Source organism: Lacerta agilis, chromosome Z, assembly GCF_009819535.1.
Source record: "Lacerta agilis isolate rLacAgi1 chromosome Z, rLacAgi1.pri, whole genome shotgun sequence".
Lineage (NCBI taxonomy): Eukaryota > Metazoa > Chordata > Lepidosauria > Squamata > Lacertidae > Lacerta > Lacerta agilis.
This window is the reverse complement of record NC_046331.1, coordinates 43,641,084-43,762,979: the sequence shown is the minus strand read 5'-3', so window position 1 is coordinate 43,762,979 and position 121,896 is coordinate 43,641,084. Positions and strand designations below refer to the sequence as shown.

The 121,896-nt window shown below is 48.5% G+C and overlaps 3 protein-coding genes across 3 annotated transcripts; 1 reads left to right on the top strand and 2 right to left on the bottom strand.

The window, feature by feature from the left end:
- Positions 1 to 2,464: 2,464 nt before the first annotated feature.
- Positions 2,465 to 17,977, bottom strand: CZHXorf65 (chromosome Z CXorf65 homolog). The gene is made up of 6 exons (XM_033137735.1): positions 17,893 to 17,977; positions 17,288 to 17,374; positions 14,669 to 14,803; positions 11,695 to 11,763; positions 4,284 to 4,411; positions 2,465 to 2,660 (listed from the first exon to the last, which is right to left on the bottom strand). Exons 1-6 carry the CDS (start codon positions 17,915 to 17,917, stop codon positions 2,535 to 2,537), a joined length of 570 nt encoding a protein of 189 aa, XP_032993626.1. The 5' UTR covers positions 17,918 to 17,977; the 3' UTR covers positions 2,465 to 2,534.
- Positions 17,978 to 27,169: 9,192 nt separating this feature from the next.
- On the bottom strand, positions 27,170 to 45,847 carry IL2RG (interleukin 2 receptor subunit gamma). Its single transcript, XM_033138140.1, has 8 exons — positions 45,674 to 45,847; positions 42,710 to 42,800; positions 39,715 to 39,881; positions 36,101 to 36,243; positions 35,510 to 35,672; positions 29,869 to 29,968; positions 28,763 to 28,847; positions 27,170 to 28,005 (listed from the first exon to the last, which is right to left on the bottom strand). The coding sequence occupies exons 1-8, from the start codon at positions 45,765 to 45,767 to the stop codon at positions 27,820 to 27,822; spliced, it is 1,029 nt and encodes a 342-aa protein (XP_032994031.1). The 5' UTR covers positions 45,768 to 45,847; the 3' UTR covers positions 27,170 to 27,819.
- A 7,764-nt stretch (positions 45,848 to 53,611) lies between these two features.
- On the top strand, positions 53,612 to 102,007 carry MED12 (mediator complex subunit 12). The gene is made up of 45 exons (XM_033137294.1): positions 53,612 to 53,893; positions 56,123 to 56,227; positions 56,970 to 57,161; positions 57,997 to 58,156; positions 59,570 to 59,745; positions 59,867 to 59,977; positions 60,798 to 61,052; positions 62,362 to 62,508; positions 62,761 to 62,860; positions 63,218 to 63,354; positions 66,359 to 66,490; positions 68,334 to 68,460; positions 68,601 to 68,827; positions 68,956 to 69,039; positions 69,591 to 69,764; positions 74,942 to 75,086; positions 76,133 to 76,251; positions 76,875 to 77,018; positions 78,430 to 78,593; positions 79,475 to 79,606; positions 79,707 to 79,934; positions 80,559 to 80,703; positions 81,638 to 81,758; positions 81,916 to 82,017; positions 83,091 to 83,204; positions 83,344 to 83,498; positions 84,753 to 84,932; positions 86,131 to 86,202; positions 86,648 to 86,799; positions 86,965 to 87,126; positions 87,245 to 87,356; positions 87,952 to 88,041; positions 88,374 to 88,483; positions 88,889 to 89,024; positions 89,966 to 90,127; positions 90,694 to 91,068; positions 91,689 to 91,839; positions 94,107 to 94,315; positions 94,892 to 94,972; positions 96,027 to 96,241; positions 97,182 to 97,453; positions 99,250 to 99,269; positions 100,024 to 100,152; positions 100,270 to 100,351; positions 101,587 to 102,007. Exons 1-45 carry the CDS (start codon positions 53,795 to 53,797, stop codon positions 101,628 to 101,630), a joined length of 6,549 nt encoding a protein of 2,182 aa, XP_032993185.1. The 5' UTR covers positions 53,612 to 53,794; the 3' UTR covers positions 101,631 to 102,007.
- Positions 102,008 to 121,896: the final 19,889 nt, after the last annotated feature.

Sequence of the window (121,896 nt, the reverse complement as noted above, 5' to 3'; positions counted from 1 at the left end):
AGCTCACGGTGGGGTACAAGGTTCCCCTTTTCCCCATTTTATCCTCACAACAACCCAGTGAAGTGGGCTATGCGCAAGGTCACCCGGTGAGCTTCATGGTTGAGTAGGGATTCAAAACCTTGTCTCCCAAGTCAGTCCAACACTCTAATCATTGCGTCACCCTGCCTCTCCACACGTGTTCAGGGGGCCTTAAACCCTGTTAATGCAGCAGCCATCATGAATTGCCTTGTGATATAGACTGTGCTCAGACTCTTCCTTGTGCCTTTTCTCTCCATGCCATGTCTTTGTCTATTCCCTCTGGCTCAAAGGGTGAGCCTATTTTACATCCGGGTTGCAGATGGCTTGGCTCTTTTCTCTCGCTGTGCAATATTCACAGCAGGTATTGTCCTGATTACTTACACTGCATTAGTGTGGGGTGGAGATTGCACAAGAGTTTCCTTTTCCTATTTTTATTATTATTTCAACTTTTTAAAAAAGATGGGGGCAAAGTACGGAAATGGACACTCTAGGAAGCAGCCAACGAAATCCAAAGCATGCATCCATATGGACAAATAGCTGGGATAGCTTGATAGAGCATGCGACTCTTAAATCTCATGGTCATGGGTTCAAGCCCCATGTTGGGCAAAAGATTCCTGCTTTGCAGGGGGTTGGACTAGATGACCCTCGTGGTCCGTCCAATTCTACAATACTATGAACTCCATTTACCCAACCATTTTTATTCTTCCAGGGTTCCTGAACAGACACATCCATGCTGTCAGAAGAGATTCAAATAACTCAAAAATCTGCTCTTAACTGTTTAAAAAGAGCTATTTAAATCCTTTTTTAAATCTCCTCTGCTTCTCACACTGCAAAAAAAAATTTTGGGACCTTGTTTGTAGCCGTGGCTAGTCTCTTAAAAAACAACAACACCAGATCTAGAAGCTTGGTGGTTGATTTCCATTTTGAACTTCTTCACTGACTCAGATCTGAGCTCCCCTCTTTGGGCATCATGAACCAGTACAAACACCCTTGTTTTTCCCAAAATAGGGACAGAAAACCAACAGAACTCCTGCTTTGGTTGGGTTTCACACCCTAACGCAGCTTTGTCTCCCACCTTGTCTCCAACAGCACACAGCTAACCTACGGAACTCCCTCCCACAGGTGGTGGCAGTGATGGCCCCCAACTCAAATGGCTTTAAAAGAGGAATGGACAAATTCATGGAGGAGAAGGCTACTGAGGACTCCTAGCCACAATGGCTCTGCTCCACTAGCAGGGGCAGCCCAACCCATTTCACCACCTAAGGTGAAATGGGAATACCTGCCCCCTGCTATGCCCTCCCACCCCAGTTCCACTGCTAGAATGCCCTGGCTCTCTCTGAATTTGCAGAGCACCAGGGCGTTCAGCAAAGTTCTGCTGCTTGACTTCTCCACCTGAGAGGGGAGGTATCCCAGCAGGTGGCATTGCCACTTGTCTTCCCCAATGCTGGGAAGAGAAGCCGAGGAAAAACCTCTCTTGTGCTTCTGTTGTCTGAGGTAGGCGCTCTGCTTGCCTCATGGGTGGGTCGGCTCAGTCTGTCACCCCAGTTGGAGGCAGCAATGCTTCTGTATGCCAGTTGCTGTAAACCTCAGGAAGGCAGAGTGCTTGGGTGCTGCTTGCAGATGTCCCATAGGCATCTGGTTGGCCAATGTAAGAACAGGATGCTGGACTAGATGGGCCATTGGCCTCATTCAGCAGGGCTCTTATATCCTTATGTTCATAGGCCTGGCAATACACTCATGCCATAAGCCTCCAACATCTATCTACATGTCTTTCCTGATGACCTGGTGTGGCAAAAGGCAGGGAGCCCAAGCATTAAATGCAGCCAGAGCCAACTACTCCAGTTCCCCCCCCCCAACCTGCTCACATCTGAGGTTCTGCAAGGGCAGCACTGGGACCAAGTAGGAGGGAACTGGTGGGCAGTGCCACCCATTGGGTGGACCAGTTACAAGTGAGAAAGCAGGCAGTTGGGGCCTGGCTGAAGGCAGGCTGAATCTGGCAGGGCAGTGCCACCCTGGATCTCAGAGACCAGCCACCCCTGTATCTTAGGCCACCAAGGAGAAGACCACCACTGAATGTCTGCCAAGGATACAGGTGCTGCCAGGCTGGACCACAGGCATGCATCCAGGGCAGGAGGGAGCAGATGAGCCAGCCCAGCCCCTCACAACTTCCTTCCTGCCTGCAATGGTGCCTTTTGCCGGGAGTTTCTTCCCCTCGTGTTCTGGCAAATCCACTTTCTGCTGCAGCTTCGCTTTGGAGCCTCCAATCAGAAAGCTCCCTGGTGACATCAGCCTTTTTTAAAAAAAACACATAACAGGGCTCCGTCTCTGAATGCAAAACGGGTTCAACAGACAATGCAGCTGCAATCCATGTTTTACTTCAAAGGGCAGCTCCCCATTCCGCCCAACACTCCAGCAGCACCCCCGAAGAGAAGGAGCCAGGGGTGACTCAGGTCCAAAGGTGCCTTTATTCACAGTGATAGTGAGCTGCAGCTCCCTCTGGGCATCACCTTCGGTACTCAGCGATGCTTATCCTTCCTGCTTGTCTCCCATCTGGCTTTGGCTGCTGTGACTGTCTTACGAGGCTGGCCCTCATCATCTTGGCCGGCAGACGAACTGGCCCCAGACTTCCCAGTGACTTTCCCCTGGGCATAGGAGACAAACACAGATCAACAGAGTTGAGGGTGTAGCAGCAGTGGCCCTTGAAGGAGGCAGGTGTGGCAAGAACCCAACATCCATCCATCCACCCACCCATCCATAGTTCAACTTTATATCCAGGGAGCTCAAGGTGGTTTACGTGGTTCCCCCTTCCTCATTTAATCTCCACAGCAACAACCCAAGGTCACCCAGTCAGCTTCATGTGGCCAAGTGGGAATTTGAACCTTGGTCTCCCAGGTCCTAATCTAACACGCTAACCACTATGCCACCACTGGCTGTCAGGCGAAAGCAGGGGTGTGCCCATAACACCCTAGTGCTCCAAACAAGTATCTCTTTCCCCCACCATTCTCTCTGCTTTGGCACATGGCTGAAGGCTCCCCATCCCTTGACTGTTGGTTGCATCCATCTACTCTCCAACAGCCCTGCCCTCCTCCACTGATTTAAAAGTCAAGAAGGCAATTCTTCACTCGGTTAAAGAGAAACCAGGGGAAAAGCTTTGGGTCCAAAGTTCAAAAGTTGAGAACCAATGTGGCATAATGGTTAGAGTGTCAGGCTAAAATCTGGGAAATCCCAAAACCACACAGCTCACTGGGAGACCTTGGGCTAGTACCCATCTCTTAGCCTAACCTGTTAACAGCTTGGGTGAATTGAGTTGAAAAAGATCACACAGTTTCTAGAGTACAAAGGCTTTATTCATGCTGCAACTATTTACTGAATGCGTGTAGATGAGAGAGAGAAAATAACAGACATATTGTCTCAACAAGTTGGGAGAGAACAACAAACAAAACACGGCTCATCGTTTAGGGGTGGGGTTAACTTAGACAAAGCAAAGACTACACATAAGTGCTGGCCACCTTGCTAAACAAACTTTGTTGTCTTGTGGTTTACAGTAACACATGCATTAACTGCAAACGCACGAGAAGGAAATGCATTTCTTTTCTCCAGCATGGTCTACCTCACAGGATTTTTGTGAGAATGAAATGGGGAGAATCATATGCACCACCTTGAGCTCACTGGAGGAAAAGGTGGGATATATATGTAACAAATAAATAAAAAATACCAGAGCAGTGTGAAGCGGCAAACTATACCTGGCACCTTAATATCTATGCACATGTGCTACTACTAAAGACAAGTTTTAGTCAACCCCACCCTGCTCAGAATTTTTATTTATTAAAAAAAAAAACAACTCCTGGGGAGAAAGGCAATTCCTCGAGGCAGGAGGAGACTAGCTCCCTCAAGGCAAGATCACAAAGGGTACAGGGTGCTGAACATGGAAAGAGATAGGGTGCTAAACCAGAGGTGAGAAAACTCAGGGCACCAGGCCTCTCTGTCAAGCCCGCCGAATTCTCCCCTAGTGCTGCACCTCTGCCCAGCCACCCTCTTTCTCCCCAGGCCATACCTCTCACCAGCCCTGCTTCACACCCTCCCTGGGTGTTTTTACCTGGCTCAAACAAGTCATTGAGCTCTGACAATGGCCTTTTGCTTGCCTAGATGGAGTCTAGACAAGAGAGGGGTATGTGCATGGCAAGTCCTGGAGTCGCATCAGACAAGCCATACAGGGCCAAAATGAGCAGGATCTGCCCCCCCCCCGGTGAAAATGAGTGCCTCACCGCCAACTGATTTGCCATTGCCATGCACGTCAGGAGTGATTCCATGGTTAGCGTCTTCTTGCCATCTGCACTCTTGAGAATCTTGAGGCGGTTTTTCTCAAGGATGTCACACTGGTTGCGCAACGAGTCTAAAGGGCAAGCAGAGATGCTTAGTGGGAAGAAGACCCTGCTGCAGCCTCGATAAGCTCCATACATTTTTAGCAGTGCCCACCAAATAATCCTGGGAGCTGTAGTTTACCACTCAGAACTATAATTCCCAGCTACCTTAACAAACTACAGTTCCCAGGTTTCTTTGGGGGGGAAGTTGTGTGCTTTCAAGGTACGATGTGGATGTGACCATCCCTATAAGTGCCATTTTCCAGAAGTGGGGGCTGAGGCTGTGGTAGAGACAGTGATTGACCAAGCTTAAAAGGCAACCCTTGCTCTGAGTGAGCAACTGGAGAGGCAGAACAGTGTGGAGAAGTAGTTCAGGGTCAGCTTAAGGCCGACCTGGTGTTCACTGAAGAATCATAGCATTCTTCTCAGTTGGAAGGGACCCTGGAGGACATTAAGTCCAACCCCCACCCCAGTTCAGTGTTGGAAGATTACAACTACAGTATCCCTGACAGATGGTCACCTGATAGATGCTCAGAAGCCTCCAGGGAAAGAGAGCCACCACCTTCCAAGGCATGCTGTCCTGTTGTTGAACAGCTCTGATCGTTCTGAAGTTTCTCTTGCTGTTCAGCCTTGTTGCAATAAGTTAGAGAGGTGGGATAGAGGCTTGGACCCTCACTGATTCCTTCTTGTGTGACTACCTGCTGGTCGTTTTCTCTCTCTCTGGCTTAACTTCCTTTCTGAGACTGCTTCAGTTAGTGTTTGTGTTGGACCTTCCTTTTAGTTGACCTCATGATTCCATGACGGCCACATCGGGGCTTGTACTCAGGATGGCTTTGTTTACTAGGAGTAATAAACCCTATGTTTCATTATTGTTTCAACCAGCACTCTTACCCGACAGATTATTTCTGCACCCCACAGAGATAGATAGATAGATAGATATAGATATATCCAGACCATTCTGTGCAACCGAGAACAAGCCTACTCCATGGTTGGATCAGGCCAATGGCCATCTAGTCCAACATCCTGTTCTTACAGTGGCCAACCAGATGCATGTGGGAAACCACAGAGCAGGATCTGAGCAAAGAGCAATTCTCCCTTCCTCTCCCCTCCTGTGATTTTCAGCAACTGCTATTCAGAAACATTGCTGTCTCCAACTGTGAAGACAATGTACAGCCATTAAGGAGAGTAGCCTTTCAAAGCCCTTTCCACCATTAAATTGTCTAATCCCCCTTTAAAACCATCCAAATTGCTGGCCATCACTGCCTCCTGGGGAAGTGAGTTCCAAAGTCTGACTATGCGCTGAATGAATAAGTACTTTATGTTATATCAGGGAAGGTACTAGAACAGATAATTCAACAGTCACTCTGTGAGCACTTAGAAAAGAATTCTGTGATTACTAACTTCTCAAAAACAAGTTATGCCAGACAAATTTCATTTCTTTCTTTCTTTTTGATGGAGTTACAAACTTTGTGGATCAGGGGAATGCTGAAGACGTAGTGCGGGGGTCTGCAACCCGCGGCTCCGGAGCCGCATGCGGCTCTTTTGCACCTTTGCCGCGGCTCCGGGCAGGGCCGGTGCATTTAGCGCCGATATGTAGGGGGTGCTGCGCCGCGCTGCTGGCCCGCCTGCACCCACCCACTTCTCTACCTTGCCGGCGGCTGTGCTGCTCATGCGTGCCTCGTTTCGTGCCAGTGCAGGCACAGCAGCAGACCGCAGCAGCTTCCCTCCTTGGCGCCTGTCCCGGCGCTTGTGTTTGGCTGCTGCTGGTGGAGCTGCTGGCTGCTGCGATTCGACGAGGCGCGACGACTTGACGAGGTAAGGAGGCAGCTGCAGGCTGGGCCAGGGGCGACGGGCAGCGGGCGAGGGGTAAGCCCTCTTTTAAAAAAGTGGAAGGGCCCGGCTCCAGGACACGTGGCAGTCTGGGAAGGAAAAGGAAACCCGGCTGTTCAGCTAAGGGCAGCCCAACGGGATGAGATGGGCGCGGGAAAAAGCTCAGGGGGCGACCGGTCCCGGGCTCTGTTTTGGGGGCGCACAGGAGACTTCCCTTAAGCAGCGTGGCGAAAGGGGCCCGAGCATGGGCGTACCGATGGGGGGCAGGAGGGGGCAGCGGCCCCCCCTAGAAGCGGGAGTCCCATGGACTGAAAGAAGGGTTTTATCCATTCTGAAGGAATGTTTTCCCGCGCCTGCAGGGGGGACGTGATCAGCCCTCTGCTTCAGCCCCTCTCAGCTGCCTTCCCCAGCCCCTCTGCTGGCCAATAGAGATTGGGGCAGTGTGCATGCTGTGTGCTTTTGCATAAGTTTGCTAAACTTTTAGGGTTGCATTTGTGCTGTTCATGGGGCGGAAGTATTCTGGGGGGTTGAATTTCCCCTTCTAGATTTGCCCCTGCAGCGTCAGGCATTCGGACGGTTCCTTTAACACAGTGCTTGTTGTTTGGCTGGGGGGGGAGCGTTTCGTGATATTTTGCCATTTTGCCTTCATTACCTGCTCTTCGTTACCTGTCTAAATTGTGCGATGAGCTTCTGGGTGTTTATATTTTTGTGGGCCGCAATGGTTTTGCGGCTCCCAGTTTTTTTTCCTCTTCAGAAACGGGTCCAAGTGGCTCTTTTTGTCTTAAAGGTTGCAGACCCCTGACGTAGTGTATATTGATTTCAGGAAGGCTTTTGACAAAGTCCCCCACGATAATTTTGCAGAGAAGCTGATAAAATGTGGGCTGGATGAGGTGGATTTGTAGCTGTTAGGTGGTTCTGTAACTGGTTGGCTGACTGAACCCAAAGAGTGCTCATTAATGGTTCCTTATCATCCTGGAAAAAAGTGACAATTGGGGTGCCACACGGGACTTGTCTGACTCCTGAGCCTGTTGTTGCTCAACATATTTATAAATGACTTGGATGATGAAATTGAGGGGATGCTCAACAAATCTGCAGATGACACCAAACTGGGAGGCATAACTAATGCTGCAGAAAAAAAGGATTCAACGTGGCCTTAACAGATTGGAGAACTGGGTCCAAACTAAAAAATGAATTTTAATAGAAACAAATCTAAGGTTCCGCACTTGGGCAGGAATAGGCAGCTGCACAAAAATATGATGGGGGGAACCTGATTTATCAGTAGAACATGTGAAAAGGATCTAGGAGTCTTAGTGGACCACAAGCTTAACATGAGTCAACAGTGTGAAGCAGGAGCAAAAAAAAAAAGGGGGGGGGGGAGCTGATGGTATTCTAGTCTGCCTATATTCAACAGAAGTATAGTGTTCCGATCAAGGGAAGTACTGGTAATAGTCTCAGACCACACCTGGAGTCCTGTGTCCAGTTTTGGGCACCACAATTTAAGAAGGACATTGACAAGCTGGAATGTGTGCAGAGGAGGATGGCTAACATTATCAAGGGTCTGGAAACCAAGCCTTATGCAGGATGGTTGAGGGAGCTGGGTATTAGCCTAGAAAAGAGGAGACTGAGAGGAGATATGATAGCTATCCTCAGATATCTCAAGGGCTGTTGCATGGAAGCTGGAACAAGGTTGTTTTCTTCTGCTTTGGAGGGCAGGAGTCAAATTACAATAAAGGAGATTCCAACTAAACATTAGGAAGAACTTTCTGACAGTAAGAGCTGTTCAACAGTGGAATGGTCTCCCTTGGGAGGTGGTGGACTCTCCTTCCTTGGAGGTTTTTAGCAGAGATTGGAAGGCCATCTGTCACGGATGCTTTAACTGAGATGCCTGCATTGCAGGGGGTTGGACTAGATGGTGCATGGAGTCCCTTCCAATTCTATGATTCCATGATCTGCCCTAAATCTCCCAGCAATCAGCTTCACTTAGTGTCCATGAGCGCTAGTGTTTTGAGAGAGGGAGAAAAAAACTTTCCCCTTTCTGCTCTCTCCATGCCTTTGCATAGATTTATAAACTTCCATCCTTTCAAATACATGATGGCAGCTATCATGTCTCCGCTTAGCCTAACATACCCACACCCTCAAAGGACTCCAATTCCAGAGCCCCCACAGATTCCAGAGCCCTTTTGGTCACCCTTCTCTGAATGCACATTGTCAACATCCTCCTTATCTCCCTGATACAGCCCACAGCTACCATGCATTGCTTCTGCCTATTTCCCTCTCTTTACTGAGCTGGGTAGCTCCGAATCTGCCCTAAACTCCAGTGCATGCCACATCTGGCCACAGTGTGCTGGGGATCTCTGACCCAGAGTCTTTCTGCATTTGCTGCCCCTCTGGTAGCTGGTGAAGGACCCTGGTGGTCCCTGCTAGATCTTTCTCGGTGTTAAGAGTAGCAACTCTCCAGAGTCAGAATCTGGGATTCTGTGCTGGGACTGGTAACGGCTGGCCTGGCTCTGGGAAGGAAAGAGAGTATGGGAAAGTAGAAATGATGAGTAGCCTTAGGATGCTTGCTTATCTCTTGGGCTAGCCTGTCCAAGGCAAACATGAGAGTCCGCTAATTCTCATAACACCGTCCAGCTGCGGAGGCTCCCCACCCCCACCCCCCTTTTGGAGTTCATTATAAAATAAATGATACCTCTAAAGTGCCTTGGATCGGCCGGGTTGAAGATATAAGTTGGCCTGACCTGCTAGAGATATAAAACCACCAGTGAAAAAAGGATCAAGGCCTCTGCCTATTTCCTGACTGCATGTTGGTTTATTATCTAATCTAGGAGTCTTGGATCTCTGTTGTGGCTTGAAGGAAGGCTACAGCAAAGCAGTGTTGTAAGTTTGGGGGGCAGGGCGGGGGGGGGGTTAGGCTGTATGCCCGAGTCAGTTCTATTCTTGGACCAGCAAGGACTCAATTATTGGAATAGCCAGGCTGCTTCTTGGTAATGGCCTAAGTATAGGTCTTTAAGGTAACAAAGAAAGTGGCTCTGTGCCAGAAAACAAATGGGTGGGGGGCCCCTCCCTCAACTAGGTGTTAAGTTAGAAAGACAAAAGCCAGAGTGGAGAGTTGTGTGAGACAGAGAGCTGGAAGTTAGAAGCAGGCGCAAGCCAGAGAGGGAGAGCCATACTTGATTTCTCCTGGAATCCAAGGCTGTGACTGGGAGAAGCCAGCCCTTATTGGGGTGTTAATGCTGTGAGCCCCTCCAGGTTGCATAGATGTGTGAATAAGCCATATGCCATAAAGACACCACAGTTTCTGCTGTCCCTTACTGCCAGGAAACTTCTGGAGTCTCTCAGCACTAGGAGATTGGCACTCAACAAGAGGGAAAGATGAGAGACAGGTAATTTGGGTTTGTTTTATTTTATTTTAATTTTTTCTGCCTGCACTCTCCTGGTGAAGCATTCCTCAAATGGGACTACCCTTTTGTTATGCAACTTGCTTGTGCCCATATACTGAAATCATTTCTAAGGCTGGTGTGGTTGCTGGGGGACCTGCTTTGTTCTTAATCCAGAGGTTATAATAATAGTAAACTTTATTACGGTCATAGACCAGCAAATAATCCAGAGGTTGACAATTCTGCCTACTGTCTGCCTAAGGTTTCTGAGGGTATTGGGGCAATTGTTGGCTCACCCAGAAATTTCTAGTAAAGATAACAGTCTTCTGTTCAGACCTAAACTCGGGGTGGGGAGGCAGCATTTGAAGAAAGTGAGGGGATAGGGTTGGCCTCTGTCCTGACACCCAGTGCCTCAGTTCTATTAAAAATTAAAAAAGATGCTAGGTGTCGAAGTCTGTCTAGAATATACCACCATTCTCCTCCACCACTTGGAGATATAAAAGCTCTTCTTTCTACCCTGGTCTGTGATTTGCAGGGACAAAAGAACAGCTACACATTGGAATAACCTGCCTACAGTGGTACCTCGGTTTAAGAACAGCTCTGCTTATGAACGATTCGGTTTACAAACTCCACAAAACTGGAAGTAGTGTCCTGGTTTGCGAACTTTACCTCGGTCTAAGAACAGAATCCAAACAGTGGAAGGGCACCGGTGGCGGGAGGCCTCATTAGGGAAAGCACGCCTCAGTTTAAGAACGGTTTTAGTTTAATAATGGACTTCCGGAACCGATTAAGTTTGTAAACCAAGGTACCACTATATTGACATCAGGCAGCTTCCCTCACTGTATCCTTTTCAGCACCTGCTGAAAAAGAATTTATTTCAGCAAGCCTACCCAGACATGTACAACGCTGACATGTGTTTCAACCTGGTTTTTTAGCTTACTAAATATTTAAATACTTCTTGTTTTTGACTTTTTCTTTTCCAAATAATTTCATTGTTTTACTTTCCTTTCTTGCAAACTTCTTTGAGCTTTCCTTTGGTTTTGGGTTTGGCAGTCAAGGAGTGCTTTATATAAATTTCATGAAACAAAACAAATAAACATTAGAGGAGCCTGGTTGCTGGGTCAGACCAAAGGCCTATCTAGTCCTACATTTTGTTATCACAGCGGCCAAACAGAGGCCTTGACAGCAAAGCCTGAAAGCAGGAGGCAAGTTCGACAGCAAGTTCCTCCTATTTGTCAGGTGTGCCGACTCAGGAAAGCGCTGGGCGAAGTGGTGTTACGCAACACCACAACATCATGCGTGACACTTGGATGTCGGACGTGATGCCCAGAGGTGATGCCACCCAGGCATCACTCAGCTTCCATGGCTGACATTTCCTGCACCTCCTGCCACCGCCATGGCCCAGGGGGTGCTTCCCCTCCACAGGAGGAGGAGGAGGAGGAGCTGCAGTGTTGCTGACTTGCATGACAGCATCACCTCTGGGTGTCATGTATGACATTGTGATATCATGAACAGATGGAGGGGGGTCAAAGGGGTCCAGCCCCTAGGAGTCAGCGCCCCTGCTACTTGCGATCCTTGGCAACTGGAATTCAGTGGCACACTGCCTCCAGCACTGTAGAAAATGCATGGCTAGAAGCCACCGCCAGCTTTAACCTCCACAGACTTGTTTGAAACCCTTTTAACGTCATCCATGTTGGCAGCCAGCAGTATATCTTACAGTACAGAGCCCCATAGTTCAATTCTGCTCTGTTTCCTTTCGTATGTCCTGAATCTCCCACCATTTGGCTTCATTGCATAACCCCGCTGAGTTTAAATATGAGAGAGTAAGGCTTCCCCTGCTCTGGTTTGGGTTCCAGCACATCCCAGGTGGGCGCCATTGCCATTCTAAAAGAACAAGGAGGGAGGTGTTCATGGTGATTTCCAACACTTCTCTTTTCACTGTGAGAGAGGGTGAGAAAAACTTCTTTCTAGCCCCTTTCTCCTATATGGTGTTGCTGACAGGGGAAGGAAATGTAAAAGGGGAAACTTTTACTTGCCCTGACTTCATAGGTTTCAGAGTTGCGTTTTGATACACTGAGAATAGAAGTTTAAGTCCTGCGAGTTCCTACCCAATAATTCTGCTGGAGGGTGCTTGAACATAGGGTGAAAGGCCCGGTAGCTGTTTTCTTGTTTCGACCCTGCAAAGAGGGAGAACCCTGTGTTACTCACTTTGACACTTTGCAATGCATTTGCAACATGGAACCTGAGCTGAGTGCTCTGCATTCCTAGATACAAGTTGGGAGAATGCTCACAGCTGATTTCTACCAGCCTGCAGCTAATTTCCATTTGCCTTTTACCTGTATTTATTTTATATTTATTTATTGCATTTATATTCAGCCTTCTTCTCCAAGGAGCTCAAAGGGTCAAACATAGAATCATAGAACTGTAAAGTTGGAAGGGACTCCCCCAAGGGCCACCTAGTCCAACCTCCTTCAATGCAGGAATCACAACTAAAGTTCCCGGAAACAACTTCCCCAGACATGGGTCATGAAGGTTCTGTCCCTAAGGGAGAACCGCCTGAACACACAAGGAAGGAGTTCAAAGGAGAATGGTCAAAATCAGCTCTTGGTCAGCAATGCACCCATCTGCAGTGCAAGAAGAAGGAAAGAGCCACAGACCCTTTATGCCAGAAGGACACTGGAGTCCACAGCCACAAAGACCCGAGAGGGAAGTTCATGTGTTCCGTGAAGAGGACTGTACCTGCAGGCCAGTGGAAGTGACACATCTGGCATTAGTAAGGAAGAGCTACATGGTTAGAGCCGCAGCTGTTGACTGGGAAAGCTCTTGGCTGCACAAACACCCTGACCTCCCCCACACAGTGGACCAACTAGCCTTGAGTTGGGTGGGAGGCAGGCACGGTCCTGCTCCCCCCCTTATGAGCATTCTTTAATGTTTACAATTAGATTAGGAGAAGACGATAAACAGGAGGACCAGGTGCGCAATGAAAGAAAAGAGAGGGAGATTCCACCCCAACCCAAGCCAAATTTTGGTGCCAAGAGCAGCTGCATTCCCTAACCTGCCCCCTGGACAACCTGTAGATTGTGCCAATTAAACACATACCGGGTACATTTGTTTTGCACCATGAGTTCTCAGTTGGCTCACCCTCAAGACTAGCATGACACTGAAGAACAAAAGTCTACCTACTAGCATCCAGAACTCTCGTTCAGCCGCCCCTCTAGCTTCTGAGATTTCGTCACCATCCAAATATTTCTGAGTGTATCTTTTGCTTTTACAGGGGCTAGGAATTTGTTCCTTAATGGAAGCCAAGAGTCACACAAAGCCAAATCCTGCACTCAGGACCCTGTCCTGTGCTCTTTTTTTGCTCTGCACATCCAGAATTGTGGCAGATGCAGCCCTGGCTCCAGCTGGAGGGAGAGTTCTCTGCGGTCTCCGAAAGATTAGAAAAACCAGTTCCACAAAGCATTGCCATGAAGCATCTGCAGTTATAAAGAAAGGGGAAGCCACTGCCTTATATTCCTTGATAATCCCATTCCAGGTGCAGCCCAGGTAGATGCAGATGACCGGGAGGCTCTCCATCTCCCATCAGGCTGCATTAACTGGGAAAGTTCTCCCCCTCCTCATTTAATCCTCACAATAACCCTGTTAGGCAGGTGAGGTAGAGACTGTGTGGCCAAGTGGGTGTTTGAACCTCCAGCTCCTACTAGCTCTCTTTCCCAAGAGGTAAGCTCACAGAAACCTGGATACAAGGCAACCTTCCCCAATCTGCCTGGCAAGTTTAGATGCTTTGGACTGCCCTTTCCCTTAAGAATTGTATTCCACAAGTTTCTGGAAGGCATCTGGTACAACAGGTATGGAGTACCAGGCACGGGTCCATGGGGGTGTGTGTGTGACAGAGAGATCCCATAGCTCTGTGTAAGAGCACCTGCCAAGCATGCAGGACAAAGGAAGTTGCATCATACCAGAGTAGCCCATTGGTCCATCTAGCTCAGGATTGTCTACTCTGACTGGCAGCAGCTCTCCAACGTTTCGGGCAGGTAGTCTCTCTCAGCCCTGGAGTTGCTATTGGGGTTTGAACCTGGGACCTTCTGCATGCAAAGAATGACAGAGTCCCCTGGGGACCTGAGTTCAGTTCCTGGTACTGCTAGTTAAATGGTCATGGGGAAAGCTTTGCTGTTGACCCTGGAATGCCACTGCTGGTCAGAGCAGATAATACTAACAGTATAGCTCAATATAATATATTGCATAAGTCAAGAAGAAGCTTTCTGATCAGAGGTGGGTAAGTGGCACCTTGAACGAAACACAAGAAATGGCCATTGCTCTTTTGCGTATGCCAGCTAAGGCACTCACACACACCTTAAAATTCCCCGTTGCATGCTACACAAAACAACCCATAAAATAAAAAATATACTGGGGCAAATGACCCAATTAATAATAATAATAATAATAAACACAACCAGCGAGAAAATGAAGCTGAACTGTCAGCAGGTCAGCAGGCACAGTCAAGGTGCTAATAAAACCTCTCTAACCTGGGGTCCTCCGAGATGTTTTGGATTACAGCCCATGCTGGCTGAGACTGATGGGATTTGTAGTCTGAAATATCTGAAGATATCTGAAGAAACTGCCTTTATACTCAGATCCATTGGTCCACAAAGTTCAGTATTATCTAAATTGACTGGCAGAGATTCTCCAGGGTTTGGGGCTGCATATATTCCCTACCTAGAGATGAACCTGGCAGAGCAGGCTAAGCAGGTGCCTTGCCACTTCCTTATGTTGGAGAAGGATGAGTTAGCACAACACAAGAAAACATAGCAAGATGCACAGAGGAAATGTCAGGTTTCATTTTTAAGTTTCTAGACCTTATGACTGCATGGGGCAAGGAAAAGCAACAGCAATTTAAGAGGCAGCTCTCTGTGTTTGCTTTGAAGCAGCTCTGCCAGCTGCGTACAGTATGTCTGACCCCACACCTTTGAGAAAGGGACTATTTGGAGCTAAGGAAGTGATGACTTTCAGGAAGCTGTGGCTACCATCTGTAGAACTAGCTGTGCAAGTGGGGGAAGGAGGCTTCCTAGTCCTTGGACATACCTGGGCTGCCCCGCTCCACCTTACATATGTAGTAGGTCATACGGGGAGTGAGGAACTTGCTGGCATTGTCTTCCGGAAACTTGACTAGGAATAGCAGCTTCAGGGTCCCATTCTCTTCACACAAGTCAATGGGGTCTGGAAAGGGAACAGAGAGATATGGGGGCAGTGGAGTGGGTGGGTTCGCCTCCTTTCCTCTGTGTAAGCAGGGACTTTGCCTCTTTGTCAAAAGAGTGAACTGGCAGTAAATCACAGCATTCAAAGTTGGTGATAACTATTTATTAGCAAAAACACGACCATCACAGACTTGGCTGTCAGGCCTAATGAGCACAGCAGCTCATCCCTGGTAGGTCTTACCCCATAAAAATCAGTTGCTGAGACTGAAAGTCCCTACCTCCCCACAGCCATCTAAGTCCCTTCCTCACCAGGGCTTTCCCCAAACAATTAGAGACTATACTTGTGTGGAGCCTGCTGCTGCTCTGCCCATTTCAGCCCTCTTCTGGGGCTAGGAGACAGGAAAAGATGGGGGCTTGTTGCAGCAGAAGGGGGGGACATCTGTGACTCTTCATAAGCCTGATTTATCGCTGCCTCATGGCCTCCCTCTTCTCCAACCTCTGCTTCTGGTCTTCTCTCTGCCACAGACTCTCCCTGTTCACTAAACCCTCTTTCCTCAAAACAAAATAAATAAAAAAATCCTTCTAGTAGCACCTTAGAGACCAACTAAGTTTTTTCTTGGTATGAGCTTTAGTGTGCATGCAGACTTCTTCAGATACTCTTTCCTCTTCAGCTTCTGACAACTCCTCTTCCCAGTCTCGCCCCTCTTCTCCCTGTGACTACTCATTGTCACCCCACCACCACTGCCCGGGCTCTGAGCCCTGTTCCCTTGGGGGTTCCCCAACTGGTTCTTCCCACCATTCTTCTGTGTCCAACAAGTCCATGAATGACACTCTCTTCCTTTGGTGAAGGGCTGTGGGTCAGCCCCCACAGAACACAACTACGCCAGGAGTGGCCTGTTCTCAGTCTTGCATTATACGCTCTTGAAAAAGTAATTGTGGTTATTTAATTGCCAGCTTTCCCCTAGGGCCTGATCTATGAACATTAAAAGACAATAACAATGAAAGCAACATACTTCAAATAGTCAAATTTATTCAGAATGTGGCTCAATGCAAAACAGAGTAGAAGTCTTTAGTGGAAATGCAGAAGTGCACCCAAGTCCTGAAAGGTTCAGGCAAGTAGAAGAGGGTTGCATCTGGATTTGTGGTGACTGGCGTCCATTAGGACTGGTAGGGCTCAAAACCACAGAAAACAGTAATGGCTTCCCCGGCCTAAAGGATCCTGGGAACTGCAGTTTGTTAAGGGTTCTGAGAGTTGTTAGGAAGTCTCTATTTCCCTCACAGAGCTACAGTTCCCACATAATTTAACAATTAATATATTTGATACAGAAAGACTATTGCTGATATATATTATTATTAATAATAATAATTAGAGGAGCACTTTTGGACTTTTTGTGTAAAAAAAGGAAAAATGAATTAATCTATTTGGGTCAGAAGATTGGGAAAATTTTGCCTTTCATCAGTTGGGTGCTATTCTAGATTGAATATTTTGAGTAATTTCTTACTGACAGCAAATTGGAAATCCTTTTTATTTTTATTTTATTATTTTATTTTCTGTTCTTCTATTTGGGTTTCCTTTTTGTATTTTCCTTCTTTGTTTCTCTGTTTTTGTTTTTATTTCGATTAGTTTCTTTTATCTTATTGTATTATGAAAAATCTTTAATAGAATAATGTTGTTGTTGTTGTTGTTGTTGTTTTAAAAAAGACTATAACAATCAATCTTTATTCCCAGAGAACTTTTGAGAATTACAACCTTGAGAGGGTATTGGGGTCTCCTAACAATTCTCAACACCCTGAACAAACTACAGTTCCCAGAATTCTTTGAGGGGGGAGCCCTGACCACTAAAGTAATACATGTACTTTAAACATATGGTAGGGTTGCCTTTTTTTATTGTCTTGCCTAAGATCCAGGACAAAGTGCTGTTTTTCGGAAATTTCCCCCACGTCTTCCTCTCCAAAAAAATAATCATGGGAACTGCATTTTATTAAGGGTTCTGGGAATTATAGCTCTGTGAGGAGATAAACTAAGGTTCCCAGGATTCTTTGGGGGAAGCCGTGCAGTTTAAAAGCATGGTAGGTAGACAGACTATGACTAAGGAGGAGAGAGCTGGCAGGCAGACACCTGGACTACTTGTAAGTAAGAAGACGGTAGGTGGGGCCCCTAATGGACCAGCCTCCACACGCTGACATCAAAAGACATTCAACTCAGCACTATGCAAGCCTCCCTGGAGAAAATACGTCAGAGATGGGGAGCCATCCCCTCAAAGGCCCTGCATTCAAAAATGGTGTCCAGTTTTATCCGAAAATAGATGAAAACCTGCTTGAACTCAGGAACCATCATTCAAAATTTGGTTATGATGGCATCCAGTTGCGTAGTGAACAAACAACCTTCTGAAATATACAGTGGATTTCATATCTAAAAACAATTAAAACAATTTGTTGCCTCCTGACCATCAACTGGGCAGTGTTTGCCGCTCCACTTTCTTTGTGCTTTGGGAACTCATCTCACCTGTCCTGTGCAGTCCCACCTTGTCGCGCAGGTAATGCATTAGGAGTAAGACTGAGCAGTTAATGTTCGCCAGGAGTTGTCGTTGGTCTGCAAGAAGAGGAGCCAAGGATGGTTGCTACGGGCAGCAGCTGTGCCCACACACCACAGCAGGCAGGGGTTTTATAGATATATATATTTATAGCAAGAGCTTGGAAGTGAGGTGTGGACTGAGTTACCTTACCTTTTTAAAATTAAATATATCTTTTTCTGGTGGAGAGGGCTGAGCCAAAAATCCACCTATATCTCGAATCAATAAAGTTGTGTCCATTTATAATCCAGATCATTGTCTGCCTAGGCAGGGGCACTGTGACTGGGCCCACAACAAACAAACAAACAGAGATCGCGGTGAGTTCCCCCACCCTCCCCCCCCCAGAAGAAAATCACTGGCTAGAAGAGACACTGGTCTGCTTTCCATGGGAAAGTGTCCCCCAACCCCCAGGACAGCATCCAGGACAGCTGCTGCCAGTTAGTGTGGTCAATACTGAGTTAGATGGACCAATGCCCTGGCTTAGTATGTGGCAGCTTCCTCTGTTCCTACGACCCATGTCTATTGGGTTCCACCTTACCTCCATATTTAACGCAGATAAACATTCCCCAGATCTCCTTGGTTCAGCTGGGCAGCTCTTGACCAGCTGAACCACCCTGGAGCCATTGTGACACCTCAGAATAACCTCATAATGAGAGCCAGTGTGGCGTAATGGTTAGAGTTTTGGACTAGGACCTGGGAGAACAGGGTTTGAATCCCCACTCAGATATGAAGCTAGAGTTGCCATATTTTGAAGAGAAAAAAAGAGGATGCTATGACGTCTCTCATTTTAAATACCCCTACTATATACCTAGCAGTTTGAAAGCACGTCAAAGTGCAAGTAGATAAATAGGTACTGCTCCAGCGGGAAGATCAACAACGTTTCCGTGCGCTGCTCTGGTTTGCCAGAAGCGGCTTTGTCATGCTGGCCACATGGTCCGGAAGCTGTACGCTGGCTCCCTCGGCCAGTAAAGTGAGATGAGCGCTGCAACCCCAGAGTTGGACACGACTGGACCTAACTGTCAGGGGTCCCTTTACCTTTTCTATATGTAGGCTACAGAAGCTGTGATCTATTGCTGGGGTTGGGGAGCAAGAGAAGAGAAGAGGAAAGCAAGTCTTCAGCCACCAGTTATGTCTACGTCTCATCCAGAAAGTTTAGCCAGAGACATTTTGGCAAATTTTAAAAATCCACCTGGACAGAAATTTTATCCCTGAAAAAGAGGAAGTGTCTTGGAAAAAGAGGACAAATGGCAACCCTACATGAAGCTCCCTGGGTGACGTTGAGCCATTCACCATCTCTTAGCCTAACCTGTGAAGATGAAATGGGGAGGAAGAGAAAAGTGTGCAGCACCTTGAGATCCTTGGAATATAAAAGTACTATATAAATGTAAATAATAATAATGATGGTGATGGTGATGGTGATGATGGAACACAATGTGAGGGAGGCTGTGGTGTTAAAATCTCTGCAGGCATCTCCAGCTATGGCTGACCTCTGAAACAAATCGGGAAAGAAAAACAGTCAGCTGGACTGTTTTGCTTAGAGAGTCACCATCCAAAATCCATGAGCAGGGAGACAGACTTTGGTCTTTCAAATTTCAACAGCACCTTGTGCGAGGTTAAAATTCAGCACACTCCTAGATGGAAACAAGTGCAGGGTTTTGATTAACCTGTAGTGTAAAAATTATTCTGGACAATATGGTTCAATGTAAAATTTGGAGTGCGAATGAATATGCAGTTGTAGATGTTTAAAAGGAGACTCCATGAAGGGCGTGGGAGGAAGCTGCGAGATTTGGATAATCTCTTTATATTATTAGTTTGTGTTTAGTTACACTTTGTATTTGTAAAATCAATAAAAAATACTTCTCTCTCTCTCTCTCTCTCTCTCTCTCTCTCTCTCTCTCTCTCACACACACACACACACACACACACACACACATTCCCCAGCACCCTCCTGCCTCTCACCTTCTGTTCTGCTCAATTCACTATGTCATAGTTGCAGGGCTCTGTGGCGCCCTGTGCAGTGGAACTGATCACGCTACCCCAAGTCTGCCTCTGCTGTGAGAAGGATAGTCTTCATATAGCAAGAAGGATTAAGTGTGCCTGCTCAAGGCCACAGCATAGTCCTTGGCTATACAAGCAGCTGAGCTGTAGGCAAAGGGCCGCATCTCAAGAGTAGAGCATCTGCTTTGCATGCAGAAGGGTCCAGGTTCAGTCCCCAGCATCTCCAGGTTGGGCTGGGAGACACCTCTGTCTGAACCCCTGGACAGCTGCTGCCTGTGAGTCCAGCTTAGTATAAGGCAGGTTCCTATGTCTCTACCCTGTCGCAGCCGAGAGAGCGGTGGCAGAAGGCTGAGATGACCAGCTCTAGCAGGGGCATGCAGGACTGGCCCTGAGACGGTGGGTGTGGATGGGGGTGACTGTCCCAGGCCCCACGCTTTGGACACCCCTGCTTGTCACTGGTGGCCACAGACAGTAGTCCAAACTTCCTGGCTGGTCTTGCTGTCTCCTACCCAACTGGATAACCTCTCAAGCTCCTCACTTGTTAGAGCAAGGCAGAGCAAGGCAGGGTGCTGCTTGGTGCAGCAGCAACAGCAGCAAAAGAGACAAAAGATTAAGAAAGGAGGGAATAGGCCACCGGAGCTAAAGTGGCTGCATAAAACAAGAAATTCCAAGTTAACGGGTGAAGGACACAGAGAGGGAGGCCACTGGCACTTTTTGCAGCTGCAAACAACAATACAAATAAAGCCAGGGGGCACGGGGGTAGCCAGGATTTTTTGGGGGGTGGGGGGTAGCCAAAGATGTTGAGCTGTTCTTGGGAAATCACAAGTGAAAATGCCCCGTAAATAGGTCATTGCAAAGGCAGGCTTCTGCTGTGGGTGGTAGAACCTTGAATAAGTGAGTACTTTCAAATGCATAAAAATACAGAGCCGACTGAGGTTCTGCACCCCCTAACAAGAGGCCTGTCCTGCCCTAACAAAAATCCTGGGTATTCCCATGCTTTCAATGCTTTTCAATAGTATCTGTGGATCTAGGGGGGCAGGTGCCCCCCTGGCTACATCCATGCCAAGGGACAACAGAGAGAGGGAGCCCAACAGGGCTAAAATGGGTGCAAAAAATGGCACAGAGTAAGACGGGAAGGTGAATGTGGAGGAGAGGGAGGCTGCTGGCACTAATGCAGCTGCAAAAAGCAACACTAAGTTGCTGCTCAGTGTGTGGAGATTTCTTGACTGGATGACCCTCGGAGCCCCTTCCAACTCTGCAATTCTATGATTACACCATATAATGGGTTTTGTAGTTGTAAACACTATTTCTTTCCCTTTTGCTCAAGACCACACTGCATTAGGGGTGCCCTATCCTGAATCTGATCATCAGTCCATCTAGCTCAGTGAAGCTTGTGGACTCTCCTTTCTTAGAGGTTTATAAACAGCTGCTGCTGCATGGCTATCTGTCATGGATGCTTCAGCTGAGATTGCATTGCAGGGGGTTGAATGAGATGACTCTTGGGGTCCCTCCAACTCTACAATTTTAGGATTCTAAGAATGAAGATCATAGAATTATAGAATTGTTGGAAGGGACCAGAGGGGTCATCTAGTCCAACGCACTGCAATGTAGGAATCTTTTGTCCATCATGGAGCTTGAACCCACAATCCTAAGAGTCTCATGCTCTACTGACTGAGTGATCCCAGCAGAATGCTCGAGGTGGGTCTGGACTGCTGATTCTTTTAGATTTGTTAGCAGCCTTCGATATGGTTGATCACAAACTTTTGGACCACCCCTTGCCGACGTGGGGATTCAGGGCACAATCCAACAATGGCTGCACTCCTTTATCCCAGGTTGGGGACAGAGGGTGGCACTAGGGAAGGAGTTGTCATTGCGGAACTCTTTGGTGTGTGGAGTGCTGCAGGGCGCAATCCTTTACCTGATGCTTTTCAATATCTTTATGCGCCCCCTTGCCCAGATTGTCTGGAGTTTTGGGCTGGGCTGTCATCAATATGCAGATGACCAGGGGCAGAGCAAGGGAGGGGCGTAGGGGGCGGTCCTCCCCGGGTACCGCCCTGGAGGGGGTGACACTCGGGGCCCCGCCCTTGCGATCGCGACTCCCAGCCAATTCCAAAACCTTGCTTGGCGAGCGGCGGTGGCGGCAGTGGCTGGCTTGTGCTTGCTCTCTCTCTCTCTCTCTCTTTCGCTCAACTGGCTCACACTTTCCTTTATTGTTATTTGGGGGGGTGGCGCTGGGGTGGGCCATGGGCGGAGCCGTGCGCAGAGGCAAGGGGCAGGCCAGTGAAGAGGGGCGTCACGCTTGTGGTTGGCATGATGCCCCTCTTCGTTGGCCCGTCCCTCGCCTCTGCGCACGGCTCCACCCACAGCCCACCCCAGCGCCAAATAAATAAATAAATAAATAAATAAATAAATAAAGGAAAGCATTAGCAGGCAGAGCAAGAGAGCAAGCACAAGGCAGCCGCCGCTGCATGAGGTTTTTGCCGGGTGGTGGGGCTCGGCTTGCTCCCTCTCGGCTGGCGCGTGCTCTCCCTTCCTGCTGCTGGGCCCTGGGCAGAGTCGAGGGGCAGGCCAGCGAGGCAGCATCATGCTTGACGCCCCTCACTGGCCCACCCCTCGCCTCCGCGGCGCATTTGTCCTGACGCGCGCGCCGTGACGTCACGATGCATGCATCAGGATGCGTGCACACTGCGGAGCAACGTCCCACCCCCCGGCCAAGCAACTTCCTCCACCCCTGCAGATGACACCCAGCTTTATCTGTTGATGGACGGCCATCCTGACTCAACCCTGGACACACTGACCAGATGCTTGGAAGCTGTGGCTGGATGGCTGCATGGGAGCCTGTTGAAGTTCAATCCTTCGAAGACAGAGGTCCTCTAGCTGGGTCAGGACAACATGGGTTTGGGGGGCCAACTCCCATCTCTTGCGGAGGCTCAATTAGTGCCAGCGCCTTCTGTCAGGAGTTTGGGTGTAACCTTCGATGCCTCCCTCTTTATGGAGGCGCAGGTTGCAGCTACAGCAAAGTTGGTATTTTTCCATCTCTGCCGTATAGAGCGAGTTGGTCCCTTACCTTTCTCGCCCTGATCTGGCCACAGTGATCCATTTGATGGTCACCTCCAGGCTTGATTATTGTAACTCGCTCTATGCGGGGTTGCCCTTGAAGCTGACTCAGAAACTCCAGCGGGTGCAGAATGCCACGGCGAGACTCCTTACGGGGTCCTTGCTGCGGGACCACATTTATCCAGTGCTTTACCAGCTGCACTGGCTCCTGGTGGAGTACAAGGCCAGGTTTAATGTGCTGGTTTTGACCTTTAAAACCCTGTGCGGCACAGGACCCTCGTACCTACGTGACAGCCTCTCCTGGTATGCCCCGCAGAGGACCTTAAGGTCCACAAATAACAACACTTTGGAGGTCCTGAGCCACAAGGTGGTTAGATTGGTCTCAACTAGGGCCAGAGCCTTTTCAGTACTGGCCCCAACTTGGTGGAATGCTCTGTCACAAGAGACCAGGGCCCTGCATCATTTGGCATCTTTCTACAAGGCCTGCAAGACGGAGTTGTTCCGCCTGGCCTTGGGTGTGAGCTTATGTTTCCCTCCCCTTGTGGTTTTGATTCATGGGCTACTACTAAAATGAGGCTAAAAATACTAAAATTGTATTTTAACCCGTATTTTAATTAACTGTTTCTTTTTTCTTTTACGTTTTATTGTAATTTTATTGGTGTTAGCTGCCCTGAGCCCGGTTCTGGTCAGGGAGGGTGGGGTGTGTGTGTGTGTGTGTATGTGTATACACACACTCTCTCTCTCTCTCTCTCACACACACACACACACTCCAGGGTGTGTGTGTTTAGGGTTGTGGGTTCGAGCCCCATGTTAGGCAAAAGATTCCTGCATTGCAGGGGGTTGGACTAGATGACCCTCATGATCCCTTCCAAATCTACAATTCTATGATTCTCCAAAGCAGCACAGACCCTGGGTTAATACTTGGAACCCTCTGAAATCTTGCTGCTGCTGCTGCTTGGCAGAGTGGGGGTGGCGCCCAACTTTTGTAACAATATATACCTCTAAATCACAGATAAGAACATCTGTGAGAAACCGCAAGAACGATTTGGCTTGGTTGATCTTCTTGTGGTCTTCTATCAAGGTCCAGCTTCTATTCTTGTATTTGTACTTATCCTCCCCTCCCATTGATGTATGACTTCCTTATATATGGAGTTAGTGCTCTTGATCTCCTGTTTTCTTATGGTGGGTGGGGGGGGGGGGTTGTTCTATGTTGACTTCATATTTTCTGTTTGTTATCTATGCAGTTAAGAATCCAAACATTTTTTTAAAAAAAACAACAACCTCTGTTTTGGGCAGCAGTATAAATGTTGACTTCAATTCTGCAATTAGTGAAAACTGGTGGTGACATTTATCTAGGACAAGCCAATTGAAAAGGTAAAAATGTGTCCGGATGCAGAAACTCAGGAATGGAACATAGGAAGTTGCCTTATAATGTTCTTAGTTGCAGGGAAAGATCACAACTAGAGATCCCCACTAGAAAAGGAAATGTGTCTTAGGCTGCCTGCGTATTGGTGGCTTAAAACACAGCTAGGTAGTTTCTTTTTCTCAATTGAAGCTATTTTTGAGGGGAGGCACATCAAGATGCAGTATTTTGTAAGAAACAAAGGAATAGATAAAGAATGGAGAGGACATGTTGTGCTCCTTCTGGTGTGCCACCCTTTGGTCCCCACCCTCTCACTTGCGGCTCCTAGAAGCTGTCAGAATAAGACAGCAGCCACAATCCCGGGAATGGCTTTGACTGGCCAGCTAAACCAGGTGAGGGAAGCCAGTGGGTCAAACCATCGGTGAGTTAGGGACTTCCCCGCATGCGAAGACAGGCTCCAGCATATTGAGCGGATCAGACCAACCGTGGGTCCAATGGTCAAGAAGGCAGTTTTTGCACATGCTGCAGAGGAAAACAAGGGGGCAGGTGGGGCTCATCCACCTGGGAAGGTAACCCATGTAGAAGAATGAAAACTCAGATCCTAAACCTCCACTAGCTTGTGGGATACCTTCAGGAGAAGAAAAGGCTCGGGAGTAAACCCTGCACAAATCCGGAGTGGAGTTCCTAAGATGGTTGGATGGGGCCTTGTGCAACTTATTCTGGCAACTCCTGCAGCCAAGCAGGTCCCAAACATATTGCTCTGTTTTGCTTTGGACCACATCAGTGAGACTGACAGGGGGATCTTGTTGTCTGGACGGCCTGGGACACTGCCCAAACTTGATTTCACCCCTGGAGGTGCACTCCATTGTCTCTCAAGATAGATAGATGCCAGCAACAACTTTAAAGAGCAAATGTTGACCTCTGCTGCTGGCAACTCCTTCCTGTAGGGCAGGAATGATGCTGTCTTCCTCAGGCTCTGAGCAGAGTGGAAAAGAGAAGTTAGCAACACATTTCTGCTGAACTCCACTCTAGGCAAATCTCACTGAGCTTGCTGTGCTGACACTCCCTGCTTGGTCACCCTGCTCAGCCATGTTAAGATTTTCCCATGGCTGCTCCAGCAACTGTGTTTCAAACTTTTGCATCTACAGTTCTCTCTTGGCCTGTTTTTCAGATATCCAGGAGTGTTATGAGCTGAACTTCCTCTCTGCTTGCAAGCGGGATGGGGCCGTGGATCTGGAGAATGTGGGCAATGCCAGCAAAGAATCATCACTTGGAGAATCATCATGACCAGATATGGCCTGCAGGTGAGAGAGTGAAAGGGTGGATGAAATATACAGTGGTGCCTCGCAAGACGAAAATAATTCGTTCTGCGAGTGTCTTCATATAGCGATTTTTTCGTCGTGCGAAGCACCAATGCAAAATAGCGGTTTTCACGGGGGGGGGATTTTTTTTTCGTCTTGTGAGGCAAGCCCATTGACTTTTTCATCTTGCGGGGCAGCCTTCCGCTAGCGAATGCCTTTCGTCTAGTGAGGCATTTGTCTAGCGAGGAATTCGTATAGCGGGGCACCACTGTACTCGGAGTCCTGCTGTTATGTATTGGTTTAATATGCATACGTGAGTTTCACTGCTAGTTCTGCAACTACCTTTCCCGCTCCAGGGTGATTCAAACAGGTGCGGTGACAGTTGCTATTGGTTAACTTGGCACAATTTGGATCCTTACTCTGATTGGGTCCCGCCAAAATCTAAATGTATCCTTTCCCCAACTCCTGTTCCTGAGAGTATAAAAGGAGCCAGCCCTTTCCCTCCAGTCAGTCAAGTTCCTACTGCAATAAAGGAGATTGTTCTTGTTAGACTTGACTCCTAGCATATCCTTGCTAGCATGCTGAATCACTACCCAGAACTGATTACATGGAGAGCTGAAATCGTATAGACACTGCACCCGCGACTTAACACCTGCAGTGATTTCATGCTCTTTATTGCAGCTTGTAAAACAGTGATTGAATTGCCCCCCAAACCTCAGGCTTTTATATACATCATTTACACAATGAGTCCTGTCTGAGGGGCTGATTCTGCTTCCCTCCTGGAGCCTGATTGGTCTTTTCCTGCAAGCCAATCAGTTGTTGCATTCTAGGATCCTACCTGCCTGTTTTTCTAGGATCCAAGCTTAGTACCAGGGGCAGAGCAAGGGGGGCGAGGGGCGTGACGCCCTGTGTACTGCCCTGGGGGGTGACACTCGGGGCAGCACCCCGCCCCTGCGATCGGCGGTGGCACAGCAAGTTTTAAGGCTACAGCGTGCTGCAGCCTTAAAACTTGCCGCGCTGCCGCCGCGTAGTCAGGAGAGGTGCTGGCCGCTCATGCACACCCAAGATGGTGGACGTGAGCAGCCGGCACCCCTTCGGACTGTGCGGCGGCGGCGCGGCAGGTTTTAAGGCTGCAGCGCGGCAAAGCAGCTCCCTACGCGCCTGCTTAGTACTGTACATAACAGCGGACTTCAGGCCACATTCACGTTTCCCCACCCTCCTCCAAGCCCAGCACTTCCATACCCACTGCCCAGGCTTGTGCTCCGGGGAGGTCTCTCGTGTCACTAAAGCAGTTGTGTGGCTTCACACTTGGAGGCACACTCAACTGTCTCTCAAGACAGATGGCAGCCTACAATTGCTTCCCAGACCAGTGGTGGGAGTGCACTGGATGGATAGTAAACATGTGGACACAGCCTTAATGCCACCCTGGGCTGCTCAGTTATATGAGTAGCAGAACTGTAAGGATGCGCCAGAGAGAAATAATGAGGCAAATAAATCCTTTTTATTAGGCATAATAGCGAATGTGTCTGCATATGGTCATCACAGGAAGCAGAAGAGGCAGTGCATAGCTGGAAGGAGGACAACAGAAATTCCAAGGGTTGGAATAGAAAGAGATGACGCCTGAGAGTTTTCCCCTCACCAAAGCTGCTATGTCAGTGACTTATCCACATGTTATCCTACCCTCCATATTTTATAGGATTATAAGATCCCCATTCATCTTCTCAATAATTCCTCTACACATTATATCTTGAAAGTACATTCAAAGCGTCTTCTTTCCCTCAAAGAATTCTTGGCACTGTAGTTTACCCCTCACAGAGATACAACTCCCAGCAACCCTAAACAAACTACAATGCCCAGAATTCTTTGAGGGAAAGCATGAGCTTCGAATGTGCTTTAAAGGTACCGTGTGCATACACAGTCTCGGGTGAATTCTCTTTCTTTTTTTAACAGCCAACTCCAAACCTAAGGCTGCACAGACACTATAAACTGAAAGCACATCCAAAGCACACGGCTTTCTGCAAAATAAAAAATAAAAAAATCTGAGAACTTTAATTAACACCCCCCACCCCAAGCTAGAATTCCCAGCACCCTTCTTCTCTGTAACCATCAAAACCAGGCCAAAGTGATTAAAGGGAGGATGAGTTCTGAGTTAAAACTGTATGCATTTTCCAACTGCTTCTGAGTGTTCACCTGTTTTGTTATATTCTTATTTCATAAGGCACAATTTGTGTGCATGCATATTGTGAATATTATGTATACTGTGGAAGACTTGATAACCCTACAATGTACCTGAGGGCTAGAGGGGTTGATCCACAACATACATTAAAAGCACACTACTTCCCCCTTAAGAACCATGGAAGCTATAGTTTGTATTGCTCTGTGCAGGGGAATCCACAGGTCCCAGTAAGTTATGTGCTTGAAATGTGTGTTGAGTGTGTTTTGCACATACAGTGCAAATGTGCCGTTAGCTGATAGAACAAATAAGCTAAACTGAAAACAAAAGCAGCTTGGAGGCCAGGCAGAGGAAAGATAAGGGGTGGAAAGAGGGACCTTAAACCCTGTTCCTAAGCCTGCAGACCTAAAGGAACACTTGGCAGGGCTATATCTATGGATGGGCTGGCGGAGGGATCAAGGATTTCTAAGGGGTCATTACTTTTGGGGAAAGGTTCTCTAAAAAGACGGGCAATAGCCTCAGGAGCTCCTAGCCACGGAGCATGACAACCCACAAATGGCTGTTCCACAGGCCCTACTCGATGTTGACCTTGAGGGTAGGGTCTGCAGGAATGCCAGCCACTCCTCCAGCCTTGCCCATGGCATTGTTGCAGATGGGTAAATAGCCCCCACCAGGGAACAGCTCACTGACACAGCAGATGCTTTCATGATAGTTGGGCTTGAAGCTCTCCACTGCATCCTTGGAGACACCTGCCCATTCCTGCAGGGAAAGAAAATGTTGAGAATGGAATGAGGCAATCCACTCTGCTATGTCTGCCTCCGTGGATTTTCTTCTGGGCTGGCCAGTTTCTTCACTTGCTCAAGTGATGGCCCAGAAAAGACAAAAGCACTGACCTTCTTCTGCCTTTCTATCCCACCCACAATGTAGAGATCTAGTTGTGCACAGACAGTGCACTTGCAAAACTAGACTCTGAGATTCTGCAAGCCTTAGAGCCTCCAGTTATCTGAGGCTTGGCCAAGTCAGTCCTCTCCAGGCATTTTGCCATCTCTCTATGTAGAGATGCAAATTCTGACTTCAAATGTTGCAGAACGCAAGCTAACACATTTCCCATCTAAATGATCACAGGCATGTTCTTCAATTAAGTTTCACTCCTCCCCAGGACAGTGCATTTTAATTCTTTAACCCCCCCCATTGATTTCCCAACAGAACCTGCCCATATAAATCCAATTTACCTTTAAATTACCCCTGATTACCTCCCCAAATCACAAATAGGTAATGTGTCCTTAAATTAATGTTTTCCCCAAATTAATATCCTAGCCAAGATCACCCACAATAAAATTGCTCCCAAAATCATTCACCCACTCAGAAACACTTGGAGCACTCTTGAAAAAAATATCTGGGGCGGAGGCATGCCCCTTACCCCTTTCCTAGCAATATTATAGTCATGTGGGGCAGGGCTTCTGACCTGGGAGATTATCTCAAGAGGATAGAGGGGCTACATAGCCCAGTTTCTTACCGAGAAATTGCCTTGGTGCGCAGTAAAAAGATCTTCAAATTTATTCCTGGGGTTGGGAATCCTGGGCATCAGTACCAGCCAAACTCTGTGGGGAAGTTAAATTGGTTAGAGGTGGGGGTCTTCTCTTTATTGTTTTGAGGGATACTAGGTAGAGTGGCCAGAATTTCAAAGAGTCCTCCCTCTAAAGGAATGTTGCCTGGAGAGCCAAACCAATGACCATCCCCAGCAAGATGGCACTGTTGGTCTTTCCAAGAACATCAGCCTTATTTGCGGGGCTCATTCATAAAAATCAGTCCTGGCCACTCAGTGAACTGTGTTCCGTCATAGAGCTGGATTGGTTTTCAGTCTGTGATGAGATGCGCATGGAAAAAGTGACCTCATCATGTACTGAAAATCATTCTGGCTGAACGGCAACAGAGCAAACTGACAAGCACTTTTTCTCTGCTGCTAGCAGTGAAGTCAGTGCTCTGCAGGGACCAGTTTTTCTTTTTAAACCAGCCTACAGTCTGCAGCAAAAACACTCAAAATGAAATTTATTTTTTGTGGCACATTATTTTGTAAGGCTTGTTTTTGTTTGCTCTTAAAATGCTTTTGAAACCATGCCAAGAAATCTGAAGTACACCCCCCTCCATCTGTTGCTCAGCTGCGGTTGCTGCTGCTGATTGTCCTTGATGACAGATGACATGGTCAGTTCCCCTACTGGGGCCTTCTAGATACTTCAGACTTCAGCTCCCATCATCCTGGTGTTAGCTACGGGTGTTGGGAGTTGTAGTCCAAAATATATGGAGGGCATCAGGTTTGGGAAAGGCTGCTCAGTTGTCCAAGCCAATCCCGGAGCTCCCAGCAGAAGCACTAGCAACTCATGGCCTCTGAAACGTGAGGATCTGGATGATAGCCATCCATGGCCCTCAGTTGCCAATACTTGCTTGTCACAGAACATCATTCACCTTCTGAGCCATTTTGGATAGAACAGAGATGAGAGAGCAAGCATGGGGAAACCAACCATCTTTACTGGTGAACTGTTCCCAGTTGCCAGCCAGGCTGCCCCCCCCCCCCGTCACACAAAGCAAAGTCAGCCATGGGTCTAGTCTGATTGCTCAGCTTACCTCTCCATGCGCATTAGGATCAAGAGGAGGAGAAGCAGGATGAGGACAGAGCCTAGAGGGATGATGATTCTCTGTATCCAGAATGAGACAGGAGGGTCATCTGAGTGAGACAAGCCTGGGCGTTAGAAAGCATGCCCCAGAGAAAGAGGCATAGCCTCACATTGCCTCTCCCCCACCTTCCCCAGGTCACTGGAGCTGCCTAGACGAGAGACATTGCTCCATGCCACCCAACATTCCTCAGATGAAAAGAGGGAGATTCTGTTCTACATCAGTATCACTGCTAGCTAGTTGTATTTGTTGATTGGGGTTTTCCTTCTTCCCTCAGGCTCCCCTAAATACCGCAGTTTTGTGTGTATCCTCAAATAACTTTTGTACCTGACCAGAAGGAGATGCTTAAGCAGTGATACTGATGTAGAATAGAATGTCCTTATTCTCTTCCAAGGAATGTTGGAGGCTGTGTTGTTCCTGGAGGGGCTAGGTAGCCAGTCAAACACAGGAGGCAGCAATACAGGCCTCTGAAAACTCTAGCCCCACAGTTTTCCTGCCTAATTTCTGGCTTAAAGCCAAGTGCCGCTGGGGAAACAGGGGTGTCTCTCTGCAGTTGCTCCAAAAAGGCAGGCCACGTCCCACTGCTGCAGCTTGCAGGTGGGAATCAGCCAGCAAGGCAGGCATACTAGGGATCTGTCATTTGTTGGGAGCACTTGCAGACTGTTTCAAGGTGGGATTCCATCACCTACTGCAAAGTTCAGGTGGCACAATTATTAAATCTGATTTGGGTCTCTTGCTCAACAAAACCGTTTTCGCCTTCCCCTAAAGACTGGACGTTTTTTGAGATGGCAGTGGCTTGACTTATATCTTGACTTATATTATTATTTAGGGAGCTGGAAGCCCTCCAGAGCGGCTGGGGCAACCCAGGTAGAATCTAGACATACACATATATATATAAAAACTGTGATTTTTTTTTTTTTAAAAATACATTGAATTTGTCACTAAGCTCACCATTGCCATCTAGTGTCACATTTGTATAATTCACTTAAAACATTATATTTGCAGCTGTATAGCCGAGTCCCTAGTCAGATGGGTGGGGTACAAATAATAAAAGTATTATTATTATTACCTCCTTGCAAACCAAACCAAACCAAACCCAAAAGCTCTATAAACAAGTGCATCTGAAAGCACTCTTAGTCTCAAACATGGATCTTAGAAGTTGAATGTCCCACAGTGCCCAGTAGGAATAATTATTATTAGGAATAATTTATTATTATTATTATTATTAAGAATAATTTATTATTGGCCAAGTACATTTTCCAACATACTTGGAATTTGTTTTGGCTACATTGCAATGTAAACATACAGACACTGTTCCTCTCACAATACAAAGAAGCAAAGAAACCCCACCCATAATTTACCTCCCCTTCAGCTATACAACTACGAATTTAACGATTTAATGGCACAAGGGAAAAAACTATTCTTGTGCCTGGCCGATTTTGTATATGAACTCCTGTAGCGACGTCCAGATGGAAGTAAATCAAGCAGATGATGACTGGGATGTAAAGGATCTGCTACAATTCTCTCTACTTTCTTCCTAACTCGGGTAGCATAAATTGTCTCTATTGAAGGCAAGCTAACACCAGTTACCCTTTCTGCAATTCTTACAGCTCGTTGGAGCCCTTTCTTGTCTCTTTTGGAGGCTGTACCGTACCAAGCTGTTATAGAATTACATAGAACAGTTTCAATGATGCCACTGTAGAATTGGTTCAACACTTCCTGGGACAATTTAAATTTCCTAAGTTGACGCAGGAAATACAGCCTCTGGTGGACCTTTTTAATAATACTATTGATGTTGCCTGACCAATTTAAGTTATAAGAAATTATAGAGCCCAGGAACTTAAAGGACTCTACTACTACAACCATGTTACCAAGAATGGAAAGTGGTGGCAGGACGGAAGAGTGCCTTCTGAAATCAATTACCATTTCTACTGTCTTTGGGGCATTTAGTACCAAATTATTTTTGGTGCACCACGAAACAAGATGGTCTACTTCCCACCTATACACAGATTCATTGTCCTCCTGGATAAGCCCAATAACTGTTGTGTCATCAGCAAATTTCAAGATCTTAACCGATGGATCAGTTGAGGTACATTCAACTATCAAGTAGAGGGCAGTACTGCTTACTTTTGACAAGCCCTTTGGAATCCACTGTTTTGAATCAGAATTGAAACAGCGGGTTGTTTTTATATTTGTGAAATGCCCCTACAAAAAAAGGCCTCCCCCTCCCCACACCTTTCTCAGCTCATCGCCCTCATGGAGAAGCAAGCAATATCAGATCTCTTTAATTCTCCCACCCGTTATTTTTCAAACTGCATTTTATAAGATGAGTGGGGTTGAACAATTATATATATTTCTTTTTATGAAACAATCCTATTTAGGGCTTTTCTTATGTGTGTGTGTGTGTGTGTGTGTGTGTGTGTGTGTGTGAGCTGCTAGTTCAGCTGCTACAGTTTCCTGCAACATTAGGGGCTTCTCCAGACAGGGGTGGAGCAAGGGGGTGCGTTAGGGCGGTCCACCCCGGGTGCCACCCTGGAGGGGGTGACACTTGGCGCCGCCCTGCAACTCCCAAGTCGAGCCCGTTGCCTGGCAAAAAGCCTCGCTCGAGTCAGCGGCAGCTGGCTTGCTCGCTCACCTGCTCGGCCGGCGCAAGCTTTGCTTCTTCCCAGGCGGAGGCGAGGGGTGGGCATTGCTGCGTACGAGCAGCAGCACATACAGACTGTGCATGTGCGCCATTCCGTACAGAGTGCGCACACATGGAAGCTGCACATGCGCAGTCCGTACGGGGTGCAAAAAAAATTTTCCGCACTGGGTGCAATCTGGTCTTGCTCTGCCACTGTCTCCAGACAACCTGTTTAATCAGCATTTGTCATGATTTACTTTCACAAAGCTTCCTTGGAGGTTAGATTACATCTGGGCTTTATTAAGCATTTGTTCCTATTTATTTGCAGGGAAGTCATATGGCAACAAGCACTCAGCTTGCTTTCACCCTGACTTGCTTGCACTGCCTTTATATCTCTTAGACATCTTCCCATTAACAATTTTCTCACTTTATGATGCAATTCTCCATCACCTTCCAACCTGCAAGAAGTACCGTATTTTCCTGTGTATAAGATGCCCCCATGTATAAGCCACCCCCTATTTTGGGGGACTCCATATTAAGAAAACACCCTTCAGCACTGTTGTTGTTGGTCAGTCGTTCAGTCGTGTCCGACTCTTGGTGACCCCATGGACCAGAGCACGCCAGGCACGCCTATCCTTCACTGCCTCTCGCAGTTTGGCCAAACTCATGTTGGTAGCTTCAAGAACACTGTCCAACCATCTCATCCTCTGTCGTCCCTTTCTCCTTGTGCCCTCCATCTTTCCCAACATCAGGGTCTTTTCCAGGGAGTCTTCTCTTCTCATGAGGTGGCCAAAGTACTGGAGCCTCAACTTCAAGATCTGTCCTTCCAGTGAGCTCTCAGGGATGATTTCTTTAAGGATGGATAAGTTTGATCTTCTTGCAGTCCATGGGACTCTCAAGAGTCTCCTCCAGCACCATAATTCAAAAGCAGCAATTCTTCTGCAATCAGCCTTCTTTATGGTCCAGCTCTCACTTCCGTACATCACTACTGGGAAAACCAAAGCTTTAACTATACGGACCTTTGTCAGCAAGGTGATGTCTTTGCTTTTTAAGATGCTGTCTAGGTTTGTCATTGCTTTTCTCCCAAGAAGCAGGCGTATAAAATGAGCCCCAATTTTAAACCTAATTTTTTGGTTAAAAAAACCCTAGTCTTATACACAGAAAAATACGGTATTTTATTTTCAAAAGGAAAAAAGATGGATTTGTTGTGCTAGGCACTTTAATCCATTTTAGTTGTAGAAACCTCAGTTTCCACGTAACTAAATGATTTATAATCTGTACTTCCATAAATATAGAGCAAGACGATATACAACATACAGTACAAAGTTATAATAAATTCAGAAATACGTCACTTAAAGTATCACTAAACACATCAATAAATGCTGCTGGGCTAAAAAGAGAAATTCTTATTACAAAGACTTATCTAAACAATACAGTTTTCAGGGGATATCTTAAAGAAGGCATGGATTGTTTCTTCTGAACCTCTATTGGCAGGGAGTTCCACAGGGCATGGCCTGCCACACCAAAGGTTTGGTCCCTGGCAAAGGCCAACAAGAGCTCAGGGCTTCTGGAACCACCAGGAAGATCTCAGTGGAGTGTAAGGAATCACTGAGCCATTAAGGTCCTTTGGGACCAAGTTGCTAAGGGCTTTTTGAATCACGAAAATGGCCTTGAACCTTACCCTATAGCAAATAAGCAACCAGCACAGCTCACTCAGGGGGTAGCAGGGAAGGTGGTGGTTTAAGATTCCTCCTAAGTGACTTTCCTGCATAGAATCATAGAATTGCAGAGTCTCAAGACAGAGACCATGAGGGTCATTTTAGTCCAACCTCCTGCAATGCAGGAATCTTCCCCAACATGGGGCTCGAACCCACAACCCTGAGATTAAGAGTGTCATGCTCTACCAGCTGAGCTATCCCTTCCAACTCTACCATTCTATGATTCTACTATGGCTTTCAACCTGGCATTGGGAAACTGGCACGCCCTCATCAATCCATCGCATTATGAATGGACTGAGCAATGAAGCAGTAACTCAATGTGGCTGCGGCATTTAAGATTTCTTGTGAAATGACTGCCAGACTTTGAAAAGCTGTTATCACTGGATCAAGTTCATCTGTTCTGCTGAATTAATTGCAGCAAATAGTTTTAAGTGGGGTTTTGAATAAATGTGCAATTCATTGTTACTGCTATTCTGAACAATCATTTGAGTCTCAGTGGACCGAGTGGCAGTTCACTACCTTAGTTAGCAGATTCTAATTTTGTTGCATTCCCAGGATCAATCTATATCATTAACCTCTATTATTATTCAAAACAAAATCGAAAATTCTTTCTAGTAGCACCTTAGAGACCAACTGAGTTTGTTCCTGGTATGAGCTTTCGTGTGCATGCACACTATCTGAAGAAGTGTGCATGCACACGAAAGCTCATACCAGGAACAAACTCAGTTGGTCTCTAAGGTGCTACTAGAAAGAATTTTCAATTTTGTTTTGACTATGGCAGACCAACACGGCTACCCACCTGTAACTAACTCTATTATTATTGTTTCATTGTTTTTTTATTAGTGTGAGTGTGTGTAATTTTTTTCATTATTGTGGGAGTCTTTTGTTTTTTCCAGCTGCACCATGGTAAATCCCATAGCCCATGGTAAATCCAGCAATGGAAAATTTATCTGGTGCTCCCCCTTCCCTTGATGCCTAAGCAGTGCTTATTTTGATCAATGGTTAATCCAGCCCTGGCTAGAGGGCTGAGCCCTTCAAGGATTCTCCGTTCTCTACAAGGAGGTGAAGCCTCAAGGAGGAAGTCTGGATACAGAGGCTTAAAAGGCTTCATTCTGCTCCCAACTCTTGTGGGAGCAGGTTGCTCAGTCAGAGCTCCCTCCCCATGGTCTCCTAGACCAGATGCATCCTCTGTGGATTCCAGCATCATACCAGAACACATACTACACAACAATAATAGAAAGATCCTCTGTACCTTCGCTGGTGGTGTTTCTCCCCCAGAATAAAGGACCGGCTGGGTCGCTCCAAAGGTTTGTGGTTGCACATTCGGACCTTACTTTAGACCTGACGTAGAATGTGTAGAGCTTTTTGGGATCCACGCTGGCTACACTGTACTTCATATCATTGGTTTTCACCTCCTGAAAGGGAATGCTAGAGAGGTAAATGTGCACCTGGAGCAGAAAGCAGCAGCAGCAGCAGCAACCCCCCCCCCCAGTGCCTCCCCCAGCCAGCCTCATGCGAAACCCAGCAGCTCCCCCCCCCCCAAACTGAGTAAAATGATCAAGGGGATGGAGCAACTCTCTGTGAGGAAAGGTTTCAACATTTGTGGCTTTTTCGTTTAGAGAAATAGTTGGCAAGAGAAGACATGATACAAGTTTATATGATTATGCAGGAGTTGAAGGGATCTTTGCCACACACACACACACACAACCCCAACTCCCTGTATAACAATATTTTATAATGTTGTGTGGGGGGGGGGGGAAGAGAGAGACAGTGGCTTCCATATCTGAAGGTCAAGGCAAATCTGCACTTAGCCTTCCCAACTGAGATAACACCAGTAGCCTACCTGCCATTTTTTGTCCTTGTTGCTTTTATACTTGACATAATGCTCCAAGCAGTGGTTCTTGAGCTTGGCTGCACCCCAAGACAGTAGCAGCTGGTTGTTGCCCTTCTCCTCAAATTGGAAGTCAATGGGTGGACTGGGTTTCACTAGGAGAGAGAAAGGAAATCTGTGTATATCCGAGAGGGAGAAATATGAGCCAACAGCCATCCTACCTCCCTTGGCTTATATCAGGATCTAAATCAGTGGGTGATACCACCCCCCAGGGGGCACTGGAACGATCCAGGGGCAAGGCAGTAGCCTTGGGTGCAATTAGGGGGAATTGAATAAAAATAAGGGGGCTGTGGAAGCATAAAGAAGAGAAGAACATTTTGAAAAACTGTTCATACATGATTCATCTGTTGCGTAATGACCCTTACTGCTAGGTTGGGCGCCATTGTGAGATGGGGACAATGGCTCTCATGGCTGCTAATGGAAATTCACTCCGATATAACTGCCAGAGTGAAATCTGGACCCCTTGGTGCTCTCTCCCGTCCCTTTCCACTAGCTAGAGGCGTCAAACAAGGCTGCCTTTGGGCTCCTTTTCTTTTTAATTTTTATATAAACGATATAATAACAGCTATTAAAGCCTTTAACCAACCTGCCCCATCTTTGCAACAAGCAAAAATACCCATCTTATTATACGCTGATGACATGGCAGTCCTCTCGCTAACAAAGTTGGGACTCAACAACATGATGAGAGGGCTCACGCAATTTTGCGAAGAAAACATCGTAAAAATTAATTTTTCTAAAACCAAAATTATCCCCTTCGGCACGATAAAACCAAATCCATTGTGGAATCTCGCGGGCCACACCATTGACCAATGCTCGGTCTTCAAATACTTGGGCATTACTTTCCACCACAGATCATCCTGGACAGCCCACTTAAACACGGCCATCCTGGCTGCTCGCCAAACCGTGGGTGCCTTGGTGAAATTTTTCTTCGCAAAAGGTGGGCAGCTGGTGGTGCCAATCAGAAAGATCTACCTTAGTAAAACACCCCCAATGTTGCTTTATGGGGTGGAAATATGGGGATGGAACCTGAATATCCTCCAACGACTGGAGTCCTTGCAAAACCTTTTGGCAAGAAAGATCTTGGGCCTCCCTAATGGGACAATGGCAGCCCAACTGAGAATGGAACTGGGTCTACCATCCATCGTAGCAAGAGCCCATATCAGGATAATTACCTTCTACAAATCGCTTGCTGAAACTCCAAATTCTCTATTAGCTAAACAAGCCTTCTTAGCCTTTACTGGCAGCAGCACCTGTTCAAGGGGCATGGAGATCATCTGTGATTGCTACTCCCTTCCAGATTTCGCCACCCTATCCTCATGGGACAAAGACAAAATTCGCGACTGGATTCTTGCTAGGGATGCTGCCCTCGGTCAAGAACTATCTAATGCGGCCAGACTCTCCACGTGGTTCCCTCGCGTGAAGACAGTTAGATCTCTGGCCCACTATTTGAGTGATCTGATAAATCCTATGCTAAGAAGGGCCTTTACACTAGCTCGATTTCATGCCATCTCCACAGCATTCTTACAGGGTGTATTTTCCAATACTCCCCTGGCTCTTTGACTCTGCCTATGCAACAAAGGAAAGATAGAGGACTTTATTCATTTTTTCCTCTACTGCCCACTATATGTCTCAATAAGGCCCAGGCTTTTCCCTCTAATCCCGCCGACTATCGCCAGGGACTATGGCCACATGAAATACTTACTGGCGGATGCCAACCCCTTGATTTCACGTGGAGTGGCCATCTATACATTACAGGCCCTGAAACTCAGGACCACCTTTTCGGCTAACTTGCCTTAGCCTTAGTCCCATGTATCTTCCTGACATGGACCCTGACGTCATGCCCTGCTATTGTTCTCTATTTTATCTGTATTATCCAGCACGATTTTACATCTAATGTTTTAACTGTATCTGTAGCATTCTTTGTATAATCGTGCTAGGCTACTGCCTGGTCTTTTACTATGTGCTATGGCCATATGGCTAATGCAATAAATAATTTGATTGATTGACAATGCCTTTTAATATTATCTTTGTTATCTTAATTTTTGGTGTGCAATGTGAATGTTACTATGGTTGATTTTAATAAATGATTTTAGAATTCCAAGCTTATTTATAACATCTTTCTTTACTATGCCTTAGGATGTAGGTACAAATATAGATCCATAAAAGAACCCAATTTTGTAACTACATCTTTCTGTTTCTTCACTTAAAGAAGGTAGGATTTCTCCCCCCCCCCCTGAAAAGGCAGTGGTAGGCCAAATAAGTTTGGGAACCTCTGATCTAAATCTGAGCCTAGTCCACCTGCTCATGAGAAACAGCATGATCTGGAAGATCAGAAGATCCCAGGATGACTTATCCTTTCTTTGGATTCTCAGCTCAAAGAACATTTTATGTGGTAAAGGATCCCAGTCTATTTCTGAATCGGATTTGAAATTGTTTTATATATGAAAGGTACAAAATTGTTGACATTGTCTTTTGATATGAAATTGCCCTCCTCTATCTATGCAGGAGGCACCAGCTTGCAAATTACGGTAAAGGCAATTAAGGGGCACGTCAACATTAAGTCCTCGACTGCGCTGAACAGGAATTGATAAAAAGGAAGAACCTGCAAAAGGGAAGCTTTTAATTAAAGGCACAATTGCCTTAAAGCCTTAACAGCAATTTAATTGTACTTTATTGGGCCCATATGGGCATGGGGTTTGGGCACCCGTTTTGTAACAAACCAGAATCTTTGGCAATGAGAAGCGAAAGCCTGGTGGCATTTGGTCTCCAGCCCCCCCCCCCCTTTGTGACTTAGGTCTGATCTGAAGTGGGAGTAAACAACATAATACATCTCTAGAACTAAGGTCAGAAAGGAAAGTGTGGGTGGAGGATGAGGACTCTTCATCAGGGCTGAGCTCCGAAAATGCAGATAAGATCATGCAGATAAGAGCTCTGAGTCCTAGCAGAACAGGATGAAGAATTTGGGCCTCATTTCTCCTGTGTTGCAGGCAGAGCATGCAAAGTTCATTTTTTAAAAAAATAACCAATTCATGTGCATCGTGTCCAAAGAGGAACTAATTCCTGTTCATGTTTGTTTCTTTACAAAAATAACCAGTTCACAGTTCGAGTTCATCCAAATAACTCCCGGCAAAAGAGAGAGAGAGAGAATATTACAACGTGCTGTGCTGAAGTATGAAATACACTTAAGAAGACTTACAAGTGTGGACCTGAACCTCACAAGACTAACATAAAAACAAACACCTACAGTGAAATGTTTAAATTTATTTGCCCAACAATTACATTTCTTCAAGCTAAAGAATCCCAAAGAGCTTAAATCGTTTTTTTTTAAAAAAACAAAACATGTAAGGGGAAAAACTTAGAAACTGTTCAAAGTTCTACCTGCAAATGAATTTAGTCACATTCCACTCACCCAGCAATTAAGGAGGACTCCTTTAAGTAGTTCAGGGATCTTTAGATAATTCGGTGAACTTCACTGAACTGAATTAGTCCGTTCTGACATACTGGCTATAGGGCTCCCACTTATAAATACACCCACAAGTTGGTTTGGCTCAGCAGGAAATCTATACCTTGGTTCTGCAACTGCATTTTTTTTTGGAAAACCTTTGTACCGTCACTTGTGTTGACATAAATGTGAAAGTATTTAAACAGTTCAATCTCACGGAAGCGGCATCCAGTGTTAATACCACCACTCTGGAGGTAAATCTCACACTCCTTTTCTTCGTCAGACTCATACCTAAACAAAACGAGGCTTGGAGTTAGTCCTTTTCAACACCATCAGAGAACTGCAGTTCAGAACCTGAATACCTGGAGGACAGCCCTGTGTTGTTTGTCTTGTAGCCCAGGTGGAGCATGCTTCTGAATACTAATACTAATACTATTTTATACCTCACCCATCTGGCTGGTTTACCCAGCCACTCTGGGTGGCTTACACCACATAAAAAAATTGCAAAACATTAGACATTTAAAATTTCCTGATACAGGGCTGCCTTCAGATGTCTTCTAAAAGTCATAGATAGTTTTCTGCAGCTAAAGTAGCTCAGATTTTAAAAAAAGGTAGACTCCACTGTGGGAGCAGGGCCGGGGTGGGAGAGTGCTAGTCAAATTGCATGGGATCAGTTCCAATCTGTTACTGTTGCACAATATATGTGAGATATGGGGTTTCTCAGAATCATGGGGGCCACTACTACATTACTTCTGAGGATGTGGACAGGCTGCTTGAAGGTGACCCAGAAACTACAACTAATTCAGAATGTGGAAGCTAGACTGGTGACTGGGAGAGGCCGCGGAGACCATATAACACCAGTCCTGAAAGACATACATTGGGTCCCAGTATGTTTCTTTGCACAATTCAAAGTGTAGGTGCTGACATTTAAAGCCCTAAATGGCCTCGGCCCAGTATACCAGAAGGAGCATCTCCACCCCCATCGTTCACCTCTGAGGGCCTCCTGGTGGTTCCCTCACTGCAAGAAGTGAGGTTACAGGGAACCAGGCAGAGGGCCTTCTTGGTAGTGGCACCTGTCCTATGGAACGCCCTCCCATCAGATGTCAAGGAAATGTTACAAAATGGATGCTCAAATGCCAAGAGAGGGATGGGGGCAGGTGTTGGTGGGGCAGAGCCCCATTTACCCTAAGAAACTACCCTGGGTGTTTGTGTCTATGCTAGGGGAGAAGGCTGAGGGGGGGGCGCGATGGGAGCGCACCACCCCGGGCAGCGTGATCCCAGTGGGGTTCCATCGCAGCTGCTCCCCCGCCCACGCTGGGTGCCATGCCCCCTCAGGCTGTGTGCCATGCCCCTGCAGGCGGCCCACCACGCCCCCGTACGCATGCCAGCCCTGCCCCTGCCTGTTCCCGCCCCCGGTGCCGGAGCATGAAGCTCCGCCACTGCTTGGAGGCCAACAGGAGGTGGAGCTAGAGGCAGTGACTGGCAGAGCCCGCTGTTCTGGTTCTGCCTCCACCCTCCTTCCTGCTGTGTTCCATACAGGGGCGTAGCAAGCCTCTGTGCTGCCCAGGGAAGAAGCGGCGGCTGCAGAGGCACCCCCCTGGGGGAGGGGCATGATGCGTGCGTGACTTCACGACGCACGTGGATGCCGCTGAAAGGGGGAAATTCCCCCTTTCCTCGGCTTTTTTTCGGCTCGAGGGGCGGACCAGCAAGAAGGGGGCATCACGCTTGTCCCTGGCATGACGCCCCCTCCTCGCTGGCCTGCCCCTCGGGCTGAAAAACAGCTACGGAAAGGGGGGAATAGGGAAGCAGAGCAGGCGCGTTCAAGCACCTGCTCTGCTTCCCTTTCCCCCCCTTTCCGTTGCTTTTTTATGGCGGGGGGTTGGGCCAGCAAGGAGGGGGTGTCATGCTTGTCCCTGGAATGACACCCCCTCCTCGCTGGCCCGCCCCTCGTGCCAAAAAATAGCTGCTGGGAGGGGGGGGAAGGCGGCATGGTGGGGCTGGCCAAAGTGTCACCCCCCCTCCCCTGGAACCCGGGGCGGGCCACCCCCCTCCCCCTTGCTACGCCCCTGGTTCCATAGAAGCTGACACTGAGACTAAAGAGGAGGCAGCTGACAGGCAGGGCCACCCCTTGGGGGGTTGTGTGTAATAACCGACCCTCCAAGTGTCCCTATTTTCCAGAGACAGTACCGGATTTGCAGAAGCTGTCCCTATTTCTTCTTTGGTCCTGGAATAGCCCACTCTTCCTTAGGAGGTCCCTATTTTCACTGGAGAAATGTTGGAGGGTATGGAGTTACACAACTGCCAAGCCAAAGAGATGGGGAACTATACAACCTTTAGAAGACATGTGAAGGCAGCCCTAGATAGGGAAGTTGTTTATATTTACTTATGTTTTTATAGGTGTTGAAAGCCACCCAGAGTGGCTGCGGAAACCCAGTCATATGGACGGGCTATAAATATAATAATAATAATAATAATAATAATAATAATAATAATAATAATAATGGTATGTAATAAGGCAGGCAGATAGGGGCTGGCTATAGGTAGACTGAGGGGCAGTGCCCAGTTCACCCTAATGGACCAGCAGCCGTTGTTCTCTCCCCCAGCTAAGGAATCCTTGCTTCCAACCCCTCTGAGGAAAGGCTGCAACATTTGGGACTTTTTGGTTCAGAGAAAAGAGCAAAACGTGGATGGCTTTGCAAGAGGACTAGACAAATTAGTCGAGGAGACGGTTATTGCTGGCTACTAGCCATGAGGACTATGTTCTACTGCATCGTGGTTGGAGGCAGTAATGCTTCGGAATACCAGTTTCTGGAAGCCACAGAAGGGGAGTGTTGCTCTTGAGGTCAGAGCCTGCTTTTTGGTTTCCCACTGGAATTTGCTTGGCCACTGTGAGAACAGGGTGCTGGACTAGATGGGGCCCTGACCTGGTCCGGCAGGGCTCTACTTATGCTATTCTGTTAATTTGGTCCCCAGCGTAGTCTGGCTCAGGGTTGGAAGAAGCTCCCCAAGAAAGAGGATGAGGAAGGCCAGGGGAGGTTGGGTAGTGCATTGGCTGAAGCTTGGACAAAAGCTGTTCCTGTAGAGCAGAGAAGCAAGGGGCAATTGCGGAAGGCACATACCAGTAGTAGAAGAAATAGTTTCCTGCAGGCTTCTGCTTGCTGCCCCAGTCACAGACCATGTATTCCTCATCGAAGGCGATGCACTCCAGGTCTGCAAGAGAGAACCTTCCATGAGTGAGTGATTCTTCATGTGGGTGGGGAAGTTTGTTTCAGCCTGAGAGCCACATTCCATTCAGGGCAACCTCCTGGGGGCCACATGCCCAGTGGTGGGTAGGGCCACAGGCAGGTCTGTAGCCAGGGGGTGGTGAGGTGGACCCCCGCCAGGAGCACAGGCGATGGGGGGAGGGCAAAAACAGCTAAAAATATGTCCATAAATATAATTATCAATTATTGCCTCATAAGAAATGGTTTTAAATAGAAGGTGAATTGAATGGGTAGAAGGGTTGGAGGAGAGGTGGAAAGAAGAGCTAATTTGTCCGTGGCTGGGGGGCGCAATCTGGACGGTTCTGCCAGTGGCACAAGATCACCTAGCTGGCCACAGGCAAAAGTAGGTGGAGCAGTGAATGACAAATTTCACTTTTATATACTGTCATAGGCTGGTTTCTACACACACACACACCCATCTAGGGAAGGAAGAGGTATTTTCAGAGATTGAGGAAACATTCTAGCCAAGCAAAAACATTCAAGAAGGGTGAGAAGCAAAGCCAGTGAGCAATGTGGCCTCACGGAAGCTGGGACTTGGGGGAGGGGATATCCATGAGAACAATTAAGAGGCCCAGAGAGCTGCATTTGCCCCCCCCCCCACCCCAGGCCTAAGTCCCCACCCTAGCCCTGCTCTGAAGAGAGCCATGCTGTGTTCACTGCCCACCAAACCTTCCTGAAACAAAACCTGTCCTACAGCACCCGAGACCCCTGCCCAGAGCAAAGTTACCTTTACACATACAACATCAGGCACAGACCATGCTGCATAGTTCAGTTGAAGTGGGGCTGGATCATTTGTTTGCCCATTTATTTATAAAAAATAAATATATAGCTAAGATTAATAAATAATAATAATCCCTAAGCAGTGCCGTAGCTAGAGTGGGGAGTGGCTAGCCAGGATTTTCGCCCCGGGTGTAGCCTCCAGAGAGGCTCCATTGAGGCTTCCAGCCTGTGTGTTGGTGTGCACACAAATGCGTGGGGGTGGGGGGGGGAAGCCTAATCTCACCCCTGCCCTAAAGCGATTTACTTGAAAATGTTGGGTTAAAGAAGGCAATAAGCCACACTAGCAAAACAGTGTGCTTTTGCAACAGAGCACAGATGAAATCAGCAGTTATAAAAACCAAATGTGCACAGTAACACTGCGTGTCCAGGTAGGCTTCCCTATGCAAGAAAGGATTTTGGCAGGCATCAAAAACAATCCAACAAAGATATGTGCCTTGTATTAATAGGCAGGGATTCCAGAGTGCAGCTGCTGCTACACCAAAAAAATCAATTTCTTGCAAGTGCGGAACAAACTTTATGTGACACTTTTGATAGTGCCAGTTCCGTAAATCAAGCCAGTCAAGAAGGCACATCTGGGGCCGGGTGATCCTTCAAGGAAATGGTTAAATTGCCCAGTGCTCAGGAACGGCTAATATTCAACATCATCACCCCAACAGTTCTTGTGAACACTTTACTTTTGCTACCCAATCTGAGCTGGTTGTATTTCATCAGTTAGCCCTATCAAAAAGTACACCAGGATATTTTTGGTTGGTAGAGGGAAGGAGATATTTACTTGTTAACTGGTGACTGTGGGTGAACAGATTAGAAGCCTGTATCTGCATTGGATATGAAATTGTTTTTATAGTACAGGCAATCGTTTTTGCCATTTCTAAACATGCAATTGTCTTACACATATTTTTTTATTAAGTTGTTAAAATTTGTTAAATAGCTTCAAGATGCATCACAGTCAGTGATTCATAAATTATTCATAAATGAAACAAATACTGTAATAGGTGACTTTCAACTAAGTTTCACTGAGAGTAAACCCATTGAAATTAATGAACGTGACTAAGTTATGTCCATTAATCTCAGTGGGGCCATTCTGAGTAAAACTTAGTTGAAGGCCACTCTCAACAATACTAGTGCTAATTACTGTTCCAATGGACAGCCATTATTTATTGTATTTTTCTTTATTAACCTTTTATGTATGTTGCAAAAAGTGCCACATAATATTCATTCCTCACTTGCAAGGAAATGATCTCAAGCATGGCAGCAACTACTAGCAGGAACTTGCTGCTTATTTATATCAGGCAGGCTGTTGTACTGTTTTTGATGCCTGCTTGGGGAAAAAAATGTATCTGTAGGCAGCCCTAACCCAGACGTGTACTGTACAATTGTCTCAAAACAACAACAACAACTAGTGCTTTTTCTGGGGATTGCAAGGGGTACGCATACCCCTAAACATTTTATGAATATTTCTACTTTTGTCTATTTACTGCATTTATTTCCCCCGACTTGAACTATAAAATGGTGATTTTCTTGAGTCAAAATGAGAGTACCCCTAAACATTTATTTATTTTTTTTACAAAAAAAAGCACTGACAGCAACGATACCCTATTGATTTTATGTCCAACTCAGCAAGGGCAAAATGGAAGTGACTGTTAAGTGGAAATCATTCCCCGTTCTTGCCTGACATCCCAGCCCCTCCTACTGGCAATCTTTAGGAAAAATTTCCCTGTGGTTTTACCATTATAAGTGCAACAGCTGTTTATGGACACAAAAGAAAGAAAGCTATGGATTCACAGCCTTAAGAACTGACAAGACCTGAATGTATAGCTTTTTGCAGCTCAGGGGACGTTCCCCAACATTGCAGAAAGTGTTGAGGAACAGGTAGGATGTGGGTTAGAGGTTGCTGCATTCATCCTCTCAGAATCATAGAATCTCAGAGTCGCAAGTGACCCAAAGGGTCATTTCATCCAACCCCCTGCAATGCAGAAATCACAGCTGAAGAATCCCTGCCAGCAGGGGTAGGGAGCTTCCAGCCCATAGGGAGTGGGTTACCTTGCTGTGGAGAACTCTCTGTGGCTTGCTCGGTTCGGCCCAAGAACAGGAGGACAAGCACAAGGAACATCCTTTGTTCCCCCGAGGCCTCCATCACCCTCCTAGCAGCCTCCGCTTTGCTGGAGACAAGAGCGTTGATCTGGGCTCAGCACAACAGGATGTGGTTATTTCAAAGCTGATCTGCAACTGTGGGCTGTGTGATTCTCAATTTATACTTATGATGCCTTGCTGTGGAAACTCCCTGAACTTTGCAGAAAGTTTGTAAAAGGCTTCTGAGAAGCTGAACTGGCAGAGCCTGGGCTCGATTAGATTAATTTCAACCTCAGGGCCCCTTGTGAATCATGACCAAAATAGCTAAAGGGTATGGAAACCCGGTCTTATGAGAAGTTGGGTTTGTTTAGCCTGGAAAAGAGGCGACTGAGAGGAGATATGATAGCCATCTTCCAATATCTCAAGGGCTGTCACATGGAAGAGGGAGCATGCTTGTTTTCTCCTGGTCCAGGGCTAGGACCTGATTCAAGTTACAAGAAAGGGAGATTCCAACTAAACATCAGGAAGAACTTTCTGACAGCAAGAGCTGTGCAACTGTGCAATGGACTCCCTAGGGAGAGGTTGTGGATTCTTCTTCCTTGGAGGTTCTTAAACAAAGGCTGGATGGTCATCTGCCATGTCCATTGAGATTCCTGCATTGCAGGGGATTGGACTAGATGGCCTTGGGGGGTCCCTTACAACTCTACAGTTCTATGATTCTAACTGTTATGATCCAGTGGCTGCCTTCAGAGCATTTTCAGTGCCGGTTCCAGAAGACACTGCTTGCTCCTCATAGTCCTAGACCCGCAGAGTACTCTTATGTCCCAAGCAGGGTATTTCTCTCCCCCAACCAGCCACCCATCAAATCAAAACATCATTGGACTCTAGAAAATATAGGTTTGCTGAAATGGGGTGTGTGTGGTCTTTAGATCCAGAGATGCTTATTACCCTTTGCAGCCATCCAAACACTGGCTAAATTACAAGAGCTGAAACTCAGGTGGCTGCACACATGCCCCAGGATGCTGCAGGGGCATATTGGACTAGGGATAGCTCCTCAAGGAGCAGCCAGAATGCCTGTCCACTCAGATACTTTTCTCCAAGTGACACCTGTCCAGGCTGGCAGCCACTTCGTTCCTAGAGGTCATTGTATCTTGGCAAACCGCAGCACAGAAAGCATTGCAAATAAATCTGAAAGTGGATCTCCAGGAAGTGAGCAACACCTTGAATAGACTGCTTATTTCCTGTTTCCTGTCTTTTTCTTCCTTGGACACATGGGAATCTTCATATGACATATACTACAGGAAAAAGGTGTATCGCTGCACAAATTTCTGACTGTATTAGGAAAATTAAACCTTGTTCTGATGTGCTGAAGGCCATGGCAGCAGATCTCAGTGTAGGATCCAGGTTGTCCCTGTTTCCATCAGAGATATGTTTGAGGGTATGGAGTTACCTGACCCCTGAGCCGTCTGAAGGCAAACCTGTATAGGGAAGGTTTTTTAAATGTTTAATGTTTTATTATATTTTTATATATGTTGGGAGCTGCCCAGAGTGGCTGAGGCAACCCAGTAAGATGTGTGGGGCTTAAATAGTAAAGTTATCATTATGGAATGGGATGTCCCTATTTTCATCAGAGAACTGTTGGAGGGTAAGCCGTCCTTGAGCGCCCCCCCCCATTTTTTGATGCCCTCCCCACAGAGCAAGGGTGAGTGCTGCCATCACTACATCAACAGGACATAGCACAGATGACCTCCACCATTCTGAGAAAACCCCTTAATCCTGATTTTATCCTTTGGTGGATTTACAAAAAGAAAAACACACACACACACAAAATAAAGTTTAGAAAGAGGCAAGATTAGATGTGGCCACAAAAAGCTCCCCACCCCACCCCAAAAAAACAAGATTCCTTCTGCACCACTCCCTCTTTCTTCCTGCCCAGGGCAGCCCTGCTCTCTGCCTGCCCGTCAGAGCTGGCTGGGCCTCGGTACAGCATCCTTTCCTCCTCCTTACCCATTCTCCAGCGGCTGCTACAAACTGCCCAAGGGAGGAGACCGGCAGTGGTGGCCATGGAGAGACAATGGGTGCTCCTTTGTAGCTGCTGCAGCCGCCACCACCATCACTCAGGATAATCACTGGATCATCTTCTCCCTGAGCTTGGTGGTGATAGTAGTGCTGGAGGAGGAAATAGGGACATTTTGGGATCAAATCAGAAACTGGGATGGCTTTCGTAATTCTGGGACTGTCCCAGGAAAATCAGGGCACTTGGAGAGTATGAGGAAGCCCTTCTTGTCCGACTACACCAGGCAGCCTGACAAGTCCTTTAGTATCCGAAGGTCCTCAGTCAAAATATACCTGCCAAGGCTGTCTCTTGCATGCGATTGGTGGAAACGCAGGGGAAGCAGCTTGCGGGCGCTGCAGTCAGAAAAGGTGGAGTATTTTCAGCCCACCTAAAAAAACTCCAAAGAAGCAAAGAGCCCAGCAAGGGAAAGTCACAGTTATCTGTCTGTGGGAAGATTTCGATTTACAAAGGTGGAACACAAACCTAATTCTAAGGAAAAACTTGGTGTATGTCAATGTCAGTGGTGTGTAGAAAGTGTCAGTGGTAAAATGCCAGCTATGCTGTCAGACAAAGCCCTAAAGATTTGCCAGTTCCACCTGCTGTCAAAACAGGGATCAAGTGAATGTCATCACACTCCTAGGAAGCAAGAGGAGAGAGTGGAACCTGGTTCAGCATGACCGATGGGAACAGAAAGTTATGGAGGTCCAAGCAGAGATTTGAGGCTTTGAGAAAAAGCACACACAATAACTTTGCGGAAATTTCAGAACTGGGACACTAATGTCTACTCAAAGAGATAATTGTAAATGCACTATGGTTGCACAAAAGTCACAAAATGCACAAAAGTCAGCTTTTGTGACTGAATCTTGGGCTTTGGTCGCAGGTATCTGTAATGTTTTGGTAACAAAAAAACTTAAGGACAATTCAGTTATGTGATGAGTCTGCACAGTCGGCAGAAGTTTTATATTTACAACATTATTTGCTTTCACATTTGTGGGAATATGTTTTGTAGGTGCCCTTGCACCTGGTTATTTATGTTTATTTATGCTTGCTTATGTTTACTTGGTAATATCCTTCCTCCTTGGAAGGAAGGGTAAAAAAGGGATCCAACGGGCAGTTCACTGCCTGGATCCCTCCGCGGGTAAAAAAGGCTCTAACTTTAAATAAGGTAACGGTCGTTAGTCTTCTTCCCGCCTAAACTTAGCACGGTAACAGGACTGTAATTGGTTGTTATGCTTGTTATGACGTTGGTTGACCCTTTAATAAATGGTGGCTGCTCCCTGTTTGTGGTGTGGAGAAAGCGCGAGGCAAGCCGACTAAGAACATGGTTGCGTGGCAAGCACAGATAGAAAGAGAAACTGAAACCAACCACGCAGGGTAGCGGTAGGCTTCTTCACCAGACTGCAGTCTCCGTTGTATTTATGCCACTTTCATTTTTACTTTAAAACCTTTTATTTGGCCGTTTAGTTTTGGCCATCGTTTTGTTTAGTTCTTCTTATTTTCCGGAACCTTTTGGAACTCACAGACGCTCGCAGAAACGTCCGAGGCATCAACACTACGAACTCACAAGCTTAACCTTCAGATTCCAGCCAGCGGACCCCTTTTTTCACGGCGCGGTGGGAGAGGGACTCCAGGATTACCGGCCGTCCCATCCACAGGCTAACCCCACACACATTATTTGCTTTCACAAATAATTTACATTATTTGCTTTCACTTTATATTTACAATATTATTTGCTTTCACTTCTAATAAAGCAGAACAACAGATTGCTGTGTTGCAATGCTCAAAAGTGTCACAATGATGTTCTGAGAAAGTCTGATACACTGGCCATTTCTGAGAAATTAAGTATTTCTGTGAGGGGAGAGAGACTTTCTGTTGTTCATCAATGATTTTTCCACCTGCCTTGCCCCACCCTGCAGCCCTGGGAGCCTTCCCAACACCTTGACTTTGAAAATAGCAGAAGCAGCTGGGAAGAGAGGAGTTCAGGGTTTTTTGCTTAGTAATTTTATACGTTGTGTGTCCTTGTTTCTCAGTTTGATACTTTTAAATGGTTTTGTATGTTTGTGGTATTTTATGCATCAATACTTGCCGTTATTTTTATTGATTATACATTTGTAATTCTTTATTGTAATAAGTGTACTGTAAGCTGTTTAGTTATTATTTGCTGATGTTTAATTTTACTGTTTACTATTAGATTCAGATTGATTATTGATTATTGCTTTATTTGATATAGGTTGTTTACTTTAAAGTTATTGTGACTTTTTATATTGGATCAGATTGTTATTATTAATGTTTGATGTTTTATTATGTTTTTATATGTGTTGGAAGCCACCCAGAGTGGCTGGGGTAACCCAGCCAATTGGGCTGGGTATAAATGTGTGTGTGTGTGTGGGGGGGGGAATTATTTATTAATACAGGTACATATTGTTTAATAGTGTTTTCGTAGTACAGTATACTTACCATAATTACCATTTCTGTGATCAAAGCAACCTCTACAAATTGTAATAGCCTTTTCTGTGTCTGTTTATTGAGAACAAAGTATGTACACAAACACATATTAAAATCCTGAGAGAACATCAAAACACCATATTCTACTCCCGGAGATTTGTGATTCGGTTGCTGTCGAGAAGGCTGATGACTTTCTGTAGGAACTGGTCTTAAATTAGTGGTATTTTTCGTGGTAAAAGTCCCCTCCCCTTTAGACAGCCATGTGTATTGTCTCATTTGCAAATCATCTGATTAGTGTTCTAGAAAAGTTTGGGGTTGGCTTTTGCAGCCCAACTCCCTACCAAGGGACTCAGTGTCCCCCTAAGTCCATTATCGGTCAGAGAAGAATGGATGGAGGCAGGATCCAGTGAAAGCAAGGCAGATTTTTATTTTTGTTGTTGGAACAGAGTCCCCCCCCCCGACCCAGATCAGGAGATGAGGGGGCGGCAAGGTTTACCTCGCCTGGGCTGGTTCACTCCAGCAGAGATCCCTCCGTGAGCCGGATTGCGCATGTGAGCGCGTGCACCTGTGATTTCCGGCCACCGCGATGACCCACCTGAATGCCATTGGAGGAATGAAGGAAGGAGGGAAGCAGGTGGCGGCAAAGAAAGCACGAGATGAAGGGGCGCGGGAAAGGGGCGCGGAGAAAGAAGGAAGGAAGGGCGGACTGAGGGAGAGGGAGGAGGAGTGGGAGGAAAACGCAGTAGCAGTAGCAGCCGGCGTCACACGCCCCCTTCACAGCCCACTGCAATAAGAAACAAATCTGCCCTTATTCCCTTATGGGGTACACAAGAGCCCTTGCAAAGTCCTTTGCAGGTTCTCCATTGGTAGGAGTGGAAATCAGAGGCCAGCCAGAGAAGATTGAGAAGCAAAGCATTGATCTTTATTGAAGCTGTTGCAACAGCGGTGATTTTCAGGTGGAAAAACCCAGAACAAAGCAGGCATGCTCTTATAAAGACATTTCAAAATCCCTCCTGGAGTCTAGCCCACCCCCAGAAACAGCATCCAATCACAGAAGAGGTGTAACCCAAGACCACCACCACCCCCCTACATCAGAGCTACATCACAAATTGGGGAGGGTCAGAGGAGGTAACTTGAGAATTTCCCACACCTGTGCCATCTCTCCTTGACCCTCCCAGACACACATTTCTGCAAAACAAAAGGTTTCCTCTCAGGCTGTCTTTTGTGAGGGAAATGGCCCTTGACCAGCTAGGATCAAAATGGAGTGAGGCCTGTCTTCCTGTGCTGTTTTCAGACATGTGGCCTTATTTGATTGGTAAATTAATAACAATTATTATTATATATATGTGAAAGACCTTGAAATTCTTACAACACCACCCTGCTGAGATGGGAAGGTGGGCCGACTTCCGCCGTTGACGGTGCCTGGCGTGGGACAAGATTGCTCCATCCCTGAGGAGAAAAGCGCCGCTGTGGGAGGGAGAGGGGAAGAACATGCGGGCTGGCAATCCACGTGGCGATTCCTGGACCATCCATGGGCCGGATCTAGAAGGCAATTGGGCCTGATCCGGCCTGCGGACCTTAGTTTACCGACCTATGGTCCAGATAATGCTTGCTGATTGAATTACCTGACCATGCCTTTCAGATGGTAAATATCTTATTTCTTGAATCCGGGTCACAGGCCTACCCTATTCATACAAAAAAATATGCCTGTAAGACAGGATTCAGAAGTGAAAGAACTATAGTGAAAGGTTTCTCCAGTATATTTCCTCCTGCAGTGGAAATATTTAGAGTTATAATGAGAGCCAATAGGCTGGGGTTTTGTATTTTTTTTTAAGGGAGAGGGGTTGTTCTTTGTGCTAAAATAAAATGTAACTTTTCTCAGGGAATATTTCCTAAATTTTGAAAGGTGAAGGATTAGTTTTCTGTGAAGTGTGTGTCTGCTATGTAAGTGCACCCTAAAGGTTTATAACATTAGCACTCCCCTTTTCAATCTTCTGCTCCCACTCATTGCCATTCCCTGCTTTACAAGTGCTTCCATGTTCCTGGTATGTTAGAAACAAAAACTATCTGACTTAATTGCCATCATGATCACAGGAATAAAATACAGTTTGCTTCCACTGCCCTCATAGTAGATGTGCAGACTTGGTATAATAATGCCTGTCTTGAAAAGGCATGCATTCTATGAAAAGAATATGCATTCTATGATTTATTTTTTATATTTGATTTAACATTTTCTGTGATTTTGTTTAAAAGAATGCTGTATCGATCAGAATTTACATTCATGAACTTTTTTAATGACATAATTATTTGGTTTTTTATTATATAAAAAAGCATTTCTCTGTATTTCTGGCATAGTACACATTAAAGCTGGACAATAAAGAAGACTGATCGCCAAAGAATTGATGCTTTTGAATTATGTTGCTGGAGGAGACTCTTGAGAGTCCCACGGACTGCAAAAAGATCAAACTTAACCATCCTTAAAGAAATCAGCCCTGAGTGCTCACTGGAAGGACAGATCCTGAAGTTGAGGCTCCAGTACTTTGGCCACCTCATGAGAAGAGAAGACTCCCTGGAAAAGACCCTGATGTTGGGAAAGATGGAGGGCACAAGGAGAAGAGGACGACAGAGGATGAGATGGTTGGACAGTGTTCTTGAAGCTGCCAACATGAGTTTGGCCAAACTGCGGGAGGCAGTGAAGGATAGGCGTGCCTGGCGTGCTCTGGTCCATGGGGTCACGAAGAGTTGGACATGACTGAACAACAACAGCACATTAAACTGAATTCGCATTTTCCGCTCGGGACAAATGACACTCCTGGATCCAGGACTAATCAGATAACAGGTTGCAGCAATGAGAGCATGGCTCTTGACCTGAGCTCGGGTTCCAAGCCGCCTCTTCCACGACCCATCAAGTTTCGCTGCAACGACCAAAGCTAGCCAGTAGGGGGCAAACGCCTCCTTAGCATCCCTCCGCTCCCTCGGCATTCTCCGTCCTCGCTCGGCGATTTCCGTAGCCTTCAGAGAGGGCGAGAGGGGAAAGAAAGAACGTTGCGCTCAATCCCCTTTCGTCCCCCCTAGACTCATTCCGGCCGCTGACGTCACCGTCCCCTCGCGTGGCCTCGGCGTTCCCCTTCCCTTCTCTTCCCCCATCCCTCTCCGCTGCCATCCCGCGGCAACTGCAGCCACTGTCCAATGGTTCCCACCCTCCTTCGTTCCGGCCCCACCCCGTCGCTTTCGGCCTCTTTTGCTCGGAAGGCTGCTGCGCCTGCGCAGCCAGCGTGTTCTCCCCTCCCCCCCACTGGCAACTGCAGCCCCCGCCTTTTGGTTCCGGGCTTCCCTCGTTCCGGCCCCGCTCGTCGCTTTCCGCCTCATTCCCTCGGAAGACTTCGTCCTACCCGCCCCACCATCCTCACGCCTCGGCAGCCCTGCTGGGCTCGGCCTTTTCCGGCAGCTGTCGGGACCTGCTCGGCTAGTTCCGCCGGCCCCTTGTTGTCGCGGGGGCCTGCGTCTCTCCCCCCCCCCCTCGGCGGGCCCGGCTGGGCTTCGCTGCCCCCCACCGCCCGCTGCTCCGGCTGCCCCCCGCGACCCTCGCCATGGCGGCTTTCGGGATCCTCAGCTACGAGCACCGACCCCTCAAGCGACCGCGTCTGGGGCCTCCCGACGTGTATCCACAGGACCCCAAGCAGAAGGAGGTGGGGAGGGGGAGCGGCGGCGGGGGGGGCCGGGGAGGGGGGCGGCGGTGGGACAACAGGACAACCCCCTGTGGGCCGGAGGAGGAAGGGCGTCCCCTGTGGGCATAGGGAGTGGGTCTCTGCCTCGAGCTCTCCTGCCCAAGGTGCCGCCAGTTGGGGAGGGGGCTCCCTCTCGCCCCACACCCACCTGCGGGGAATTAGACACCCCCCTAACCTGAGCTCCAAACCGTCCCCTGCTGAGTAAGGGACCCTTGAGTTCGCATTGCCTGCCCCCCGCCCCATGCCAGACGCATAAGGAAGCCGGCATTCCCCCCCCCCCGCCCCGATCACATAATCGTAGGGCTGGAAGGGGTCCCGACTAGGGCCATCTCGCCTAGTCGGCTCCAAGGCAGGGATATTTTTTTCCGCCGTATGTGGGGCTCGAGACCATGGCCCTGGGAGTATGGGTCTCATGCCGTGTGCCGAGTGAGCTCAGAAGCAGACAGAAGGGAAGTGTGCTGTGCTTGGCGTGTTTAGGGCTGGGGTGTTGGTGGGACACAGCTCCTGGCCCAGCGGCAACCTGTGACTACATGCCAGGCAGGTGCGCTGCTTTACCCCAGCTGCTCGCCCCCCCCTCCCCAGGCAGCTCACAAGGAGGGTGTTTTGTGCCGTCTCTCTTTCTTCAGCTCTCCACCCCCCAGAGGCTCGGACGTGGAAGCTCCCCATTCTTAGAAAGTAGCACCTGTTGGAGGGTGGCATGCCTCCGGGAACCAGTTGCTGGGGATCGCAAGTGGGTTTAGGGAAGTGCTACAGCTGGGGTCAAGCTTTCAGGCTTTCCATGGGCATTTGGTTGTGGGTGCTTTGAGAGGATGATGGCAGGGGGCTGTGATAGAGCATTTGCTTAGACTGCCCCAGGTTCAATTTACAGGAAGGGCTGGGAGAGACTCCTGCTTCTGAAACCCAGGAAAGCTGCTGCCAGTCAGTGTAGCCCAGGGTCACTGTGTCCCACAAGCTTCATTCAGGTACCCCTTGGCATGTCCTCATTAAACATATTGATTTTTAATTGTATTCTTTATTTCTTCTTTTATTTTATTGCATTTTGTTAAGTTTGCAATTTGAATTTTGTGGGATGCAGGCTGTAATACAATATAAGAAATAAAAGAAGTGATAAAGAATACAGTTAAAAACTGGGCAGCCACTAGCACATTTCATTACGCTTGCTACAGCAGATCGAAAAATCATTAGGTGGGCAGCCAAGACCATCAGCAATTTTCAAGTGTTCCAGGCTGGGAGAAAGTTTGAGAAACACTGGTGTAGATAGAGTCCTGAGCTGCATGGACCCATGGTTTGATGTGGTATAGAAAGTACCTCCCTACATTCTAGTGATTAGATAAGCAATTAGCCTGAGCCAGCAGGGCTTTTATGTTCACAGCTAATAGCCTCAGATAGACCTATTACACTTTCAGTATCGTGAAGTTTCACTGGATAGATGCCACGTTGTCGGGAGTATGATTTATAACACAGAATCTATGGACCTTCCTGCCTAGAGATATATGTTTGGGTCCTCTCCATGTCTGCTTTCTAGGCAGGCTGTACAGACATTTTTGCTTCGATCAACCTTCGGCTAGGAGAATTCGAAGGGCTCATTTATTCTTAACTCTTGTTTCAAATTTATTTAGTGTTCTGGGATTTTGTGACATTATGCTGGTTGCTGCAGTGATTTGGATCTACTCTTTTAGGTTCTGATTTTTTAAAAAGAAAGTTTATTAATTCTGGATTTTATAAATTTGACATTAATGATACTGGTTTTACGATCTTATTTTTGTGAGACTTCTTAGGAAGACATTGCTTTTGAAAAACAGAATACCACTTCCTAAATAAATGACATCATGACTATCCTGCTGGATTCCTAATGTTCCTAATGTTTTTAAAAGCAATCACAAGGACTGCATTGCTGGATTAGACAAAAATAATTGCTAATATAATTTCTTAAGCAGAGCAGTGGAGACTGGCCCTCAGCTTACCTCAAGCTAATCCCCAGCTTTCTGCCTCTCTTACAACCAGTCAAGTTACTTACAAACTGCCTGCATTTGACTCTGGCTCTGCCTGCTGTTGGTCTCCATGCCTTCTGCCCTGCCAGTCCCAATGGGCACTGGCCACCACTGCATATGTGATTACAAGAACTGTTCCTTATTGATTCTGCCAAAGCACCTGGTCTTAGATACTTCCCCTCCCCTCTTTCTTCTGCAGGATGAGCTGACAGCTCTCAATGTGAAGCAGGGTTTCAACAACCAGCCGGCTGTCTCTGGGGATGAGCACGGCACTGCCAAAAATGTCAACTTCAACCCTGCCAAGGTGAGAGGCTTGACCATTCTGAAGGTGCACCTGCTGCAGCCTTCTAAGTGATTATGGCTGGGTCCTGTGGAGCAGCATCTGTGTTGCAGCTTCGATGTTCTGCTGGCTTTTTGGAGCTATGATCATTGTACTCTTTTGCTTCAGTGCTATCCACCAGCTACCTGGAGCTCTAGGGATATATTATCACCACCCCTGATTTGTTAATTTGCCTTCTAAAGAACTGTCTCAAGGTGATTTACACTAAAGATAATTGAAAACATTGAAAAACAGAAGTCAGTTTAACATTACTAAATTATTATTATTTACTGGGTGTTCCTGTCAGATGAAATGTGTACTTGCTATCCCCTGCTTCTCCTGATTTTGGAGCCAGTGTTCTGATTGCAGAGGGTGTGGGTCATTTGCAGCAGAAACGGGAGAGCTGTTGTGAGTGTGTGCTGGTTCACAAGGTGTGATGTTCATGCTTTGACACCCTGCAAACTCACTTTGGCCTGCATCCTGTAACCTACCAGTTTCTCAATACAGGTGGAAAGTGCCTTTGGTCTGGGAGCTGGGTTCTGCTATCTTTGTGTGTGTGTGTCTGTTTGTGTCAGTCTTGGATCCTCTGCACGAAGCTTTCATAGCTGAGACGAAGACAGTCTGTGGCTGATGATTAACGCTGAGTGTGCTGTGGCTAGCGAGTCTGCAGAGTGGGGGCAGCGGGGTCTCTGGGAGCTCCACCACCTCGTTCTTTTCCGTTTTCCAGATCAGTTCAAACTTTAGCAGCATCATTGCTGAGAAGCTACGCTGCAACACTCTGCCTGACACAGGCCGCCGAAAACCCCAGGTGAACCAGAAGGATAACTTTTGGCTGGTGACAGCCCGCTCCCAGAGTGCTATTAACAACTGGTTCAACGATCTGGCTGGGACCAAGCCCCTCACTCACCTGGCTAAAAAGGTACTTCCCCCTCCCCTTTTTTCTTTTAGCTAAGGCTGCTAGGAAGAAGGGGAGGGGGGAGTTGTAGTGTAGGGATGGCTGAACTGTGACCCAGAAGCTAAATGGGCTCCTCCTCGCTGTGACTCTAGGATAGACCCTTTGTGGAGCGGGAGGAGAGGTGTCTCTGAGAATAATGGCTAGAAAAGAAAAGAAGAGCAGACTTGAGTGCAGGGGCTGAATGGGAAGAGGTTAAAGAGGAACTATTTGGGACAGTTTGGAGATGCAAGAGTGATTCAGAAGCAGTTGATAGGCATGGAATTTGGTAGAGAAGGGGCTAGTGAACTTTTGGGGAGGAATTTCCGTGGCTGTGGCAGAAGCTGTGGCACCAGGTCATATGTTGACTTTCCAAATATGGCCCTCTTCTCCCTCTAAGCAAAGACCTCATCTATGCAATACATGGAAAGCAGTATCACTTTACACAGTCATGGCTTCCCCCAAAGAATCATGGGGGAATGCAGTTTGTTAAGGGTACTGCAGATGAGGAGACCCCACCATTAGAGCTACAGTTCTCACAGTGGTTCAACAATCAATTTCTTCCCAGGCATATCTGGAGCTGCAGTTCTGTGAAGGGGATGGGAGTCTCCTAACAACTCTCAGCCTCCTTAACAAGCTACATTTCCCAGTATTCTTTGAGGGAAGCCATGACTTTAAGCACTTTTAACTGTTTTCAAAGTTGGGGCAGAACAGGAGCACTGTTTGTTTTGCACCCACCTGCAAGCTGCCTTCAGCTCCAGCAGTTGTTGCTGGACAGCCCCTCTCCAATTACAGCTCTCACCCTCCACCCTCCCTCTGTCAGGTGCCCATCTTCAGTAAGAAAGAGGAGGTCTTTGGTTACCTTGCAAAGTACACCGTGCCAGTGATGAGGGCAGCCTGGCTGATCAAAATGACCTGTGCCTATTATGCAGCCATCACAGAAACCAAAGTGAAGAAACGGCATGTCATCGATCCATTCAGTGGTAAGGACTGCTTCTCCCCATTGCAAATGCCATCTAGACCCATACAGCAATGTGGAACTAGACAGGTTTCGGTTTCTTGGAGATTTCTTCTTCTTCCAGCTGTTGCCTGTCATTATTCTTCAAGACCATGCATGGGCCAAACGTGGTTCCTGGGTATTATGGATGGGATGGATGCAGAGGAGTGGTGGGAGGCATCAGCTGGGGAACCCCCAAGGGAACCCCTCAGGCAAGAAGGCTCTGAGCCAGGAGATTGGTGGTGGTACAACAATGAGTGGTTAGAGGGAGAAGAGGTGTTGGAAGCTGAAGAGATAACAGGGTTTAGTGAGCAGGAAGAGTCTGTGGCAGAGATAAATCCAGAATCAGAGGCAGAAGAGGAAACTGGAGTGGATTGGAGCCAAGAGACAGAGATGAGTCAGGCTGGTGAAGAGTCACAGGTGTCTCCCACTTCTGCTGCAACCAGCAATCCTCCCCCCCCCCTTGTTTCCCAGAACCAGAGGAGCTATGAAGAGTGTGGAGCAAGCACAGGCAAGACAACAGAGTCTCTAATTGCTTGATAAAGAACCAGGGGAGGAGGAGACTTAGGAAATTGTAGAAATGCAGGAACCTTCAGTCCTCACAACTGCCTCATAGGTTCAAATTCCTCCAGGAAGGGTTGTTGTGCCCACTAGGCGTGGCCTCCTGAGCTACCTTGTTTCTTTGAATAAAGAGTTAACTTCACTGAACTCGTGTGAGTTATTGCTGACCTGCTCCTGGCACCGAGGCCTCTTTATCTGGCCCCTGAAACCTTCCCCAGGCCACAGCCCTCACTGAGCCTGCTTTGCAGACCTAGCATCTTTGCCTGGATGGAGTATGTTACTGCTTGCTTGCCTGAATGGAGAAGAGAGATAGATAGGTAGATGGGAGTGGGTGTGTAGAAACAAGCCTACTGGATGTTGGCAAAGTTGACATTAGTTGCTCTGTCCACTATGACTCTGGCCTCGTCCAACACTGGCATGTGACTCTGGGAATGTTGTGGTCCTCAGGCTGAGAAAGGCTCCCCACCCTTGCTTTGAGGCCAGAGATGGGGGACCTGTGGCTTCCACATGTAGTTGGACCATAGCTCCCCTCATCCAGATGGCTGACCTTTCTAGCTGGGGCTGATGGTAGTTAGAGTCCAACAACATCTGGAATGCCACAGGCTCCCTACCCATGTCCTTGACCTTTGGTACTTGTCTGCTCATTTATTTCTCCTGTTGCTGGGGCAGGACCAGCTTGTGCTTCTGATGCTGCAGCTCGGCCTGTTGAGTCCACAGCTTGCCCTGGCTTCCCGCGACTCCCTTCTTACTTTCCCCTCATCAGTGCGCTTTTCTTTGCAGCCCTTGAGGCCCAGCCCCATCTCCTTCTACCTCTCTAGCAGCTTTTCTTTCCTTCCAGAGTGGACGCAGATCATCACCAAGTTCCTGTGGGAGCAGCTGCAGAAGATTTCGGATTTCCATCGGCAGCTGCTGGCACAGGCCTGTGCATCTCCCTCTAGCCTCATGCCCCAGGAAGTGGAGTACTCTGTGAAGCAGTGGGACTATAATGAGAAGTTAGCTATGTTCATGTTCCAGGTGAGAGAAAGGGTGTGGCTGCTCCTTTTGACTATACTTGTCCTTTCCTCTTGTCAGAGGTGCAAACGCTGTGGTTCCCATCTAGGGAAAGGTTTGCTCAGATCTAATTGTTTGCTTCCAGGATGGGATGCTGGATAGACATGAGTTCCTGACCTGGGTGCTTGAGTGTTTTGAGAAGATTCGACCAGGCGAAGATGAACTCCTGAAGCTGCTTCTTCCCCTTCTGTTGCAGGTCAGCTTACCCCCTTCCTCTGCAACAACCATGACAAGCAGGACACTCCCTGCCTGCTGGCTTAAGAGTCTGAAAAACATGGCATGAAAGGAAAAAGGGACAGGGAGAGAAGAGTGGAAGGAAACAGTATTGGGCCCCAGTTCTTAAAATCACAAATTTGTTATAATAACCAGCTTGAATGGAAACAGCTGATGGGGGAGAGGCCTCAAATGCTAGCTGGTCTCTCAGTTGTGCCTTGGGAATGAGTCCATCTCTTCCTCTTCCTTGATAGAATGGCTGCTGGTATGGCTGCCCATGGCATGTTTGTTGTGAAGGAAGATTTTTGCACCGAGTGATACCAGGTCAGGAAGACTGGAACCTGGAGGATAGTAGTTTCTTCATCAGTGAAGCAGCTACAACTTGGAGCTTATGTAGGAGCTGGAGGCTCTATCCAGGCCCTGATCTGGGCATGTGGCTTCCATGCACATTCCCCTGCGCCTAAGTAGCCAGCCAGGCCCTTGGGCAATGACTCTGAAACTCCTGCCTGCCCAATCACTTCAGTAGTCCCTGGCAAAGATGATGAGTAGCGGGTGGGAGTCAGAGAACTGCCCAGGTATGCAAGCAGCTGGTGTGGGTACGCCTGGTCCTGGGGCCATTGCTTCTTCAGGGTATCTGGCAGTGTGGAGACCTGGTGGAAGCTCCTCCCCCTTGGTCGTTCTCCTCGGCTTCAAAGTCTGGGCAGGGTTGAAGTTGTTCTTCTTGTCCGGAGCTGCTTTGCATGGAGAGGGGCAAGTCGTCCATCCTGGCAATGACCAAGTTTTCTTTCCTTTCTCTGCAACAGTATTCCGGTGAGTTTGTGCAGTCGGCCTACTTGTCCAGGCGTCTTGCCTACTTCTGCACTCGCCGCCTTGCCATACTGCTGGACAGCATTGGTGGGCATCCTGCCCACCACCTCACGGCGCAGAGCACCCCTGCTCTCCCATCCACGCCCACCCCTCAGCCGGCTGCGGGGAACCCCCCTCCCAGTCCGTTCGGTGACTTGCTGCATTGCCCACAGCACCGCCCTGTGGTTTATGGGCTCAGCTGCATCCTCCAGGCAAGTCAGGGTAGAGGCAGATGCCTGGTCAATGGAGTGATGGGGTGGTTTAATGGGGTGGGGGTGGGGAAGCGGGCACATCTACTGTCCAGGAGGGTTTAGGCAACTGGTGGAATATGATTGTTCATAGAAGGGGCTTTTGGGAAATCCTACAGACATTTGCCCTTTTACTGGTGTGATCATTTTTGCACATTGCCATTGAACCCTTTTCAGCCGAAGGGACCCTTTCCTTTCTGAGCAACCTTCCAGAGGAGCGGGGCCAGAGCATAAGTGGGTGGAGAAATAAATGTAAAATTTACCTTTGTACAGTAGTTTAGTTTTTGCACATACTTGCACACCTCTTTCCATCCTACATTCAGGCAAGCAGGAGGCATGACCAGAGTCCAAATATGCATTCTGGCCAGGCAAGGACACTGGAGGAGGGTGTGAAGCAGTGGAATGATCTAAGGAGAATTCTCATGGCCAGATATGCAGGCTTGGAAGGCAGCATTTGACCATCTGGGTCTGAGGCTCCTGACCTTAGCAGGATGGCAAATAAGGAATAAGGAGTGCCAGGTTGTGTCCCCCTAAGTGGGATAGAATGCAGTACTAGTTAAAATGGGGACAACCAAGCTGGGCACATTTAAAACAAATTTATTCTCATCCAATTTGTGTGCATGGAGCTTCACCAAGGACAAGTCCTTACTCTGGGAGGCTCACAATATGTAATTCCATCTGTGCTATATATTTATAAATCAGTGCCATACAACTTGAAACAGGTCATGGATTCCGCCCCACACAAAGAATCCTGGGAAATGTAGTTTGCTAAGGGTGCTAAGAGTTGTTAGGAGCCCGTTCCCCACACAGAGCTACAATTCCTACAGTTCCCTGGGAAGAGGGATTGATGTATGAACCACTTTGAGAACGGTAGCTCTGTGAGGGGAGCAGAACTTAAAGGTCCTAGGATTCTTTGGAGGAAGCTGTGACTGTTAAAAGTGGTATAAAACTGCTTTAAATGTGAGGTGCTGGATGGGGCCTATAGTTCAAGACAAGGAGACGGCAGGGGAGATGGGGAGAGAGGTCGAGGCAAGGGCAAACAGAAATAACATGCAATGATTTTAGTTAACATGTACCTGGATCTAGTTATAGCAGGTTTGTGGGGACCAGATGCTTTGTGGAGAGTTTTTAATGCTGGGCAAAAGGGAGCAAAGGGGAATGGTCCAAAGTCTTCAGGATGTTTATAGCAAGCATGGAATAGAGGGAGGACAGGGAAGATGAGTCTGCCGACCTTCCAGGGAGCTCAGTCCCTCTTTCTACTGTATTTCTTCAGAGCATTGTCCTGTGTTGCCCCAGTGCCCTCGTCTGGCATTACTCCCTAACTGACAGCCGAATAAAGACTGGCTCCCCACTTGACCACCTGCCCATCTCCCCCTCCAACCTGCCCATGCCTGGGGTCAGCGCTGGCTTCATGCAGCAGGTGAGCAGCAGGGACCGGAATGAGCAGCAGGTGAGCACCAGGGCCTGGAGCCCCTCATCTCGGTCGGTCTCGATTCCCACGGCTTGCTGGGCCAGTAGCCCAGCTGCAGGAGAGAGGCATACCAGGCTTTCCCCGTCATCCCTGGCTCACCATGCTTGGTCCCCTCTCTGGTGTTTGGGGCTAAATGGTGGCAGCCCCTCTCGTGCTTCTGGTGGTTGCACCACATCCTCTCCAACGCTCCTTCCTTGTCAGGTCCGAGCGAGACTCCGGGAGATCGAGCAGCAGATCAAGGAGCGGGGCCAGGCAGTGGAGGTGCGCTGGTCCTTTGACAAATGCCAAGAAGCCACTGCAGGTAGGCCATCCTGCAACGCATGCCACACTTTTTCCATGTGAAGAGTGGTTTGCTCTCCCCCACCCCCTGATGTGTTTGCGTGTGTGCTCTTATCTGTTCTGCCGGTTGTTAATGAGCCTTTCCTCTCACTCTCCAGGCAGCCTGGCTGTTTTTCTTCTACTTGGGGAGTTTTAGAATTGTAGAAATAAAAGGGACCCCCCTCCCCGAGGGTCATCAAACCCCCGACAGTGCAGGGGATCTCAGCTAGAGCATGACAGATGGCCACATCCAACCTCTGCTTGAAAGCCTCCCAAGGAAGGAGTGCCACCTGCTGCAGGACGGCCTCTGAATCTCTTCTGCTTTCCTCTTCCATTCCAGGATTCACAATAAGCCGCGTGCTGCACACCTTGGAAGTCCTAGATAGCCACAGCTTCGAGAGATCAGACTTCAGCAACTCTTTGGATTCCTTGTACAACAGGATATTTGGGGGAGGACCGAGCAAAGACAGCCATGAGGTGAGGACTACTGCACAAAGCAGCTGCAGCTTCTTTCACCATAGGAAGCTGCCCTTTGCTGGGTCAAAGCCTCTTTACCCCTCTATTTCAGCATCATCCATGCTGGCTGCCAGCAGTTCTCTGTGGCCTCCAGGACAGAGTCCTGCACTGAGCTTTGGTCCTTCCCTTAAAAATAAAGGTTCCAGTCATCATGGTTCTGGATAAAGGGCTGATATGAATAAGAGCATTCCTTATGCCATTGTTCCAGCTAGCTCACTATAGCATCCACATTGATTGGCAGCGCCTCTCCAGGGTTTCAGGAAGGGGACATTCCTAGCCCTACCTGGAGATGCCAGAGATTGAACCTGGGACGTTCTGTGTGCATAGCAGGTGCTGTGCCACTGAGCCCTGGCCCTTTGTCTGTGTGGCTGAGGCTGCATATGCACCCCTCTCAAAGAATCCCTGGAACTGTTGTTTTAAGGGTGCTGAAAATTGTAGCTCTGTAAGGGGTAAAGTACAGTTTGCAGGATTACCCCCCTTTTTTGAGGGGTGCATATAGTTGTTGATAGCATCCATCTGTCTTGGGAGACAGTGGAGTGTGCTGGGGGTGAAGTCAAACCGCAGTGTTAGCAGCACCCAAGTGACCTCCCCAGGGCTCAAGCCAGGGCAGCGTGAATGAAGGCCCTGGGTGACCAGGTGACAAGACACCCCCCCCCCCCAGCCTCACTGATGTGGTCCAAAAGAAAGCAGAGCAAAACTTTGGTACCAGCTGGGCTCTGGAGTTGCCGGAAGGAGGTGTACAAGGCGCCTTCTAACTGTTTTAAGGACTCCACTCCAGATTTGTGTTGAGTTCTATAGTGTGTATGCAGCCAGAGAATGTTGGAAGCAGATTTCATGTGGAGACTGTGGTCTGTTGCGTCAATTCCAGCTCAGTCCATAGCATTCACCACCTCCTGTTTCAGCTTCACAGTGTCAAAGCACATAGGACAAAAGCCATACACAGTGCAGAGAATGTGGGTAGAAGTAAGTTTGTTCCTTCCCCCACCCTCCGTTTTTCCATAATACCAGAACTTGGAACCACCCTGTGATGCTGAATAGTGGGAGATTCAGGACAGAAAAAGGAAATAGTTCTCCAGACAATGCATTCTACATCTCTGGAACTGACTGCCATAAGATGTGGTGACAGAAGCTGGCTTAGATGGATTTAAAAGAGGATCAGGCAAATTTGCAGAGGCGGAGAAGTAGGAGGGGGTCGGTCAGTGGCTGCTGTCAATAACCTCTAGGTTTAGAAGCACTGTGTGCCACCTGCTTCAGGAGATAGGGTTGTGTCAGGGGTTCAGAGTCCATTTACAGGATGTTCCAGAGAGCAAAGCCAGAGTACAGTCCAGGGTCAAGAACGGAGGGAAAGTCCAGTCATTGGCCAAGGGAAGGTTGGTTCTCAGCAAGTCACCACCGTCAGTCTAGAAGCTGAAGTAATGAAACTGTTCTAGAAGCTTTCCCAAGAGACTGAAGGCTTTTATGCAGGAGTCTGTTAGGAGCAGCTAGTCATCACTCTCTGTTTTGAGGCATCATACAAAAACATTCTTGTTTTCCCTGGGCATTTGGTCCTTAATTTTTTGCTTATCTTTAGTGGAGTGGCACTTAGTTTGAACTGTTTGTATGTGTGTGTGTGTGTGTGTGTGTGTGTAACTTTAGGTGGTTTAACGTGGTTTCTAACATAAGCCAATTGCAGTTTTGCTTTTCTGGAAAAAAGGAGTAGTCATAATCCTCTCACCTTGGATCACTCTAGCAGGCCTTTTCTGGCATTAATGTTTGCTTTGTTTAACACTGTGACTGAAGGAAAGCAACAGCTGGTGTTGCAGACCTGAATTTGTATCCTGGCCTAGCCTGATCTCTGGGCCTCTACTAGAGTGGCTGGGGAGACCCAGCCAGATGGGCGGGGTACAAATAATAAATTATTATTATTATTATATAGAGCATTTTCTCTCTGAGCAATATGGGAGGAGAGCGCAGGGTCTGCGGGTAGGGATTGTTTGAAACTATGTGTCAGGGATTTGCCTTCTCGTGAGGAGAACCCGGGGGGAGGTCCTACTCGTGAGGAGAGCCCGGGCGGGAGTACTCCTTGTGGGGAGAGCGGGGAAAGTGATCCTGCTAGTGGGGAGGATCAGGGTAGGGAACCTGCGCGAGAGGAGGTCTTGCTCAGGTACAGGGAGCCCCAGCCACTGCTGTCATCTGACTCCTCTCAAAGCCCATTGCCAGAGCTCTCTCCTGCGGAAGAGGAGGAGGAGCCGAGGGTCAGGGATGCTGGGCAGAGACCCAGCAACGCCAGCCAGAGGCGATCAGAGGGGGAGTTGCAGCTTCCGGCGCCAGCACTGCATTGGGGGGTCAGGGACACAGAAGACGTCGTTTCAGGGTGCCGAGGCTTTGGTGCTGGGCAGGAAACAGGAGAGGGGCACTTCCAGATTCTGCAAGTGACTGAGCGGTCATGTTTTTAGCTAGCTCTGCACTGTAAATAGTTATGCACAATAAAGTAATCTTTAGTGTAAGAGGACTCTGTCGTTACTCATGAGCAACACCGTCAGTCTGCAGAAATGGAGCCTACCACCAGCCCCATGCACATTTAGATACCCTGCACCAGGGGTTCAAAGAATGTGAGTGGTCTACAAGCTTCATTCAGGTGGTCTGGGGTGTGTCTGCATCAAATATTCATATTGATGTTTAACTATAATGCACCAAACACAATAAAAATAAGAAGAAGCAATAAACAGAAGCTTCTTTTGTTTCTGATATTGTTTTTTCGTGCATTACTGTTCACAGTTTGTGGAATCTGTTACATAAGAAATAAAAGAAGTGATAAAAATGCAGTTAAAAATCACACAGCATCTAGTACAGTGCATTACAGTTGCTACAACAGGCAGAAAAAACATCATTAAGTGATCCGCTAGGACTATCAGCATTTTTCAACTGGTCTGGGGGCAGGGGAGAGCTTGAGAACTGCTGCTCTACTCAACCTGTTTCCTGGCAGATCTCCCCAGATGACGACGCAGTGGTGGCCCTTCTGTGTGAGTGGGCTGTTAGCCACAAGCGATCTGGGCGCCACAGGGCAATGGTTGTGGCCAAGCTGCTGGAGAAGCGGAACTCTGAGATTGAAGCGGAGGTGAGTGCGGGAGCTCAATTGCAGAGCCGGGCAGCAGTTGTTGGACTACAATGTCCATGATGCGTAATTGACTAGCTGTTCTGGCTGGGACTAATGGCGGTCCAACAGCATCAGGACAGCCACAGATTCACCATCCTTGCTGTAGGGAGAACTTGTAGGGGTGGAAGAAAAGAAAAACTTGCAAGGAATCTAGTGATTTGGGGAAAGCAGCCTCCCACAACCTAGTGTCCTCCAGATGTTTAGGCTACAACTCTCTGTCAGCCCCTGGGACTGATGGGAGTTATAGTCCTGGAAGGCACTAGGTTGGGAAAAGCTGGGGTAAGTACTCTTAAAATCCCACTCTTCCACCTAGACCTGGCTATTAAGGTTTGATGCAGAGTTTGAGTCGGGGGGTGACTCTGAAGCTCACTGGGTGTCCTTGGACAAAATGCTAGTAACAGCTTCTGTTATCACCTCCAGGACATTGGTGTCGTTCTTGCGTGGATGACCATGGCAGTAGCTTTGTTTGCTTCAAAATTATAAGGTTGAATCCTGACAAGACAGAAGTACTGTTTTTGGGGGACAGGGGGCGGGCTGGTATGGAGGACTCCCTGGTCCTGAATGGGGTAACTGTGCCCCTGAAGGACCAGGTGCGCAGCCTGGGAGTCATTTTGGACTCACAGCTGTCCATGGAGGCGCAGGTTAATTCTGTGTCCAGGGCAGCTGTCTACCAGCTCCATCTGGTATGCAGGCTGAGACCCTACCTGCCCGCAGACTGTCTTGCCAGAGTGGTGCATGCTCTAGTTATCTCCCACTTAGACTACTGCAATGCGCTCTATGTGGGGCTACCTTTGAAGGTGACTTGGAAACTGCAATTAATCCAGAATGCGGCAGCTAGACTGGTGACTGGGAGTGGCCACCGAGACCACATAACACCAATACTGAGAGACCTGCATTGGCTCCCAGTACGTTTCCGAGCACAATTCAAAGTGTTGGTTAAAGCCCTCAGCGGCCTCGGTCCTGTATACCTGAAAGAGCATCTCCACTCCCATCGTCCAGCCCGGACACTGAGGTCCAGCGCTGAGGGACTTCCGGCAGTTCCCTCACTGTGAGAAGTTAGGTTACAGGGAACCAGGCAGAGGGCCTTCTCGGTAGTGGCGCCTGAGCTGAGGAACGCCCTCCCAGTAGATCTCAAGGCAATAAGCAGTTATTTTACTTTTAAAAGACAACTGAAGGCGGCCCTGTTTAGGGAAGTTTTTAATGCTTGTTGCTGTATTGTTTTTAATGTTCGGTTGAAAGCTGCCCAGAGTGGCTGGGGAAACCCAGCCAGATGGGCGGGGTATAAATAATTTATTATTATTATTATTATTATTATTATTATTATTATTATTATTACCAACTCTTCTGTTAAAAAAACAAAAAAGCTGTTTAGAAAATCCCCAAAATAAAAATGTTAATAGAATTATAATTAAAACAAGCAAAAACATAACATAGCATAACTTAACATAACATAACTTGGTGGAAGAGAACATGATCGCAAAAAACTGGAGGCACTGTACGTCTGAATACCAGTTGTTGGAAATCACAAGTGGGGAGAGTGTAGAGTGCAGTGCAAAAAGCAGCCACCTGCCCACCTATCTAACCTCTGAAGGCCGGGCAATGTAGAACAGGGTCAGCTGACATCCTTGGAGAGCTGAGAGGCCCATACAGGAGACAGCTGTTGTACCCTGGTTCCTATGCTGTGAAGCCCTCTGTTACTGGGGCAGGCTTTTGCTTCATCCAAAGGCAGCAAACTGCAGAAGCAGGATGGTCTTTGTTTTGACTGTTGAGGGGCTAGGGACTAACCACATCCCTTTCTGCCCAGAGGTGCGGAGACTCAGAAGTGGTGGACGAGAAAGGCTCCATCTCCTCAGGTTCCCTCTCGCCAGTTGTCACGCCCGTCTTTCAGGACGTCCTCATGCAGTTCCTGGACACCCAGGCTCCCGTGCTAAGTATGGGCTCTCACCTTCAACTCCTGGCAGGCCCCGAGGCGGCATTTGGGAAAGCATTGCCTTCCTTCGCTTACCCTTCCTTTGGGGAACTGTGGCTACACCGCTGCTTCCTTACCTGCTCTTCTCCCTTTCCCTGGCAGCCGACCCCAGCAACGAGAACGAGAGGGTGGAGTTCTTCAACCTGGTCCTGCTGTTCTGCGAGCTGATCAGGCACGACGTCTTCTCCCACAACATGTACATGTGCACGCTGATCTCCCGCGGGGACCTGGCCATCGAGCATGGGCCTCGCCCTCCCTCGCCCTTTGACGACACAGCTGATGAGCACGACAGGAAAGAGGTGGAAGGGAGCAGCAGCATGAAGCTGGAGGTGTGGGCCAGGGAAGAGAAGGAGATAGTGCGGGAGAAAAAGGGGAAGTTGCTGTTGGGGGACTTTGGGGCTTGCTTGTGAGGCTTTTAGGATCTGAACGGCTGCCCCTTGTTTCCTGTCTCTCCCAGGACACGGGCTTGTCAGAGTGCCAGATGGACATTGACCACAACTCCAGCGTGATTTTTGATGATATGGAGAAGACAGATTTCTCGGTATGACCTGCCAGGGTGGCCCTGGCCAGGCCCCTTTCTGACTTCAGAAAATTATGGTTTTTTTTGGCGTGTGCCCCCCACCCCAGTGCTGGGGATGTGGGTAGCGCATGCCTTTGGTTTCCTCTGTCTGGAAAGCCCATAAGCATTCTGCTCCCTGAATGCCCATTCAAAGAGGCAGCCAGGGATGAGGGCAGAGCTTGACACAGCCAAAGTCACCTTTTCGTGGCAGCCAAAGTGGGGTTGCGTGCAGGGAGTCAGGTGGCCCTGACAGCGTAAACGTGGGTTAAGTGGGAGAGACAGAAGCAAGTCCTTGGTAGCCAGCTGATTACCCCAGGCTTCCACCTCCCCCTGCGCTGCCTGGTGCTCAATGAAAGGCATGCGGTGAGTGACAGGCTTGTTTGGTGTGTTGGCCACGTGACTATAGCAACCTTGCTTTGGTGTCCTTCCGAGACTGCTTTTTTTGAAGGTAGCCTTTTTCCTCCCCCCATTCCAACTAGTTCAGCGACCTCACCTTGCCTTCTGCATGTGCATTTCTCTTCTCCCCCCACCAGATGTTTTCCCCTCCCATGCACTGTGAGTCTAAAGCCAGCCCTTCTCCGGAGAAACTGGATCTTGAGAAGGACATCAAGCCTCTCCTGAAGGACAGAGTTGCAGACGGAATGCTGGCGTCCCTCTATGACCAGCCTCGGCATATCCAGTACTCCATGCACTTCCCTATTCCACAGGTAGGAGAGGAAGCAGCTCAAGGCTTGCTCTGGATGGAGGGAATAGTAGTAGAAACCAGATGCATAAGACCTAATCTCCACTAAGGACAATAATTGTATTATGCTATCAGTTGTAGTGAATAACATTACACATAGCAGATAAATGCATACCATGTTTACTAAACAATGGAATACAAGTGAAGGTCAGTTTCCACTACACACACTCCCAAGGAACTAGAAGTTAGCTATTTCTGCTGAACTCCAATTAAGTTGTAGCTAGGCTGGAAAGCTTGCCTCTTGTTTTGTATCCATATGAAATTTTCCTACAAAGCATATTAGTTTTTGCATACCATCATGTCAATTTGCAATCAAAACCTTTCGTACATCAAAAGAAGCTTGCCATGAGTTCCAAACAAATATTCAACACAACTAGGCCTATTAAATTAATTAATTAAATTTGTTAGTTGCTTTATCTTGCCCAGGACAACTCGGAGCAACTTCCAACCAACTAACCAGACAGACAGACAGACAGACAGACAGTTAAAGCTCATTAGATACATTAAAACCATGGAGTAAAAAAAAACTACAGTGGTACCTCGCTAGACAAATGCCTCGCTAGACGAAAAACTCACTAGACGAAAGGCATTCGCTAACGAAAGGGTGACTCGCAAGACAAATTTCCATGTAGCAAAATGGTTTGAGCATATTACACTGATCCTGGTGTGACTGCACAGGCTACCAATTAGTTTCCAGGCCCAATTCAAAGTGCTGGTTTTGACCTATAAAGCCTTAAATGGCTCAGGACTGCAATACCTGAAGGACCGCCTTTCTGCATATGAACCTACCCGCCCCCTGAGATCATCTTCTGAGGCCCTCCTTTGTGTGCCTCCTCCTTGAGGAGGTCCAGAGGGTGGCAAAACGAGGACAGGCCTTCTCTGCAGTGGCTCCTTGTCTGGAATGCTCTCCCCAGGGAAGTTCACCTGGTGCCTTCATTACATACCTTTAAGCACCAGGCTAAAATTTTCCTTTTTAACCAGACCTTTGGTTGATTTGATTGACATCCTATGCCCTTTCAAAATGTGTTTTTTTGGGGTGGGTGGGTGGGTTATTGGGTTGTTTTTATTTTGATTATATATTTTGTGGTTTTATATTTTGATTTTGTTCTGTGAACCGCCCAGAGACCTCTGAGTATAGGGCAGTATATAAGTTCAATAAATAAATAAAACAAATAAAACAGAACTCTCTATTTGTCTTCCCCTTGTCTTGAGTAAAGAGAGCCGGTAATGTTTAATACTCTTAATGATAACAGCAGCTTACATTCTATGAACAAGATCTTTGACCTATATAGTGACTAATGCAACATGCAGGTAGTATGGATTCAAATTTCTCCCGTGTCACTTTGAAAAATGTAATCTCCATTAGAATTTGTAGGTCTTTTTTTTAATTATTTATACTTTTCAAATTTATACATTTCATTAATTTTACAATTATTTTAACATTTCAAAGTTTGACTTCCTTCCCCCTCTTTCTGCAGTTTCTTAAATTTATTCTTTAATATCTTCTGCATATCCAAACTCATTTAATTGGCTCATTTAATTATCTACTCTAAATATATATTCTTATGAAACTGCAGGTTATTACAATAATCCTGCCAATTTTTTTATCTGTTTACAGTTTATCTGTATATATTCAATAAACTGTTTCCATTCATTTATAAAAAGTTTGTTATCTTGATTTATTATTCTTCCGGTAAGTTTCTGCATATTCCATTTGTATCCATTCTTCCTTTCCTGGGACTTCTTTCCATTTTGGGGTGAGTGACATTCTTGCTGCTGTAGTTGCATACATAAATAAATTTCTATACACTTTAGGTAGCTCTGTCCCTATAATTCCCTAAAGAAAAGCTTCTGGGTTTTTTTTTACAATGATTATTTTAAACATCCTTTTCAATTCATTATAATTTCCCAGTAAGCTTTAACCGTTAACAAGACCACCACATATGATAAAAAAACCTTTCTCTTTGCATTTCCAAACTTCATTGATTTAGATTTATACATTTTTGCCAGTTTACTCGGTGTTAGATACCAACGATATATCATTTTCATATAATTTTCTCTTAAACCATAACATGATGTAAATTTTATATTCATATTCCACAATCTGTCCTGCCAATTACCAGAATCAAGTGAAACAGAAATAACATTTTGGGCAACACATTCATCTTTATGGTCTACAGTCTACCTAATAATGAAAGATTCATTCTGTTCCAAACTTGCAAATTTCTTTTAATATCTTAGCAGATTTTTAAATAATTGTCTCTATATAAATTTATATTATTTGCTGTTACCCATACACCTAAATATTTAACCTTTCTTTCAGTCTTTAAACTGGGTACATCTTGTAATTTGTTCTTACTCTCCTTCATATTTTTAAGCAAGACTTTGGATTTACCTTTATTAATCTGCTACCTCGCCAATTTTTAAAAATCTCTTACAGTACTTTGAAGATTGACTCTATTGGTTCTTCTACAGATATCACCATGTCATCTGCACATGCTTTTAATTTATATTTTCTCTGTCCTACTCTTTAATATCTTGATTACATCTTATTCTTTGCGCCAGAACTTCTAAAACTGTTACAGTATAAACAACAACAGTGACAACGGACAGCCTTGTCTTGTTCCTTTAGTTATTTTACAGTTCTCAGTCAGAACGCTATTTACCATCAACTTAGCTGACTGGTCAGTATATATTGCCTTAACTCCTTTTATATGTGTCTCCACAACCCATATAGTCTAAAACTTTAAACTCAAAATCCCAGGAAACATTATCAAATGCTTTGTTTAGGAATCAAAATTATATAAGCATTCTTCCATGATTTTGGCAGCTCACCCATATTTAAAATCATATTCATAATGTCCTTTAATGGTTGTATTAGATAATCCTGCAAAGAATTTGTAGGTCTTACTGTGTTTTGATGTCATGTGCAGCATTGTATTTACAGTGAAGGAAATCTTGTTTGGCACTTTTTCCCTTAAGGCTCTCTAAATAGATTTTTTGGTGTGTGTTTTTCATATGTCAACAGGAACAATAGGTTGTGTATAATTTGGGTCTTGTGTTTCTGTTGGACACCTATTTTGTATAAATTTATATTGCTAGATGGGAACAGGCCACTTTGTGTGGTGTTTGAGGTGGCTTCTGCCTGCAGCAGTCCCTCTCCGACTTTTAGCACTGCAGAAATCCATCTGGGGTTTGACAAGTTGCATATTCCACCTGACACCACTTAATTCCCTCCTCACCACTGCTTTCCATGTAGTTGAGATGCTGTCACTTTCCCCTCATTACATCCTCAAGAGCACGAGGGAGATATCATTTGTGGAAGTTGCTTCTGTGTGCTTGTCAAACTTCTGTGCAAATCCCAGTACCTGACCTGAATCATTTGGGTTTTGCTGCCTTTCTGGGTTAGAACAGGGTGGTCCAACATGCAGCCTTCAAGGCCTCTTTTGTCAGCCCTCAACATTTGACACCCCCCCCCATGCTTGCACTGCCTTCCCAAAGCCGAGTAAGCATGGCACTTTGGGAAGGAGGTTTGAGGGCTCTGACAGTGTGCTAGTTAGTGCTTTCCCACCTTTTGAAGGGAGGTGGGAGGGCTCTAGGAAATGTGGGAAATGTGAAAGCCCTGAGTTAGAACATCAATTTGTGCATGCTTCCTCTCCCCCCCCCCCGGACCAATTTATAAAAACATTAATGTGGTTGTCCCCCCTTTTAAAAAAGGTAATATGGTAACTAGCAGGGCTTGGCTACTGACACAAAACAAAGCAACCTATCACCCATCTTATTATGATTAATATTTATTAGTTGCTTTTTTCAGAAACATGAACTCAGAGCGACTTGGAAACAGCTTACAAAGCAGAAACTTGGAGGCAGCTTCTTAGACTGTTATCTGGAGTGGGGTGGGGTGGGGATGGGGGCTGTGGCCCTCCAGATGTTGCTGGACTGCAGCCCCAGCAGCCAGCCTGGTCACTGGCAAGGGATGATGGGAATACAAAGTCCAGCATCATCTTCAGGGCCACAACTTTCCCATTCCTGATCTAACGCATGGTGCAGTGTGGCAAAGATGGCCAATGTGCCATATAAACTTTTTTTCTGCCAGCTACTTTACGCATGTAGATTTAGGAGACAGGGCACAGCTCAGTGGCAGAGTGTGTGCTTTGCATGCAGAACTTCCCAGATCTGACTGCTGGCATTTTCGGCCAAAGGATTTAGATAGGAGGTGATGGGAAAGACCTCATTTTCTGAGACTTGCAAACTGCTGAGGGACAAAGTAGGCCCATCATGGGCTGGGTGGACAAAAGTTCTGATTTACAACATGGCACCTTCCTATGAGCAACTCTTGCATTTTTATCAAAAGCATTTCCCGCTGCCTGCTATGTTATAGAATACTTTATGTTCTCTGCCTTGGTTCACCAACCCTGCACTAAAGAGTGCTGTTTTTGGTTCAGCAGGCCAGACCTTTGTCTGGGCAACCTGCCTGTTGAAGTCCATTGTGCAGGCGCCTGGAAGCCAGTTGGTGGTCAGGTGCTTGGGAACTGCCTTGCAAGGGGCTTTGCTGTTGCTGCAGCACCAAACTGTTTGCATTGAAATGACCACTAAAGCTGAGGTTTTCGCCCTCTATTTTAGCAGCAGTTTCAATGCTGGTGTGGGTGCACCTTGCTCCTGCCTAGTTGTCCCTTTGCAGCCATGCCAGTACCTGCCCACTGCACCTGACATCAGGTGTGGGGCAGGTGAGCATGGTTTAGGGCAGGGGTCAGCAAACTTTTTCAGCAGGGGGCCGGTCTACTGTCCCTCAGACCTTGGGGGGGGGGCGGACTATATTTTGAAAAAAATTATGAATGAATTCCTATGCCCCACAAATAACCCAGAGATGCATTTTAAATAAAAGGACACATTCTACTCATGTAAAAACATGCTGATTCCTGGACCGTCCATGGGCCGCATTTAGAAGGCGATTGGGCCGCATCCAGCCCCCGGGCCTTAGTTTGGGGACTCCTGGTTTAGGGGAAATGGCTTTTAGGTCCCCCACGCCCTGCTTCATTGCGTTTGTGAGGTAGGCAAGGGCCTCTTAACACTGGTATCTGGAAAACTTCCTGCCTGGCAGTAGCAGCTGACACCCATCCCTTCCAATCCCTTACTTCTCAGGAGGAGTCAAGCAGCCACGAATGCAACCAGCGGCTGGTGGTCCTTTTTGGTGTTGGGAAGCAGCGTGATGAGGCACGACATGCCATCAAGAAGATAACCAAAGATATCCTGAAGGTGTTAAACAGGAAGAGCACAGCAGAGACAGGTCTGTGGGGCACCCATGTGTCCAAAGAGCAGGGTTTCCCAAACTTGGGTCTCCAGCCGTTGTTGTTGGACTTCAACTCCCATCATCAGAGTGCTGCTTTTGACCCAAGTGGCCTGTGACCAGGTTACCTGAATGGTCATCTCCAATATCGCTATCATTATCTTGTTGTTACCATTATTACATTTCTTACCTGCATTATGTTTCTTCACCGTAAGGTCCCAGGGCCACATTACAGCAGTGTAAAAACATGATATTAAAGTCAGTTAAAGCAATTTACAATAAAAAGAATAGGGCGGCTCCTAGAAACACACACCTCAGGCGTTGAATGCCAGAATAAAGAGGTGCGTGTTCAGCATGGGACGGACACTGTCCTGTGAAGATGCTACATGTGCCTCTGTGGGAGTGAATTCCATAGCTTAAGTGCTGCCACAGATAGTGAACACTCTCTCCTGGGCTGCTTTCATGCCCTAAACTTCTGAGGGTGGTGGAGCTACCAAGAGGATCTTAACATATGAGAGGGTCTACAGGGAAGGAAGCAGCCTTTCCAGTATCTGGGGCATAATTATTTAGGGCTTTGACCACTAATTTGACCACCTTCATTTGGTCCTGGTAATGAACTGATGATCTGCCAGCCTGCTAAGTTCATCCTCTGAAGGCCTCCTGCAAAGGTTAGGTGAGCCACACCTGGAGAGGAGGCTTTTTATTTTGAGCCACCTAACCTATGGAACGCTATCTTCCAGGATGTTCAGGGGCCCTCTCTGAGATACCTTTCGGGCACCAGGTTAAAAACTACTCTGTTGGCTGAGGTTCTTTGAGGGACAATATACAGTGCTTCTAATTCCCAGCTACCATTCTGTAAACTGCTGCTTTTTGTACTTACCAAGCAATCACAAAACTCATTGCCATTTTCACATTGATTTTCTACTGACATTGTATCGCTTATGGTTCATTTATGCAAATGGAAAATGTGGGGCGTACATTTCTAAGCAAAAGCTAAGCAGTGGCCACCTGGTTTTGTTTTGTTTTTCCTCCTTCTTTCGGTATAGGGGGAGAGGAGGGGCAGAAAAGGAAACGGAACAAGCCAGAGGCCTTCCCAACAGCCGAGGACATCTTTGCTAAGTTCCAACACCTTTCTCATTTTGACCAGCACCTTGTCACCTCTCAGGTATGTGTCTTGTGTGTGAGGACAGGGATCTCCTTTGGTCATGTGCCTTTCAGCTGACTACTGAAAGGCACATGTGTCTCAGGGACAGAGCATGTGCTATGTACATAGAAGGTCCCAGGTTCAATCCCTGGCATCTCCGGTCTATAAAGAGTTACACGCAGCAGATGTTGAGAAAAAGAAAGAAAGCTGCTGCCGGTTAGTGAAGACAGTATTGGACAGTATCCTTCTTCAGGCCATGGGCCATATTCCGTTGTGTACAAGTTTTTTTTTGGGGGGGGGGGGTATGCCAGTGGTGGGTGTGGCCAAAGTAGGCATGGCCAGACACACCTACACACCCCGCTCTCCATCCTTCATCCAGGCAAGCAAGAGATCCCATCACAGTGCAAGGACACATTCCACCCAGGTAAAGTCCCTAGAGGAGGGGGCAGAACAGGGACAGTGAGGGGTGTGGCTTGGGGAGGGGGCATGGCCCGGGACAGACAGAGAAGCCTGGAGGGCTGCACCTGACCCCCTCAGGGCTGACCCCACCCCACCCCCCAGGCGATGTGGACCAACAGGTTGCCTTGATGCAAGGCAGCGGCTTCATAAACGGCGGCTGTTGACCCCCTGCTCCCCAACTCCAGGTATCGCGCAACGTCTTGGAACAGATCACCAGCTTTGCCTTAGGGATGTCCTACCACCTGCCCCTGGTGCAGCATGTCCAGTTCATCTTCGACTTGATGGAGTACTCGCTCAATATCAGCGGGCTCATCGACTTCGCCATCCAGGTGGGCATCTCAAAGATGGGGGCTGATGACAGAAGCCGCCTCAGTCCCCTCTTCATTTCTCTCCCTCCCCTCTTCCTTATAGCAGCCTTTCCAGCCTGATACCCTGTAGATGTTTCAGACTACAACTCCACCTGCACTCATCAGCACAGCTGGCTTGGGCTGTTGCGAATGGTGTTCCAAGACACCTGGATGGCACTTGGTTGGGTCCTGCTGCTGTATGCATTGACCCCACCCCTTCCACAAACCTTGTGCTTAGTTAGGTGGTCTTTCAAACATGGTTGGATTCACAGTTCCCATCATCTCCAATGGTCTTCTTACGTTACCAAATACGATAGCAGTGAGAATGAACAGACAGAACAAAGTTGTACACACCAAATGGAAGTGCAAGTAATACACAAACCATTTGCGCCTTACAGTTAGTCCAGAGGGAGAGAGGCATCCAAGTGACCTGTCTCCACCCACCACCCAGGATCAGAGCATCTTCTCTGTTCTTTCCTCTCACATTCTGCCTTTTGTACTTCATAAAAGAGAAATCTGTTTCTTGCCTTTCTCCAGTCTGCTTCTCCCTCCTCTGTTCCATAGGAACACCAGAAGAGCCCTGCTGGGTCAGGCCAAGGGCCCAGATCCATGTTATTGTACAGTGGTGAACCAGGTTCACTTGAGAATGCCGCAAGCAGGACAGGAGTGCAGTAGTGCTCTTTTCACTTGTGCTCCCCGGCAACTTATTCTGAAGCATGCTGTCTCTGATACTGGAGATACTTTAGTGCAATGTTTCTCAAACCTGAGATTCCAGCTGTTTTTGGATTTCAATTCCCATCATCCCTGACCACTGGCCCTGCTAGCTAGTTGTAGTCCAGCAAACCTTGAAGCTGAGCTGCCTCAAGATAAATCTCACGGCTTCATTTACCAAAACAAAAAGCAAAACTTGGATACGTTTTCACTTTAAAAGGCCCATCACTGTGATGCCTGGCGTGCAAACTGGTTTGATTGTGTTCTCCAGACCCAAGATTCCAAGCTGTTGTTTGCAGCTGGTTGGTGGTCCTTGTTTGGAGGCTATGTGCAAGTCACAGCTTCCTGGATCAGGTGTCGCAACAAATTGTGGCTTTGCCCCAAAGGGAAAGTAATTCATTTAAGCATGTGGGAGAGAGGAAGGACTGTGTGAGCGCAAAACCCCGTGGGGAATTGGCCACTGGCTACTTAGAGAGTTCATGGGTGAGGGGGGCACAGACCTACATCTCCAAGCCCCTCACTATTCTTTTGGAAAACTTCAACTCCTGACCTCTTTCTGTCAACAGAAACAGCTTTTTTAAGGGGCTGGGGACAGAGGTCTGTGAGCCAGTCTGCTGTGTCACTCACATATGCCTCCTTTAATTCCCCCCCCCCCCAATACATTTTCTTGTGTTGAATCCAGCTGCTGAATGAGCTGAGTGTGGTGGAGGCAGAGCTGCTGCTGAAGTCCTCTAACCTGGTGGGCAGCTACACCACCAGCCTGTGCCTGTGCATTGTGGCCGTGTTGCGGCACTATCATTCCTGTCTTATCCTGAACCAGGACCAGATGGCTCAAGTATTCGAAGGGTAGGAATCCAGTGCATCTCAGCTGCTGCTCTAAGGGTGTCAGGGGCCTTGCATCATGTCAGAGCTTCTTGTTGGTGTGGCTCCCCATCCTTAACACCCGGAAATGCCCTGGGGGAGGGGGAGGCGTGGACAGTCCTGCTTGCCCCCTGCATGTCAAGTTTCCCCTCACTGCCCTGCCTTCCATCACAGTTTCTCTCACTTTATTTGTAAACCTGTTGTTACATTTATATCCCACCATTTTCCCCCAAGGAGCTCAAGGTGGCACACATGTTTCTCCCCCTCCCTTCCACTTTTAATCCTCACAACAATCCTGTCAGGGACTGGCAGGATGCTGAAGAGTGCGCCTCAGAGGAAGGGGCTGGAGTTGTGAGAAGGGGGCAATGGTTTGTGGGGACCTGTACTAGTCAGTAGGCAAGAGTCAGAGGCAGGGAAAGCTTCAGAGATGGGAGGCAGGACACAGGATTGGTCAGAAGAAGAGGAGGAAGAGGCAGGTTGGGCAAGTGAAGGGCTAGGTGCTTCCCTGCCCTTTCTTGTACCATTGTCTCCCAGAACCAGGAGGGGATTGAAGAGGGAAGAACAGTGGGAGCTTCCACGCAGGCATAGTCTCTGGCTGTGTGCACACAGGCCTTCGGGGGGAGATACATAAACTGGTGGAGGGTGAGTGGCCCTCTATTGCTGCAAGTGCTCCATAGAGCACAGACCTGGGAATAGCTCCCTATACACCAGACTGGTGATGGGGAGGGGGGGGGGCGCTGATGACAGAAGGCTAGGCTGAGAGACCGTGGCTTGCCCCAAGGTGACCAAGTGGAGGATTGGAACCCTCCCCAACTTAATCCAACCCTCTTGCCACTCCTTCACCCTGCTTTCTTCTGCCCCTTCAGGTTGTGTGGGGTGGTAAAGCACGGCATGAACCGCTCTGATGGATCTTCTGCGGAACGTTGCATCCTAGCGTACCTCTATGACCTCTACACTTCCTGCAGCCACCTGAAAAGTAAATTTGGAGAGCTGTTCAGGTGAGCGCCATCTGGCTGTCTAGGGAGGTGATGCAGGGAAGTTCGTTTTGTTTCTCCTAAAAGGTGGTCCTCACCCACCTTCCTTCCTTCTCCCCACCAGCGACTTCTGCTCCAAGGTGAAGAACACCATCTACTGCAATGTGGAGCCATCTGACTCGAACATGCTGTGGGAGCCCTTGTTCATGATCGACACCATCGAGAATCCGTCGGCCCACAACTTCACCTACACCAACCTGGGCAAGAGCCTCACCGACAACCCAGCCAACCGCTACAGCTTTGTGTGCAACGCCCTCATGCACGTTTGTGTGGGGCACCACGACCCCGATCGGTGAGAGCTGGACTAGGCTGGTTGGGCCCCTGGGCTGGGGCTACCTCTCCTCTTAGTGATACCTTTTAAGGACGTAAGAGCTCTGGGTGGGCTAGACTACAGCAGAGCCGTCTGGCCCACCAGCCCTTCTCCTACAGGAGCCAACAGGCACTTCAGAAGAAAAGTATGAAGCCAATAGGCCTTGCCTACATTTTTGCCTCCCTCCTAGAAGCATATAGCATTTTGTAAAAAAAAATAATGTGATGTTTTTCATACTGCATGATTGCAAGTGGAAAAGCCTTGAAGCAGTTTACAAAAAGAATAAACCAATAAATTCACCATAAAAAACCAGTTGAGAACAATTATTTAATACCCTCAGAAATAATTAAAAGTGACTGATAAGCTAAAACTAGGATCGAAACACCTAGATCAAAACAGCCATTCTACATTTCTGGACAGACCTGCCTAAACAAGTGCAGGTCTCTTAAGAGGTATACTGCTTCTGCATGTGGAGGTTCCATTTAACTGCCACAATTAAATAACCACTGCTAGGTTTCTTCTCCATTTAGTATGTCTTAATTGCCTCTTTTGAAGCCATTCAGGCCAGGGCCCATCACCACCACACCAATGCCTTTCCTTGCGCAGGGTCAACGACATCGCAATCCTGTGCGCTGAACTGACGGGTTACTGCAAGTCACTCAGTGCTGAGTGGCTCGGTGTGCTGAAGGCTTTGTGCTGCTCCTCCAACAACGGGACTTGTGGCTTCAATGACCTCCTCTGCAATGTGGATGTAAGGGCAGGGCCTGGGCTGTGATGGGGGTGGGGACATTGGAGGTTGTGCTGGGTAGAGTGTGCGTGGAGGCTGCTGAGGGTACCTGGAGAAACATCAGGGTGTGAAATCCTTGAGGAGCAACTCAAGGGAACACACAGGATGGTAGAAAGAGGAAGGGCACCTGTTTTACACGCAAAAGGTCACAGGCTCAATCCTGGCATCTCCTGGTAGGGAATCTGCCTCAAACCCTGGAGAGCAGCTGCTGGCCAGTGTAAACAATACTGAGTGAGATAGAGCAATGGTCTGGCTCAGTACGAAGCAGCTTCCTGTGTTCCTATGTCTGCTGCTAGCTAAATATATATTGTGGAGTGCTGCATTTGCTTGAAGGGCTTTACCCTGAGGAATTTTAATCTCTGTCACAAGACATTTCTTTTTTCATTTCTTTACCTTTTCTCTCTCTGTATTCTGTTATTATTCCCTTTAACATTATCTCGTACTATATTTTGGTAAGAACTGCATGCAGGTGAAAGTGACAGACAGTTGGTGAAGGACCCTGTGTGAGAGGCAGGGAAGGTGAGATCTCCCAGGGTGAGAGGCTGGGGGGAGAAAGGGATGCTCCAGGTGAGAACTTGGAGAATGCTACCTTTTCTTATGGGACAAAAGTTGGGTGAGAGAGGGCTTTTTGTAATTTTTAATCCTTTCTCTTTTATCTCTTTCCTTCTTTTTATTGTTTTTTGTTTAGATCAGTTTGTTTCTTAATTATATTATGAAAAGTCTTAATAAGACTTTATTTAAAAGAAAGAAAGAGAGAGAGAAATACTCTCCAGCCTGAGGCTATGGCATGACGTGGTCTTGTGTGTGGATTGCTCTTGAGTGATTCCAGTTCCACAGAAGCAACCTTTTTTTTTAATTAAAAAAGAAAGCCTCAGCTGTGGCCTTCTCCTCCCCTTAGGTGAGTGACTTGTCTTTCCATGACTCCCTTGCCACGTTCGTGGCCATCCTCATTGCTCGCCAGTGCCTCCTCCTTGAGGACCTGATCCGCTGTGCTGCCATCCCCTCATTGCTCAATGCTGGTGAGTGCCTGCTTGCAATGGCTGGGGCCCTGCTGCCTAGTAAGGGACCAGTCTCTGATTCTGAGGGCTGCCTTGCAAATGGAGGCCTGCCCACCCTCCTTTAAAAGTAGAGGGTCAGCTCAGATCAATTGCCACTGGTGGTTTTACCTTTCTGCAGCTTGCAGCGAGCAGGACTCGGAACCCGGAGCCCGCCTAACCTGCCGGATTTTGCTCCACCTCTTCAAGACCCCGCAACTGAACCCCTGCCAGCAGGACAGCAGTAAGTGATTGCTCCTTTGGGGCTTGCCCTCTTCCATGTCTCTTCTTGCCCTGATGGAGAATGCTGTTCTCCCCGAACCCTCTTTCCTGCTGTGCAGGTCATGGTCAACCTGTTGCTGCCGACAGTTGTCTCTCCAGCCTATGGGGCAGAGCATCCCCCATGGGGTAGTGTCTGCAAGTTCTTCCCTTAACTCCATTAACTGATCCTAAACACACAGAGAAACAGACACTCTTTTACCACCTCCTCCTTGCTTCCTTGCTTGCTGTGTCTCCTGACTTGGCCAGCTGGTGACATCTGCCCTTCTTTCTCATGGCTGGTCAAAACCACCTTCCCAGATTGACTGAGCCAGCCTTTGCCCTGGTGACCAGTCAGGCCTCTGGTGCCTTATGGTGACTCCCTGTGGCCACAGTAATGCACTGGATAGCCCTAAATATCTACACAGTAGCTACTAGCTGGGATAGCTAAATGGAAGTCTCCATTTATTGCTGGGATGCCTACCCTGTGACAGTCCCAAGAGTTATCAGACTCCAACTCCCATAATCTGTAGCCATTGGTCATGCTGGCTAAGCATGATAGGAACCCCTCTTAGGGCTCCTCTTAGGTTGAGAGCCAGCAGGTGTCTTGAGCACTGTGGCTGGGTCTGGCCACCATTCCATTCTATTCACTGCTTGATTGTCAAGAAAAAGCCCAAAAAAGTTTACAAAAAAATAAAAAAGCAGGAGAGTAACTTTGTAGGCTTATTTACAGGGCTATCATTACTGTTTCCAAAAAGATCACAAAGAAATCAAGGTCTGCCCAATGTCCCAGGGAGGAGGCCAGCAAACACTTCTCACAATGTCCTGAAGGCTCCATTCTTGACCAGAATTTTTTTTATCAGCGTAGCTTTCCCAAGCACCAAGGCTTTAACAATAAGCAATGGCTAAATGCTCTGTACAATGACACCATCCTGGCTGCTCTGTGTTCACCAGCTACTGCATTGCCTTTGGGTGCCTTTTTGTCTCCCAGCTTGGTCTGGAGTATTCATAATCGGTTCACAGCAAGAGCTTTTCCCTTGCCTTTTCACCTTGCTACAGGCAAGCCGTCAGTGGGCATCCGCTCTTCCTGTGATCGACACCTGCTGGCTGCTTCCCAGAACCGCATTGTGGACGGAGCCGTGTTTGCTGTGTTGAAAGCTGTCTTCGTACTGGGTATGTGCCTGGGGAATGTAGGTTCCTGTCTCCAGGAATGGGAGGAGATGGGCACAGTCCTCCTCATCTGAGAGGCACAGCAACATGTGGCTGTTACATGTGGGTCTCTGCCCTGGGTCACCCTTGCTCCTGGTTGCAGGGGACGCTGAACTGAAGGGCTCTGGCTTTTCCCATCCGGCCGGGGTGGATGATCTTGTGGAAGATGACAAGAAGCCTGCAAGCCGGATGGTTTCCATAGAGACAGCCAGCTTGGACGTTTATGCCAAGTATGTCCTGAGGAGCATCTGTCAGCAGGTGAGCATAGTGGGCTTTGTTTGCCCTTTTGTTGCTCCTGCCTCCCGTTCCACGGAGACAGGGGTGGTGGACAGGTTTCAGCCAGAGTTCCGGCTTGTTGTGTGAGGTCCCCATGGGTTCGTTAACCTGCCTTAGAAAACTCTGGGGACATGGTTGAGTTCCAGAATATGAATGGACCAGGGGACTGTTCTTGTTGAGACCCACAACCTGGAGACCTTGGCAGAGAAATCAGATGACGGAATGTTCAGTCTACATCCAGTGGGTTAGGAATTGCCCCAGCACTTCCTTTGTGGCCCTCATGGACAGAGCCCTACCACTGTCCTCAAATTCAGAGGATTTCCACAGAAGCCAGAGGCTGCAAAATAAGGTGAAGGCCCTCTAATGATGAGGATGATGATTTTAACCAAGCAGTCAGCAGCTCTTGGAAGACACTCCAGCCGACCCTTAGACATCAGCCCCCTGCAGCCCCCTGCAGAGACAATGTCTACAATAGCTTCCCTTAGCAGGTGCCCTTGGAGCTGTCCAAGGTCCTGTTCTTTTCATTACACTACAGTGGTACCTCTGATTACGAACGCTTCTGGTTATGAACGCTTCAGGTTATGACCTCCGCTAACCCAGAAGTAGCTGCTCTTGGTAGTGAACTTTGCCCCAGGATGTGAATGGAAGTCATGTGCCAGAGGCATGCATGCAGCAGGAAGCCCCATTAGCAAAAGCACACCTCGGAATAAGAACAGTTTCAGCTTAAGAATGGACCTCCAGAACAAATTAAGTTTGTAACCAGAGGTACCACTGTTTTGTGAACTTCAAACTCCCACAGATCTAGACTGTCCTTTCTCCTTCCCTGCCCTGCAGTTTCAGACCTCTCCTCAGGAGTGTCTCCCTCTACAGTGCAAGAGAAAGGGCCCAGTGTGGGAGCCTTGACTCACACTACAGCAGTCCAGCTGTGACTCAGCTGGCCATAGGCTGCTCATTGCCTTGTGCCATGTGGCTTTGGTAACATGCTTGGCAGGGCAGGTTGGTGCAAGAACTGTAAAGTGTAGCCGGCGAAGCATGATCACATCCTTGAAACAAGCTCCTCCAAGAAGCTTGTGTGTCTAGATGCCAGTGCTGTGTGCATGGAGCAGCAGCCAGTGCAGACCAGCAAAAGTGGTGTGGTGAAGAGGCGCCTGCCTTTCCAGGTGGTGGGTCACAGAGACAAGGCCTCCCAGGCTGAGTTGGGCACTATCACCCCTGTATGCTCTCTTCCACCTGCAGGAGTGGGTGGGTGAGCGGTGCTTGAAATCCTTGTGTGAAGACAGCAATGACCTGCAGGATCCTGTCCTGAGCAGCACCCAGGCCCAAAGGCTGATGCAACTGATCTGTTACCCACACCGGCTGCTCGACAATGAGGAGGGCGAGAATCCCCAGCGGCAGAGGATCAAGCGCATCTTACAGGTGCAAGCAGCTACAGTTTCCTTGGGGCATTGCTAAATATGGACTTCACAGTGGGCTGCAGGGCAAGCCTGCATTGTGACTGAAGGTCATGGCAGTGTGAGCTCCAGTGAGAGCCTTGCTCTTAACAATTCACTGCTAAATTCAGCAGACTCTCACTTTAATTTTTGTTAAAGCTTTCTGGTCCCTTAGGATGCAAGAATGTTTAATTGCATGCGTGGGAAATGCTAACAAGATGATATTCTGTGGTTGGAAGATGAGACTTCTTTTTTTCTTCTTCCCAAAAATCTAGTGCAAGCAAGGAGGAAAACTGGTGCAAAATAATTAGATAGATTCACTTTTGCTTAGCTTCTATAATTGAGGTTGGTCACTTAAGCAACCAGCCTGCATCAGCACAGAATTAATTTCTCTCAGCCCCTCTTCCTTTAAACATGGCCCTGTTCATAGGTTTGTAAGGAAGATGCATTTTGGGGTGTGTAAAAGAAGGCTATGGGACAGCTGGAAGAATAAATAAATGTGGGGCTACCTTTGAAGGTGACTCGGAAACTGCAATTAATCCAGAATGTGGCAGTTAGACTGGTGACTGGGAGTGGCCGCTGGGACCATATAACACCGGTCCTGAGAGACCTGCATTGACTCTCAGTAGGTTTCCGAGCACAATTCAAAGTGTAGGTGCTGACCTTTAAAGCCCTAAATAACCTTGGTCCTGTATACCTGAAGGAGTGTCTCCACCCCCATCGTTCAGCCCAGATACTGAGATCCTGCGCCGAGGGTCTTCTGGCGGTTCCTTCACTGCGAGAAGTGAGGTTACAGGGAACCAGGCAGAGAGCCTTCTCGGTAGTGGCACCTGCCCTGTGGAACGCCCTCCCATCAGATGTCAAGGAAATAAGCAACTATCCTACTTTTAAAAGACATCTGAAGGCAGCCTTGTTTAGGGATGTTTTTAATGTTTGATGCTGTATTGTGTTTTTAATATTTGATTGGGAGCTGCCCAGAGTGGCTGGGGAAACCCAGCCAGATGGGTGGGGTATAAATTATTCATTCATTCATTCATTCATTCATTCATTCATTCTGGAGCATCAAAGGGTGCCAAAAAATTCAGTCTTGCACTGGGAAAGTAGAGGAGGGGTAGAGATGCAAGTTAGTTTTACTGCCACAGCAAGCAGGTGGGTGATGGGCAGCTTGTATCTTTTTGTTCCAGAACCTGGACCAGTGGACAATGCGACAGTCGTTGCTTGAGCTGCAGCTCATGATCAAGCAGACGGCAAACAACGTAAGCATCTAGTGCCACATTTGGGGATAGCATAGGAATGATGGGGGAATTCAAGGGCCACTCTCCTCATGTTTGTGTGCAGCAGCATAGTAACACAGAAAGCTGCATTATACTGAATCCAGACCCTTGGTCCTTCTAGTACTGTAATTATCTATATTGACTGGCAGCAACTCTCCAGGGTTTCAGGCAGGGAGCCCCCGTCCTGTCTGAAGATGCTTGGAATCAAACTTGGGACCTTCTGCATGCAAAGCAGATGCTCTCCCAGGGAGCTATGGCTCTTCCCCTGCATCAGATGTGATTGCAAAGGGTGCTCAGAAGGGACAAGTGCCTGGGGCAGGGAGTTGGAGAGTGAACAAGTGGCACCACACTTTTTGGCACGGGTACCTCTTTGGAGCAAACAAGGAAGTTGGCTGCTCAAAAGCTCCGCTTCACCTCTCTGCAGCAGGAAATGAACTCCCTCCTGGAGAACATTGCCAAGGCCACCATCGAAGTGTTCCAGCAGTCGGCTGAGACCAACTCGGCCAGCAATGGCATCGTCAGCCTTTGCAGCTCGACAAGCTTTGTGCCAGCAAGCACCAAAGCCAAGCCCATCCTCAGGTGAGTGTCTGCAAAAAGGCACAGGGGAGCAGGGCAGTGGCGGGAAGGGATTCCTGCAAAAAAAACAAGGAAGTTTGTAGGGAAAAAAGAAATTTGCAGGAAATGAGGAAGCTTGTAGGAAATAATGAGAGGCTTAACACAACTCTTCTTGCCTGCCTTTCCCAGCTCCTTGGAGAGATCAGGTGTGTGGCTGGTGGCCCCTCTCATTGCAAAGCTCCCAACCTCTGTGCAAGGGTACGTGTTGAAGGCTGCAGGAGACGAGCTGGAGAAAGGGCAGCATTTGGGCTCCTCATCCCGCAAGGAACGGGACCGCCAGAAACAGAAGAGGTGAGGGGGCCCAGAGGAGAAGGAAGTGTGCCTGGGAGGCTGGGTTTGGGGAGGCTGTCTTAGGAGCCATCACTCAACCCTTCTCTCTTTCTTTCTTTGCACCATGGTGCACCTGCAGCATGTCCCTGCTGAGCCAGCAGCCTTTTCTGTCCCTGGTCTTGACCTGCCTGAAAGGCCAGGATGAGCAGCGTGAGGGCCTCCTCACTTCCTTGTACAGCCAGGTTCAGCAGGTAAGATCTTTGCTGTGGCCACATCAGAAGTGCAAAGTGACCCTTTCCGCAACTCCCACTATGATTCTTGGGAAGAGCACAGGTGGTGGCTTGAGTTTTAAAGCTAAGGGGCTCCAGAGAACATGCACCATTGGTCTGTCTAACTTAGTGCTGTCCGCACTGACTTGCATTGCAGAGTTTCTCCAGGGTTCCAGGAACATAGGAAGCTGCCTTATACCAAGTCATACCATTGGTCAATCAACACTGACTGGTAGCGACTCTTGAGGTTTTCAAGCAGGGGACATTGCCTGCTCTACCTAGAGATGCCAGGGATTGAACCTGGAACTTACTGCCCCAGAAGCCCTTCCTGCAAAATCCCAAGTGCATGTTCAATGGCTGTGGTTGGGGGTGGGGGGAGAAAAAGAGGAAGGGTAGTTCTGTCATCCCTGAAGCTATTTTCTTGCCTCATGAAGGCCTGAGCACCTGTTTTGTTCTTCATGCATTGAGTCACAGGAGCATGTTAAGGGTGGCATTGCTCTGAGCTTCTGGAGCTGTGGGGCTGGACACTCCATGCTTGGCCTTTAGCCAGATGCAAGTCTCCTCTCTGCCCACCTAGATTGTGACCAACTGGCGAGAAGATCAGTACCAGGATGACTGCAAAGCGAAGCAGCTGATGCATGAGGCGCTGAAGCTAAGGCTCAATCTGGTAAGTGCCAGGGGAGGTGGGACACAAGTTCCTCTGGCTTCCAAGGTGCTACCAGAAAAAAGAGCAAAGAATGTCTCCAGCTGGCAGGACCATAAGCCTGAGGATTGGACCCAACCCTTTTCTCCTGACTCACCTTTGTTCCTCTGCCTTGCACAAACTAGGGAGGGTCTGTTCTAGTTAATGTGGCTTGACTGTGCCAGCGTGGTGGGGACACTTGGTGCTTGTCCTCTCCTTCCCTCTCCATCAGGGTTCCCTATAGGTGTTGTGCTCATTGTGTCATCCTCCAAGTGTGCTTCCTTCGGGCCAATGCAGCAGCTTCTTCTCGTTCCCAGGTGGGGGGCATGTTTGACACGGTGCAGCGCAGCACCCAGCAGACCACAGAATGGGCTGTGCTCCTCTTGGATATCATCAGCAGTGGCACTGTTGACATGCAGTCTAACAAGTGAGTGCTTTGGCGTGCGCGTGCGCACACACACACACACACACACACACTTCCTCCATCAACTGTGCACAGAAACACCCAAGTCATGAAAGGCAGCAGGCTCAGCCTGATCCTTGTTGGATGACAGCGGAGGAGCTGAGGTGTGTGTGCCAAATCATCCCGTCATTTCAGCAGGGCCTGGGAAGAAGGCCTGCGCCTAAGGAAAGCAGGCTCCCGGACCTTGGAGGTATCCTTGCCCTTGGGTCTTAATGTCAGGAGGGCACTAAGGTGGTTGTTGTTTTGGCATGGGTGCCCACAGCGGCATTCCCTGCTGTTTAGAAATGCGGATTGGGACTGGGAAAACAACGGCTGCAGTTCCATTTCCTCTTGTGACCTTCTCCCCTTTCTCTTGCTCTAACCCGGCAGCGAGCTCTTCACCACAGTGCTGGACATGCTGAGTGTGCTTATCAACGGTACGCTAGCGGCAGATATGTCCAGCATCTCACAGGGCAGCATGGAGGAGAATAAGCGGGCCTACATGAACCTGGTCAAGAAACTCCGAGTAAGCAGGAACCCATCTTGGAATTCTGAGCCCCTTCCCTCTGGCTCTTGGGGCTCTACCCTGCCACACCCCCTACTGGCCTGCTTCACACATCCATTGGGTGTTTTTGCCTGGCGGGAAGATGTCCTTGAACTATGATAGCACCTCTTGCAGAGAGAGGGATATTCATTCATAGGGCCTGGCCAAGTGTACAAATGTAGAAACTGCACTCATTGGGTGGTGCTGTGGTCTAAACCACTGAGCCTCTTTGGCTTGCTGATCAGAAGGTGAAAAGGTGAGCTGTTGCTCTGTCCCAGCTCCTGCCAACCTAGCACACCAGTGCAAGTAGATAAATAAGTACCACTGTGGTGGGAAGGCAAACGGCATTTCTGTGCACTCTGATTTCCGTCATGGTGTCCCTTGGCGCCAGAAGCAGTTTAGTCCTGCTGGTCACATGACCCGGAAAGCTGCCTGTAGACAAACGCCAGCTCCCTTGGCCTGAAAGTGAGATGAGCGCCACAACCCCATAGTCACCTTTGATTGGACTTAACCGTCCAGGGGTCCTTTACTTTTATGTTTACCTCATTGTTCCACCTCTGACCCTGCCCACCACTAGCATGTGCTCCAGGAGGGGAGAAAAAGTACCTCATCCTTTGTTTGTATGATGTAAAGCAAGGGAATTTTCCAAGTGACATGATGCAGAGTAAGCTTGCATGCTTATTTTTGCACAGCTTAGTTTTGGCTTCAGGGCCATCCACCCCACCACTTTCCTCGGAAAGGCAGGCAGACAGTCCCGTCTTACAGAGACTGAGCTAAGTAGCATTTTGGCCCAAGCCATAGTGTAGTGGGATGTGATGATTTTGACGTTGAGCAGGGATGACCGAAATGCAAAGGGGCCCCAGGAGGAGCTCCTGCAGGCCAGCCCTCTCAACAGCCCTCTCTGTGGCTTCCTTTCTCTGCAGAAGGAGCTGGGCGACCGCCAGTCTGACAGCCTGGAGAAGGTGCGGCAGCTACTGCCCCTGCCCAAGCAGACTCGGGATGTGATCACCTGCGAGCCTCAGGGCTCCCTCATTGACACCAAAGGCAACAAGATCGCTGGCTTTGACTCCATTTTCAAGAAGGAGGCAAGTAGCTTCCCAGACCACCAGCCCTGGTGTAGTTGCATCTTCTCAGCATGTGGGGTGGGGTGGGAAAGGGGTGTGTGTGTGTGTTTTGCCCCTCCCACAGCTTCATTGTTGGAGTGCCCTCCCTTTGCAAGCACAGTATGCTGTTTTCTTTTTGGTGCCTAGTCAATACAAACTTGCATATTCAAGTATTATAATTTCTTTCTTGGGCAACCTCTGTGCTGTTTCCCACCACCACCCAATTCCTCTCTGGTACTGTTGTACTGTGTTTGGTCTAATGTGTTTTATTTTGTACCCCACCTGGGGATCATGTTACTGATAAGGAATGAGTTTAATTTAAAAAAAAAAAGATGAAATGAACAGCAGCTGCAGGAGGGTGTCCCAGGTATCTGTGCTGATAATTGTATGCACAGGTAAAGGAGTCACTTTCCAATGCTTTGTGAGAACAAGGAGAAGGTAGCATCTCTCCTCTGGCCCTGTGAACAACAGACTCCCTGGACCAAGGAGGATGAGGCCCTGCTGCTGTTGGCTGGCTTTCCATTTTCTTCTTTTCCCTCCCTCCCCAGGGACTGCAGGTGTCCACCAAGCAGAAAATCTCCCCGTGGGACCTGTTTGAAGGTGTGAAGCACTCTGCCCCACTCTCCTGGGGCTGGTTTGGGACGGTGCGGGTGGACCGCAAGGTGTCCCGCTTTGAGGAGCAGCAGAGGCTGCTGCTGTACCACACACACTTAAAGCCGAAGCCCCGGAGCTACTACCTGGAGCCCCTGCCACTGCCTCCCGAAGAGGAGGAGCCCCCCACGCCAGTTGCCCTGGAGCCAGAAAAGAAGGCTGTTGAGCCAACCAAGGTGGAGAAAACCAGTGCAAATCCTACCAACTCTGCCACTGAGCCCAAAAAGAAGACCAAGACGAAGAAGAGGCCCCCGCCCGCAAACAAGAATGAGGTAAGAGGGCATTGCCGTTGTTCCTGGGGTGCCAAGCAGTTCCCAGCCACTTAAGAACTGAATATGAGCCTGGCTGCTGGATCAGGCCACAGGGGGCCCAACAGCATCCTGTTCTGACAGTGGCCACCCAGGTCATTATATAGTTTATGCAGTATATATGCACCCGATATATGCAGCCAACCTATTCCTGCAATTGTGATTTTTAAAAACAGGTTTTAATGCTGAGTAGTAAATTTGTGTGTGTTGTCCTGGGACTTGCTGGTGAAGGGCGGATAACTAGTGGTAGTGCTACCTACTGGTGAAGGGTGGGTCATTAGTACCACTCCTGCTACTGCTATTGCTACTACTATTAATTGCTAATATTAGTATTCTTACTAATTATGAATGCTACTAATAATGTTGTTGTTGCTGGTGCTGCTGCTGCCGTTGCTGTTATTGGATGGGGTGGTATCTTAGGAAAGCAAGCTCCCAGTTTCTCAGAGTCCCCCCCCCCCCCAATGGAGTAAAAGAAACGTTCCCCAGCAGCGTGCTACGCTCTTTCTCGCTCTTTTTCTCTGTTGTTGCAAATCTTGGCTTGCCCTGCTGTGTGCGTTGCTTTTTCACAGCCTTTTCCCCTGCAGGACTACATGATGAGCACAGGCCGAGGGGTCTCCTATGGAAGTGGCATGCCCACCGACCTCCTACACCATCAGACGGGGAACCCCATGTCACGGCTGGCCTACGGGCAGTCTCCAATGGGCCTCTATGCCCAGAACCAGCCTCTGCCAGCAGGTGAGCCAAGACTTGTGGGTGGGGTGGGGGGCTCCAGCCCATTCCAGATCCTATCTTGGAAGGCAAGGTATTCTGCACCTGTTCTTTGGTGGCACAGAGCCCGATAGGGAGCCCAGGATACGTAGAACTGTTGGGTTTTAAGTCTGGACCCATATTGTACATGCTGCAGTTGTGACTTTTGTGTTCCAAACACTGGTGCCTTTGGGAGTACTTGATAGGCTCACACTCAGTTTGGGAGATGTAGCCTTGCAGGAATGTGCATGCTCCTTGACTTAGGGTGGCATTTAATGTTACTCCAACCCAGGGTAGACACACTGAAGTCTAACTTTGGTTCATTAATTTCAATGGGTCTGTTTCAAAGTAGAACATTGTTGAATACCACCCACAATATGTAAAGTGCAGACAGGCACACATACACTGACACACACATATAAATGTATATATTGTGGCTTCCAGTCCCCAGGGTGCTGGTCTGGTTTTTTCACTCCTCCCTGCTGTGCTATTCACAACCCTTTTAATTGCTGCTTATTATTTCACTAGCATTTTCAGTACTTCTATTGCTGTTGGCTTTGGGTCTTTTTCGGGGGGGGGCAGTCACTTTAGCACCCACATGAAGCCAAGACAGAGTGGCTTGTCCCAAAGGGCCAACCAGCAAGTTTTTTGGTGGCTGAGCAGCAGATTGGACCCAAGTCCTTGCCTACAGACCCAGAGCTCCAACCCCTCCTCCCAAGCAGGCATTCTTCCAAATCCTGCAGAGCTTTAAAAAGTTTACAGACAATCCAAACCACAAGGCCAGGGCAGAATTGGGGAAGTGGTGGAGGTGGTTTGCCTGCTGCCTTCCGAGTACATGCTTTGAGGGTTAGCAGCAAAGTTTTGTGGAATAATGAGATTAAAATCTGTTCTAGATTCTGAGACTGTGTATTTTGGCATCTAGCTAAGCTGTGTGTGAGAGAGATAAACCTTTGCAAGGGTCCAGGATTTTTTCTTCACAGGACACCCAGCAGTTAGCAATGCATTGGAATAGTCGCCGTCATGTACTTCACACATCCAGCAGAACAGAGGTCAGGAACCTCCAGCTCAGGAGTTGAATGCAGCCCTAAATATCTCTTTATCAGCTCCTCTGAAATCTCCCCAAGCAGCATTCATCACTGGTGCACCTTTGCACCACAAGTGTTTTTGCCTGCCTGAGCTGAGTCACAGAATCTTAGAATAGAACTGTAGAGTTGGAAGGAACGCCAAGGGTCATCTAGTCCAACCCCCTGCAATGCAGGAATCATGCCCACTGCAGTCCCTGGGAGGGCTCAAACCACCTTGAACTTTGATCTTGCTTGCCAGGATGGAGGATAGAAAGGGAAAGAGAGGGGGAACTGGCCTAACTGTGCTCCATCCACTTTTGCCTCTGACCATACCCACCAATGCCATGTGGTCCTTGGAAAGTTGCCCTGAAGGGAATGCGGCCCTTGGCTGAAAGCTACACCTGCCACAGTGTTTCAGTAGGTGCAGCTGCATCAAGAATAATCAGAGAGCCCTACAGATTCAGGTAAACCAGATCAGCACCTTGGAGAGCTCCCACTGAGTCTGGCCTGTCTGGGCTTTCTTCAATAGCACAGAGAGATGCTGCCACAGCAAGAGGTAGGAGACACCTGCCAGCTTATAAGGGCAGGTGAGTCTTCTTCCACAGTCAGCCCCACCTTCTGGGAATTGTGGGATGTACACATTACAACTGTAGAGTTGGAAGGGACCCCGTGGGTCATCTAGTCCAACCCCCTACAGTGCAGGAATCCCAACTAAAGCATCCCTGGCTAGATAGCCATCTACCCTCTGCTTAAAAACATCTAAGGGCCATTGGTTAAGGTCTTACCCCCCAGAGCAGAAGAAAACAAGCTTGCTTCCTCTGTCACGTGGGACAGTCATTTGGGTATTTGCAGATGACCTCTCAGTCTCTTCTTTCCCAGGCTAAAACTTCCCAACTCCCTCAACCGTTCCTCATAAGGCTTGGTTTCCATACCCTTGATCATCTTGGTCATCATTGCATTCTTCATCTGCAGAGTTTAGGAGAAGGCTGTGTGGCTTGTCCTCCCAAGATCTGGGGGTGGGGTGGGGCTAAGGCTGCATGCTCTGGCTCGAATGGCGAAAAGGAAGCGTCCTCCCTTGGCAGGTGGCACCCTGAACCTCATCCACATCTTCCTCCATGCCCTGTGAGAACCCAGGTCCAGTAGGGGGGTGGTCATGTCTGTAACGTTATCCATCTTCCTCCCTCGCTGCAGGTGGACCACGGTTAGATACCTCTTACCGGCCAATGCGCATGCCAATGGGAACGCGGGTTCCAAGCCGCCCTCCCTACACTGGGGTCTTGCCCACAGGCATGGGGGGCATGATGGGAATCGACCCTTCCTACAAGTCGTCCATCTATAGGCAGCAGCAGCCGCCTGGTCCTCAGGGGCAGCTCCTTCGGCAGCAGCTGCAGGCCAAGCTGGTAAGGATCCTGCCCTCAGGCACCCTACCCCCCCCCCCGCCGCCCATGAACTAGAGTGACGGGGAGAGGGATCAAGAACACCGTGTTCCACTCCTTGCACTCTCCCCTTCCTTTCAGCTAGCTCTGCCATTTAGACCAAAGGATCAGGGCTTAAGTGTTGGTGCCCCGGTGCCCGGTTGGGCGTGGGGTGGGTCCTGTCATCCAGGAAGGAGTGCCATTTGCAGGTATACTGCCTCTGGTGCTGGTGGAAGTACACAGCTGAAATGGTTAGTAGTTAACCACCGGTAGCCTTAACCTCCATGAATTATTCTTAACTTATTTCCTAAGCTGGCAGAATTTGTGGCCATCTTCAGGCTGTCTTTATCTCAAATACACAACTTGATTCAAGCCTAGTTGTTTGAGTGCAGCTGGCAGAGGCCTTCGACAGAGTCTTAGACCCGCTTTCCCCCAAATTCTGGCACCCTGCCACACCCCACAGCCTCCACCCAAAGCAGGCTTGGGGCTTTTCTTTCCCTGCCTCGCAGGAGGTTCCCTGGGGCCACCTTTGCTAGCCACACCTCTCTGCTGCTTTTCCAGCAGAGCCAAGGGATGTTGGGGCAACCGCCCGTGCGCCAGATGGCTCCTGCCCCGGCCTATGGAGCTGTGCAGCCGTCACAGGTAAGATGGGGCTGGGCAGGTGCAGGGCCTGTGTGTGGGGTCAGCACCACAGTTCCCACCTGGGACTCTCTCCCGGAACCTTTTGCTTGATGCACTTTGAGCATCTGTATCAAAGGGGGAGTAGGAATGGGATTACTTCAGAACCATGGAAAGGCAACGGAGACAAAGGAAGGGTCAGGTTGGGGGAGGCAAGGGGATAGGAAATGGAAATAGTAAGTTCACCATGCCCACCTCTGTGCCTCTCACATCCCACCCATATTTTGCCCTCATGGCTTTGATGGCAGAACAGTCCTTCTGATGGTATGCTCTGCCAGCGTATCTGTCAGGAGGTCAGCATCTCTAGTGCTCTGCTGACATAGTGGGCAAATCCCACAGCCCCTCATCCGGCAGATTTCAAACAAAACATCACACCTTTTTAGATATAATAATAATAATAATAATAATAATAATAATAATAATAATAATAATAATAATATCACTCTATTGCTATTCAAATTTGTGTACCACTTAAACTGTAAACAAAATGTCCAAGCAGTTTGCAAAGGGTATAAAGTGTACATTGAGATTGTCTGTTAAAAACAAAAAACAAAATTGCTGTTATAAGTTTACATTGCAAGCTAAAGCTGCAGATTAAAATACAGGTCAACTTTACAGGTCTGGATAAGCAATAAATTTCTAGCAGGCGCAGAAAGGAACACAGCAAAGAGACCTGCGTGATGTCAATGGGCAGGGAGTTCCAGAGTGTTAGAGCTCCCACACTAAAAGACTAGTTTCTTTACAAGTGCAGAACGAACATGATGTGGCCCTTGTAGAGTTGACAGTACTGCTGATCAAAACAGTTGAGTGGGCATTTGCGAGGGGAGGCGACCTTTCAAGTAAACTGATTCTAAAGGGGGTTGAGGGCTTTATATCATAATGGCTGGCAAGCAACTCTTTCTTGTCTCCTGTTTCCATCAGCCAGCTTGTTTATTTGTTCAGTTTAGGTCCTGTCCTTCCTCACGAAGGAGCCCAGCCCCTCTGATTTTAACAAAGTGCACAACTTTGTTCCTTGCAGGGCTACACCCCCTACGTCTCCCACGTTGGCCTCCAGCCTCACCCCTCTCAGTCGAGTGCCATGGTCCCCCCCACCTACTCCAGCCAGACCTATCAAAACACGCACCCTGGCTCCAACCCTGCCTTTGTCGACCCCGTCAGGCCGATGCAGAGACCCAGCGGCTATGTCCACCAGCAGGCTCCTGGCTATGGACACGCCCTGAACACAGCCCAAAGGTACTTCCTTGGAACCAGGAACCAGGTCTGCAAGAAGGGGTGGTGGGTGAGGGACTGCTTGACTGAATTTTGAACCATTCACCAAAGGCAATGAAGCATGGGTGGGGAACCCCCAACTTTTGGTTTAATTAGAGCTGGCACGGGGTCCCAGCTTGGCAATGGTAGGTAAGAAAACTTGGGAAGAACAGCTGAACAGTGGGGAGGTTAACATGAGCTCCTGGCTATTCCTTTCCAAGCAGGGCTTGCTGACAGTGAGCCCTGCTGAGATCAGCTGATCCTTGCTGAAAGCAAGCCCCTTTGATGCTGCCACCTGGTGTCACAGCACATTTTTGATGCCTTTTATTTATGGTTTCTGACTATTTTTGTTACTCTTCCAATGCCTCTACATAGCTCCATCCTTATTTCAGACATTGGTGATATATGAGTATATCACAATGCTTAGCTGGTGATATATCATGATGTTGAAAACCAGATATCACCCAGCCCTAGTTTCAACCATGAAACGGTGGTGTAAAAATAAAATTATGCATGTGTGATGATGTCAGGCTCCACCTGCCTGCCAAATGGGATAGGGCAGATGTGGGAAACCTTTGGCCCTCCAGATGTTCTGCAGCTGCATCTCCCAAAAGCAAGCATGGCCAAGTGGCCAGAGGTGGTGGGAGCAATCAATGAGCAATGTCAGAGAGCCAGGGGTTAGCCTAGCAAGAGCCAGGGGTTGGCCTAGCAAGAGAAGGCGGAGGAGGAAATGAGGATCTGGCCTGCCTTCCGGGAGAGATTTCTGTTGGCATGGAACAACATGGAGATTTCCTGAAGCAGAACTTCTAGTGCCACTAACCACCAAGAGCCACAGGGGGTTATTTTCAAACCAACTGGGGCATCCTTTCCTTTTGGTTGCTATAAGGCACACTGCCACATTCTCCTTCACTTTTTCTGGTTGCAGGTTTCCTCATCAGTCAATGCAGCAAGCCGCCATGATAGGCGGATTAAACCACATGAGTGCTCAGGGCGTCCCGTCAGGGATCCGACCCAGCCAGCTCCTGCCAGACCAGCAGCAGCAGTACCTGCGGCAGCAGCAGCAGCAGCAGATGCTGAGGGTAAGCATTAGGACAGAGCTGCCACTGACCTGCGTTGCATGTTCCTCTTGCCCAACTTGGCTCACTCTCTTTTTTTCTGCTCAATTCTTCCTTTCAGATGCCCCGCCAGCCATTGGGCGTGCCATTTTAATATTTTGATTTATTTACTATAAATTAGTAAATTTGTAGCTCAGTGATGAAGCATCTGTTTCAGTGTTAGAAACTGAGATACGAAAGCTAGGAGCTAAATGGCACCTTAAACCTAAGTTTTGGAAACTGTTGCTGTTACACATATATTTCTTACCATGTATTTCTTACTATGATTGTGTTTGCATTATGCTCTATAGATATTGCATTGTTGACTTTTGTATTCTGTGCTGTAACAACAACAACAATTTATCATTTCTATGCCGCCCATCTGGCTGGGTTTCCCCAGCCACTCTGGGCAGCTTTCAACAGAACATTAAAAAGAGAATAAAACTGCAAATCAAACATTGAAAATTTCCCTAAACAGGGCTGCCTTCAGATGTCTGAATGGAATATCTAGGCACGCTTTTTATAACAAAACTACAAAGCTGAAAATTAATGAACTGCAGCTAAAATAATGTGTTCATTTTTCACATGGTCTAATCATTCCCCTGCCCACCCACTCCTAATATTCTTAAGAGGGTCTCTTCTCCAGTCTTCAGAGAGTAGCTGGAAGTGGGGAGGTAGAAAATGGTCCTCCTTTCCTTCCATTCTGCAGTTTTAATCTGAAATCATAGGCGCAGTCAGTGCTTTTTTTCTGGGGGAACCCAGGGCTATGCATACCGCTAAACATTGTGTGAATCGTAACGAGAGAAGAAACTAAAGTTTTTAATTTTTTTAGTTTTCTTCTGTAGCATGGTGAATCGTCAGTTCCATTGCTACCCCCCAATGGCAGCCTCATTTCCTGCCACGGTGTTTCCTGAGCCTCAGATGGAATGAGAGTACCCCTAAACATTTTTTAGAAAAAAAGCACTGGGTGCAATACTGCGCCCAGAGCTCAGAAACAGTTCACCCTGATGAAATTCCCTGTTGCAAAATGCGCCTAGAACAATGGGAATTTTAAACAATAATGTGTTTTGCATGTGGAGGGTCCCAAGTTCATTCCCCAGTGACATCTCCAGATGGAGAGACACCCCCCCCCCCCTGAAATCCTGGGGAGCTGTGTCCCTTATTGAAAACAAATGGCATTTTCCACCAAAATTATACGTAATAATGTTCATCTGTCGAAAACTTGATTCCTGTTCACTATAAGAAAGATTCTGAATTTAAATCTTGACTGGACTGCTCTGTTGCCGTATAGAGAAACACCCACCCACAATCTTTTCCCTTGCTTTTCTCCCTCTTGTTACTTGAGAAATTACATCTTGATTTCATTTTATTTTGCATGCGTTTGATATTTCATCTTGTTTTATTTTTGTATTCCTGAAGGAGGAGTAAAGGCTGGTTTAGGAATGTGCTCACAAAGAAACTGCCAAAGCGGGGATCATCCCTCAGTGTGTCATGTGACCCGAACTGCTTTCTTCGCATTTTTTTTTTAAAAAAACAAGTGTCTCGCTGTCCTCATTCTTGTCTTACCTTCAAGCTGAGTGGAAACCTTGAGGTGGCTTTTTTCACAACACAAGCTGGTGTTTTGCACAATACGGTCTGGATGTGGTTGCCCCATTAACCCCTCACAATGGTTGGGTACATACTATACATTTAAAGCACACCCCCCCCAAAAAAGAAGAATCATGGGAGCTGTAGTTTGTTAAGAGTGCTGGGCATTGTATCTCTGTGAAGGGCAAACTACAGTTCCAAGGATTCTTGGTGTGCATGTGCTTTAAATGTGCATTAAATATATGATGCGTGGGCAACTCAACTCGCCTTACCTTCCTTCCTCCCAGACATCTTCCTTGGACCTCCCCAAAGGTTGTGCTGCAGAGGATGAGGTGAGAGGATGGGGTGGTGGGTGGGGAAGCAACAGGTCTTGAGTAAAACCTGAGAACAGCCTTGGCAGATCATCCGTAACTAGCCAGCCAGATGGCAGTGGAAGGGCCAACCTCTGCTGTTTGTCCTGCACCTCTGGTACAATGCTTTTGCATCTGGAGGCGCCATTAAGCTTCTGTGGCAAGCAACCATGGATGAGCCAAACATCCATGTGGTTTTTTTTTAATTTTTCTTCAAAGACAACTATGCTAGTGGACATCGCCACTAGTGGAAGGATGGATGACTTTTGCCTAAGCCTTGTTGCAGACACCTGTGCTGGTTCCTTCAGTGCTCCCAGCCTAGCTGAGAACATTCTTGTCCACACATTAGAACAGGGCTGGAGAATCTGTAGCCTTCACAGATGGTGTGGGAACAAAAGTTCCCCTCATCTAGGGCTACTGGGGGCTGGAAGGCAACAGGTTCCCCCCAATTATGAGAACGAAACCCATCTCCTGCCTTGCTGTGCAAAACATTGGACCACGAAAAAATGCTTTTCTGGATCAGGGCAGAGGCCCACCTAGCCCAGCATCTTGTTCTCACAGGGACGAAACAGATTACCATGGGAAGACTCAAAAGCAGGACCTGGGTGTAGCATCCAGCCTCTCCACTTCCGGCAGCTGGTATTCAGAGGCAGCCACTGCCCCTGTGGAAGAAGGAACACAGCTGTACTTCTTTCACTTTCTTCCTCCCCTGCAGCAACAGCAGCAGCAGCAGCAGCAGCCACAGCAGCAGCAACCGCAGCCCCCACCTCAGCAGTCCCAGCAGCAGCCCCAGGTCCCCACCGTCCCCCAGGCCCAAGCCCAAGGGCAGCCTCCTGGTCTGGGGATCCCTCCTCAGCAGCCTCTGGTGAGTATGCCCTGCCCCTTCAGCTCCCCAGGGCAGCTGCCTCTCCCTCTTTCCCACTCAGCCTCTAACATTTGTTCTTTCTCTCCCTCTCTCCCTCCCTGTCTCCTTTCTGTGCAGTTCCAGAGGCAAGGCCTCCAGCAGACTCAGCAGCAGCAGCAGACGGCAGCTTTGGTTCGGCAGCTCCAGCAACAGCTTTCCAGTAAGGCCCGGGTCCCTTCTCCCCCAGTCCCCTGGGCACAGCCCCCTCCTCCACACTAGTGGAGAATGCGGGCAAGGCGAATGAGGCATGGGAGTACAGCAGGATCCTCCTAGCCAACTGCAGGAGTTACTAAGTGGCACTCAAGATGCTCTTTAGAGAAGAAAGTGCAGGAGACAGTGAAAGCCCCTTCTTCAAAGATCATAGGAAATGTGATCTCTTACACAAACACCCTCCAGCAAGGCCCCTCTTCTCCCTCTGTGATAGGAGGCAGGACCCGGTCCCTAGTCAACCACCCCTGCCTTGCTTCTCTTCCCCAAGTGAGCAGCAACAGCCATGCATGGCCCCCTGGCGCATGAGAACAAGATAGGCTTTGAGCGCAGCAGGGAGCTAAGAGTCCCCAGACATAAGAGTGTCAAGCCCCAGCTTGGAAAGAGTCTCCTGGTGGAGGGTTGCTTTTCTCCCTCCTCGCCCCCTCCCTGTCCCTCATCTAGCTTGCAGCTTTTTGCAAGGCTGGTTTCAGCCCAGGCTCCCAGGAGGAAGCTGCCCTTGTTTCCCTGTGTGAAAGAGACCTTCCCCTAGCTTGTGAGGGTTGAGCAAGGGAAGTGTGCTAAGCAGCTGTGATCTGACCTACTGAATACATACGGCTTTTGCAAAAACAGGTTCCCGCAGGGCAAGGTGGGGGGTGGGGTGGCAGAGAGGAGGGCAGCCCAAGATTCCATTCTCGAGGGCTCCGTATTGTGGGCTGTGGAACGGTTTCACACTTTCATGCATGCCCATGTGCCAGGGAAGAGCCATGCATTGCAGGGAGGGAGGTGAGTGCTGCTGCTTCAGCTTGACTGGAGCATTGAGAGCTGTGGGTGAGGGTGCATCACACACACACACACACACACACCCCTGGGGGGAGGAGGATGTGGAACAAAGCGATCGCTCATACCTCAGAGGAACTGGCGGTTCCTTAAAAGCCTCACCTGTTTGGTTTTGCCAGAGATGCCCAGCAGCTGTAGCCCAGCAGTGGTGTTTGGAATGCTTCTTTCAGGAGTTCCCTGATGCTGAGACATGCTTAGGTGGCTCCCACTTCCCTCAAGTCCAGCCATACGTCTGCTCCAAAAAAAAGCCAAGCAATATGGAGCACAGCACCAGGGCCAAACCTCCTGTTTCTCCTGTTCTTGCCCACCCATCTCTCTTGCCTGCAAGCTCATCCGTAGATTCTAACTCTTGTGTTTTGGTCCAAACAGATACGCAGACCCAGCAGAACAGCAACCCCTTTGTACGGTACTGAGGCCCAGCAAAGAGAGAGGCCTCGCAGTGGACTTGAGGGGGGCTCTGTCTGCTTGGGGCCACCAACAGCTTGCCCCACACCCCACCGCCCTCTGGGGCACCTGCTGTGCAGCAGCGGCAGCACCCTGCCACCCGGGGCAGAGAGAAGGTTAATAATGCCGAACGAGTGTTTTTGATCTCCCCTTTCTACCAGTGATTTGGAATCCCGTGTGATTGCTAGAGTCTCCCCACTTTTAATTTCAGGTTTAATAAGTTTTTTGGTATTTTTGTTAAAATAATGACGAAAATGAATTGTAAGATTTTCTACTTTATTTATACCGGATGAAACCCTGTATCACAGATGTTCTGAAACAAATACAGAGAGCGTACTTTCCAGAAGGCGATGCGTGTCGTGTGTCCCTAGTGGGTGGGCAAGGCTTTGAGGCATCTCACTCCTGCCTTTCCTCAGCCCCTGGATATCCGCCAGCAAACCAAAAAGGCGGCTAGCGCCACCATACTGCAGCGGGGGCTGAAGCATCATTTTGGTATTACACGCCCTCCCCTGTCCTCAATCTGCTCCAGACATGCAGAGGCAGCCTCCTGCAACTTTTAATTACACAAACGAAAGGCATGCTTCCACATTTGCATAACTTGATGCAGGTTTGAGAATTTAACTTTGCACTTAAAGGGAACCTCTGACATTCTTTTTGAGGCAGTCGGACGTGGGTAGCAAATGTCATCTTTTGTTTAAAGCAGTTTGTTTGTTTGTTTGTTTGTATATCCCACCTTTTTTTCTAAGGAGCTCAAGGTGGCATACATGGTTCTTCCCCCTCTTATTTAATCCCCACCCCAACCTGGTAGGGTGGGATAGAGAATGGCCCAAGGTCACTCAATGAAATCTTCATGGCCAAGTGGGGATTTGAGCCCTGCCCCCCCCCCAGGTCCCTAGTTTGACGCTCTAACCACTACACTACCTCTGGCTCTCTCTTATTGTATATTAGAGACCTCCCTAGCTGTTTCCTCAGCAAAATACATATCTGCCGAAGTGGGGAAAGTATCCAGGAATGGGTGAGCTGTGGCTATACAGTACTGTTGATTTATAAGGCGGGGCCAGAGCATTGGCTGCCCTGTGCTTCAGCTCCTGGGCCCATGTTCTGTTGCTAGTAACTGACTTGTTACACACACTGACTGCTTGGGCACATGAGTTAACTGAGCAAGGGGAACAGGGTAAACTCAGATCTCTCCTTTCTGTAAGGCTTCCAGCCCACTTCCTGGCAGCACACTTGTAAGTGCATTTGCAGGGAAGGGAGTATGGATGCTTCACACATGTAATATTACCCACAGGTCAGGTGGCACCATCCTTTTTAGACCTCAAGGCTTTTGGGTTTTTGAATGAGGGCTGGGCGTCTTCTCTCTCCCCTGTTCCCTCTGAACAGTAGCTGGAAGAGGAAGTGGGAAAGAGTGCTGCTCTTACAGTTTATGTACTTTCCAAGGGAGAAAAAGATACCTACCTCTTGCCCAAGGGAAGGGGGAACTTAGAGGCTCCCAGGGCACGGGGAAACACTGGGAACCCCCGCTGTACATGGAAACCTTTTGGCTGAAGATCAAGGTAGAAATTCTTTAAACAAGGTGCTTGTTCACTCCCTGGCACTTGTCACTGCCCACAGCTATTGCTTGAGTGAGAGGAAGGTTTGCAGGGCTTCTTGATCTAATGGCTATGAAATCACTGGTGCCTGGGTATATCAGTCTACATGCAGCATTGGGGTGTGGAGGCTGTGTTAACTCCAGATCAAAATGTTTCCAGGAGGGTTCAGTCGCCCCCTACTTGCAATGCTCTCTCCCCCCAACTCCAAGTATGGTGCAGCTTTGGGTTGCAGAGCTGCCCTCCATGCAAACCATGTGTGAGCTGGCTGGGCCCACAAAACCTGATCAGAGCTGAAAGAGACAGACTCCTCTGCTAATGAGGGGGGACAGCTCTGGGCAGAGCTACTTCCTGTGCACTTCCCAACCTGTCCTGTTCAATCAGCTTCCAGGTCTGGGAGCAAGCCACCTCTGCTGGGCTGCAGCACACCAGCTTCTTCCCCCAGAGCCTTCTCTGGGCTAGATGAGCCCCCTGCACACTTTCGTAATGGTTCCGAGTGTGGCCACTTGTGCATGGCCCCAAGAGAGAACATGGGTCTGCATATGCTACTACTTATATTTGGAGAGAAAAGCAAATTTATAAATAATCACTACAATTTCAAGAAAACAGGGCATGTATGCCCATACAACTTCTTCTTTTTTTGGCAGAAAGCAGTGTTATGTGCTGCTCACCTTGGAACAATTGAAATCCAGAGGCCCTTTCATGAAGCTTCCTTTGGAGGAAAGCTTCTGGAGACTGTAGCAGTGCCTTTGTAATGCTTTTATGTGTAAGTGTACAGCTTGAGCAGACTTTGAAAGGACACAGAAGCAAGCACACAAACAGGCTGGCCTGTTTCCAAAGAAACCTCCACCCTGTCTTTGGCTATCCGGCCACATCTAAAACTTGGTGTTTGGAGCTCCCATGCACAAGGTATATTTGTTGCTTAACAGTCCTGAAGCTGGCAGGGATCATGGAGTCTAGCAGTGGATGGCAGGTGCCCTATTCCACTGGGGTTAGTGACCTCCTGGTTTTGTGACACAAGATATTTTAAGCAGAGCCTCAGAGCCAAGGGCCAAAACATACAGGAGGTACCTGGAAAGGGGAACTGCTCAGTCAAAAGGGAAAGGCTCCAGATCTGGTCCCGAGGCTGGGCAACAGGTCTTGCAAAGGTACTAACGTTCAGGTTGAGTGGGCTTTGCAAGGGCATGGAAAGAGCCAATGCAAGCCCCACCCAGACCAATGTCTGTGGTTCTTCTACGATCATTATCAGACTCTTAACAGATCAATCAGAACAACCAGAGTCTTGGCGCACATGCATGGCCACTTCACCTGTTGGATGGCAGGCTGAGTTCCATGTGACTCACACTGATCCAAGCATACTTCTGTTTGGAGGCAGACACACGCAGAGAGAGCCCATGGTCAATCTGCCTTTCCTTGCTGCACTTTGGTCCCTGTTTTCATCTGTAACTGGAGTGTATCAAACAACCCCCCCCTAAAGCTTTAATCGGGGCTAACAAAGCCAGAGACGCTAATCTGGATTTCAGCAGCACAGATGAACTAATCAGGATTCAGCTATAACCCACCAGAGCTAATCTAGGCTAATGATCCCAGGCCAGCTAATCTAGACCAGCTAACAGCTCTTTGGCTGGTCCAGCGACAGCTGCCAAAAAATCTGCCACTGGCATCTGGCTTTTTTTGAGTTTGTGCAGATCCTTCACAAGGGCTTTGCTGAGCTGAGGTTTCCAGGAGCTGGGTGTCCTCTCCCAGCTTTCACCAGCTGCTCTGGACTACAAATCCCAACAGCTGCAGCCAGCACAAATGGGAGTCTCTTTCCAAAACAGCTGGAGGGCAGTGCCAGGCTGAGTTTCCCAATCCAGGGCCTAATTTGGTGTCAGTATTGCTGCTGCTTGATGCTATTATTATTATTATTATTATTATTTATTAAAATTGATATAGTACCCTTCATCAAAAGACCACAGTGTGGATGGAGGACTTGACCTGGCATGTGTAACAGAGACTTGGTTGGATGAAGCAGATGGGCCTGTCCTAGCTGCTGCTTGTCCACCAGGTTTCTCTTGCGCACAGCAACCCGGGTCATGTGGGCGGGGAGGGGAGAGGGGGGGTGTTGCAGTGATTTTTAGAAAGTCACTAACTTCCATGTGTGATGGAATTTTTCCCATTTACTGAAGTGGGTGAGGGGAAGCACTGCACATGTTCAAGTGCACTCCCTTTCATTACAATTCATGAGGGCCAGGGCTGGGCCATGGAAATAGCTTCTGGTGGAGCTCAGGTCTGCCTACTTCAAGACACATCTTCACCGGGAATGGAGAACCTGTGCCCTCCAGGTGTTGTTGGACTCCATCTCCCATAAGCCCCAGCCAGCATGACCCAGTGAGCAAGTATGATGGGAGTTATAGTCCAGGAACATATGGGGGACCACAGATTCCCCATTCCTGATCTCCACCAATATACAATTCGGGAAAACAGTTTGGATGTCTTTATTCAAATGAGCCCAGCCACATAAAAGAGGGTATCTGAGTTGCAGACTACATGTTATTTGCTGCTGTAATTGCATGCTCAATTACAACCTGTCTCCTATGTAAAGCTGAAATGGCACATAAGCTTATGCAAAGTGTAGAGAAAAGTGTGTGGAAGTTTATGTTTATTTACTACATTTATATAGTGCCTTTTCCTCCAAGGTGGGGTGTATGGTTCTCCCTTCCTCATGAGGTAGGTTAAGCTGAGAGACGGTGACTGGCCCAAGATCCCCCAGTGAGCTTCATGGCTGAGTGGGGATTCGAACCCTAGTCTCCCAGGTCCCAGGCTGACACACTAGCCACTATGCCACACAATACTAGAACTGTATGAATCCATCCAATGAAGCCGAAGATTAAGGATGGACAAAAGGAAGTATGTTTATTTGCTCAGCACGTAGTTAAACTACAAATTCACCAAGATATTCCTGATGGCCACCAACAAGGGCAGCTTTAAAGGATGGTTAGAGAAATCCATGGAGCATAAAAGTATCAGTGGCTACTAGCCACAATGAATTACTGAATTGTAGAGTTGGAAGGGACCCTGAGGACCATCTAGTCCAACCCCCTGCAATGCAGGAATATGCAACTGTCCCATAAGGGGATTGAACCTGCAAACTTGGCGTTAGCAGCACCATGCTGATGGCTACACTCCTCTAGTGTTGGAGTTGATTAGAGCACTGTTGCTCTCTGATCTTGCTTGCAAGCTTCCCACAGTCTTCTGCTTGGCCACTGTGAGAACAGACTAAGCTGGTTGGGCCTGTGACCTGATCCAGCAGGAGGTTCTTATGTTAAAGGCAGGGCTTTGTTTGAACATAGGGCTTCTTAGGATGTGGGCCAAAGACAGGGGCACCAGGAACTCTGTGGGGAGGGGCAGCTGAAGACTGACATCAGCCCCAGTCCTCAACTAGGGAGCACATATTCAGTATGTGTGCCGAATTCTTAAACTAGCCCACTGCACATTGCTTTTTACACGTCCAGATCCCAGTTTGTTATGACGTGACAAACGTAGGGTAAAGGATGAGTACCTGTGCCAAGACAAGTCAAGATCTGAGTACAAAGCAAAACACTGAGTGCAGAAGGAAGCTATGCTGTTTCCAGTTGCTCAAGCAAGCCTCCTCTCTCCCCTGCTGTGGATACCCACTTCCCCCTGGCAACGCACCATCAGCCTTGCTGGAAGCATACTTGCTTTATAGCAGATCACGCCTGCAACATCATACGTGGTAGCCAAAAGTCCTTCCTTTCTGAGATCGCAGAGCTGCAATACTCGCTTGCAATCCAACTACAAAAATATTTCCCCTTGTCCCAGCTTGGGGGCCTGATGTTGGGCCAAGGCTTTCCTGACCCGTGCAGGGGCCATGCCCCTCTGTCCTGACAGACACACCAAGGCCAGGCCTCTGGCAGCTTAGCTGTCAGGGTGGACTGGTACCCTGTCTGTTAGCACCAGCCAGCTTTATGTTAAGCTGGACTGACAGATCCCAGCCTCTCTTCTCTTGACTCCCATCTTCTTCAAGTTGCTGCTAAACACTACTTGTGCCAGAGCCAGCGGGGATGAGCAGTCTCCTTGCATGCCACTGTCAGAGCTGTCTCCTTGCCCTTCTGGGTGCCTGTTCATCCCAGTTGCTACTTTCAGTAATGGACAGGCTGGGGCTCTAGAGTGGCATATGCTCCCAGACTCTGGGCATTGCTGCTCTCATGATCCAGCTAAACAACCATCTGGGTTATAGGGCAGAGCCCATGAGCTAGTGGCATAGATGACCCAGGCTGTTTGTAGTGGACAGTTCAACTCAGGAGCATCTGAAGACTATGTTTCTCCCCACATTCCAATTGTGTGCGGGTGTGGGATCTCTTGTACCTCTCAATGGTTTGTAAGAATGTATTTTCTAGGAGACTTGCAAACTTGATAAGGAAAGCTTTAAACTAAACCCTGAGGCAGTTGTGCAGGGTGATAATTTTTTTTGGGGGGGGCAAGTACTGGAGATAATCACTTCACTGATGTACAAGAGACTGAGGCAGTGGTACAAGAACCTGCAAAAGGATGGGGGGGACCATAAAGTAATGAGGGGGAATGACTCATTTCACTTTTCTTTGTACTAATGCACAGACCATAGGAAATAAAGATGAACTTGAGCTCTTAACACAGGTTGGCAAATAAGACATAATGGGCATTAGTGAAACCTGGTGAGATGCAACTGATGACTGGAATGCAGTAATTGAGGAGTATAACCTATTCAAAAAGAAAAGACCAAACTTGATGGGAGGAGGAATAGCATTAAATGTAAAGGATATGTACACCTGTGAGGGGTTCCAGCTTGGAAGGCATGTTGAAAGTACTGAGGTAAAAAATTTAGGAGAGGGAAACAACCGTGACTTCAGTGGCAGTCTACTATAGACCTCTAAGTCAAACTGAGGTCACAGATGATACCTTCCTAGAACAGATTACCAAACATTTCAAAGTGAGAGATATGGTGGTCAAGATGGGAGAATTCAACTAACCTGATATCTGTGGGAACTTAACCTCTGCCAAGAATGTAAGGGCCAATAAATACCTTGAGATAACAATCGTTTTCTGTGATCTGGCACTGCAGAAACTGGGCTTAAGGTTAAGTAGACCCAGGGTGTTGGTCTTGGCCTCAAATCTGTGTTCCACAACCACCCATGCCACTAATAATAATAATAATAATAATAATACTAGCCCAGTTGTCCAAGTGATGGAGAGAGCAAGCTCCTACCTTGCTTGAATAAGCAACAGTTTTTAATTAATTAATTAATTGGTACTGAGAGAAAATAGAGACTAAATGGTTAATGTGTGGCCTTCCTGAGCTGTGAATTTAGCTTCTCTTACATTGTTCCTCCTTGCTGCTGCCGTAACTAATAATGGTGGGTGTTGTTAAGTAAAAGGATCCAGTTTAAAGCTTATAGCAGTTTCTGGGCTCACCTATGCTTCCTCTTGTCCAGGTACTGCTCCTTATTTTTGAATCAGAGCAAACGTCAGCTGGGTTTTCTGTGGATTGATGTTTACTCTGATTCAGCAGTAAAGAGTGGGTTTTCCTGGGGAAGACAGTGGGGCAAATGGAAAACCACTTGGATCCATGCCTAGAAAGCATCCAGAAGTGTGGGCTTCATCAGAATGAGACAAAGAACCTGTTCTGCAACACTTATTTACAGAAAAGAGGACAAACATGGGGCATCTTCCTGGATTGTGTGGTGCATCTTCCTCTTTCTGCTGCTGCTGCTGCTGCTGCTGCTGCTGTAGCAAAGCCTCCAGCATTGTCAGATGAAATTAGAGACTTGTCATGTTTTCGGAAGGAAAAATCAAACAACTGTTACATTTATATCCTACATTTCTCCCACACACCTCAAGGCAGCATACAATGAGCTAGGTGGGGATGCTCCCAGGTGGTCCCCTATCCAGGCACCAAGACCTGCTCAGCTTCACCCAGTGGAAGCTGGCCTATTTAGGGCAGAGGGTGGCACTGCACTACCAGCTTCAGACTGCTCTCAGCCAGCCTCCTCCTCCTCAGTCTCAGTGGTGCCCTGACAGAACTCAGCAGAGTGCAGGAGGGTGGGAATGGAACCTGGATGAGTTGGCTTTGCTTATCTCTGGCTCTACCTGCAGTTGGGCTCCCTGCCTTCCCAGTCCAGATGGGCACCAGCAAAGTGTTTGCACCAGGTATCCTTATACCTCTACAGCAAAGATAGGGTGCCTCAGGCCTGTGGGGGCCAAATGGCCCTGGGAACCCTCCCCATGACACACTCCTCACTAGCTCTGCTTTGCACCCTCCATGAGTGTCACGGACTAGTTGGAATGCAGAGGAATGGTGGGAGGAACTACCTAGGGAACCCCCAAAAGAAGAAGGCTCAGAACCCGGGGAGTGGTGGTGGAATGATGATGAGTAGTCAGAGGGAGAGGACTGGTAGGTGGTGTTGGAAGCTGAAGGAGTAACAGGGCTTAATGAGCAGAGAGAGCCTATGGCAGAGAGAAATTCAGAATCAGAGGTAGAAGCTGAAGCAGGAAAGTGGGAGGAGGGAGGCCAAAAGGCAGCAAGAAGCTGGTGAAGAGTCACAGGTGTCTCCAACCCTTGTTGCAACAGCTCCCCTCCTTGCTTGTCTCTCAGAATCAGGAGAGGCATGAACTGGGCAGAGCAAAAACAGATGTTACACAGGCACTGTCTCTGATTGCTTAGGGAAAGCCCTCAGAGTTGCACACTGTTCAAACATCTTTGGATCACAACTGGGATTTTTCTCACTATCACTTGATGCTCTTGCTCTCATTTTGAAAAGGCATCTATCCATATTCTGCAATTAAAAACATTATTTTGATACTATACTATGCTACACTCCCTGAACTGTTTAACTGTTTCTTTGATTGTCCTTGAATCTTCCTGCCACACTTGCCACCCTCTCCTGCCACACCAGGGTGTGGTGCACCCTTCGAGAACCACTGCCATAGACCAATGGTCCATCTAGCTTAAGATTGGGTGGTATTCTACAAATAAGTCCCACAAGCGCAAGGGATTCTCCTTGTGCAATGGGAGTCCCTCTTCCTCATGCATTCCTTGTCCCTGCAATCTGCTCCAGAGGGTTGAGGATTTAAGACAGATTTAAGGGGAGCAGGGGTGGGTGAGGGGGGGGGACGTTTCATTGTGGAAACATGTGCTTATGGAACAATTGCTTTAGCGCTTTCCACTCATTGACTTCACTGACTGGCAGCAGCTCCTGTGGGTTTCAGACATGGAACATTCCCACCCCTGCCTGGATATTGCCATTGGAGGTTGAACCAGGGACCTTCTGCATGCTCTACTGCTGGGCTACAGCCTGTTCCTACCCTCTCCAACAATGCTTGCCCAGAGAATGGCTCCTCTGACCCCTGTTCTAGGCAGGGGGGGGGGAATATTGGTTTAGTTCAGGGAAAAGAACAAGGGAAGGCCACAGATGTACAGCAGTGTTTTGAGCACACGGAATAATTATGTAACAATTATCCCTTCAAATAGCAGCCGCTAATCAGGATGAATTGCTCGAGCTCAGCAAGGGCCATCTCTTGGGGCTCCCACGTACATGCGGAGAGAAAACCAGCCTCCCTCTTGGCAGCTGCTCCGGATTCCCCCACAGGGCAGGTCATAAAGCAACCTGATTGGGGTTTTCCAAAGCAATGCAGGCAGAGGGGACCAGGCAAGGCAGGGCTAAGTTGGCCATCCCGCAGGCCCAGCCATGGATGTGTGGGGAAGCTGAGTGGGGAGGAGGGGCTGCCCAAGCTGCTCCTCACTTTTAAATCGAATCAAATAATAAACCTGGACAACAGCTCTCAGCTCAACTCCCCTTACTGGAGAAAGGAACGTCAACGCTGGTGCAAGGCCACAAATGTACACTGCACCCACCCACGTGGAGTTATGCCATGTAGAATGCTATTTGGCACTCTCCATTTGGAGGCTGTACTCTTTTAAACTAGCACAGAGACTTTCATCCTAGATGGATGGGAGAGGAGGAAAGCGTGAATCTGGCAAAGCCTGGTAACAGGCAGCTCAGGTGCACTGCATTTTGCTTACAGGGCTCAGGACCCCGAGGCAGCCACAAAGTGTCTCTTCTGATGCCACCCCCCTTCTGGCCACCTGGCCAAGATCCTGTTCTCAAGCACATGTGACGGTGGAGTCTCCTCCTTCCCCTATGCATGGGAAAGCCAGGGAGGAGGTACCTTCCTCTCCCTCTGTCACAGCATGGCTGGCTGTGGGTGATTGTGGTTATTTTGCTGTTGACTCCTGACCTGATTGTTTGCAGTAATGTGTGCAATCTACTGAGCTCCTGGTGGTGCAAAATACCAACGGAGTTGCCTCTGCTGTTTTGCTATCCCCAGCTGGCTGCCCCAGATAAATCATTGTCTCTGGCCCTTGTGCTCTGCAGTAGATTCTGCCTCAGCAGCAGACGCAGCACCGTCCACCTACATCAATTGCAGGCTTTGAAGAGGAATTGCACCTTCTGTGCAAGGTTTGCTGACTGCCTGTCAGGTTGTCTCTTCCAAAACCAGGCACTCCTGAATGGAAAGCAAGTACCCTTTGGGGGATGGAGAGCTATTATCAGGGCTCAAGCATGTCATCAGATCCGCAACTGATGTTCATACAAACCTGTCTCACAAAAGCACATGCCTGCACACATGCACCAACAACAGTAGCCAGGGCAGAGCAATGCTGGCCTCAGCCACTGACACAAGATTAGAAGGTGATGTGCTTTAAGGATGCATTAGCAGGTGGAATGTACCTAACATACAGGAGGCAGCCAAATGGGTTGCTCCACTCAGCATGGCTCATTGAGAGGCCTTTTGAAACACAGTGTTAAGTGCATTTCAGGAGAAATGTTGATAAATTGGAGAAGGTGGGTGGGGTATAAGAAAGGAGAAGGGAAGGATCAAAGAGGAACCTACTATGTTTAGCTTAGATCAGCAGCAGAGAATCTTTGGGCACCTGGATGTCTCTGGATTCCAGCTCCCATCAGCTGCAGCCAACCTAATCAGTGGCGAGGAATGATGGGAACTGTAGTTCAGCTATATCTGGAAGGACACAAGCTCGGTGCCCCTGTTTCAGAAGAATGGGAAACTGGCACAAGGGAGGTGCGGGGGGAAACCCTATTAGGAAGAGGCAGAGTGTCCAGGTTTTCACACCTGCACATTCACAAAAACCAGGGCTGGGGAAAGCTCAGCTGAAAAGAGGGGCACCACCATACATGAGGCACCACTTGAAAACATTCCTCTTCAGTCAGGCTTTTGGCTGATTGACATCTTATACCCCTTTTATGTGTGTTTGTGGGATAAGATGGGTTTACAGGTTTGTGTTTTGTTGTTGTTGTTTATATTATATATTTTGTGTTTTTATATTGTATTTCTATGTTGTGAACAGCCCTGAGATCTACAGATGAAGAGTGATATAAAAATTTAATTAATAAAAAATAAGAAATAAGAAGCGTTTTATTTTATATGTCTGGAATCTTCCAACATTCAGCTTCATTGGATGTCTTCTAAAGGCAAGAACATCTTTTCTGGTTATGCTTTTTAAGGTAGTAGATTTTCCACTTGTGCGATGGTGCTCTCCAAGGTCCTGACACTTTCCTCTCACTTCATTTTCGTTTAAGGCGCTTCTCACAGCAGAGTCCCAGATCATATGCACCAGACAGAAGGGGGAGAGCTGCTGATTGGCTTCACCCAAACTAGGAATTAAATTCCATCAACATCAAAGCGATCTACTTTTCTTTTCTGGGTTAGGGTGTTATGCCTGGGCCTTATAATACAGACAGACTTTAACGGAGATGCTTCTTTCCGTAAATTTAGCTCCTCTGAATTGCTCTTCCCATACTCAGCGACTCCCAGAAGTGGGTGCTTCAGTTTCTTCTGACTGGTTGTGTTTGCTGCCTTCTCCTCCTACCTTTCAACTCCCAAATAAAACTCCACTATTCCAACTTCTAGGCATGTTCCTTCATATAAATACCAGACAGAACTAGCTGGTTGGCTAGCTAGTGGGTTTTGCTTTCTTTGATGCGTAGGGCTTGTTTATTTAGAGAATGGACCAGAATCTTGTAATGGACAGGAAATAAGAGAGGTGCCATGTTACTGGGCTGCTTTCAAGTCAGGAGAAAGAAAGAAAGAAAGCTGTATACTTCACAGGCACCCAAAAGGAAAAGCAATCAGAGCAAAGAACACAGTAAATAGGAATGGCAGAATCAGGCCACCAAGGCCCATCTTGTCCACTATCCTGATCTCACTGTGGCTAACCAGATGCCTGTAGGAAGCCCACAAACATGACCATCGTGCAGCAGCAGCAACTCTCCCCTCTTGTGATTCCCAGCAACTGGTATTGAAAGGCATTCAGCCTCTGACCGTGGACCCACCTTGGCTAGTGGCCACTGACAGTCTTATCCTGCACAGATTTGCCCAATCCTCTTTTAAAGCTGTCCAAACTGGTGGCCATTGCTACATCTTGTGGAAGCAAATTCCGTATTTTAACTACATGCCATGTGAAAAATGCTTCCTTTTATCCACTTGGAATATTCCAACATTCAGCTTCACTGGATGACCCCGCTGAGTTCTAGCACTCTCCATTTCTTCTACACCACGAATAATATGAGGCGCTTCTGTCATATCTCTAAATGGAGCTGAAACAGTTAAAGCCTCAAGCCTCCCCACCCCACCCCTACTTTTTGCTCTGATCACCTGTGTGTGGTGGACAATAGAAAAGCAAAACCTACATGTGGCTAAAATGCTTGCAGAAGGGTTTCAAAGGTCCAGGGTCTGTTTGACAAAAAGGTATCGCCTCAGTATCATCTTCTGTGCTTCTCAGATGTGACCATTCTGTTCTGTTTATCATTTGTTCTGTGGCAAAAAGCAGGGCTCCACAGAACTTGACGGGAAGAGGGATGAGAGAAATGCCAGATCTGCAAAAGAGCACCACCCCTCATTCCACTCCCCCCTCTGTTTTTGGGGGGTCTTAGAGCATTTGAGGCAGTGGTGGTGCAGAGGTTGGACTAGGACCTGGGAGACGAGGGATCAAGTCTCAACAGAGCACTCTCAATCAAAGGAAACTGGTGTGGGCCTGAAGAACAGAGCAGAGTGTGGGTATTATTATCCCTTGCAGCTTTCTGGGAATGTTTGGCCCAAATGTGACTGGCAGGCAAAATTCCAGATGCTGGGCACACATCTAGATTCCTGTGGAGATGGATGGGGCCCTTTTGTGCTCCCCAGCAGGGCAGGGCATACATGGCTTCTAAAGAGGAACATTTTGCTTCTTTTTTTATGTCGCCCGAAGGTCTACAAGTGCCTTAGATTAAAGAAAAATATGTGTGAATACATTATACCACAGGAAAAAAGAAATTGTATGGTACATTGACATTTCATACAACGTATGGGTAAACACAACACACCAGTCCCCTAAACAGCAACGAAAACATTAGCAATACTCAAACAATAAACAAAGCAATACTCCCACCCACTAACTAGCAGATAAAAACCCTCAACCCCTACCCCAACACCATTCACGTCAACCCAAAATTTCTCTCTTTCTCTCCCCCCCCCTTTAGCCTTCCCACCATACCTAGAAGTCTCACATCAGGCTATCTGCTTCAAATCAGTGATGAGTGGGTCCAGGGTTTCTGGCGACTTTTTTCTCCTTTTAGGGGGAGCAGTGGCAAAGCAGGGAGATGGTGGCAAAGGTTTTACCTGCTTTGCAGTTGTCCCAGCTGTTGCTCCTCTCCTGCTACTAGTGGAGGTGCTGTCAGATCAATGGTTCATCCCATCCAGCATCCCGTTCTCACAGGGACTGACCAGATGCCCCAATGCAGGTGTGGATAACCTGTAGCCCTCCAGATGTGGCTGAACCACAACACTCACCTTCCCTGATCATTGCACATGCTGGCAAGGCCAGTGGGAGTTCTAGTTCAGCAGCACCTGGAGGGCCACAAGTCTCCTGCACCTGCCCTCATAAGAAGCCCCAAAGCAGGACGTGAGCGCAGTGGTGCTCTCCCCATGTGCGATTCCTAGAAACTGGTATACAGAGACATACTTCCTCTGACACTGCAGGGCTGGCTTAGCAGAACTTTTTCTAAAATGCCCCACTGTGTTAGCCATCTCCTCAAAGTAAAAGCTGTCAAGCTGCTGTTTTGGAAGATGAAGGTGAGCCCTCCCGCAGGAGCAAAGCTGTCCCTTGTGACTGCATTGTCTCTGACAGATTCCCGCCCCCCTTCTAACACCCCTTGCATGTGTTTCAAAGACAACTTAGGACACTTGTGTTTCCCACTTTCCTTTTGACAGCTTGGCATCATTCAGACTGAAGGTAAGGCTAAGAGAGGGCAAGGGCAGATCTGCTCATCAGGGGAGTGGCTGTCTTGGCTGACCTTGGTGGAGCTTGAGCCGTATTGTTTGTGGCTCAAGAAGCACCATCAGGGCAAACATGGAAAACCTTTGCTCCAAAGAGTCAATTGCTTCTGATGCAACTGCTGGCAGAAACCAGCACTCTTCAGCTGAGGGTCATGCAGGCTTGGTTTCATGGAAGATCCGAATAAACTCAATTCACACAGCAGAAAATGGACAAGGGAAGGTTAATTGGCTGTTAACCGAAATAGAGGTGCTCTGTGGAGTCTCCCTTCCTGGTTTATGTCTCTGGTTGTCTTAAAACTCTAGACAGGATCTGTGATAGTTTCAGAGTGAAGTCCCTAAGCTGATTCAGTGGCACCTTGTACACTTCCTTCCAGCCACTCCTGCTGCAGCCAAGCCGATGCCAAACATCTTGCTCTGCTTTCCTTTGAACCACATCAGCGAGGCCGAGACGGGGTCTTGTCATCTGGGCTGCCCAGGACCTCCAGACACACTGACCAGGCTTGCACCCTGGATAGGTCATATTGGTGCTGCTAACGCAGCAAAGGCAAGGCAGGAGGCAGGAGTTATGAGTTACTGGCCTCTGCAGCCACAGCAAGCACTGTGGTTCTCTAGCAGTTTGACTTCACCCCTGGAGGCAACTCCCATTCTCTCCCACTACAGATGGACACCAACAACATGGTCCTTGTCTTGGGCTCAAGTCAAGAGACCCAATAGGTTAAACCTTGCTCACCCAAGGACAAGAAAGATGGGCCACCAGTAACTCACCACCTGTGTGTCAGCCACCAGAGGGCGACAGCACTACATTAACCCAGTGGCAAGAGGTGCTCCAACTTTGACCCTCCTTCCATTCCAGCTCTTATCAGCACTCCCCTAAGGTAGGCACTCAAACAGACAGCTACCAGGTGTCAAGAGGCTGTGGAGTCTTGTAAACTTTCTGGAATAGCCAATAACTAGTAACTTTTAAAGTGGCTGACCAGATGGTATCACATTTATGGATGATTGATCTGGAATAGGTCCCAGTCACATTCTTGCAGTGGTTCCCCATGGAACTTCTGCCTTTCTGTAACTAGGATCAGGGCCAGCCCTACCATTAAGGTAAATGCCTCAGGTGGCAGATGCTGTGGGGGGGGGGCCAGGCAGCACCAGCAGCTCCCTTGCTCTTCTCCCTGTGCCCATCCTTGACATTCTAGACACCTCCCAGATATTGGGATAACCACCACATGTTGCCAAGCACCCATGCTTGTGGCACTGCATGTGGGGTGCAACATCTCCCCTCTCACATGGCCAAGTTAGTCTCATGTGGCACTTAGGAAGATGCATTGCACAGAGTCAAACCATTGGTACACCTGTTGTCTGCATGGAGTGGTCTTGTCCAGCCCTATCTGGAAATGCCAAGGGTGGGCCTTCTGAATGCAAGGCAGGTGCTCTGTGAGCAACTTTCCTAAGCAGTGGTCTCTGATTCTGCTTTGCCTGTTTGGACATCTCAACAACCTACAGCTTGCTCAATCCAGGGAGGGAGAGAATTGGAGCGCAGGAAACCTCCATATATTGAGTCAGACCATTGGTCCATCTCGCTCAGTACTGGCTATGCTCACTGGCAGCAACTCTTTGTGGTTTCAGGTGTGCAGGCCTACCTGGAGATGCTGCAGGGAATTGAACATGGGACCTTCTGCAGGCAAAGCAGGTGCTCTCCCATCAAGTCCCTATGTTTCCTGCACAGGACCAGAGTCTGTTCCTCTTCTGGGGGGCTGGGGATGCCACAGAGTCAAAGACAGAGCCCATCCCCCCCATCTGTCCTGCATGGGCGACTCACCTCCAAGACTGGGGGGGGGGGCCTTCTGGGAGAAGGTGGAGCAGCCTCAGAGTTCCACAGCAGGAACTTGCTTGCCCCCTAACCACCCCACCCCTCGGTACCAGTATGAATTGCTTGTGCAACCATGGGACGCAGGGGGAATGGGGGAGAGTCATAGGTCGAGCCTAAAAGCGGGAGGTGTCGCTGGGCGGTGGGCGAGACTGTCAGGAAATGTGCTCCAAGTGAGCTGCAAAAAGGAATAGGATGCTCTGGGGGTATCTCGGGAGGGGCAGATGCCCAGATGACCCTCCTCTGTTAGAAACAAGCCCCTCCCCGCGCAAAGGCGAGTCGCAAAAAGAGGGGGGTCCCTTTTTGGGGGAGAGGGAGGTGGTCCCTCATTGCATCACCAGGCAGCGGCGATGAAGGGGTTACCGGCCCAGCAGCCCCCTCTCCTTCTCGCCCCCCTCTCCGCCGTGCAAGCGCGCGCCCCTCGCTCCCGCGTGCACCGCCCGGGCGCGCTCTCGGGGCCGGCTGGGCGAAGAAGCGAGAACCAAAAGACGCCGACGACGAGGCGCCTGGCAAGGGGAGGCAGGCGCGCGCGTGCGGGGCGGGGACTTCGGCGGTGCTGACGGCGGCCGTTGCAGGAGCCCTCCCGCGCCCGCCTAGCCGCCCCTCCTCCCGCACCGCCGCCGAGCCACCACCGCTCGCCACGGCTCGGACTGGACTAGCCCGGCATGGCTGCCGCCGCGGGGTACCCCGCGCTACCGCCTCCTTCTCCTCGCCCCAGCCCAGCGCAGCAGGAGCGCGTCGGGTGAGTGGCCGAGCAAGGAGGGAGGGAGGGAGACCGACGGACGGACGGGCGGACGGGCGGCAGGAGGACCTACAGGCAGAGCGAAGGCTTCCCCCCACCCGCCGGGTGGGTTGCAGACAGCGGGAATCCCCCTTCGCAATCCCTCTCCGGATGCAGCGGCAGCTTCGAGCGCTCTCCCCGCTTCCCGTCTCCATTTCAGGGGCGATGTCCGTCGGTCTGGGTGGAGGATGGGAGCAAGTGCGGGGGTGGCGGAGGAGCGGGAGGGGGGGCTTTAGCTGCTGCTGGGACCGGTCTCTGTGGCGTTGCCATGGAAACGGTGCGGAGGAGGATGGCATAGAGGAGAGCCTCCCCCTCATTCTTCTTCTTCTTCTTTTTTTAAGGCATAAGAGGTAGAAACACGGGTGGGGGCGGTTTTCCCCGGACAGGAGCTATCCCCTCCATCCAACTGTCGGTCCAGGCGCGCGTCTCCATCACCCCTCCGCGCACCCTCCCCCCGCCCCGAAATTTCTATAACCGGCGATGGTTGTCGGTGTGTCTGTGCCTTGGGGGCGCGTGACTGGGCGCTCGTTCCCTCACTCCCCGCCCCCTGTTGCCGAGGAAGGGGTATGGGTGGGTGGCCAGCATCGAGATTTGTGCTTGCGGGGGAGGGGGAGCTTGGCGCGTGCGGTGGCCCCAATCCGCCATGATTATGGCTGGAGGGCCTGCCCACGAGGGTGCACAACCTCCCCTGCGCGTCCCCGTCGCGTCCCCTCCCCCCTTCTCCTTGGGGAGCCCCGACAGCAGGCCTCGTCACCCCTTCTGCTGCCGCGACAGGCGAGGCCTGCTGGGACGCCGCTTTCCGGCCCTTTGGCCTCGATCCTGGGGTACGGAGGGCCTCGGGGCAAGCGGGCAGACTAGTAGGGGTCGGGGTGGGGACTCGGGGCCCAAAGCTGGCAGACAGGGCCCTCAGGGAGCGGCGGCCTGCTCTGCCCCCTCCCCTAAATCTCCGGAAGGCTGGGGAGTATGTAGTTGCCTTTCCCTATGGAGGCAGGAGTAGCATTGGTGATGTCCCTACGGGAGTGTGGCCATTGGATTGTGCATCCGTACCAAGGTTGGTCCAGGCACTCCTTTGGCACGCAGAAGCCTCCCCCTGCAGTGGCGCGGGCGGGCGTAAGAGAGCCAGGGGCCCGTGAGCATGTGCAGAGAGTGCCTTTCTCGTATGCTCCCTCTTCGCTGCCTTTGGGAGCCTTCCCGGTCCCATCCTGGTTGAGGTACCCCTGCCTCCGTTTGTGCGTGTGTTGGTGCAGACGAGCACACCCTCCCCTCACCTGCTGGGTGAGGAGAGAAGGAGTGGCAGAAGGGAAGCCTGCAGTGTTGGGCTTCTGTAGAGAAAGAGGGACACATCTCCTCCTTGCAGCTGAGCCATGTGAGCCCGACTCTGCCGATCATCCTTTTGCAGCCTGGTGCCCTCCTGTGCCACCCAGGCCATGCTGGCTGGGGCGGCTGCAAGCTGTAGTTCAAAACACCTGGAGGGCACCTGATTGGCCCTCCTTCCAGCCTGGTTCCCATGGTTACACAACTCCCTCCCTCGAGGAGAGGGCAGGAAACTTTGCAGCCCCTCCGACTGGCTGTTCCAGTCTCCTCCGGATGTCAGGGCTGGAGACCTGGAGGTTGACCCTTTCTCAGGAGTGAAACTGAAGGGAAGACCAGATATGACTAGCTGTAGCAGTTACCCTTGGCTTCATGCTTGCCAGCACACTGTGGTGTGTGTTAAGATATGCTCCAGAGTGCTGCAGAATTAGGTCGGTGTCTCTCTCCTCCCGAGGGACTAGTAACTTCAATTTGACTCTCCACGTGTTTGTCAGGAAAGGGCTCATTCCGCTTGGGTAGAGCTTCTTGCTGAGACTCTCTGGAAGCAAGGATGGAGGAAGGCTGGCTGGACGAGGGGGCTCCTGCCACTCTGTCTTAGAGCTGTGTGGGCATAGCCAGTGAACTAGGACTTGCTGAAGCCTCCCGGCTGCCTCTCTGCCAGGATACGGGGGGGGGGGGGGGAGTGATGGCTACCAGTTTGGATGGCCTTAAAAGATGCTTAGACAAAATTCACAGAGGAGCAGAAGACTACTAGCCAGAATGGTCCTGTTCTGCTCCCACTGCACACCACTTAATACCGCTTGCTGGGAATCACAAGCAGAGAGAATGATGCTTAGCTCTTAGGTCCTTTATGCAGTCTTCCCTCAGGCGTATCTAGTTGCAAGCTGTGAGAATGGCACAGAATCATAGAATTGTAGAGCTAGAAGGGACCCTGTGGATCACCCAGTCTAACCCCCTGCAATGCCGGAATATGCAGTTGTCTGATATGGGGATCGAACCTGCAACCTTGGTGTTATCAGCACCATGCTCTAACCAACTGAGTTATCCAAAAATTTAGGTCCAGGATACCTCACGGCTCATAGTATTGTAGAGTTGGATGGGACCCTGAGGATTGTCTGTTGGACTGGAGAGGCCTTTGGCCTAATCCAGCACCAAGTCCTTTTATTTACGTGTGTGTGTGTGTGTGTGTGTACAAAATTTACTCCTTTTTTTTTTGCAAGTGTTCCCATTTTGCAATTCCTTTTCCTTGTTCCAAACAAAATTCCTTTTCATTTTCCTAATGCAACCTGAGCAAAAGGAAAGGGCTGCAATCAAGAAGATTGTGAGTGTCTCCACTCTTGACCATCAGCATAGCAGGCTCTGGGAAGGAGATTAAAAGAGATTCTCCGGCTGCAGCCTGACTCCCTGCTCCATGGAAGTGAATGTGAGCATATGTCTAGTTCACATGTATGGATGAAAGGGACACGGTTGTCCTCATGCACACCCTGTTGCCACAAGGCTTTGCTGATGGATGTGGGTATTGTAGTCACCCCCAGAAAATTACCCCCATAAACCCCTTCCCCCATGGTTCCTGCTATAATAAGCTGCGTCCTGTACTGGATCAGGCCAGCCCCAATGTTTGCATTGTGCTGGTGTTGTTCAGAAGCACAGATGATCTGCTGAGAACTGGATGTGGTTCAAGGCTTGGTACTCCAAACCCTTGAGCAGTAACAGCATGTGCTAAGCCTAGGGCTTCATAGCCCTCGTCTAAGGATCTTTCCATGGAGGTAAGTGGCCAGGCTCAGAGGTTACTGCCCAGTGCAAGAGGGCCTGAGTCAGGCCCCGACAAACAGTGGTTAATCTTGGGTTGGGGACTGCCTGAACTCAAGCCATGCTCTCAGGATAAGCCTATAAATCATAGAATCATAGAATTGTGGAGTTAGAAGGGACTACAAGGATCCTCTAGTCCAGGGGCATCCAACTTCCAAGAGTCTGCAATCTACTCACAGTATTATTATTTTTTGGCAGTGATCTACCCCCCGATCAACCAGTAGATTGCGAGATTGGACAGCCCTGCTCTAGTACAACCCGTGAACACACAACCCTGACCCTCCTCCCACTGCAGGAGGTGGACTAGACCAGGGGTCAGCAAACTAAGGCCCGCGGGCTGGATCAGGCCCAGTTGCCTTCAGGGTCTTTCCCCCTCCTCCCTCACACACACACACACTGCGGTGGTGCCTCCTCCCTCCCTCCTCCTGGCTTCTCCACACCCTGCCTAGAGGAGGAAGGGGACTGGGCTGAGCTGGGTGAGCGCCATTTTAAGCAGCCCCTCTCCAGAGCCAGCCCTT

What these genes read in the sequence shown, in the direction of transcription:
- CZHXorf65 (XM_033137735.1), bottom strand. Translation starts at nt 17,917, where the DNA reads ATGTTTATCTGCGTTAAATATGGAG. An exon ending in TATCTGCGTTAAATATGGAG is followed by an intron (nt 17,375 to 17,892) that starts GTAAGGTGGAAC and finishes CTCTTCTTGCAG; the next exon opens with ACCAACGACAACTCCTGGCG. An exon ending in CCCTCCAGCAGAATTATTGG is followed by an intron (nt 4,412 to 11,694) that starts GTAGGAACTCGC and finishes CTTGCCCTTTAG; the next exon opens with ACTCGTTGCGCAACCAGTGT.
- IL2RG (XM_033138140.1), bottom strand. Translation starts at nt 45,767, where the DNA reads ATGGAGGCCTCGGGGGAACAAAGGATGTTCCTTGTGCTTGTCCTCCTG. An exon ending in ATCCTAATGCGCATGGAGAG is followed by an intron (nt 28,848 to 29,868) that starts GTAAGCTGAGCA and finishes ACTTCCCCACAG; the next exon opens with AGTTTGGCTGGTACTGATGC. An exon ending in CGCACCAAGGCAATTTCTCG is followed by an intron (nt 28,006 to 28,762) that starts GTAAGAAACTGG and finishes CTTTCCCTGCAG; the next exon opens with GAATGGGCAGGTGTCTCCAA.
- MED12 (XM_033137294.1), top strand. Translation starts at nt 53,795, where the DNA reads ATGGCGGCTTTCGGGATCCTCAGCTACGAGCACCGACCCCTCAAGCGA. An exon ending in GAACCAGCCTCTGCCAGCAG is followed by an intron (nt 91,840 to 94,106) that starts GTGAGCCAAGAC and finishes CCCTCGCTGCAG; the next exon opens with GTGGACCACGGTTAGATACC. An exon ending in GTTGTGCTGCAGAGGATGAG is followed by an intron (nt 99,270 to 100,023) that starts GTGAGAGGATGG and finishes CAGCAGCAGCAG; the next exon opens with CAGCCACAGCAGCAGCAACC.